Source organism: Lutra lutra, chromosome 17 (genome assembly GCF_902655055.1).
Source record: "Lutra lutra chromosome 17, mLutLut1.2, whole genome shotgun sequence".
Taxonomy (NCBI): Eukaryota; Metazoa; Chordata; class Mammalia; order Carnivora; family Mustelidae; genus Lutra; species Lutra lutra.
Genome location: NC_062294.1, coordinates 25,967,248 through 26,088,481, shown reverse-complemented (window position 1 = coordinate 26,088,481; position 121,234 = coordinate 25,967,248). Strand labels below are relative to the sequence as shown.

The window sequence follows — 121,234 nt, the reverse complement described above, 5'->3', positions numbered from 1 at the left end:
CCCACTTATTTCCAGGTCTCCTCACATTATCTTACTAATTATTACTTTTTTTTTTTTTTAATATTTGAGAGAGACCATGAGCGGGGAAGGGGGGAGGCGGAGGGAGAAGCAGGAGCGGGGCGGGGTGGCGGGGGGTGCGGGGCTAGGCGATCCCAGGACCTTGAGAACCCGACCTCCAGCTGAAGACAGATGCTTACCTGAACTACCCAGGTGTCCCTCCAATCCTTACATTAATTCCACTGGATATATATAATCATAGTTTCACAGGTGAAGAAACAGAGCCTCAGGATAAGGGATTTGCCCTAAGAAGCAGTCAAGCTAGGAGCCGGCTTTAGCATTGCAGGACTTCAAAACCCCGCTTCATTTTCTAAACTTAACAGCATGCTACTTTCCTATGTTTAACCACCACTTCTGACTCATTAACCCAATAAACATAGCGTTCCTGCTACGTGTCAATACAGCACGTAAATAAAAATAAAACCCACCATATGCGTATGATGAAAAACAGAGGGATACGCCAGCGAGTGCGTGCAGAGGTTGTTTAGTCCCGTTCTGAGAACCCTTCCCATGCCCCTCGGAAGCGCGCACGACCTGCCCCACGGCGCCCGGGCACGCAGGCGCGCGCACCCCAGCTCTGCGCAAAGAACATCTTCGATTATCCTGGCTAACGACCAGTCCCGATGAAGAAGGCAGGCCGGCCGCCCACTTGGGTGCGCTCACAGCCGGTCACCCGGGAGGCCCTCGCGCTGGTATCCAGAAACTGAATTTTGTTCTCCGAAATGTCTCAGCTCTTGGAGACAAAGGGGAGAGAGTTGGGCCTGGCTCGGAACCAGGCTCGAGGCGATACAGGTAGACGTCCGACCGCCCGTTTCCTAAACCCAGCTGCGAACTCCCGGGCTTCAGAAGGACGTTCCCCGGAGGAGTGATTTGACCAGGTGCAACTCCCTACTCCTCCGAGTCACGGGCGAACGTCACGTGGCGTCGGGGCATAGGCCCCGCCCCCAAAAAGGCCTTCTGTGGGACGCCGGAAACGCCGGCAACGCCGGCAACGCCGGCGTAGACCTCCTGACGCGCGCGGCCTCGGCAATGGCGACTGAGGCGAAGCGCCGGCGGGTAAGTCGCAGGAGACGGGAGCGGGACGCGCCCCTTTTCGCCGCTCCCCTGCTCCGCTCGCTTGCAGGGGTCCCTGGCTGCCCTCCGCGCCCCCTCCCCCTACCGAGAACCCTCCCTCCTCTCGCGCCTCCGTCTGCTCCCGCGTCCCGCGCGTTCTCCGGGGCGGGCCCTCTCCACGGCGCTAGTTCGTTCCAGGTGGCGGGGCCCGTGGGCAGCAGCGACGCGGATCCGGACCCGGTGGCCGGTTTCCTGAGCTGGTGCCGGCAGGTTGGGCTGGAGCTGAGTCCCAAGGTGAAAGGCAGGGGGTGCGGGCTGGCGTGCGCGGCGGTGGGGGCGGGGGCGCAGGCCTTCTCTGACCCGCGGCTGCCCGGTTCAGGTGGCGGTGAGCCGGCAGGGAACGGTGGCCGGTTACGGCATGGTGACCCGGGAGAGCGTGCAGCCCGGGGAGCTGCTGTTCGCCGTGCCGCGGGCCGCCCTCCTTTCGCAGCACACCTGCTCCATTGGCGGCCTGCTGGAGCGAGGTGGGTGCGCCGGCGGGGACGGGACGAGGAGGCGGGCCGCGCAGCGGCGCGGGTTTTCACCTCAGTGTCTCCCTCAGAGCGAGGCGCGCTGCAGAGCCAGTCGGGCTGGGTGCCGCTGTTGCTGGCGCTGCTGCACGAGCTGCAGGCCCCGGCCTCGCCCTGGAGCCCCTACTTTGCGCTCTGGCCGGAGCTGGGCAGATTGGAGCACCCCATGTTCTGGTGAGCGCCTTAGTAGGGGGTGGGGAGCACCAGCACCGGAGCCTGGCTTGAACCGCCCTGGCCGGGGACCGGGTCCCCAGGCACTAGTCCCGGTGGGGTGTGTGAAGGGAACTCGGGTGGGGTGTCACTGCAGGCCTGAGGAGGAGCGCAGGCGACTGCTGCAGGGCACAGGTGTACCGGAGGCCGTGGAGAAGGACTTGGCCAACATCTGCAGCGAGTACTATTCCATCGTGTTGCCCTTCATGGAAACCCACCCGGATCTTTTCAGCCCCAGGGTTCGCTCCCTGGAACTCTACCGCCAGCTCGTGGCTCTTGTGATGGCCTACAGGTCAGTGAGCAGAACCTTGAAGGACTTTCTTCCTTTAGAACTAACTCTTTGAGGGATAAGAGGGGAAAGAACAGTGAACCACACCCCAGTCTCTCACCCTACACTGGGCTTTAGCAGAGTTCTCTCTGTGGCAGCTTTCAGGAACCACTGGAGGAAGAGGAGGATGAAAAGGAGCCAAACTCCCCTTTGATGGTGCCTGCTGCAGACATACTAAACCACTTAGCCAATCATAATGCCAATCTAGAATACTCTCCAGTGAGTGCATCCCTCTGTTACTGTTCTTATGTGCACTGATGATCAGGCATTTGATTCAAACCAGCGCTTGTCATTTATGCTGGTCTGAGAGTTAGGCTAAGTGGGCTCCGTTCTCCTCGTGGTAAAAACAGAGGTGAAGTTAGTTTTCCTTGTGATGTAGGTTGTTTGCATATTCCGAACAGTTGGAACACAAAACCTCAATACCCGCAAAGAAAGTTGTGGTTATTTTTCTAAGCTACTGCCATCATTTCCTAGGAGTCAGAGGTTGGCTATACTGACTACTTCGTGGGGAGAAGCAAGGAGGGGGAGGGGAAGGGGATGGTCCTACATCAGGTCTAAGATAATACCAGGGTTATATCAATTCCATTTACTAAGTGGAAAGTTGTAAGAAAAGATCAAGTTTATGGAATTAGGGAATGGCTACTTTTTAATCCTGGTCTCCATCTGCCATTTTCACTTGGGGTTTAATTGTTCCTTTTTAAAAACAAGCAGCTTTTTGAGTACTATAGATGACTGAGCAGAGATTCACCTAATAAAGCAATGAGGCTGAACTTGACCTTTTATAAGTCTCACCTCTTTGGTTCTACTGTATAGGCATGTTTCACCTCAGATACTGTGCTTTTTACAAATTGAAGGTTTTGTGGCAACCCTGTGTTGAGCAAGTCTATCGGTGCCTTTTTTTTCCCCCCCCTTTGGGAGCAGCAGGCTTCCTGCTAAACAGGGAACCTGATGCAGGGTTCAATCCCAGGACCCTGGGATCATGACCTGAACCGAAAGCAGAATCTTAACGGCTGAACCACCCAGGTACCCTCTTGCTTCATGACTGTCCTATTTTGGGAAGAATTAAAATGGCAAGAATTGCAATATTTCAAACGTTTCCATTATTACTCTGTTTGTCTTGGTGATCTGATCAGTAATTACAACACCCAGAAAGCTCAGGTGGTGGTTAGCACTATTTAGCAAAAAAGCTGTTTTTTGAAATACATTTTATATGCACTGGGACATGAAAAAGTTCATTTGACTTTTTTTTTTTTTTTAAACAGTATTTGCTTTTTTGTGGTGGTGTGGAACCGATCCTATACAATCTGAGGTATACTTATACAGGACTTTAATAGGAACTAAAAGTAAAACGTGGGTAGGTGTATCGTCAATTCCAGTGCTGAACTGTACCCACTGGGAAGATCTTCCGAAGAGGGAATTAATCTTCATGGGGCTGGCCAGGATAGGGTCTATTCCCAGCTTCTCCCTTCCACCCCAGAATTTTCTTCGGATGGTGGCCACTCAGCCCATTCCTAAAGGCCATGAAATTTTCAACACTTACGGGCAAATGGCTAATTGGCAACTGATTCATATGTATGGTTTTGTTGAACCATATCCTGACAACACGGATGACACAGCTGACATTCAGATGGTGACAGTTCGTGAAGCAGCATTACAGGGTGAGTGTCTGGTTGCTCCAATCTTGGGACACCAGTGGATAGGTCTGTGTGCCCACCCCAGGTGCTCTTAAATAGCAGCTGCCCCATTCTTTGGAAACTGGGTAGTCGATTAAGAAGAAAACTGCTGGATATATGGAGACGCTGACACTGTTACTATCTACAGGAACAAAAGCTGAAGCTGAGAGACTCCTACTGTATGAACGCTGGGATTTCTTATGTAAACTGGAAATGGTTGGGGAAGAGGGAGCCTTTGTGATTGGGCGTGAGGAGATACTCACTGAAGAGGAACTGACCACCACACTCAAGGTAAAAGGGCTGAGAATAGCCAAAAAATATTTAGAGCTTAGACGAGAAAGGAAACATGGGACGAGGGAGCACACACTTAAATGCCGTCAAGACAGGCTTCTCTAAATTTAGAAATACACGATTTAAAGGGCCCAATGATTGCTTCTAGGTACTGTGCATGTCTGCTGAGGAGTTCAGAGAGTTTAAACACCAGGATGGATGGGGAGATAATAAAAGGGAAGAGGACAGCCTGACAATCACAAATATCCCGAAACTCAAAGCATCATGGAGACAGCTTCTTCGGGACAGTGTTTTGTTGACCCTGCAAAACTATGCCACAGACTTAAAATCTGAACAAGATTTATTAGGTAACAAGGAGGTGTACACCAAACTGAGCTGGAGGGAACAGCAGGCCTTGCAGGTTCGCTATGGTCAGAAGATGATCTTACACCGGTTGTTGGAACTGACAAGTTAGCAGGTTTTGTGTTGCCTGAAGAAACATCAAGAACTTTATTCTAAGATAATATTCACTGATGCTTGAAAAAAGTGAAAATTTGGATCTTTTGCTTCACTTTTCCTCTAAGTGCCAAAAGGAAAAGTAGCAAAGGTGATGTGTTAGGGTTAACTCTGAGGTAAGGCGAACTGTTTCCAAGATTGGGCACAGTCTTTAAAATTGGAAACTGCTGATGGTTACTAAGACCAATAAATCGTTTAACTGTTTTGTTCTCAGTCTGAACTAGAGTTAGCAGAAAATGTGATAGTAGTAAGGTCTTGATCTTTAGTAAGTCATGGACTTTAAAGTAGACCTCGGTCTATTTTGAGCAAGCTTCTTCCCTCCAAGACGGTTTCCTGTTTGAGGGTTTGATGAGCTATATGGCGCTGGCACTCAGCAACTGTTTTACTTCCTCAGCAATCTGAAGTTTGCTATAGATGGCACAGCTCACCCTTAAGGGAAGGAACCCTAAGATAAGACACCAATGACATTCAGACCTTACTTGCTAAAATTTCTATTTAATCTTGAACCTTTTTGTCCTCTGTGGCCATAGAACTTGACAATCAAAGGTAAGGTATTTTTTAAGTGGCATAAATTTTAAATATATCAAAATCCCACAAGGAGAAAGGGTATGAAAAATCTTTTGTAATTCTTTCATCACAGAAACCTACTCCAGTGATTTTCTACTGTTGAAACATGCCAGGTTAGTGGGAAAGATCTCATCGTTCAGCAAGAAGTGATGTTTCCTCATAGCCCCAGGCTCTGAGAGGCGGGGCTGTCCACTTTCCTCCTCACCACCAGCACTGGCTGCTGCTACTGAGAAAGGCACAGTGGACTCACACGTATGTCATGACTTTAATGTTTTGACTACAGTATGCATACACATACAAGTAAGGGAGCTAGAGCCCAGGAACTAGAAAGGCTACAAAATACAACACATGGACCAATACATTTACAAAACATTCAAAATCTTTACAAAAGGGGCTGTATTGGTCCTTTTGACTTTTTTGTTCTTCAACATAGCCTGTATGGCTATTCACTGGGAAGGAGGAAGGGCAATTCATACGCTATTAGTCCCCTTTCCACAATTTACAAGTATGAAGAGAGAGCTAGGGGCACTTGTAGGCGTGATGTGGCTTCCCTTTATAAAAAGAGCTGACTGTATCTTGGGGCCTAAAGAGATAAGTTCTCCACTTGAGAAAATGATGCTCTCCCAGCAGTCAGCTTCAGATTTGGGGAAGAAGCAAAACAAAAATCCATGGGATCTCAATTGTGAGCTCTTCCCATGTTCCCTAAACATACCAAATAGTAGCACATACACATTTTTAACAACTTTGTGATTTTCAGGGTCCCCTGTCCACATTAAAAAAATAAGTTACACAATATTTTAAACTGGCTTTTTTTTGCTATTCTTTGGGACACCAGGAATGTCAGAGACATGGAGTTATATCCCCAGACAAGTGCATGGCATCAACAGCCTTCAGTTACAAGCTAGGCAGGTACCAAGTTTACCTACTAGCCTTGGACACATTTTGTACAAACCCAAGAAGTTCCAGACAAAGGTTTTATCTTTCATATATTTACACAGTTCAAAATGATATTCACAGCATCTTCTAAATTTTGGCCAAGAGTCAATAAAAAGCATTTAAACTTTGGAACGTGCCCACATAGGAAGCTGACCCAAACAGTAATTGGGGCAGGTACCCGGAAACCAGAGGGCTGGGAAAGTCAGGAAGAGCTGAAAGGATTCTTCAGCCAGTTTATAAACCTGGTACAGTGGGACCTCCAGGCTGTGACACATTTACAGCAGAGATGCAGTTCCATCTAACTGGCACCTGTCCCTTCCATTACTTGCTGAGCCTGCTTCTGTCCCATGCAGCACTGTGCAACCGACTGGAATAACCTGAAAACAGAGACAGTTACAAGTTTGTGAGAAAAACTTCAGATCTGGCAGTATCTTGGGTCATATGAGCTTTGGCTATCATTAACCTTCTTAATCACCCACCCCAGCTAGAGCCATCATCTGTTTCTCATTCTTAAATAAAAAATGACTTTCAACTCACTTTTCAATTTCTGGGGCACAGTGTACAAACTCGTGGTTCCAGAACTTAAACGCTGGATTTTTAATCAGCTCAATGAAGGTAATAAGAAGACCCCAAGGATGTGGCCTATTTACAATCAACCGTTCCAAGAGAACCCTGAAGGGGAAAAAAGGTTAGTTACTGCACAGAGAAACCTACAAATTTATGACCACTTCTCCTTTACCTTTTTTCCTAACTTTTCTCCTTGATTATGAAACTACATGCAAAAGTTAGTAGCTTTACTAATGACAAGTGGATTAATGTCTATATATATAGTATGGTTAATGCAGGTGGGATTCTGGAATTAGAAAACCTGTGTTTGTATCCTGCTCCTCTTCCCATTAGTGAGCCTAGAAGACTGAGTTAAGGTAAAGATAACAGTATCAGATAATAGTCTGACCCACTTTTTACGATGTGTGTATCTCTTTCACCAGAATCTACCCATTGCCCAATCGCCAATGCTATGCAGACTAAGCAGTCTGCACAGATTCCTAAACTACCATTACATCAAAAAAGAGGGGGAAATAAAAACACCTATAATTTAGTTATTTCTCTTTCAAACTTCTCCTAGACTAGACGATAAAACAAAGCCCAAGTTCTTTAGATGGCTTTTAACAGGCCTGTGTGGATTCAGGACTCTGGACAAAAAAACATCACCACCACTACCACCACCTGAGAGAAACTGCTGACTTTCAATCAAAATGCCAGTACCTTTTGTTAAAAAACTTTTATTTTAGCAATGATTAGAATTTGTAATTCTCTACTTGTCATTTTGTGTCTATCAGACTAATCAACTGCTAGGTCAGGAACCATGTCCATTTTGCTCACAACTGTATCCTATTTAACAAGTGAAAGATACTCAATACTGACTACATGGGGGAAAAAAATCTTCATAACAAAGGGGAAGAGGCACTACTTAGAATTATCTGAAAAACATCTCCCTTACCTTGTAATCTGTTCTTGGATAGCTTCAGTGTTGGCTTCTGCAAAAAGGTACAGCATGGTACAGCTGAAGTAGTGAGTGTGGCTATTTGGGTACCGCAGCTGATTTGCAATGGCATTCAGGAAGAGATACCGACCTAGAAATTCAGAAAACTCATTTTATTGCAGATCTGTCTCACATGAAAAGCCAACATAAAAAGACATCATTCTGAGGGGCTAAGGTTTGGATTTCTGCAGTCAAATGCTCTGCCACTGAACTATAACTCCTAAGGTTTGGATTTCTGATACAGGTTTTCACAGTATCCTTTAGTTGCAACCAGTAGTTCTTGAGTCCCCAGTGTTTCCATTTCTGGGGTGGGAGGTTGTTACTTTGTATCTTCGTTTTTTAAAATATTTAAAAACAGACCCACTGCATATAAGCATTTAAAAAAATTAGGGAAGGGGCGCCTGGGTGGCTCAGTGGGTTGAGCCTCTGCCTTTGGCTCAGGTCATGATCTTGGGTCCTGGGATTGAGTCCCACATCGGGCTCTCTGCTCAGCAGAGAGCCTGCTTCCTCCTCTCTCTCTCTCCTCTCTGCCTACTTGTGATCTCTGTCAAATAAATATTTAAAAAAAAAAATTAGGGAAGAATATCAATTTCACAGATTTCTTTAATGTCACTTAACAGCTGGATTCTTCTGCCCCATGTTCAATGTGTTCCAATATTATGTTTTTTGTAGCCCCTGGAAAACTCCACTGTACACTCATGACAACTTGAATATACACACATATCATTACTGTGAAAGTAGTTTTGGCCTCATAGCTCTTATGTAAAAGGGTCTTAGGAACACCCCTTAGGGCTTCCACTCCACACTTTGAGAACTGCTAGTTTAAACTATATTGGAATAAATACCAATTAACTAGATCTGGTTGTCTGCCTCTGCTTGATTATTATTCATGTTTATAAGGCTATCCAAGTGAGCTTTAACACTAAAGACTATGCCCCCCTCCCCTGCCTTTTTTTGCTGGGGGTGGACATAATGGTGTTCAGTCTTGTTAAATCTTGATTTTACACTGTTTCAGATCCCTTCACAGACAAGCAAGTGTTTATCAAGATTAACTATCCTCTCCAGAACTGATAACAGCCAAGTTAAAAGTAGGCATCCTTTTTAAAGTATATGTATGTTAAGGGTGCCTGAGTGGCTCAGTTGGTTAAGCATCATCCAGCTATTGATCGCCGGGTCACCTGAATTCAAACCCCTGTGGGGCTCGAGCCTACTTTGAAAAAAAAAAAAAAAAAAAAAAAAAAAAAAAAATTTTTTTTTTTAAATAAAGTACTTTTGTGTTAAAATAAGCAAGTCTATGTAGTTGATTAGTACCTACTGGGGTCTCTATTAAGAATGAATATAGAAGACCAAAAGAAATGTGATTCGACCAGGCAAGATGCAACCTTTGGGAAGAATTATATATACGGTCAACTTTCCAAAAAGCAGGTTAGGGGAAATCTATGTTAATTTTTATATACCTAATATTTAACAAGTTGCCTGACAGACACTAATAAATGCTGGGGAGAAAGGGAGGCTAACAAAACAATCTAAGATGAGCTTATTTTTAAAGAGAGGCTAGTAAAAAGAAAATGTTCATTTTCACACTAGAAAAAAAAACAGTGTAATCATACACACTGAAATTCTAAGTAATGTGGTAGGGATTCTGGATATCTCTTTCCATTTCTCCAATTTTTTTGCATTAAGCAGATCGTATACAACTGAAGATAAAAGAGCCAGCAAAGAAAGACAAATACCATATGATTTTACTCTATGTGAAATTTAAGAAACAAGCAAAAGAAAAAAATGAGAGTCAAAGCAAGAATCAGACTTAATTTTAGGGAGCAATCTGGTGGTTACCAACGGGGAGTGGGTGTAGAGATGGATTAAACAGGCGATGAAAATTAAGGACTGCACTTACGATGACCACTGGGTGATGTATGGAACTACTGAATTACTATATTGTACACTTGAAACTGATGTAACACTGTGATTATTAATTAATTGTGGGATTTTAAAAAATACAGCCATAAACATACTGGTAAAATAACTATGTGTCTGTTATGGCTTAAAATATTTTTATGATCAGACTGTGGCAAAAGGTGCAGAGAATTTAACTCCCAGAATTGGCTGGCCTCACTCACCTTCAGTGTCCAAGTCCACAGCTAGGTTCTGAAAGATGTCCATGTGAGCTGAGTGGGTGATCGTGCTCATTGATGGCGTACTACCCTTGTTGTGGATATGTGCAATGGCCTGAGTCCCTACGTAGAGCACCAGTGCATTGATGAGCTGGAGGTTATAACGATTGCCAGGCTCATTGGATACCTAAACAAAACAAAGCTACTTATTTTCACAAAGGATACAGTATTTCTAGCCCTTTTTATGCCTTCATAGAAGAGCTGAACTACTCTCAACATCTGTGATTTAAATTTTAGAAATTTGCATGACTTTGTGAGGTTGCTGAACAAATACATAATTGCTTAAGGATGGCTGGGTCAGTAACAAAAACATGATTTCCCTTTGGAAGCCAAAACTTTAAAAGGTATCAGCAAACAAGTAAAAAGTTTGTAAATCAGACTATGCATTATCTCAACTACATAAAATATCTGGAGGGGCGTCTGGCTGGTTCAGCAGGTGGTGAGAGACTCTTGACAACTGGGCTGTGAGTCTGAGCCCCACATTCATTTTGGAAATTAATGAAATCTTAAGAGAAAAAAAATATTTGGAGGGGAAAAAGTAGTTTTCTGGTATGGAAAGACTGGAAAGATAACACAATTTCAAGTCCTCTTCTGTACACCCAACAACCAGAATCCATTTAGAACAATCTTGGGAGGACTGACAGGGACTGAGTATCAGTAATATTATTCTTAAAGAAAACAAGCCTATTCCCTGGTTGCCTCTTCCAAGGCAATCGCTTTGTGTCCGTGATTAAATGAAATAGTAAAATGCATAATCCAGGTAATCTCATATAATCTCATCCAACCATTAGAAATAACATTTATGTTTTAAAAATTTTAAATTCAGTTGAAAACACTAACTCCCAGGTGTACCTAAGTGGCTTAGTCAACCATCTGTCTTCAGCTTGGATCATGATCCCAAGGTCCTGGGATTGAGTCCTGCATCAGGCTCCCTGCTCAGCTAGGAGTCTGCTTCTCCCTCTTCCCTATGCCCTCCCCCTGCTCGTGCTCCTCCTCACTCTCTCTCAAATAAATAAAATCTTAAAAAAAAAAAAACAAAACAAAAACTCGTTTCCAAATAGGCCATCCACAGGACTATGCCTACAAAATGCTTTCTATGAAAGACAGATAAAATTTTAAGTCAAACCAGTTAACCTGTAGGTTGCTTCGCAAATCAGACAGAAAAGTGACCGGTGATCGAGTTTTAAGATAGGAATCCAAATCCTTTTTGAACTGAGGTGGCATCACTCCAGTAAAATTGGTAAGAATCCGGGGTGCAATGTTAATTTCACTCAACATATCCACCTGCAGCAGACAGATAAAATAATCAAAACCAGAAGTATATGTAGAGTTAACAGTAAATTCTTTGTCTCTGCCTTAAAAAGTGGTAGGATTGTTTTTCCAAAACTGTACATTATAAATGTCCTGATGAGAGCTGCCACTTCTTATTAATCTTTAATTAAAAGAATCTATCTCCAAAATGATACAAATCTCTCGTTCTGTAATAAGTTTTCTTATATATATCTTTCTAAATTAAGGCAGGGCAACTTCCTAAATTAAGGCTGGATAAGGTAACTTTTGCGACGAGGTCTAACATATACCACTAAAAGTTTGTTTCCTGGACTTGGATTTGAAAAAAAGAATACAGAGAAGATTCCTCACCTAACAGTTCTAGTCTTTAAAAAGATGCCCCAGGGGCACCTGGGTGACTCAGTGGGTTAAGCCTCTGCCTTCATCTCAGGTCATCATCTCAGGGTCCTGGGATGAGTCCCACATCAGGCTCTCTGCTCAGCAGGGATCCTGCTTTCCCCCACCCCCCGCCTGCCTCTCTGCCTACTTGTGACCAAATAAAGAAATAAAATCTTTTTTTAAGGCGGGGGTTGATGCCTGGGTGGCTCAGTGGGTTGAGCCTCTGCCTTCGGCTCGGGTTGTGATCCCAGGGTCCTGGAATCGAGCCCTGCATCGGACTCTCTGCTCGCCAGGGAGCCTGCTTCCCTCGCTCTCTCTCTGCCTGCCTCTCTGCCTACTTGTGCTCTCTGTCAAATAAAAAAAAAAAAAAGCCCCAACAGAACAGAACATCATACTTGCTACTTACAAGTAAGTAAATAAATAATGCATGTAAAAGAAAAGAGTACAAAATACATAAAAATTACAGTAGCCACATCAGGGTTACACATATAAAAAACACCTTTGAAATATGAGCATTACAAAGTTCTGGTCTACAATTCTGTGCCACCAGGGCCACCCAGCAAATAACTGGTTCAACACCTCTATTAAGGTTCTATAAAAATGAATTTACTATCAAAATTAATTTAAAATAGTAGCTAGGCAAATACTGTGAACTAACATTCAGCAAGCTTAATAACATGATCTCCCCCCACCGCCCAACAGCATCCTCACCTAACAACTTGTGTGTGTATATGCCTGAGAAGAGAGGGGTTAAACAGGTCTACCACTAGAGAAAGGGCTCAAATTCTAAGATATAACTTACTTCTCCTTGCACTGTTTGGAACTTTACCTTCAGATTAGGAGTGAATGGGTCTGGGAGCCTCATGTTTCTTGGGAAGGCACTCAGGATGAGATTTCTTAGCTGAATACAATTAGGTGGGATCACATCACAGAATCCATAATGGTAATCACAAAGGAACTCAGGGAAATCATGCAAAAGAACCAGAAGCACTCTCAAAGTACCCTATTAAAAAAAAAAAAAAATTGGCTGTTTTCCGCATTAACTTAGGAAATGAGAGTAACATTTATACTACTGTAAGTAAAAAAGACAAAAGTATATACTATGGTAACAAATTACAGGCTTTTTACCAAAATATTTACATCTGGAAATCACCAAAAACCAGCTTTGGGGAGTTTACACCTTAAATGTGCATGCTTTAAGAGGCTGGCAAAAATAAATTAACTAATTAATTAAAAGGCAAAAAATTCTGTCTTCAGAAGCTGGAAAAAACAACTAATGAAAACCAAGAAAGTAAAAGAGGAAAATCAATTACATGTTCTAAAAAGTACCGAAAGAGGGCGAAACAAAGCTGGTATCCTTGAAAAGATTAAAATCCAGGCTTAGATGGCTTTACCTGCAAAATCTTCATTATAAGTAATTAAGGAAAAATGAATACAATTTTCCCAATCTCAATTTTTTCCAATTCTTTTAATGAGATTTGCATCCTCTTGATACCAAAGCTTGATGTGAAAAATCACACAAAAATCTTAAATCTTAGAAACTGAAATCACAGTGATATATCATGATGAAATGGTCCCAAATGCAATGGCAACTTAAGTAATTGATGGAGTTATTAACAAAAAAATTTTTCATCTTAAAAAAGCATTCGATATAACTCAATACCCATTTTAATGAAATTTTAAAACTCAACAAATTATAAATAGAAGGGAATTTCCTTATTCAGATAATGGCATCTGCAAAACAAAACTGTAGATTTATAAAAACATAATGGTGAATTACTGAAAGCTTTCTTTACGATCATTAAGGAGACAAACATGACATTATCACCATCTTCTACTCAACACAGTTGTGGAGTTACTGGCCACTGGCAATAAGGCAGGTAAAAGTAAAGCAAAAATCCACTGCTGTATGTAGATGAAATGACTGTATATATAGAACACACTTCCTGGGACGCCTTGGAGGCTCAGTCAGTTAAGCCTCTGCCTTCGGCTCAGGTCATGACCCACATCCATGTCTGCACTGGGTTCCTTGCTCAGCAGAGAGCCAGCCTGCTGCTCCCCCTGCTTGTGCATGTGAGCAGGCTAATAAATAAATAATCTTTAAAAAAAAAAAAAAAAAAAAGAATACACTTATCCCCACAAAAGACACAGATAAGCTCTCAGAAAAAGTAAATTTAGTTAGGTAGATAGATACGCAGCTACAAGGTAGCTGGGCAATATAAAAAAAATCAGTTTTGTTTCTATATGCTGCCAGCAAACAAGAAAAAATTTAAAAGGTATTTTACAATTTTACAAAAAACATCAAATAACTAAGGATAATTCTAAAGAAAGAGGCTGAAAACCTCTATGCTGGAAAACTACAAAGCATGAGAGAGTAAAATTAAAGACCTAACTAAATTGAAACATACGTGTTCAAGACTGAAAGGCTCGGTATTATGAAGAGGTCTCTATTCTCTCCGAAGTGATCTACAGATCCACCGCAATCTCAATCTAAACCCCAGCCAGCTTTCCAAAGTCGAGCTGACTATGCAGTTCTTTATGTGATGGCAAATGACATTAACTAGCCAAAATAATCTTTAAAAAAGAGCAAAGTGAGGAGGATTTACTCTGCTTACTGCTTTACAGTAAGTCTTACAAATCAAGACAGTTTGGTACTGGCCTAGGAACAGATAAACAGATCAACCAGAGAGACACGCATACACAAATGGTCAATTATTTTGACAAAGTTGCCCAATCAATTCAATGGGGAATAAAAAATGGTACTCAAAAGCCTTACATTACTTACTGTGGGGTGGCAGTACTAGGAAGGATGAGGAAATGAACCTCACCCATACACAATAATGAATATGAGACAGATCATATTATGGTAACACAAAAGCCAGAATAACATAGGTTCTTGGGCAATGAACAGAATACAAGCAGAACAGATTGCAATTTGGGATTGGCAAAGCCAACATGAGATACAAAAGCCAACATTTAACGAAGGCAAAAACCTGGATCATTTTTACTACATTAAATTAAAAGTTTCCATTCCTCAAAAGACACCTATTTTTAAGGGAATAAAAAGGTAACCCACAAGAGTGATTGGAAATATTATGTATTTTTTTTGATTATGTATTAAACAAAGGGCTCATATCCAGAATATATGAAGAATTCCTATTTAAAAATAAGAAAAACATAACCTGGTGAAAAGATGAGCAAAAAACTGTAAAAGGAACATCACCAAATGATACCCAAATGGCCACTGTACTCATTAAAAAAATCAAGGATATGCAAAATTCATTCACAGTGAGATCCTAACTGCACAACTGCCAAAATGGCTAAAACAAAAAACAGACAATACCAGGGATATGCTGGTATAAGAGTTAATGGACACATACACTTTGTAAAACTAGCAGCATCTACTAAAGTCGAACCTATGAATACCCTTTTTGGGGACTGATTATGAAGTACACTTGATTTTTGTGTTTTCCTGAGGATCTGTTATTCTTTAAAAACTTAATAGGAAAATTGGGGTAGTTGGTGACTCAGTCGGTTAAGTGTCTGACTTCAGTTCAGGTCATGATTTCCAGGTCCTGGAATCAAACCCTGGATAGAGTTCCCTCTCCCTTTCCCTTTGCCCCCTCCCCCAACGCCCTCTCTCAAATAAATAAATACAAATCTTTTTTAAAAGCATTAATTAGGGGCGCCTGGGTGGCTCAGTGGGTTAAAGCCTCTGCCTTCGGCTCAGGTCATGATCCCAGGGTCCTGGGATCGAGCCCCACATCGGGCTCTCTGCTCGGCAGGGAGCCTGCTTCCCCCTCTCTCTCTCTGCCTGTCTCGCTGCCTACCTGTGATCTCTATCTGTCAAATAAATAAATAAATTTTTAAAAAAATCTTAAAAAAAAAAAGCATTAATTAATAAAAAAAAAAAATTAGGCCTCATATCCCCAGTTGACAGTGTTCAAAATTTTAGGTTTTAAGTATTTTAATGTGTAACTGCAAATTAATTACCTTATAGAGGATTTGCATAGGTTTGGTGAGTTCCACATTTCTAAGGAAAGGCGCTAAATATTTGAATAAATCAATCAGTAGCTGCGCATACATAGGCCATCCCTGAAAGAAAGAAATGTACATGAGCCGTAATTATACTCAGCTGCTGTTCCATCACCAAAAAGTTGCCCAGGCAGCTACACTGTGACTTATTATCATCTTCATACTAATGTAACTAGAGAATACAGACGTTAAGTACTGCAAAGACTGGCATGAAAAGGGACTAAGTGTAATTATGGCAACAGTGAGAAATAATATTTACAACAAATATTGTTGATTTTGGCTCAGGTTGTGATCTCAGGGTCAGGAGACGGAGCTCCCTGTCCAGCTCCCTCCTCGTGGGGAGTCTGCTTGAGCTTGAGCTTCTTTCCCTCTGCCCCTACCCCGCCATGTATGCATGTGCTCACACTCTCTCTTTAAAGAGAAATAAATCTTTAAAAGGGGGGGGCGTGCCTCCAGAAATTCCAGGATATATAGAGGTCCTTGTTCCTATAAGCAAAATTTAAAGAGGACAAGGAAACTCAGAAAATTTCAGACACCAAACAAAACAATTAAAAAACTGACAGACGTCTGTTTTCTTAACTCCTTCTTTTAATTAAGTCCTAGGTCTCAACCATTTCCTTTCCCACTTCCAACTCCTGTCCAGTAACAACACAAATCTTCTCAGCCAAACACGGCCTGTCATCAACTCCCAACTATGTTCTTTTGGACAAATACAAACTGTTCTTTTGGACAAGTTTATGTTATTGTGTTCCTCCTCCTGGAGTACCAAATAAAACCCACTCCATTTAAGGATTATCTCACTTTCTTTTTTGCCAACCACGTAAGTAGTCACATTTTCTTCTTAAGGGCTAATCAGGGATGCTTTCTATTCATATGCCATTAAATTCCAAGATGGGAGAGAAACCTCTCATGTTAACTGTGTTTATTTGTAATTACACTTTAAAAACTCTTTACTAGGGCGCCTGGGTGGCTCAGTGGGTTAAGCCGCTGCCTTCGGCTCAGGTCATGATCTCGGGGTCCTGGGATCGAGTCCCGCATCGGGCTCTCTGCTCAGCAGGAAGCCTGCTTCCCTCTCTCTCTCTGCCTGCCTCTCCGTCTACTTGTGATCTCTCTCTGTCAAATAAATAAATAAAATCTTTAAAAAAAAAAAAAAAAAAAAAAAAAACTCTTTACTAGAACTTGATACTAATTTCTTCGAATATAGACCAGTGGTCTTCATCACTCTTGATAGTGAAAGCTTTAGCATTTAGAGTGAGAACCTGTAAAACTGGCAGGTTCTAGAGCTCCATTACCCAAGTTTTATTTAAAGGTACTCCAAGGTTTTGACTTTTTTTTTAAAAAGTTCTTAAGCAAGATTAACACATTGCTCACAACAGACCTGGAGGAGCAATACCCTAATCCCTGAGGAATGGCTTCTAGGCACAGGCAGTCAAGTACTGGTTAAACCTTCTCCATAACTTTACTCCACGTTAAATAATTCTTGACTAAGCCTGGAAGGAGTACAATTATTACTAAGTGACTAAGAGTGCTAATAATAAGCTCCAAGTAGTTACAGTCTTCATCTGTAGAAGATAAACTGCAGCCACACCTTCTGCTGTGGCGTATGTGCCAGCATTCTTGCAATAAATATCCGATGAGAGATCAGTTCAAGCCAGGCATACACAAAGCCAGGAGCTTTGGTAGGCCTCAAGATATGGAATGTATTGCTGAAAGACAAAAACCTTCATCAGAAGCAAGGTCCAACTTAAATACAAACACATCAGTGTAAGTAGAAAACATACAAGCTAGTTTTCAAATCAACATGCCTCAAATCCACAAGAGTACTACTTCTCAAATTTTACCACTAAGAACAGCAATCCTTAACAAGAAATCTCTATTAAATTCAATAATACTCACCAGAAAGCTGTAAGTGTCTGGAAATTAATGGTTTCCAATACATGCTCAGGTGCATTGAGTTCCAAGAGCAACATGATAAAAATTCGATGGTAGGGAAGCTGCTGAAATTCACTTTGCCGAACATCATGGTCCTGCAGGAGAACTCCCACTACTATACCAAGGACCTACAGAGCATACAGATTATAGCCTGTAAATCATGAAGATAATTCACTTTTATCACTCCCTAGACATGCTTTCTTTTCAAACTCTTGTGCCCCACATTAAAGAAAGAGACATGCCATCTGAATAGACATTATATGCTGGCAGCCAAAGGGGCCATATACTGATTTGATGTGGCCTGCAGAATTTTGTATTTTCTTTGAATTTCAATAATCTTCAACCAGAACTGTATGCTCTCCACAAACCCACTGGTTTTTCTAGAGCTCTGAAAATAGGCATGGTACATCATATTCCATTATATTAATACAATCTAAAAACCTAATTTTTCTGGTCTGATGTGAAACTGATGAGGCAAAATGGTTTATACTTCTCTTGACATTTAGGAGATGGGAGGGGCCAGGGACGATTTGGGGTTGCAGAAATGTCTCATACAAAGAGCCATCCTGCATTCCACTTAATCTTCCCACCGAAGAGAGGGACAGGATAACCTGTGTGCTAATTACCCACAAACCCTAAGTTTGTTTTTGTAGTTTTAATAGTCAAATTTCCAGGAACTCCACTGTGTATGTCAAAAGAAAACTATTTTGTTTCTTTTCAGAAAAATCAAGACAATTGCAATGGTACTTCTGGTGTCTGAATTGCTGATCTATTATCAGTGTATCAGTATTCCTTTCACAGTGATTCTGTATACAGGTGAAAATTTTATACTAAGTATCTTCCGATGTGGTCATTACCAAATATTAACATACTGAAATACACTGTTCCCCCCACGACCTGTGGTCTTAAGTTAAAGTACCATACTCTTCCAAAATTTAGTGATTATGTTTATACTACTACCTACAAATTTAATTTCAGGACTGAAGGGATCTTACAAAATGTTCTGAGGAACAGGCTGGACCCTGAGAACCACTGACGCAGATTTCAAGCATACCAAGACTAAAGCAAAAAAGTAGTTCAGACCTTGTTCAGCAGATTAATCTTTGTGACAGTGTTGGTGGCCTCCCCTGAGTGCTTTACTAGCAGAGCAATGAGTCGGACAAAGGCATCCAGGTTGTGATAGCACTTGGCTCGGATCATGGTGGGATTAGCAGCAGGATTGTGCTGCTGCTCTGCCTGAGCACGGTAACTGATTTCAACACACATTTCAGTACACAGACGAAAGAACCTCGTTATGAGGTCATCAGTCTTCAGGATTCCTTGTTGGTGCATCTACCAAGGGAACAACAACAAAAATATATATATATAGATAAAAACAAAAAAACATGATAATAACACCTCAATTTTTAATCTTCATGCTTAAGAGGTATTCTCTTATTCACTCCTTGTCACATTTCTAATTCTTACTTTAAAAAAGGTGTCATGAAAATGACTTCTCCATTAAGGATCAATGACAGAATTCCTCAGTTTTAAGTTTAATGGAGAACAGTAAAGATGGAACAGAAGAGATAATAACATGGCAATTTTGAATAGTCCACAGCCAAATAATGTGGAAATTTAAGTAGACAAATAAGCCAACTTTCAGGAGCCCACTAAAATCATATAGACATTCTAGCCAATTCATACTTCCCCCATGTAGGAAATTAAATGCCATATATTTTTATTTTACTTTCCCACAGAATTTAACTTCTTCCAACTGAATCAACCAATAACAAAATTTTTGAAACTCCAGTCAGCTGCAACAGGAAAATCAAGTAATAATTTGTATGATAAATGGGTACCAAAAAAAATAGCCACAGATCTAATCTGGCTATTTTAATAAAAACTGAAGTTTATTTTAAAGTAAATTCAGTTCAAAATAAAATGTTCTTTTAAAGTATAAAAGTACAAATTTTATGACATATGATTTGGAAGTGAAGCAGAGCAGAGGAGTTATTTGGCTAGTATGAAAGAAGACAGTACAAAAAGAGTTAAGGGTGCAGAGAGAGGGAGGGAGGTCAGTGCTTACTTAAAGAAACCAAGCCCAGAATGAAAACTTGACTATTATCTTGGAAATTTTAAAACAAATCACTGTCCCTTGATAAGCAATAAAATAACTGAACTGACATTAATGTACTCTAGGCAAGGCAGAACGTCAGCAGAGGGACTTCTGGTACACTGAAATCTTAAAAACTAACAGGGGGTTAAGGTAATGAAGACAAATGGCTGTGATCAAGAGGAAACACAAGGAGGAAAGAATTCTCAAAAGGATACAAAAGAGAACAGAAAAGTATCAATTGTACTTTCTTAAGCAGAGAGAAGAAACAAGAGCAAAGAAACCAGCAGGAAGAGCTGAGACAGGTGCCACATCCATACCCATGAAATACTGATGATCGCAAAAGCCAAGCGCTTCAGAGTTCTATCCAAACCAGAAATCAAACTATAAACATTCAGTAACACCCATGCAATAAAGTGTATTTTAGAATTTTGTTGGGTACAGAGCTACTGTACTGTATGACTTATTTAACTAAGTTAAAATTCATCTTAAAAAGTAAATCCAATTTCTAACTTCTAAAATTTAAATCCGCTCTTAAACACTATCATTTATCTGATAATAGAACTAATTTGCAATCCTTCTTTGGTAGTACTCCTAAACTTTCATCTCGGTTTAAAGAAATACAATGGTCAATCTGCAGAAATTAGCAGATAAACAAATATCACTCCCTGAATAAACATTACAAAAGTTCTACTAAAGGAATTCTAAAGGCAGTCAGCACAAGTACCATTCTTGCCATTAAGTAGTATGATTAGGACACACTGACTATTGGGTATGAATCCCTCCAGTGGTTGAAAACAGACAGTAATGATCAAAAACAGAATGCTAAATGGTACTGCTGCTCTCTTTCTACATTTTTGTCTGTTCCTCCTGTTTACAAACATTCTTTCCAAACCTAATTATTCTAGGAACTTGCTTCCTACTTTAATTCAAAGTTCAATTTAGATCAAATCAAATGCAAACAAATACAGTAAGCCATTTTCCAAAAGAACATGTTAGTCAGTTTTGGGTAAATAAGCTACTTAATTTAGAAAATATAAGAAAAGGCTCCACCCATTTAAGTTTTTAGTGTTTTCTTTTTTTTTTTTTAAACATGAGCTAGGGGCTCCAGGGTCGCTCAGTGGGATAAAGCCTCTGCTTTCGGCTCAGGTCATGATCCCAGGGTCTTGGGATCGAGCCCCGCATCAAGCTCTCTGCTCGGCAGGGAGCCTGCTTCCCCTCCTCTCTCTCTGCCTACTTGTGATCTCTGTCAAATAAATAACATCTTTAAAAAAAAAAAAAAAAACCCATGAGCTATTGTGAGACTTTTGTTAGCCCATAAGCCCCTAGTTATCAAGCTAGTAAAATTATGACATACATCTGGCAATTTCATTATTCTTTATCTGATCCCATACTTTTTAACTATGACAAATGAAATGGGATAACTAGAACTAAAGGGAACATGAAATGTTGAATTTACTGGTTAGCACCCAAAGATGAGGAAAAGAAATAGGCTTTATCAATTTAACAGAGTAATGATGGTGACAATTTTTGGTTTACATGAGTATGGAGGTAACTGTCTGACCACAGGTACGTAATACTGAGCTTAAATATTGGAGGCATCACACCCTACTTATGTTGAATAAAAAGCACCTTTCTTTCCAAAAGCTCTACCTGTCCAACAAACGCAGAGAAAGCTTTGGTACTGTCACGGCCAGCTGCTGCTGAATGGTAGAGATTCACCCATTCCCTCAGAAGATACTCTGCCTTCTCCCTCAGGCCTGGAGGATCATCATATTCTGAGGCTTGAGAGATTCCAGAATGCATCATAAAGTTAGGGCCTCCATGAGCACGATCAATCATTGCTTCATAGTTGGATCGTACTACTTCCATCAGCTGGGGCAATCTAGTACAATAAATCCAGAGTGAAAATCAGTCTACTCCTGGTTGCAATTTCACAGAAACACACAGTTGGACAATTTGCTTATTTAATAGAAACCACAACAGTGACTTCCATATTTAAACAAAACTATCCTTGGTCTCTATTTACTCATAACCACATAATACACAAGTAACGGACCTTGGTTAAGCCACTTCTGTTAACCCCCCAAAAATAGTGCCTGTTGAAATGGAGCTGATCGATGTTCACAGTCAACAAATATTCACTGTGCACCTACCGTGTGCCATGGTTTGTTATTTATCTTAATTTCAACAATTCTTTGAGATATTTCTATTTTAAGAAAAGGTAAATCAACTTATGAAAACTCAAATTTTAAAGTGGCAGAGGCAGGGCTTAAACACAGGGCTCTTGACACTAAGTCTAGTACTATACATACTGCTTGCTCTAGAGCAAGAAGGCTGGGCAGTTAGTTAAGGCTTCATACTTAAAGGGACAATATTAGGTCTCACTAAAGCTTTCCACATACTATACGTACAGCAAGTTTCTACAGGTAATATTACTTATTAAGTCTGCACATTCATTTTTAAAGCTCCTTCATAAGACTGAATACACAAAGATCCCAAAACACTTCATCCTCACCCTTCTGGAGCATTGCCTCTGGAGTGAGCATTAATCCTCATGAGAGTTTCAATGGTGTGGAATAGATCTGCCTCAGTAACATGAGCAACACTCCTTTCATCCACCAATAGGATTTTTACCAATTGCATAGCAAATGCCACGGCCATGTAGTTTAAACCATTCTCCATTGACTGGCAACACAGAAAGCACAATGTAAGATAGACAACACTTACAGCAAACACACTTCCCAACTAACCAGAGTACCTATTCCTGTTTAAGAAAATTTCCTCCATACCTGAGCTAGGTGAAGATCATACTGCTGCATATTAACCAAATGATTACGAATGAGCAGCTCCACTGCTTCCACATTGTATTTATATTCATCCCGACATTCAATTAGGCACCTAGAAAAAGTATTTCTTTAAAGGCCTAACCGTACTGTATCAAATAAACAATTTTATTCAATGCTAATTTATTCCAAATTAAGGATGCTTTGAGAACCAACAGCAAATTAGTATCTAAGATTCAAAACAGCCAATAATGAAATAGAAAAAAGACAACCCAGTGTTGAAACTCAAGCTTTGCTCTCAAAGTCTAGAAAACAAAGGATTCCATTTAAGACAATGAAATATTTATATATGAACACCACTGCTATGAAATCACTAAAACCTTTAAAAACCAATGATACGCAATTTATCCCCCAAAGCAAGGTACTGGTTTTCCACATTCATCATGGGCACCAAACTGGAAAGGGCCAAGCAATCAACAATTCTCACTACTCAGGACTGGAAGAAATGTCTCGCTTAACTTCTAGAAAAAGGAAATGTCCGGACATAAACAGGGCATGTATGTTAGAAAACAGTCCAATTAATAGTACTCTTCTCTAAGATGGTTACCGACCTTGTGATCTGTTTGTTACACCACGGAGACCCGTATGCCCGACCATCTTGAAGAGCTTTTAAGACCAAAAGGTGGCACTCCCTGTAGCGCAGCAACAGGTCAGCATCAGCACCACTTGTGGCATCTAGTAAACCCTCTACAGCCTATGGAAGAAAAACAGTATTCACAAACATGGATAATATAGTACTTGACCCAACTATCAAAGCCAAAAAATAAACCTTAACAAAAACTACAACACACCCTCTAAAGCTTCCAGTGAACAATGTCTGTGCTCGCCAAAATGCTTTTCACTTACCCTAACACACACACACACACACACACTCTCTCTCTCTCTCTAAATTCTATCTAGTTTATGTTCACTGTGTTCTTCACATGACAGGCCCACTGTCCCTACACAGTCAAAGTCTAATGCTCCCTGCCAACCTTCCCACATCACCCAAGTACTTGGTATCAACCTACTCCTCCAAATCTAAACTGCGATCTTTTAAAGTTTCTTAACTGTATTTTCAAAAGATCTTAATGGGGGGGGAAAAAAACAACTTTCCCATTTCACCATCAGTAATGGTCACAACTATATTCTAGAGAAAATTACCTGCTTATTACCAAAAAGAACTTATTTTACTTTAATTTTAAAATCTTAAGATAACCTAAGGAGGTGATGGCGTGGGTCACTCTATTTACAAACCTAGTCTCTTCCTGCACTTGCTTCAAACCTAGTCTCTTCTTAGAAGTAACATTTAAGAACTAACCTTCTGGAGCAATCCAAGAGCAGCTATGGCATCCCGAGAGTTTCGAGATAATACTACAACCTCCAAAAGACTTCTAAGAGCCTGAGCTTGAGGATTCATGGCCAAAGTTGGCGGGATGGCATGTAGGTGCTGCTCCAATTCTGTAATGCACTTATCATAAATCTGAGCTACATCATCTGTTGCCCAAGCTTGCTGTTTTAGAAAAGGAAACAACCAAGAAAGAGATAAGCAATAATTTTTAAGATTTTTTTCACTGGCTTATACGTCAATTAAAAAGTCTTTTAGTATGTTTACATCCCTGAATTTTTTTGTTTTTAAAAAAACAACTCCCCACCCCCCCGAAAATTTTATTTATTTGAGAGACAGAGATAGCTAGTGAGTACAGCAGCTGAGAGGAGAGGGTTCAGAAGTAGGCTCCTCACCAAGGAGGAAGCCCAATGCAGGGCTCGATCCCAGGACCCTGGGACCGTAACCCGAGCTGAAGGGAGACACTCAACCAACTGAGCCACCCAGGAGCGCCCCCCCACTTGTTCCCCCCCCCCATCAAAACATAGAGGGGCTCTTCCAGTCCCCTTCCTGAACTATTCGATCTTAATAACACTAGGTGGGGCAGTGCAAGGCAAGGATGAGGGGAGGGGTATTTCATTTGATTGAGGAAAACCCACCAGACATCAACACAATCAAATAATCAAAGCAAGCAAAATAAATAATGGGGTAGAACACAGCCTAGGAAATTAGGTAATCTGAACAATGGAAAAATGTAGTACTCAGTTCAAGTGTCAAAGCATGACAGAATAATAACACAGCATCAATTCTGTGATAAATATATCAGAGATGCTGGATCTGAATCTACTCCTGACAACATACTGGACAAATGCAAATCAGGTCATTCTACAAAATAACTGGCCTATAATCTGTAGAAGTGTTGAGGTCATGAAAGAGGAGGAAAAAGTGAGGTGCTGTATCAGACTAACCTGGGGTAAATTTTAAAAATAAAACTAACTGAAATGTATGATTCTGAAATAGGTCCTTTTACTATAAAAAGGTGGTATTGGGACACTTCATAAAACCTGAATGAAGTCTAAGGATTAGGTATTACTGTATCTGTGGTAACTTCCTGATTTCAACAGCTATACTACAGAATGTCTTTTTAGGTAACACACACCAGAGTTTTCAAGAGTGACTGGGGTATGAGAGTATCTCATTGTATTCAAATGGTTTAGGGGGGAAATGTTTCCCCATCCCTACATCTTCAACTTTTCTATATATATTTCAAACCCTTAGAAAATGTTTTTACAAAATACAGCAAAGCCGTGGGGGTCACCATGTAAATTCCTCTAGTTAGGCCAAACATGAAAATGAACCTCATGCAATTTTTTTTTTTAAATCCCCCATATGAACACAGCACATATGCTATGCTCAGTAACTGTGGGTACATTTTCCCCCTATAACTTAAGCTCACAGGAAGCAAGTGACAGATTAACACCTAAAAATATTCAAATTAAAATGTTAAACATTCGATTTAATCCCAGGCAACAATTTACCTTCATGGGTTGAGCTAAAAATCCTGTGGGCTGACTTAAATCATTTGTGGGCAGGAAGCCAGGCACATTGCGTGCAAACTCTTCGTAAACAGCCAGCTGCTTTGGGTCCACACCACCAACCTGTGAAGAAGAAAACCTATTTTGACAGGATCCTCTTCACAAACTTGAAGGCAAGTTTTTTCAAAGTGGAAAGTTTGCATGGGAGTAAGCACAGGGGTTCTTCTGAGAAGGGACACAGGAGTCACTACAACATATTGATGTTGGGTGCATGACTCAGTATGCACGCATCTGCACACAATTCACAGTGTTTCCCATTTCCCTGAATCATGTAAAGAGTGCCTGTCGTTTATAAATTCATTTGAGTTTTTCCACTAGAAAATGCCTCAAATAAAACCATACAAAGTACAATTCTCCAAAGGAACTGGTAAAAATGATCAGATTTCTCACCTCATCTTCTCACCAACAGGTAGCAATAAAAACTTAAGTACCAGAAGGGAAGACCAAGTTGTGAAACACAAAAACTAACAGGCACATCAACTCTTTATGGGAGCACTTCAACAACTGGGAGGTGTATACATCTAAGGTTATCTGTATTTATAAACTTAAACACACACACACACACACACACACCCCTTTAAAGATTTTATCTTTAAGTAATCTCTTAAAGTAATTTTATCTTGGGGCACCTGGGTGGCTCAGTTAGTTAAGTGTCTGCCTTCGGCTAAGGGAATGATCCCAGGTCCTGGGATCAAGCTCCCTGCTCAGCCATGGAGGCTGCTTTTTCCTCTCCCTTTGCCTGCCACTCCCCCTGCTTGTGCTGTCAAATAAATAAATAAAATCTTTAAAAAAGAAGAAATCAAGTATCCAAAAAAAAAAGAGAGAGAGAAGGTAATTTTAATTTAATTTTAATCCCTCATGTGAGGCTTGAACTCCATCCCTAAAATCAAGAGTCACACACTCTACCAACTGAGCCAGCCAGACACCCCTATCTAAGGTACCTTCATGTGTTCTCCACAGATGGCCTTCAAATGATAGGCTGAGGTGGGATCTATCTCAGAAATATCTACATTTAACCCTACTGTCTTAGTCTTGGTGAAGAGTTTAAGCAACTAGAGCAGAAAGAAAACAAAGATGGGCAAGAGAGAGACAAAGCCCCCAATTCTCACTTTTAGCCTGATTTGCTCTGGCATCCGCTCAGCTTGGTATGTTAACACAACAGGATCACAGTACCTACGCCCTTCTTGCCTAGCATGTTTTCTCAGTTCAAATTCCTGCAAATAAAAAAAAGTCACTGAGGTTCTTGTTATGAGGCATTTTCTTAAACAGAAAAAAAAAAATACTTAAATGGCAAACGCTAAACACTTACAGTTGCTAATCTCTTGTCCATCTCAGGGCCTGCTTTTTCTACTGCAGTCTTCTGAATAAAACAGCAAGCTAATTCACAATTGTCCTGAGCTAACTGAGCAGCTGCCTGATCCATCATTTCCCTTTGTTGTGGGGATGCAGTCTATTGGAAGGGGAAAAGACAGAATGAAAACAATTTAAAGTTTTCTGTGGATGGACAAGACAGATAAGAAAACAGGAAATGCAGTGCCTAGACAAATTTTACATGTTCTGACTTATGACTCATTAGCTATGACCATGAAATAGCCTAATCATCATCTTCATCTGTATACAAGATGAAAATAGTACTCACCCAAAACATTTTACTTATCAGGCTATTATGAAAATGGTGAACAGATATGTGAACAGTAAAGCAGTTTAAAAAAAAGTCATTATTAACCATGACATGTAAGACCCAAAATTAATAACTGAGTTACCTGAAGAAAGAGTGCATGTTTGTGTTTATGTGTATAATACAAAGTCACTTTCCATTGTTTTGTACTGTCCTATTCCAAGTGTTTTAATCTAAATTCTTAATGATAAACAGAAACAAAGATTATTAACTTAAGCATTTTTTAAAATTCTTCATTTCTTTAAACAATATCTGATATCTACTACCTGTGGAACACTACATTGAGGGATATAATAGTAAGCAAAAACAAACATGATGCTTCACCTCACAGAATTTACAATCTAAGAGAAAGGAAGACATAAAATTTGGTGATACGCGAAGAAAAAGAATGTCTTTCAGGCAAGCAATAAGGTACTATACCAAAAACATAACCAACATACACGAAGGGCTGACGCAAAGCTGTTTTTCAGGTTGGTAGATATGCTCATTAGCAGAGGTTCCCTGCAGGTAATCATAGCCATTCCAGCTGTTAAATTACGCATCATGTGATGAGCTGCTATTCGCATTCGAGATTCCTCAGAATCCAGGGCAAAATCCTTCCTGACTATTTGCTCACAAGTAGTCATAGCAATCTTAATCGATCTATCCACCACAGGATGGACCAGCTCCTGAACAGCCCGTTCAATTGCCTGGCGCACACACTGCTTCAACTGTGGATGGGCCTGAAACAAGGGAATCTAGGTGGGGAAAAACAAGTTAAGTCAACAGCTTATTTAAGAAAGATAACCCAACTTTCATCAGTAATCACACCCATGATTTTGGAAGTTACTTCAGTATTAACCATTAACTCCCAATTTCTACTTTAACCAATGAAGAACACAAGAAATAGAAGCTAAGCTACAAAGACAGCAGTATTCGGACACTTTATGATATATGGTAAGAGACAGGTCTTCGGTTTTTTGTTTTTTTTTTAAAGATTTTATTTATTTATTTGACAGACAGAGATCACAAGTAGGCAGAGAGGCAGACAGAGAGGCAGGCAGAGAGAGAGGTGCAGAGAGCCTGATGCGGGGCTTGATCCCAGGACCCTGGGATCATGACCTGAGCCGAAGGCAGAGGCTTAACCCACTGAGCCACCCAGGCGCCCCAGGTCTTCGGTTTTTTAAAAGTCTTACGGGCAAATTTTTTATTCTGGATGATTACCTGCTTCCTTAGTTAAAATTAAAATTTGTGCCTTAAGTACTCTTTTGTTAAAAATTTTTATTTATTTGAGAGAGAGAAAGAGAGAGCACATGAGCACAAGAGCCAGGGCAGAAGGAGGAGGAGAAGCAGACTCCCCGCTAAGCAGGGAGCCCAACGCGGGGCTGGATCCCAGGACTCTGAAACCATGACCTGAGCCAAAGGCAAATACTTAACAGAGTCACCCAGGTGCCCCATGTGGCTTAAAAACTCTTAAAGAAAGTGACTTCTTTAGCTGCTTGGAGTAATGCAAATGAATCAAAGATTTCTAAGAGAACAAGAGAAAAAGATTTCTAAAAAAGCACTACTACAAATAATTCCTCAGAATAGCAAACATTTTACACTACCATACATTGAAGCCATTTTGTTTCACTTAGAAGACTATTTCCAATCTTTTATCTCTAAAACAAACTATGCCCTAATACTCAGTTGGTCTCTTTAACTCAATGACCTTGCAAGAAATTTTTAAAATACTCATGAGGGATACATTAAGTATTCAGATTACTGACAGTGTTACAAAGGGAACCACAATTTGTAGATCTAGCCCCCAACCCCAACAAAAAATAGGACGAGGGTTAAGATATCTCTTTCAAAATCCTTTTATGTTCTTTAAATAAAAAGGGGCTCACTGTATTCACGTTACTCCTGTATTTGTGAACGTTTTCAGTTTCTAAAAAATAAAGACCATGAATACTCCAAGTACCTGATTCTGAACAAGTGTTACGCAGAATAAAAGATAATCATCACTCTGAACATACAGAGTAACATACCACCTTTCAAATGTAGGAATTTTATAGACTTCAAATCAAACTTCCTCCTAGAACCAGGCTACAGAAATATAACTAAAAGTGTTAAGTCCCACTTCTAGACCCTGGCCTGGACATTTCACATACACACACGGGAATCAGCTCAGTTCAAACTATCTGCCAGGAAAGGCCATAATGCAAGGCTAAGGGTGGCATGATAATGAAAATAAAAAGCAAAAAGCTATAAACGCACTAAGGATCTTTTGACCTATGGAAGGAATTCCTGGTGATTGTGATTAGACTGCCAGCTACTTACTATCTCAGGGTTTGGATATGAGGAACAAATATAGATGATGTCTGATCACAATAACTATTTTTAGAGTAGGAAAAAAGCCAAGCTGTACTACAGAGCAGTTCCCAATTCCTGCTCTCTGCACAAAAGTCTACACACTAAGAATCCAGAAGAAACGGGGAAAAAGAAAAAGAAGGTGACCAGTTTATCTTGTCACAAAGGAGGAAATGGGGTATGGAGCAGTGTTTACATACCGTTGGATTTAGGGTAATGTGTGGTGCCAGGCCTGCAAGGGAATAGACATTGATGTCGTGGTAGCTGTACTGCGGTTGTGGTGGAACCGTGGCTGTACAAGTGGTACTGGTAGCTGGTGTTGTAGAAGTTGCTAAATGTTAAGAGATAAAATAAAAGCTAATAAAAAGCATACTTCTTAATTTTATTGTAACATTAGCAGGCTATCAAAGAGATTATTCTCTTGGAGGACTTGGGGGAATGGCACAGGTCACATTTTTTCCACCCTAAATTATAAGAAAACCTTCTATTGTTTTAACAGACATTTGAACAAAGTATGTAAAACTATGTTAATGACAGTGCCCCAGGGCAAATCATCAACTGAGGACATGCTTCATTAAGAAGCCCAAGCCTTGTTGGATTACTCTTTCTTATAGGTATCTATTTCCAGTCTAGGCTGGTCCCTGGTTTTACTTGGAGATTCTCAGCCATTGAGTATCGAGAGAGAATGAAAGCTGGTTTATCCTAACACACCTCCCAATCTTTTTTTCCAACACTTCTACAGCTCCCACACTTCCAATCTATATGATCCAAGTATAATAATTCACCCCCCCACCCCTGGCAGATCTAACTGGTTGTCTGGCCAGCCCAAGATTTGAGGAATAACAGAGACCATCATACCATTCAGTTTCTTCTGAGGCCTCAAACAATGTAAAAGATAACCTTAGTTGGGTTATGATTAATGATGCTTAATTAAGAATACCATATGACTTCTAATATTTAAGACAATGCCTACACATAACTAACTTTTACTTAATTTAGATGGCTCACCAAAAAGTATATAAAATTTTAGCACCACGTTACATGGAAAATTACAACTTGCTGTATGCATAAAGACGTACCATTTAAGAAAACCTTCTGGTAAGGAGAGGGCTAATTATGACACTTACTTGTGGTTGTGATGGGAGGGAGTTCTTCTGGCTGCTTGACATCTTTCTTTGGAGCAGAGAGTTGCTCATCTAAGTTCTTTAGGCGATCTTTATCCTTTAGGAGGTTTCCAGGTTTTAGCTCATTGATGTCTAACGCAAGGTTCTTACAGAGGACCTCAATTTCAAACTTCAAGTTTAACTGCATAATTCAAATATTCAAAAAGAATTTTTTTTAAATGTAGCTTTATTCACAATATTTATTCACAATATATACTACTCTTATCCAAACGTTAGGGTTTACCCCAAATATCCTCTACTTCTCCTGTAAATTTTAATAATGTGACGGCACAGAATGTCCTAAAGGATAAAGCAGCAATAAATTTACCTTTAAGTCATGTTCTTGATGTAGCTCTGCTAACACATTCATAATTGCCATCGTCCACGGGTTAGGTGGCCTAAAAACCTAAAGAAAAGCTATTATGTTAAGGGGGCCACCAAAATCATCTTTTAATTTGTATTACATAAAATAGCTATAAGGGGCACCTGGGTCCTAATTCCTTAAGCATCTGCCTTCAGCTAGGGTCATGATCCCAGGGTCTTGGCATTGAGCCCCACATTGGGCTCCCCGCTCAGCCGGAAGTCTGCTCCTCCCTCTCCCACTCTCCCCATTTGTGTTTCTTCTCTTACTGTGTGTCTCTCTCCATCACATCAATTAAAAAAAAAAAAATCTTATAAAAAATAAAATTTTGGGGCGCCTGGGTGGCTCAGTGGGTTAAGCCGCTGCCTTCGGCTCAGGTCGTGATCTCAGGGTCCTGGGATCGAGTCCCACATCGGGCTCTCTGCTCAGCGAGAAGCCTGCTTCCCTCTCTCTCTCTGCCTGCCTCTCCATCTACTTGTGATCTCTCTCTGTCAAATAAATAAATAAATAATAAAAAAAAATAAAAATAAAAAAAATAAAATTTTAAGAATTAAAAAAAAAAAAGTTAAGCACTTATACCCATATGGCCATAACAAAACCCTTGGGTTTCCCCATCTATATATTTTAGGAAAACACCAAAACCTAAAGCCATCCTTTAAAAATCATGCTACTTTAGGGGCGCCTGGGTGGCTCAGTGGGTTAAAGCCTCTGCCTTCGGCTCAGGTCATGATCCCAGGGTCCTGGGATCGAGCCCCACATCGGGCTCTCTGCTCAGCGGGGAGCCTGCTTCCTCCTCTCTCTCTCTCTCTGCCTGCTTGTGATCTCTGTCTGTTGAATAAATAAATAAAATCTTAAAAAAAAAAAAATCATGCTACTTTAGCCTCTCATACTCGAAATCTGAGTTTCCCTGAGGAAGCCTGACTAAACTGGCCCTGTGTTCACAGAAACTAAAGACATAATCTTTTGCACTTTTGCTGAAACAAACTAACTCTTAAAAATCAACCACCGATAAAATATTAAAATCTACTCACCACACTACGAATGCTAGATTCTAAGACTTTGGCAACAAAGGGAACTACGTAGAGCAACTCTTGCTGTCCTTTAACATAAGCCTCAAGCAGCAAAGACTTTACATCCAAGTCCTAGAATAAGAAAAATATTTTTTTTAAAGCTGGGAATGTATTTCAAAACCCCTCACAAAGTACCCAAAAAAAAAGTATCTTGCCAAACTCATTCCCAAATTAGGAATCAATATAATATGACTCTTGCCTTACAGAAAGGAATGACAGTCAGACCTTACTGGCTTTTGTTTATCCCGCTTAGCAATGCAGGATCATGAGCATGCAACTGGATTCAAAACATGGGCCAAACTCTTACAAAAACACCCAATCATCTTTAAAATAGCCCCAAATAAAGTCAAGATTTTTAAACATCATATGCTGTATGAACATTCTCAAGTTTTACTGAGAACTGACCCCGGAAACTCACAGTGTGTAAGATGGGTTTATTTTTAGCTAGTGTGATCATTCCTAGCCAATGTCCCAAATTCTTCAGCAAAGAACGATCTGAAAAATTCGCTGCAGCTTTATCAGAGGTCAGGAGCACCTGAAATGGTACAGGATTAAGAAAAATAGAAAATGAGCTTAAGAAAAAAATTCTCAACTGAATGTCTGGAATTCCTCCTTATCCTACGTTAAAAATGAGCCGTCAATTCTGAGAACATGCCCCCACATTAGATCTATTCCTTATTATCAGAGTAGAACTACACAAGGTTAAGGGGTCATGTATAGTCCTACAGAAAAGTATTTGAAAATTGAAGATTTTAGTGAGTTTTGAAGCAGACATCCAACTGCAAATCTAGTTTTGAAGAGCCAAATTCAACTCAAATGATAATAAATCAATGCTTCCAAGTCATTCAAGACAACAAGCATATGGAGAAATGTAACCAGTATCACAGTACTGAGTGCAATCTTTAGCATTATCTAGGTCACTATGTATCTCTACAGAGAACTAAAATAGCTTACTGAAATACAGTATAATAATGCTTAAATGCTTCTTTTAAATTTTCTAGAATACCTATTTATTTCATTAATACGCTTCTTTTAAAATTTTTAGAATACCTATTTCATGAATTCTCTAGTTGTTACTTTCCTAAGGGGGATATAACCACTGCATGAGTTTGTTTGGGGGCACGTACACACATCCATGTGCAACATGTTACACCTTAATATTTATGGCTATCGGGGCGCCTGGGTGGCTCAGTGGGTTAAAGCCTCTGCCTTCAGCTCAGGTCATGATCCCAGGGTTCTGGGATCGAGTCCCGCATCGGGCTCTCTGCTCCACAGGGAGCCTGCTTCCCTCTCTCTCTCTCTGCCTGCCTCTCTGCCTACTTGTGATTTCTGTCAAATAAATAAATAAAATCTTAAAAAAAAAAATTTATGGCTATCAAGTTGTAATTTCAATTTGTTTAAAAGAATCTTGAAATTTTGCTCCACAGTATGTGCGTACGTTCATATCCCAATCACAATTTTAGATTAAAAAGGGTGAATATAGTTATGTTCCTTAACCCTATCCAGCAACAGCAGAATGGCACAAAGTCAGCTGTGCAACAGAAAGAGCCAGGAATTCTTTTGCACTACAGCGTAACCAAGAATGGGGAAAATTCCCATCCACAGGTTTAAATATAGTGCTAGTTCCTAAACCAATACCCCAAGTTATTCATCAAAGAATGATGACAGCTGTATGCTGGTTTTCTTGAAACATTATTCTTCCTGAGAAATAAAATACCTACTTTTATGGAACAAGTGTTAGCACATTAGGAAAACTCGGACTCTGAACTGCTGAGAATCCTTCACAACAGCTATTCCATAATTGAGGCTACGGTACAGAGATACATGGCACTTAAGACATCAAAGACTCACCGCAGCACTGTCTTTATAATACATAAAGCTATTAACAATCTAAATATTCACTAGCAATAAATATACAGACAATGGATTTCTATAAGACAATTAAAAAGAACCTGAGGGACTAGAGCTCAGAGCATATTACAAATATGAAGAGGAGACATTAACAAGAAGGTTAAGATTTAAAACCATGCATGGAATGATGAAAACAAAATCAGAATAGTAGAATTACTTTCAAAGTAAACAGAACATGTCTATGTAACTAAATTCTTCATGAAATTAGTTCCGTATCTGAAACAAACCTTAGAGCAACTTCCACAGATAACCTAATATAGGCAACATAAAAACAAACAAACAAACAAAAAAACCAGCAACACCTCCCCAAAATTTCTACTTGTACAATCAAGTATTTCCAAATTCAAAACAGTAATGAAAACAAAACAAAACAAAACAAAAAAAACAGAAGAACTAAATCTTACTTTGATGTTTCTGTAGGTCTCATTCAGAACCATCTTATTAAATTCAGGGTTCTTCAGCGTGTCAAGGAAGTTTGAATAGAGGCTGTGAAAGTTTGGCTCAATACTGACTCTCTTCATAACCAGGTACTGTGAAACCCAAGGCATAAATTCTTCCTTCACAGTTTCCTTTAGTTCTTCAACCTAGCCAACCAACGCAACACAGGAAGAACACAATTAAAAGATAATACAGTGTTGTGGGGTTTTGTTGTGAATACTACAATATGTAGCATGTGGCTCCTTGCAAAATCAGATACTCAAGCACCACACTTCATCTCCCCCCCACATCAGACACATGCTATGAAGTACAGTATATTCAATTCTATGTTAGTATACAGTCATCTCCCAAACTGTGGGTTGATTAGGACTAAAATTCTATAGCTCCTTTCAGCTTTAAAATTATAAAACATGAAGTCCCTCACCCCCACCTTCCCCAACTCTCCATTTAACCAAAATTGCATAAATTATTAATGTACAACCTGCCATTAAGAGACCTAACACCGGAACTATGTTTTCCTAAATTTCCAACTCCAGGAAACTTCTCTTCCAAAAGGACACTAAAGGCTTATCCCCCAATCAATTCTGGAGGGATTTTCAAAGATGGTGTATGTGTAATATCTCAAAAATTACTTGTTCAGGCTAATATTACCAGCTAACATAGGCATTTCCAATGCCTTACATATAATCTTGAAAAGCAATGGTCATTTCTTGTGCTTTGTACAAAGTTACCTCAGTTATCAGACATCTAATAAAAGCTCTGAATGGTCTCTGGGAAAACATGACTTGCAACGTGGTACAAATGAAACCCTCCACCATGACGAGACCACTGAGTTTATTTCAAAAGCCTGTAAAACTTGCTGCAAAACTAATGCTACTTAATGTCTACAAAAACCACAACCACTAGTTGTATATCCTCCTTCCCTTTGTTCTGATTCAATTACTTCCGCCTTTAAAGTAAAGTATTACAAAGGGTGCGGAATATCAAGTATAAATCACCCAACCCATTAGGGTAAGAACAAACAGCATTCACAATGGTATATAAACTATTACATCATGCTCACCTTTTGGGTCATATTCGATTGTGAGAGATTATTGAAGATAAAAGCAATTTTCTCTTGGATATTTTCTGGGGGCTCTACAATTCTTTCAGTTTGATCTGTGGCCACAAGCAACGTGTCTATATTTGTAGTATTAATAGAAGGCTATAAAACAACAACAACATAAACTGAAATGCCTGCTTAACAAATCCCAGGAAAAAATGTATACCGATTCTTTCAGGAAAAAACATACACATGATATATACAGCTATATACTCTAAGCGTTGGCCAGAATGTGTACTGATATAGTGCCTGTCTTTGAGAAATCTGGGGAGGGGAGATACAGAGGGAGAAATGCTGGTCTTTATACTTTCAGTAGGCATGTGTTACTTATAATAAAATTAAAAATACATGCTCACTACTGGAGACAGTACAACACTAACAGACCCGAGGAAAGAAAAAAGATTTACTTACTGGCACATCTTTCTTAAAGCTGACTCCGGTTGGCCTGGTGACTGTAACCGTTTTAGCAACAGTGGTGGTTGTTGAGGTGGTTACCATCGTGCTAACCTGACCAGCAAGGGGAGCTTTTGCTGGAACCTGGGCCTGAGCCTGGGCCTGAGCCAGTGCAATACTTCCAGGGGTTGTGATAGAGCCCTGCATTTTCACAGGAGGATCTCTAGACTGTTGTCCATATTCAATATACTAGGGGAAGGGAGAGGATAAGACATAAAAAGACTTCTTAATGAAAACTGAAAGTGTTGAATTATACTCCTCTAACTTCTGAGAGGGGATATCCCTTACTCCCTGCCCCATTCTGGTCCATATTCCTATACATAATATATATAAGTAGATACCATAGGGCTCTTTGGAAGGTAAAATAGTATGCCTTACAATATTATAAGGGAACTAGACGAGCAAAACAACTTTCAAAACAGCCACCACCAATGCCTGCATATATACTTTCATAAATCCCTTAATATATGTAAACTTTAACATTTTTAAATTTCTATACTGAATTTTTAAAAAGATTTTATTTATTTATTTGACAGAGAGAGAGCAGGAGAGCACAGGCAAGGGGAGCGGGAGAGGGAGAAGCAGGATTCCCGCTGAGCAGAGCCCAATGCAGAACCTGATCCCAGGACTCAGACCAGGACCTGAGCTGAAAGCAGCTGCTTAACCAACTGAGTCGCCCAGGCACCGCTAAATTTCTATACTACATTGATCTCTTTTACTGGATGCTGATGAGAAACCTAAGGACCAAAAAGGAATTATTCCTCAATATTACTATGAAACAAAGAAACACACTGTTGAAAGCCAAGTCAGCTAGACCCAAAGAAGCAGGAAGGCAGACTTCTTTCCATTTCACAGACCACTCAACCTCCTTTCCACACACAAATTAGAAAACTGATAAAGGGCTCCTAATCCTATTTCCAGCAGTCCATGCCTGAACAAAACAAAAACTACTACCCAGCCGCACCAAGGTGGCTCAGTCAGTTAAGCATCTGGCTCTTCATTTCAGTTCAGGTATCATCTCAGGGTTGTGAAATCAAGCCCCAAGTCAGGCTCTCCCCTGGGTGAAGAGCCTGCTTAAGATCCTCTCTCCCCTCTGCCCCTCCCCAGCTCTAAACAAAAAACAAACGAACGAACAAATAACTACTATATAACTTTATTTAAGAAGGACATTCTCAAGGCTTCTAAGTGGCACAGTTAAGCACCCTACTTTTGGTTTTGGCTCAGGTCATGATCTCAGGGTCCTAAAATTGAGCCAGGTGTTGGGATCCATGTTCATCAGGGAGTCTGCTTAAGACTCTCTCTCCTCTAACCCTTTCCCTTGCTTTTGATAAAAAATAAATCTTCAAAAAAAAAAAATAAATAAAGGGCATTTTCAAGTAGGAAAGACAATCTCTGAATAAAGCATAGCACTTTAAATTCACTAAGGGGCACCTGAGTGGCTCAGTCGTTAAGCATCTGCCTTCAGCTCAGGTGATGATCCCAGGGTCCTGGGATAATCCCACATCAGGCTCTCTGCTCAGTGGGGAGCCTGTTTCTCCCTTTCCTACTCCCCCTCCTTATATTCCCTCTCCCTGCCTCTCTGTCAAATAAATAAAAATCTTTTAAAAAATAAATAAAATAAATAAATTGACTAAGTACAGAAATACAAATAACCTTTCTCTCACCCTCTATCCTGTTATAGGAGGTACTAGGGATCACTGCTTTGTGTGATCATTTCCAGGCCACCTCTCGTCTCCACACTTCCTAGGTCTATATTCCCAGCTCTGAATTCCAAACACATTTCTCATCTTAGCCTTACAAAACTCTGCTTTCCTGTACTGTACTACAGTAATGGCATATTCCCCCAAACCCCTCACATGAATGAGTAACACTTGTGGCTTCCCTCCATAGATCTTTTAGGTTAACCCATCACAACAACTCTGCCCTCCTACAAACAAACCCTGTTGGACTAGTTGAAAACACTGGACTAAATTCTAATTAAAATTAAAAGTAGGGGCGCCTGGGTGGCTCAGTGGGTTAAAGCCTCTGCCTTCGGCTCAGGTCATGATCTCGGGGTCCTGGGATCGAGCCCCGCATCGGGCTCTCTGCTCTGCGAGGAGCCTGCTTCCCTCTCTCTCTGCCTACTTGTGACCTCTGTCAAAAAAATAAATAAAATCTTTAAAAAAAAAAATTAAAAGTAGATTCATACTCTGATCTTTCTGATTTGTGTAAATATGACATTATAAAGCCATTTCTCTGATTTACGCAAAACAAAGTTAATAAAGATTAATTTTCTTATTCTCTGTAAGCAAGGTTTTGACCAAAGACAAGACAAAGGTATGAAGACTAACCAATTAATCTAAAATCAATCACTAGAACAAAAACTTACAAATTTCATGAATAATCAGTAAAGTGGCTTATAACATATAGTATCTAGGGGCACCTAGGTGGCTCAGTTGGTTGAGCACCTGACTCTTGATTTTTTTTTTTCCTTTTTTTTCTGACTCTTGATTTTGGTTCAGGTCATACCTCAGGGTTGTGGCACTGAGCCCCACATCAGGCTCCATGCTCAGCGCAGAATCCATCTGACCCTCTCCTTCTGCTTCTCACCCGACCCCACTCACATGAGCCCTCACACTTTCTCTTTCAGAAATTTAAAAAAAAAAAAAATCTTTAAGAAAATGTACACTATCCCGGGGCGCCTGGGTGGCTCAGTGGGTTAGGCCGCTGCCTTCGGCTCAGGTCGTGATCTCAGGGTCCTGGGATTGAGCCCCGCATCGGGCTCTCTGCTCAGCGGGGAGCCTGCTTCCCTCTCTCTCTCTCTCTGCCTGCCTCTCTGTCTACTTGTGATCTCTCTCTATCAAATAAATAAATAAAATCTTAAAAAAAAAAAAAAGGAAAGAAAATGTACACTATCCCAAGTTCATTTCCTTAGGCACTGCCTCCTTTTTAACAAGTACATCAAAGGAATCTAAGCAGGTGGTAAAAAGACTATTTTTTTAAGTTATCTCTACACCCAACATGAAGCTTGAACTGGCCAAACAGGCAGAATTTTTTTTTTATATGATTTTACTAATCTGAGAGAGAGCATGCGAGTGGGGAGGGAAAAAGAATCCAAAGCAGACTCTACAAATGAGCACAGAGCTCAGTCCTGAGATAATGACCTGAGCTGAAACCAAGACTCCAATGTTCAACTGACTGAGCCACCCAGGTATCCCATGCAAGAATTCTTATTAACAGCAGATGATATCTATACTTTAATAGCAGTATCAGGCTAAAATAACTGATAAAAGCCTTTACTAAATGAAGCAAAGCCACTGCTTAGAAAAGATCATCCAAAAACGATTTTTTCATGACCTATTATTAAGATGCAAAATGAGCAACAAATAGTATATACGCTTATATAATGCCAATCATTAAGAAATCTTAATGCCAGTCCCAGCAAATCCAAAATCAATCAAAGTAAGCTCTCCTACTAAAGAGATTTTAGGTATTAAAGACACTTACCTCCTGTAAATGATGTGGAAATTGCATAAAGTGACTGATAGAAGCCAAGTGCTGACAATACTGGGGATAGTCCTTCAATCTGCCAACAAAAACATTCATTCATTCATTCATCACCTCATGTACAAACAGAAGCAGCAAAATTAACAAATTTTCGTCCAAATGCTAGTCTAGGCCACTTGCCCCTAGGAAACACCTACTTGAAGAGCTTGCCAGATAAGAGCATGGAAGTAAGGGAGAGAAATATCTATGAACTTCTTTTTACATCAGAAAACAGTATCCTTTGTTTTTTAAAGGTCCTATTTCAGTTTAAACTTGATTACAACAAGCCATTAAAATCACTATCTGGGAACAATTTCAAATGTTCATTAACAGGTAAATGGAAAAACAATTCATAGTTAATCCATTCAGTAACACGATTAACCCATACATACATCGTTAATCAATACAATAAAAAGGAAATACTGAAACATACAGTAAAACATTAATTTCAAAAGCATCAGCCTAACTGCAAGAAGTCAGACTCATACATACGCTCTATGGTTCTGCTTATAGAATACTAGGAAAACTAGAAAGAAATCAGATCCAGGATTGCCAGGGGTCAAAGAACTACAAAGGGGAAATAAGAGAACTGCTTACGAGTAACAAATTTTCAAGATCCTGATTGTAATAGTGGTTCTAAATTCTACAAAACTCAAAGTACTGTAATCTAAAATGGTGCCTTTCAAGTATACTTAAATAAACAACAACAAAAACAGTATGTCAATTTACACTTTTCCTACCACTTATTTGATAATTGTAATAAACTATTTTCACTTCCTCCCCTTCTACTTCATACAGATGTTAAGATACATACAATGATGGGGCACGGCAAGAATTAGTTGATAAGTGAGTTATTATTTCTTCTTGCATTAACTAAAGATGCTTCCAGGGCGCCTGGGTAGCACAGTTAAGCACTGGAACCCTGGTTTCAGCTCAGGTCATGAACTCAAGGTGGTGAGATCAAGCCTCATGTGGGGCTCTGTTCTGCGCAGGCTTGGTGTGGAGTCGGCTTAAGATTCTCTCCCTCCCTCTCCCTACTCCCCTCCCGTTCTCACATGCCCTCTCTCTCAAATAAATCAATCTTTTAAAAAAGGAGATAAATGCTTCATAGGAAACCTATTCACTCACCTATTTTTAAACCTATCTAGTGCAGCAATCCCAAAATAATACATTTTGGAACCAAAAGGCTTGCGTAAGGCTTCAAGAACATATCGCAGGGCCAGACCTAGTGCCATATAAGTGACTAGTCCTTTTTCAATTATCCCACCAAACAGGCAGGCTGTTATATGTAACTCTTTATCAGGGTACTGGGGGAAAAACCGATATTCTTCAAACAAGTTCCTCAGCATACAGTTAAAGACTTCTCGTTCCCTCTTTATGGTAGAATCTTTAAACCTCTGTAACATTTCTAATACCTAGAAAAAGCAAGAAAAAAACAAAACACGCATAAAGGAAACTATGATGAAAAGCATTCCTTAAATATTCTTCAAAGAACTGTTAAAAAGAATATATTTTAAAAAATAAAATCTTTAAGGCGGGGGGAGACTGGCTGGCTCAGTTGGAAAAGCATGCATCTCTTGATCTTGGGGTCATGCATTCGAGCTCCACATAGGGTGTAGAGTTCCACACTGGGTGTAGAGATTACTAAGAAGAATAGATATACTTAAAAAAAAAGAATAGATTTACTTTTAAAAAAAAGAATATACTTTAAAAATAGATATACGATATATAGATAATCTTTAAAAAAGTTTTTTAAGATTTTATTTATTTATTAAAAAGGATTCTTAATCAAGATATTTAACAATATACTGAGCCTGAGATGAATATTAAATCTCAAAGGGTATACATATACATACCAGAACACTCTGAGCTGAATTTCTAAAAACTTTGAAAGGGGATTTAAGATTTATATAAACCATCAAGTATTAGAACATCCTAGACACTTACCTCATCAACAGACATAGTTGGATGTGGTGGATGATTATATATTCTCTGAAAATAGCTGTTTGCTTCATCATCTATTTCTTTACTAAAGTGCTGATTTGCCTCTGGCCACACCTGAGACAGGTCCGCTGTTAGAAACAGAAAGGCAACCAGTGGGCATTTAAGCTCTTTCCCCAATCGCCCACTTTTATACAGAGAGCCAAAGAGAAAAATACCCTTTTAATCTTAAGGGAAAAAAAATAAAAGAAAATGAAGAAATTATTAAGTGGTCAAAGATCAATATTCAAGTATTTTGCGTACATATAAAAGATTTTAACAAGTGCCTTAAAAATGTAGTTCTACCTTAGTATTTTACCAAACCATGAAAGTTCACTACATTCAAATCCACACTGCACTGGTCCTTAACACAACCTCACTTGACATTAACAAGTCTTTACTACTTTATAATAAAAATGACATCTAACATATAAGAATTATCAATGCATGTGCATAACACACTGATGTAAACACAAAGCATGCTACAAAACATAACATTCAGACAAGCCTTTCACACTAACGTTTTCAAGTCAACTGGTATACTTTCAAATCCTATATAATGAATATCTGGTCCCAACAACAAGGGTATTTATAGGTAAACAATACCTACATATTTACAAAGAGGACTTTTGACTTTGAGAATTAACTTACTAAGGAGGTGAAACTTTAAAAGCTGTCTTCCAAGTTACATCAGGTATGTCATGCGATGATTATTACATATAAGGCTATATATATCATAAAGCTTTAACCTTAAAATAAACTGCCTTATATAAAACTGTCAGGCTGAACAAAAATTTGAAATTCTCATAGCTGCTCCTGAACTGTTTAAAAACAACAAAAGAACACCACCAACACATTTTTAGAATGAGTATAAGACTTATATACATACATTTAAATGCTAAAAACCACTTTTTACTGTGTTTACTTTTAGAGTAATGCCCCTAAAAGATGCTACCTCTTATTAACCATCATACTGTTCTAACAATCCAGATCAATGGTGGAGAGATAACTCAAATTTTTATTTCAGTAACTCAAGTTAGTCAACTAATTCCCACTGACCTACAAGGCACATCAAACAATCACCCCCACTAATAATATGTGAAGTCAATTTTTTTGTCCACATAACTGTAGGGGCAACAAACTGGAAATCTAAAAAGCTTTATGTACATCAGTCACACTTCACAATCACAGACAACACTACCACTTACAAGGTTTCATCTTACTCTGCTGGAATGTAGGCTGGTTCAGTCCAGAGGTGCCCAGTTTCCTCTGTACAAAAGGATCGTTATTCACTGCAGGGAGTCCAAGAGCCCCAGTTCCTATACCAGTCAGGCTGCCTGTGCCAAGTCCACCTACTAGAAAGAAGGAAGGCAGCCAGAAGTCTTATCATTACTCATATTCTTTACTTACATCAAAAATCTAGGTTTTTATTTAGAATGACAGTGTCTTTGTAAATTTGCTTATAACAATATTTAATTTTATACAAATCTAAACTTATTAATAAAAGTAGATAAAAATGGGCAAGGTGGGGCATCGGGGTGGCTCAGGTGGTTAAACACCTGCCTTCAGCCTAGCACAATGATCTTAGGGTCCTGTGATCCAGCCCTGTGTCAGACTCCCTCACAGGGAGTCTGCTTCTCCCTCTCCCTTTGCCCCCACCCATTTGTGCACACATGCATGCTCTCGCTCTCAAATCTTTTTTTAAAAAAAAGGAAAACACAAAAATGTCTTCAGCATATAGAATTATTCATTTATTTATATTCTTAATAAGACTAATATAGAAATCTTTAACTGTACATTCTCTTAGGTGATATGCTATATAATATAGTCAAACTAAGAGGAACTGGTTTGCTTTTAACGCTGATTGAAAACTAAAGAATTTCATAGTATCTTCCGGTTAGCATGAGCCAGGACTTGCTTATTCCACTCAACTCTAGCCAACAGAATTTATAAGAAGGCCTTATTAAGGAAATTAATTTTGACTTAAATAAATCAACAATCAGGGTTAGAACCATACAAAAGAACTGCTAATCAGGTTACAGAGTCATCACATTTTCAGTCCTTAAATTTTGCTACACTGAAACTTATACCCTGAAGATAAAAGATGCAGATAGCTTAGGAGGAAACAAATGGGTACAGGAGAGGGGAAAAAACGTAACCTTTACTTCAATATAAAGTTCAAAGCCAAAACATTTGAAATAACTAAAAAAGTGTTAGGGATTTACTATCATTTTCAAGGTAGGTGAGGTATAACGAAGCAGAACATATACCTGAATCTCCTATGTGAAATATTTTCTACCTTTATTATTTACTGAATGATTCATAAAGCTGTGAATTCTTTATCTGAACCTCCATCTTTCAGAATGTCATTAACACACTTGTTAATGTCTATATTATCACTTGGTGAAACAGAATCCTTATAATCTGAATTAATTAATATTATAATAGTATAGTGTTCTCTTCCCAGCTTTGAAGAATGAAACCACCTCACAATTTAAACAGCTTTCATTACAACAGTGACTCCAAACACCTTACCCCACACTAAAGCACAATGAGATTTACAAATAATCTGCACTCTCATCCACCACTGCTCCCCCTTACCTGGAAGCTGTGATGAAAGTCCTCCAATACCACTGAAAGCAGTTGTCTGATTTGGGGTTGAAAGGGGTGGAAATGCTTTTGCTGGTGATTGAGGGGTACTGAAGGCAGAACCCAAATTTGGAGGAAAACCCTGCATACTCTGGGTGTGAGGGGCAGCTGAACCACCTATACTAAGAGATGCCATTCCACCAAGAGGGTCAATCTAAAGAAAAACATTATAAAAATGTATTAAACATACTTTAAGAACATACAGACATATGATACAGGTAAAGAAATCTTTAGCTCTTCATATGCTTAATCGGTAAACTGCAAAACCCCGAACAATCATAATACCTAAATCCTCAAATCAAGTCAACTGTGCTAGTCTTTTTTCTTACTATGTCACAGAATAGGTTTCAAGAGTTAGCCTCTGCCAAAGTATCAGAGCCGTAATGAGGGATACAAAACTTCAAGAATAACACTTATGATGAACTGCCCTGCAGCCAGCACTCAGCAGTGACAAAGGACAGTTGTTAGGTCTTCAAAATTTCCAATGAGCCCCTTTGTACCAGAAAGAATCTCTCAAACTACATTATTTAACTTTCAACACGAAAAACTTAGCAATCAGAAATAAATCTTCCAGTCAAAACAAATAAATCTACTCAAAATGTGAAGATCTTGAGGGCTGGAGGAGATCAGCTCTAATTTAAAACAAACAAACAAAAAACAAGGTAAGCTATTCACCAAAAGATCTTTTAAAATATCTATAACTGCATTTTCAAGCTTCTTAGTTTGTGTCATTATTTCAGACGTTCATGACATAGAAAATGGTACACAAAATGCCTTTTATAAAGTGGCCCCTGAAGAATCACTAAACATTCTTTTCTTAAACCCCAATCTGCCAATCAATGCAGATGAAAAGAGAAGTGGAATATGTTGCTCCCAGAGAGAAGGGGGGTGGTTGGTGTCAGGGAGTAACTTAAATGTACCTTGTTTTTAAAAGAGCAGTTCAGTTGAGAGCTGAAGAGCCCCAGTTATAACAAGTCCTTATGCTCTAGCACTGTTGCTTGGCCCGTGAAGCTACAAACAAGACACATCAGGTTCAAAGGCAGTGCTTATTTCTCAAGTCTAAGTTACTCTTATTTTAAAAAGAAGCCCTTATCATTTACCTAAATAAATTGTTTTGTACCTTTCCTCTCAGAGTCACGTTCTATTTAATGATTAAAGTCTATCCTCAACTATAATGCCTATTTATGGATCTCCTTTAAAATGTAGTAGTGGATGCTAGACATGCAGGTATCTATAAGGTAATAAATTTAGACAAATTTTCATTTGACAAATTACAAATGATGTAGAAGTTTATTCTATTCCAAGTCTATGAACACACACAGATGTACCAGTTGTAGCATTCATTTACCTGAACGGGAGAAATGGCATCTAAGCTGCTAGCACTAGGAGGGCGTCCTTTTGGCATAACTCCAGGTGGAGGCTGTCTGGCCTTGTTCATAACATTACTGCAATTGGCCACCATGGTAAGGATGGTTTCTGATAACTCCTGAGAAACACTCCTAACGACAGAAGAGAAAAAATATCACTTAGAATACCTAAAGAAACAAACCTGATTTTTTCTTTTAAGTAGGCTCCATGACCAACGTGGAGCCCAATGTGGGGCTTAAACTCACAACCCTGAAATCAAGACCTGAGCTGAGATCAAGAGTTGGATGCTTAACCAAGTGGGCTACCCTGGCACCCCCATACCTAATTTTCTAATAAAGAAAACCTGACAGAACACGTGCCTAAATTTCCACCATACCCCAAGTCTTTGCATCCATCATTAAACAAGGGTTTTCTGGGCAACGGCTCTCTCGTGGAGATACCTAATTTATACCCTTGAAACTAAGCCTTTTGTATGGTACAACAAATGTATTTTTAAAAACATTCCAAGTAACATTACATATACTCACCCATTTTGCCAAAAATTATGCCCAAACCTGAATATAGCAAAGCCAACAGATAAGAAAACTCAATACTGAGTTTCTCATAAATACAAAACATTTATTTAAGTATAAATAAAAATACCATATACATGTAGTCACTACACCTGTCAAGCACATAAAGAACTGATTCCTAAAATGTCAAGTAGGATAAATGGTTAATGAAAAACCCACCTTCTCATCTTAAGGTATCACTGCCTCATAAAACTGTAGAAAACCCTTATATTTCTAAACTCTACACAAACTTGATTCTGTCTTTAATCTTTCCTCCTAAATTCAGAATATTACTACTGCCATCAAGAAGTAAAAGTAGTCAGTCAGAGAAGACCATTATTTCATGTTTGGGAAATGAAATATAAAACTAGACATCAAATCACTACAGTACAATCTACAAAATTCTTACTTGAACCAGTATGAAAGACACAGTGGCTCCAACTCGGATTATGAATTTAAATGAACAATGAGTTGGGTTTTTTTTTTCATCTATTAAAGCAGGAAAGAAAAAATATTAACAGATCATGGAAAAGAAGAGGGAGATGTCAAGTACTACAAGTGTGAGTTTACTTATTTACTTTAGTACTGTTAATTTCCAAAAGATGCTGCAAACAAAGACATTTCAAACAGAAAAAAACATGACTAGCTCTCTCTAGCCTCTATATATCTAAGTTCAAATACCTACTCCCATGCAATTAAAACTTCATGGACATACCAGTGTGATCTCTTAGATTACCAAATACTCCACTAGCAAGGCTATGAGGAAAGAGACATTTTCACTGCTGGTGGTTATACAGAATGAAAAACTTCCTAGGAGGGAAATTTTCCAGTAACTAGTAAAACTATACATGCACTTCCATTTATTCCAATAGGCTCTGCTACTAATGGTCCCAAATACACACTAGCAAAGACGATGGCTACAAACACTATTTACTGCAACACTACTTATGATATATAGCAAAAATAATCAGAATGTCCACCAGTCAGAAACTGGTTTAATAAAGCACAAACATCTACTCAATGAAGTACTATGCAGCAATTACAAGGAATAAGAAAGCTCTTTGATTCTATGGAATAAACTGTAGGATACCTGATCAAATGAAAGCATGTTGTTACAGAGTATACAATATTCTCCCTTCACTGTAGTAAAGAGGAAAATACACAAATATTTTTTTTTAAGATTTTATTTATTTATTTGACAGAGAGATCACAAGTAGGCAGAGAGGCGGGCAGAGAGAGGAAGGGAAGCAGGCTCCCTGCTGTGCAGAGAGCCCGATGCGGGGCTCCATCCCAGGACCCTGGGATCGACCCCGGGATCATGACCTGAGCTGAAGGCAGCGGCTCAACCCACTGAGCCACCCAGGCGCCCCCACAAATACTTTTTAAAATGCAAAGATAACCCCCAAATATAAATGAAAATGGTTACCAAACAAGAACAAGGTGGGAGTAAGAGCCACAAAGATCCCTCTTAGTTTCTTAGTTAAAAAAAGAGACCATAACTAACTAACTAAATAAATAAATAAGAAATCATTCCAAAGACATCTATGCCATGGGTTAATGGCTTATTTGTGGAGAATAAGGAATAACACAGAGGACATGGGGAGATGGAGAGGAGAAGGGAGTTGGGGGAAATTACAGGGGGAGACAAACTATGAGAGACTGTGTACTGTGAAAAACAATCTGAGTGTTTTGGAGGGGCGGAGGGTGGGAGGTTGGGTGAGCCTGGTGGTGGGTATTATGGAGGGCACGTATTACATGGAGCACTGCATAAACAATGAATGTGCATAAACAATGAATTCTGGAACACTGAAAAGAAATTTTAAAAATAAATAAACATTCAAATAAATAAGAAACCATCCCAAAGACATGTATGCCATGGGTTAATGGTCTCCACTAGTAAATAATAATCACTATGTTGCAATGAATACAAAAGGCCTTCAATTTTAAGACACAATATTTTCTGTATTACACAAAAAGGAAATAAACTAATTTCAACTGTTAAGACATCACTAATGATATGAATCATTTCAGATGTTAAAATATTAAACAGTGGGTATCTCAGATTGACAAGCTATGGTTAATTAAAATATTCCTTATCATTTGGAAAAAACTTTCTTATATTTGACACAATTTCAAACTTAAAGAGACCAGAATATTATTAGGGACTCCCATAAATGCTTTACTCACCAATTAGTTACATTTTGCCCAATTTGTTTAGCCAGTCTTTCTATACTCTCCTCCAAAAAGTGTATGTAAAGACGTTATCTTTTGTCCCTAAATACTTCACTACATTTATCCTAAGAACAAGGACATTTTCTTATAGAACTACATAGAATAATATATATCAGGAAGTTTAACACAAATAAGCCATATTCAAATTACATCATTCCCACAAGATACTTCACTGCTATTATTCCCCTGCGTCATGATCCGATCCACTGCACTGCTGTCACCACTTCTTTGAACTAGAGAAATTCATCAGCTGTTATTTGTCTTCCTCCAACTTGATTTTTTTAAAGTTAATTTATTCAATATCCCTTGATTTGAGTTTGTCTGATATCTTATATTTTAGATGCGTTTGTTGCAGGACTACCACATAAGTTACATTATATTCTTCTCCGTGCATTTTATTTTTTGTTTATATTATTGTTTTAAGTAATCTCGATACCCAATGTGGGCTTAAACTCAAAACACCCCAAGGACAAGAGTCAGATGTCCCCTCAGTGCATTTAATTAGGAGGCATATGATATAGAGAGCTGGTGATCACTTTGATCTATAAATTAATGTGGCATATGCCAGGCTTCTCCATTGAAATGTTACTTCTTTCCCCCTTTGTTATTATAAGGTAATTTTTGGGGAGAGACGCTGAAATTAGGTGATCGCCCTGCTCCTCAAACATTCTCTCATGACTTTTAGCAGCCACTGAAGTTTATAACTCCATCATAATTATTTCTGTATTTATTACCTGGAAGAACTTCCCTTCTTTGGCATTTACATGCATCATTAAAATTCTTCAACAAGACAGGTTCTTCTAATACAGCAACAAAAGAAATTAAAACCTGGAGTTGGGTAAACCACCTCCTTACTAAAAAATACAAAACATTTTATCCAATTTCAATATGCCCTTAAATTTCCAGTATTTAATTCCAGTTTACTTACTTCCAGGTGGATTACAATGTACAAATGTGAAAGGCAATATTCTAAAACTAAATTTTAAAACATTAAGAACTTACAGAGCAGGGTTTCTCAACTGTTGCACTATCAGCACTATGGACTGGATAATTCTTTGTTGTTGGGAGGCTCTACTGTGGACTGTAAAATGTTTAACAGCAACCCCGGCCTTTACCTACTAGATGCCCTTAACACATTTCTCTCTGCTTGTAACAATCTATAACAATATCAAATGACTCTGAGGAAGGAATACTCCCTGAGAATACCCAGTTAGGGATATATGTGTGCAAATTTCTCAAAAAGCAGAGAAAAGCAAAATAAAATTCAAGATCTACATGGGATAGCTTACGAAAACAGGACTGGAGAGGAAGACAAAGTTAGCTCCAAAAATGTTACAGGTTAAGCTGCACAGTAGACTCATAGGTGTTTATTATGCTTCAGAAATTATAAAAAAATACACAGTACATAAGCAAACGGTGAAATAAAAAGATCTCCAAATATTCTCTACTCCATAAAAGCAACTAGAAAAGTGGCAAAAATTATCAGAATCAACTATATTAGAACTCTTACATATATGATACATAACATATATATGATACATGAACTCTTGATATATAACAATCCAGAAATTTTTATTCCAGAAAGACTGAATCTTGGTAATAAAAGCTTTCCAGTATCTCAATTTGCTTTACTCCCATGCCGCCCCCTCCAGCTGGACAGCAACCTTGAAAACCTATCATTACGGAGAAAAACCAGCAGCCTGACAGTCACAGGACAGGGCTCAGAACTGGCTTGAGGCATCTCCAAAGCCTCATCCTCAGAGAACCCTAAGAGACAACAATGGCAAGATTATCTCTATCTGACCTAAGAGCTGGCCAAGCACAGCCTTTTCCCTCATGAGATATTTGCTGATACATTTAAAGGGAACTGTTTTAATTTTCTGGCTGCCTAGGGTGGAAGATAACAGTTTGAGCAAATAAGAGGTTAACCAAAAAGCTTAAAAGGAAAATTTGGGGAATAAGATTCCCATGGGTGAAATGGAGAATTCTGATTTTCCCAGAGAATCAAGAAGTCCTTGGACATGTATTGAGCAATGCCAATATGTCAATCTGTGATATTACCACAAAAAGACCTAAAACGGACCAAGCTCTTACCTCAAGTTGACGTTCAGGCTCTAAGAAGGAAATAAAGGCTAACAAGTTATTGTCAAGTGATCAGTGTTAAGATGTGCCCCAATATGCACAAAAAAAAACACAGGAAAAAGAGTAATTTGCTCATTCTGGCATTTAAGAAAATCACCCAATCATGATCTCAGGGTCCTGGGATCAAGCACCCTATTGGGCTCTCTGCTCAGCAGGGAGCCTGCTTCCTCCTCTCTCTGCCTGCCTCTCTGCCTATTTGTGATCTCTCTGTCAAGTAAATAAATAAAATCTTTTTTTTTTTTTAAAGAAAAGGGAAAAAAAAAAAATCACCCAAGTCTTAGCTGATCACCAGGCTACCCAATGTCAATGGCCTAAGGTGACAAAAAAGAATATGGACACGACAGAAATAGTTCCAAAACCTCTCTAAATGAAAGAAAAAAGCAACAAAACAAAAAACAGAGGTGGGGGTGGGTGCCTGATTTCAAGAACTCACACATTATTTTGACTTACCAGTTTCCAACCACAAATTACAAGATATGCAAAACAAAAACAAAAACACAGTAAAGCATGGCCTGCACACAGCAATAAAATGCTATCATCAAAAACTGTCCTGGGAGGGGCACCTGGGTGGCTCAGTGTGTTAAAGCCTCTGCCATCAGCTCAGGTCATGATCCCAGGGTCCTGGGAACGTGCCCCACATCGGGCTCTCTGCTCAGCAGGGAGCCTGCTTCCTCCTCTCTCTCTGCCTACTTGTGATCTCTGTCAAGTAAATAAATAAAACCTTTTTTAAAAAAAATCAGAATTTAGTAAGAAATTCTGGCGGGGCGGGGGAGGGGGGGGAGACGACACTACCTGTCCTGAGAAAAGAAATGCTGGCCTTAGTAGACAAAGACTTTAAATCACTTATTTCAATATGTTTCAGGAACTGAAGTTAGGGGCACCTGGGTGGCTCAGTGGGTTAAAGCCTCTGCCTTCAGCTCAGGTCATGATCCCCAGGGTCCTGCAATCGAGCCCCACACAGGGCTCTCTGCTCAGCGGGGAGCCTGCCTCCCTTTCTCTGCCTACTTGCGATCTCTGTCAAATAAATAAAAGATTTTATTAATTTGACAGACAGAGATCGCAAGTAGGCAGAGAGACAGGCAGAGAGAGAGGAGGAAGCAGGCCCCCCCGCCGAGCAGAGAGCCCCAGGACCAGGGGATCACCACCCAAGCTGAAGGCATAGGCTTTAACCCACTGAGCCACCCAGGCGCCCCTAAATAAAATCTTAAAAAAGAAAAAAAAAAAAAAAAAAAAAAACCACTGAAGTAAAGCATGTTAGAAAGAACTACAAGAAAAACTTTAAAAAGGTGCCCCTCAAGGGCTGGCTGGCTGGCTGGCTGAGTTGGTAGAACATACAAAGTCCTGATCTCAGGGTTTTGAGTTTTAGCCCCATGATGGGTGTAGAGATTTCTTAAAAATTAAAATCCTATGGGGGGAGAGGTGGCTCTGTCAGTTGGGAATCCTACTCTTGGTTTTGGCTCAGGTCCTGATCTCAGGTTGTGGGAATGATCCCTACATGGGGCTCAACACGGAACCTGCCTGGGATTCTCTCTCCCTATCCCTCTGCCCCTCCCCTCAATTGATCATGCTCTCTCTTGCTCTCTGAATTTTAAAAAAAAAAAAAAAAAAAAAAAAAAAGATGTTCCTCAAGATAGAGCATCTAGAAATTATTATTTCTTGGGGCACCTGGCTGGCTTAGTTGATGTGCACACAACTCTTGATCTTGGGGTCATGGGTTTCAGCCTCACACTGGGTGTAGTAACTTCCTTAAATAAGTAAGTAAAATTTTAAAAAAAGAATTCTTTTAGAGTTGAAAAATCCAGTAACTGGGGGGCCTGGATAGCTCAGCCAGTTAAATGTCTCCCTTTGGCTCAGGTCATGATCCCAGAGTCCTGGAATCAAGACCCGAAATGGGCTGCCTGCTCAACAGCAGGATCTCCCTCTCTCTCTGCTGCTCTCTCTAATAAATAAAAAAAAATCTTCTAGAGGAAAAGAGGAAAGAAGAAGAAAGGAGAAAAGAAAAATGTAGTAACTGCCAACTTCACTACAGGTTCCCAAGAACAGATTCATGCAGGCAAGAGAATCCAAGAATCTGAAGATAACTAAGATTATCCAGCCTGAAAAAGTGAAAGAAAAAAGTGGAAAAAAATAAACTCAGAGACCGGTGGAACACTACCAAACGTATCAAGACATATATAATGGGAGTTCCAGAAGGAGAGAGGAGATGGAAAAGGGGCAAAAAGAGTATTTGTCGAAATAACAGCTAAAAACTTCCTGAATTTGATGAAAACCATTAATCTAGACTCCCAAGAAGCTCAAAAAACTCCAAGTAATATAAACATACAAGGTCCAAACCTAGAAACATAATCAAACTGGTGAAAGAAAAAAAGATAATGTAAGCCGCTTAATGGCAAGGAGAGGCAATGTAGTGCATACAAGGGAGCCTCAAAATAAATTAACGGCTGATGTCCCCTCAGAAACTATGGAAGCCAGGAAGCCCTGGGATGGCATATTCAAAGAACTGAAGGAAAAGGAGTAACAATCAAGAATCCTCTATTATAAAACTATCCTCGAAATACAAAGGAGACGGGGCGCCTGGGTGGCTCAGTGGGTTAAAGCCGCTGCCTTCGGCTCAGGTCATGATCCCAGGGTCCTGGGATCGAGCCCCACGTCGGGCTCTCTGCTCAGCGGGGAGCCTGCTTCCCTTCCTTTCTCTCTGCCTGCCTCTCTGTCTACTTGTGATCTGTCTGTCAAATAAATAAATAAAAAAAATCTTTAAAAAAATAAAAAATAAAAAATAAAAAAAGAAATACAAAGGAGAAATTAAAACTTTCCCACTTAAACCAAAACTGAGGGAATTTATTCTTAAATAATCTACCCTAACAAGAAATAAAGGGAATCCTTTATGCCGAAATGAAAGGACACTGCACAGTACCCTGAGTTCACATGAAACAAGTAAGAGCACCAGCCCAGTGACCTAGATAAATATAAAACACAGTGTGTGTTTTTTAATTTATATCTTTTTAATCTCTTACTTGATCTTTCTTTTTCTGGCTTGGTAAGTTTATTATTGTCTGTACCTAAAAAATATTTATAGAAATTATGGTTTGGTTTATTAGCTCTCAGTGGCCTGCTCCTAAGCTCTGCGAAAGTTTGAGTTCTTCTGAGCTACCTCATCTTTCTTCAGGGCCAAGAGAATTTGGGACAGTTCCACTTATTCTAACTTCTTTCTTAGGCTCCTTCTCATAGACTGGATTCTCTCATACAGCAGCATGAGCTTTCTTACACATCTTCACCATGTTTAGAGTTACTTTGTTCTTTATATATTTACAGAATTGTCTTTTCTTTTTTTTCCCCCCCCTTAAAGTCATCTCCATACCCAGTGTGGGGCTCAAACTTACAACCCCAAGATCAAGAGTCAAATAAATGCTCCACTGACTGAGCCAGGCAGGTCCCCTGAGAATTGTTTCATGTCAGCGTCTTCATCTTCTTCCATTCAGTAATGCATATAATCTGCAATGTTCTGACCCATATGCTTCCGATGTACTTCTGCACTGAATTCCTTGCTTTCCAAACCAGGGAATCATTTGGTACTATGAGGGACAGACAAACCTCCATCCGCAGGTCCCTCGAGGGCCACAAAATATTTCCAGTAGCAGTTGTGGCCAGCCCTGCATCCAAAAAGCAGGTAAAGACACCAGGTTGACCGTCAATGCTTTCCACATTGTATTCATCTCCAGTCACCTCCACCTGGCCTTCACAGCTCTTGTCTATGCCAAACCTACCAAAGGCCAGTAGCAGACCACTACAATATGCTGTAGTGTAATTTGTCAGGTCAGCCTTCACACTGTACTTTGGGAATTCATGAGCATAAGCTGCAAAAATAATCATATCTCCTTCTATACTGGCATAAGCAATCTGACAAATGATCCTTCTCTTAGCTACTTGAACTATCATTCTATATTTGGATGTGTTGTACTTATTTTTATCCTAAATTACCAAGTGTTTCTGAACATAGTAATCCATTATATCCTCTCATCTTCTAATGTCCATTTGGTATCTCTTAAAGCAAGACTTTCTCTTGACAGTTTTAACAAACTCCACCCTGCAGAACAGAGAACAGCATCCACAGCTTGCCAGAGACCTACCTCCTGCTTGATTTAAAAGATAATTACCACACAAGGTAATAATTATACCTTTTTTGATGATAACACTATGTAGAGAGGTGTACTCTAACAATAGCAGCTCAATGAAGGAGAAAGAGGACAGAGCTATATGAGTAAATTTTTGCATTCTATTGAAATTCAGTTGGTATTAATCAGAACTAGGGTGTTTTAAGTTAAGATGTTAATTTTAACAGGTTAACTTACAAAGGGAAAACATAAAAGCATATATTCAAGGAAACAACAAGGGAATTAAGATGATATACTACAAGATAATATGTTTAACAGTGAAGGAGGCAGTAATGGAGAAATAAAAGAAAAAAAAGACATAAAATATACAGGAAAATAGAAATGACATGAATAAATTACCTTATCAGTAATCACATTAAATATATATAGATCAAATACTCCAATTAAGAGATGATCAAATGGATTAAAAAAAATAATAATCCAACTATATGTTGTCCAGAACTGACTCACTTTAGATTAAGACTTCTATAACTTGAAGATAAAAGATGAAAAAAGATACCATGCAAACATTAACAAAAAGAGAACTACATCAGCTCCACTAATGAGAGACAAAATGTAGCCATAAAGTAAAAACTTAACAAGAAATAAGAAAAGGATTTTATAATAATAAAAAGGCCAATCCTTCTTACAGGAAGACATATAATAATCATAAGCATACATACCTTTAAAAACAGAGCCCCCAAACACATGAAGAGAAAACTGAAGGGAGAAATAAACAACTCAAAAATAGTTGGAGGCTTCTATACTCTATTATCAATAACTGATAGTCAGCAATAGTGTATTATATACTTCAAAGTTGCTGAGAGACAAGATCTTAATTGCACCCACCACAAAAAAAAAAAGAAGAAATGATAATTACGTGGTGTGACAGGTTAGCTAACACTATTTTAACTGTACACTGCAATATATAAATGTGTCAAATGAACACATACATGAACTGACACAATGTCAATTATACCTCACTTTAAAAAAAAAAAAAAAACAGAACTACAGAGCAGTTAAACAAGGAACACAGACTTCAGCAACACTATTAAACCAACTAATCCTAACAAACATACAGAACACCCTACCCAACAGCAGACTATACACATCCTTCTCAAGGGCACATGGAAAATTCTCCAGGATAGACCCTGTTAGGCCACATGATAAACTCAATAATTTCAAGAGACTATAAAATCATGTAAAGCATATTCTCCACTCACAACTGAATAAAACTAAAAATTAGTTAAGAGAAACTAGGTATTCCCAAATATGTGAAAATTAAATACAACAAACTTATATGGGTCAAAGAAAATTACAAAATACTTTCAGATGACTTAATACCAAACTTAAAGCATTTCATAGGGGGAAATTCAAAGCGATAAACACCCCAAATTAAACAAGAACAATCTCAAACAGAAAATCAAACTTTTCATCTTAGTAAATTTTAAAAAGTTCAAACTATCGAGTCCCACATCGGGCTCCTTGCTCGGCGGAGAGCCTGCTTCTCCCTCTGCCTCTGCCTGCCATTCTGTCTGCCTGTGCTCGCTCTCTCTCCCTCTCTCTCTGACAAATAAATAAAACCTTAAAAAAAAAAAAAGTTCAAACTAAACACAAAATAAGAAGCTGAAATAAATGGAAAAAAGAAAAACAACAGATAAAAACGAAATCAAAAGTTGCTTCTTTGAAAAAGGTTAACAAGACTGACATACATTTAGCCACAATGACAAGAAAAGGGTGGTGTGGGGCGCCTGGGTGGCTCAGTGGGTTAAGCCGCTGCCTTCGGCTCAGGTCATGATCCCAGGTCCTGGGTTCGAGCCCCGCATCGAGCTTTCTGCTCAGCAGGGAGCCTGCTTCCTCCTCTCTCTCTGCCTGCCTCTCTGCCTACTTGTGATTTCTCTCTGTCAAATAAATAAATAAAATCTTTAAAAAAAAAAAAGAAAAAAAAAAAAAGAAAAGAAAAGGGTGGTGAGGGAGGAAGGGAAGAAAGAAGAGATTCAAATTATTAAAACCAGGAACTGAAAGAAGTTCACCACCAACCTGAAAGAAGTGAGAAAGAGTATAAGGAGATAGTATAAAGGAACAAGATGGGCAAACTCCTAGAGAAGACAAAAATGACCAAAACTGATTCAAAGGGGGGGGGGGGGGGGATGAAAATTTCCCTAGGGGCACCTGGCTAGCTGGGTCAATAGATCCATGTGACTCATGGTCTCAGAGTTGTTAAGTTCAAGGCACCACTGAGTGTACAGATCACTTAAAAATAAAAATCTTTAAAAAAAAAAAATCTGTATACATCTGTTTACATCTATAACAAGAGACAGAAGCTCAGGACCAGATGGCTTCACTGCTTAATTCTACGGAACATTTAAAGAATTGACACCAATTTTTCTCACAACAATTTAAAGAGGAAAGGGAAAGAACACTTATCAATTCACTACATGAGGCTATTATTACCCTGATAATCAAAACCAGACAAAAAAAAAAAAAAAAAAAACAAAAAACAAGAAAACCACAGAACAATATCCCTTAGGGATGCAGACACAAAAGCCCTCACCGAATACTAGCAAACTGAATTCAGCAACATGTAAAAAGTAGTATACACAAAGACCAAGTGAATGCAAGATTTTTTAACATCCAAATTTCACTTAATATGCATAACAAAATAAAAAAAAACACAATAACCTCACGAGATACAGACAAAAGCATCTAATAAAATATCTTCATGATAAAACATGCAACTAACTAGAATTAAAGGTAAGGAAACGTCAACCTGAAGGGTATCTAAACCCACAGCCAACATTACACTTAATGGTTAAACACCTTCTAAATTCAAATACAAGACAAGAATGTCTACTCTGGCCATTTCTATTCAACATCAGACTGCAGGTTCACTGTAGAGAAAAAAAAAAGATGGGAAGGAGAAAAAACTATTCACGCCATTACCTGACTTGTACAAAAGAAACTATACATACAACAGAGGAAGATTAGGACTTATACATTGAAAAGGACAAAACATCACTGAAAAAAATTAAAGACCTAAATAAAATTCATGAGTCACAAAACTTAGTATTATAAAATGGCAATACTTCCCAAAATGATATAAAGATTCAATGTAATTCCAGTGATGATCTTCACAACTTTGCAAGAACTCATATGGAGGGGCACCTGGGTGGCTCAGTGGGTTAAAGCCTCTGCCTTCGGCTCAGGTAATGATCTCAGGGTTCTAGGATCCAGCCCCACACCTGGCTCTCTGCTCAGTAGGGAGCCTGCTTACCCCACCCTCCACCTACTTGTGATCTTAGTCTGTCAAATAAATAAGTAAAATCTTTAAAAAAAAAAAATTCATATGGGAATATAAGGGACCCAGAACAACCAAAACAATCTTGAAAAGGAACAAAGTTAAAAGGATTCACACTCCCCAATTTCAAAACTCACTGAAAAGCTACAGCATCAAGATGGCATGGTCCTGGCAAAAGGATCAACATGTATAGATCAACAGAACTGAGAATCCAGAAATAAAACCCCCACATTTCAGGCAACTTTTCAGAACACAATTCGAAAGACAGTAACAAATGTGTTGGGACAACTGAACATCCATATGCAAAGCAATGAATCTGAACCTCTCCTTACACTCATATACAAAAAAATCAACTCAAATGGATCGAATACGTATTTTTAGTATAGCACTTTGGATTTAAAAATGACTGGATTATCTAAGCTGCTGTCACTTTTAATCACTCAACCCCTCTTTCCCCAAACAATTTATTCATATAATCCAATTCCAATACTAAACAGTCCTATGTAAACATACTCTTCTTACCCTGCACAAGCTTGTAAACAGGCCAACATTGTCGCCAGAGTTTCTGGAGGAAGTTGAGCACTTTTGGGCTGATCTTTCTCTGGAGCAAGTCCACCCAAAATAGAAGGGCACCGTCTCTTTAAAAAAGTCATACATGCCTGGATAAAAGGCTCCTAGAAAAAAGAAAATCTTTGAGTTTATATGAAACTGATCTTAACTGCTTTGAGGCTTAAGATAAATTGCTTTCAGATTAAAGACTATTAAAAGACAGTATGACTAAAATCCGCAAAGTAATATCTTCATTGCCACTGTCTAACTAATTAAGCCATCAAAATTTTAAAGCAGTAATAAATGGACAAATCCTGCTTACTCCATGCTCTCGAATTTTATCTGTGAGCCACTTATCAAGTTTGAGGTATTCACGACGTGAAGCAAGTGCAGCAAGGTCAATAACAAAGGCAAATGGAGTACCATTTAGCAGCATTGACAAGGCCTAAAACAAAAGAATATCAGAAACTTTTAAGTCAGAATGCCTGGATGGCTCAGACAGTTAAGCGTTACAACTCTTGATTTTGGCTCAGGTCATGATGTCAAAGCAGTGAGATCAAGCCCCACAGCAAGCTCCCCATTCATTAGGGAGTCTACTTGAGATTTTTGTCTATTCCTCTCCCTCTACCCCCTCCTCCCCCTTCCCCAACATGCACACACCCTCTCCCTCCAATAATCTTTTTTTTTTTTAAATAAATCTTAAAAAAAAAAAAAAAAAAACAACCTGTTAAGCAATTAAGTATCTTTCTCTCATTCTGTTCTATTCTCTGTCCCCTGGTTTTACTTTTACAAACAAGTCTAAATAAAACATAGTGCTAATATCTTCTTGGTCATTATTTTTTAAGTAGCTTAGTATAATTCATTGGTGATATTAGTTTTTACTAAAAATAAGATCACATTTCAAAGGTGGACAAACACATGACTTTACCCTGTGCTTCTGAAAATAACTCAACCTAAGTCAGAGCAAGACACAATGCATGAAAATCAATACTCCATTTTTAAAAATTTAAACTCAGACTTACTCCAACCTAAGCACAACTTCAACACCAGTACTATGCACCTACTGATGAAAGACATCAAGTGTCAGACTACTTGTCAAAAGATACCATGAATGCTAATAAAACCTCCAAAAGGGTGAAACCCAACCAGTTTCCCCACAAATTATATCTAACATACTACATGAAAGTCAATTATCACTTGCTTTAAAATAGCCTTGCAACTATCACAGAAGACAAAACAAAACTCAATCAAATGTACTGAGAAGTGAAAACACTTTTTTCACTTTTTTACAAAGATTTTACTTATTTATTTAAGAGAGAGCAAGAAGCAGGGATGGGGGCAGGGAGACAGAGGGAGAAGCAGACTCCCCATTCAGCAAGGGGCCCAATCTCAAGACCATGACCTGAGCCAACAGCAGATTCTTAACTGACTGAGCCACCAAGGCACCCTCATTTCTTACCTTTCTAAAACCACCTTCCCTCTAAACCCTTTGTACTTAACAAGGCAAACTGTAAATATCAACCTAATCTAGCTAAGAACTAGTTAAATTTGAATTATTCCTAAGGCATCTATGTTACATGAAAAATGTTTTCTGGGGCGCCTGGGTGGTGCAGTCAGTTAAGCACCCAACTTGACTTTGGCTCAGGTCATGATCTCAAGGTCATAAAGCCAGCCCTGTGTCAGCCTCCACACTCAGCAAGAAGTCAACCTGAGTTTTCTCTCTCCCTCTGCCACTCCCCACTTGCCCTGCCCCACCCTTGCTCATACTCCTCCTCTCTCTCCAAAACAAATGAATCTTTATTTAAAAAGCTTCCTTTTCTCATTAATAAAAAAGTGTTAGCCTGTCCGTCCAAGCTCACCTTCAAGTCCTGGGCCACATCAAGTATTCGAGACAATTTGGCCTGATCATACTGCTCCCCTCGCATGTACCATTCTGCCATTGCATGCATAATAAGTTGGCGGATTGAGGGAGACTGTCCCTAAAAAAAGAAAAATGGGGGTTACATTATCAGTACTGCTAAACATTTTTACAGGCACTACTGCAAACACCCAGCTAATCTAATTTGATATGTATATGTAAAATTGAGGTCTATCAGTGCAGACTTTAAGTTCAATCCTCAAGCAGTGATTGCAGACATTCTCTGTAGGAAAGTCAAGTTATTTCCAGATCTTCCAAATGAAAGCCTGTCCCTAAACCTTGGGTCATACAGTCATTGAGTAAAAATTTATCCTATAAAACACCTGCCAATACATTTTCAAACAGAAGAGAATACAATGTGAACATGAAGATACATCAAATCTGTATAAATTCCTTATTATTAAATTATAGAATTACTGGTCTATAAGCTTTTAAAATTGGTTTAAGGTAATCATTTCTCATGTTGCACAGTGTAGTATTCCAGGAATGGTACTCGTACATTTTACAACATCTAGCTATTGTCACAAATGAGAATGTCCATTTTTCTGTAATTATCCAATTTTCTTTATTTCCAGAAAACAGCCTGGCTTTGAGAACTGATCTAAAGACTTGCAGCTGAATGAAAGAAATTAAGTTGGAATTTAGTGACTAGTTCTCAGAGAAGGAATGGCAAGGCAACTGCTATCACTATACCTAAATCACTTTACAGTTACTGTCCTAGAGCGACAGAAGATCCAAATGAAACAAGTATTGAACAAGGAGTGAGGAGATGCAGCTCCTTTTGGTCTGTCCTTTCTACCTTATAGCTGTGGTGATAAAGACCTAAAAATACCTGGCCTGCAAAGCTTTTGGATAAATGCTTGTTACACATTCTGTAAACTCTAAGTTTACCACATAATTTGAGTCTAAAAATGAAGAGCTGACTGAATAGCATAGAACTAAAGTGAACATTTTCAATATAAATGATTCGTAACAAATTTTTTAAAGTACTTGTATATAATGTGAACTAGTGAAAATTAAAATGACTAAAGAAAAAAATAGCCCAAAAAAAAAAAGGCACTTGAGCAGAGCCCTGGTGGCTCAGTTGGTTAAGCGTCTTGACTCTTGGTTTCGGCTCAGGTCATGATCTCGGGGTCAGGAGACTGAGCCCTGTGTCTGGCTCTACAGTCAGTGGGGAGTCTGCTTGGAGACTGTCTCCCTCTGCTATTTCCCCTACTCTCTCTCTCTCTCTCTCTCTCAAATAAATATTAAATAAATCTTTAAAAAGGGGGGCACTTGATATAAATAACTGCTTTTTCTACAGATTCTGAATTTGTCATTATTAAAAATATAATAGGGCATTAGGGGAAAAAATTCAATGAACAAAATATATTTACAGATTAAATCAATTCTACAGACTTAGGGAGGGAAAGCACAGGGCTTAAACGGCATTTCAGCAGAATCTAAAATAAAACGTAGATGCTGGATATGGATAAAAGACAAAATATGTCAAGTAAACTGATTTATAATCTTCTTCTGTTTACTGTTAAAATAAATAAAATCTTAAAAAAAAAAAAAAAAGGGCGCCTGGGTGGCTCAGTGGGTTAAGCCGCTGCCTTCGGCTCAGGTCATGATCTCAGGGTCCTGGGATCGAGGCCCGCATCGGGTTCTCTGCTCAGCAGGGAGCCTGCTTCCCTCTCTCTCGCTCTCTGCCTGCCTCTCCATCTACTTGTGATCTCTCTCTGTCAAATAAATAAATAAAATCTTAAAAAAAATAAAAAAAAAAAAATAAAAAGTGACATGAGCACCTTCTGGCTCCATGATAAATAATTAAGCTCCTCACTATTATCAAAAGCATACTGGTGCCCTTGTAGTACAGAGCTTTCGTGGTACTGATTTATTTGTTTATTGCTTCTTCCCTCTCGTTCTTTGAAGTTTTAGACTTTAACACTCATATGATGCTAAAAGATAAAGTAAGCTTTGCTGAAGTGCCACTTTTTGAAAGTGTCATAACTGAAGATTGACAATTTAGTTGAACATGCTCCAAAGAATGTCAGTTATTAAGAGAAAAAAATGTCTATTTCTTACCTGCCCATGCCATGCATAGTGCAAAATAATAGCAGAGTTAGGATGGTTTCCGAGGAAAATTGGCATCAGAGTAGAGATGAGCTCATGGCGCAAGGTGTGCCAAGAGGTGTTGATTTGTAGTAAGGCCAATACCAGCATGTCTGGACAGTGTTTAATAGGGAAGCTGAAGAGCTGTTTGACTTGCTCATATTGCCCCACCTCTGCAAGCCTCAGCAGAGATTCAATCAAATCCAAGCTCTTCCTAAGAAGAATGGAGGTAAGATACTGTCAATGAAAACCTAAGTACACAAAAATGTATTTTCCAAATAAGTGTTACCAGCTATCACAATAAAACTGAGTTGTTGTCAACTCGAAAAGTGTTTAAATTGGTGGTGTTCATATTAAAATCATATGCTGGTATACTTTCATACTAATTTCAAAGGCAGTCCAAGTTGACAATAAGTGGTTTAGTAGAGGGGACACCACAGACCACTTATACAATCATGGATCATTCTTACCAAGGAGATACCATCAAAGATTTTTGTGATTGGTATAAAAAATAGAAACAACATCACAGACTTTATTTAGGAATAGTCATAAACCCAAAATGTAAACACAGACCTAATTTATACACACAAAAAATTCTACACAAAAACAGAGCCTGAAAACTTACTTTGGTAATGCCAAGGTCTAACTTAAGTGCCTTCTGATGTCAAGCAAATTCAGAAGTCCACAGCAACCCCTATGCATTATTCTTGCCCCAAGAAGCTGAATGTGGTTGACTTTAATCAAATCTCAGTATCTTACTCTACCGTTAGTCCAGGAAAACTATGGCGACAGAGATCAAATTAAATGCCATGAGGAAACATATACCCCATACCATGGGATAGTTTAAAGGATAAAAGATCCTATTACTTCATCAAATCAATGGCAAAATTGTATTTCAAAAAAGAGAATGAGAAAAGGTAGACTTATAGAATGAAAGAAACCATATAAACCCTGTCTGGACTCTTCATCATACAAACTGTTAGACATTTTTGAGACAAACTTGATGTTAAGGAATTGTTAAATGCGCTATGACATTTCAGTTTTATAAAAGAAATACTGCTATATACTTGGACTTGACGGGGAAAAAAATACCAATCAAGCCTGCATATCCAATGTTGCCAGCACCTGAGAAAAGGACAAACTTTAGAATAAACTACTGTTTGGGAGTCAATCTTTCAGAACAGGGATCAGCAAACTACACCCACAAGACCAATCCTACCTACCGCCTGTTTCAGTAAATGTTTTGTTGAAAGAACTACACCCATATTTATACTGTGCTACAATAGTCAAGCAGTTGCTACAGAGACCATCTCGCCAGAAAAGCCAGGTATTAACTAACCTGTTACAGGAAGCTTATTACCATCTCTCACTTTAGAAGTTCTGGCTATACCTAAAGGGCTTTAAAGTGCCCTAAAAATCCCACCCAGAGCCCCCAAAATTCAATCATTTGTTCCGTGTTGGGAAAGGGTCTCAGAAAACTGGTTAGAAAAAAAGTAAGAAACAAAGCAGTTATCTTTGGGGAGCAATCCAGCCCATGTCCCCCCCCCAACCGTGTGTGTGTGTGTGTGTGGTGTGTGTGTTTTTTCAATAGTAATGCAAGTACTTTCAGCATCCTTACCTCACATTCCTAGAGAGGAGTGACTTGAGTTCCAGGAGAAACGTACTGGGCCAGAGTCAGATTCTCCCTCAGAAATTAGGAATTGGAACTCAAATAAACTAGGTAATTTAGCTGAAAGGATTAGAATTGATGGGTTGGCCATCTTGACTACTTACAAAGAAAAGAAAGCAAGCATATCTGTAGACAGAAGAAAGGGGTCTAAACTAAGGGAGAAGTACAAACTTCCTTCCAATATTTGACAGTTTCAGAGAATACCCACTGGCAGACCTTACAGAGGAAAAACATAAGTATCTAGTGATAAGGAAACTAAAAATACACTTTTATCCATCAACAACCCTCTATAAAATTTAAAGTTTAAGTAGGCTCACTAAAAATACGGTTTCAGTAAAATTTTTAACTACATAATTGCTCCCTATTAATTCTGTATTGCAAGAAAAGCTAGAGGTGAGTCTTTACCATGTGGCAATTTCTCGATTGTCATCCTCTGGTGGTGCTTTCAGAATATCAGTGGCAACCGTATGACAGGGATAGTCAGCAAAGCAGAAGATCTCTGGATTTATAAGGGAATGCTGAATGAAGGAGAGCTGGAACAAGAGAAAAAAGTTCTTACTACCATAAATGAATGCAAATGCTATGAAAATGTGAAGTATTTTCATAGGCTAATCTTAATCTTATTAAAATGACAATTTATTTTTTTTTAAGGTTTATTTATTTGAGAGAGACAGCCAGTGAGAGGGAACACAAGCAGGGAGAGTGGGAGAGAGAGAAGCAGGCCTCCCACTGAAAAGGGAGACCGACGTAGGGCCCAATATCAGGACCCCACCATCATGATCTGAGCCAAAGGCAAATGCCCAACAACTGAGCCACCCAGGCGCCCCGACAATTTCTGTTTTAAATCTTAATTACCTGCTCTTCAAAACCACAGACAATTCAAACACATGAAAGATATGAGATAAAATGGTCTTGGACAGAAATAGTTGGGAAAATGGTTTGCTACACTTTAAGTCTGACTAGTACTCAACTATGATGATCTCCTTCAAAATACTGATGTTCTCTACTATTCTGCACTGCACAAAACAAATTCTACGTTAAAAGATTATTTTAACCAATGTATAGAAGACACTACACTACTTCGTAAGGAGTAAGTCATTATTTGCCTCCCCTTCTACAATTGAACACCAATCACTTACCTGGCCTTCTGCATGTTTCCAAGGTCTATATATGAGGTCTACTGGGAACACTTCCATACCCAGACCCCGCTGAATGCCATAAACCACATTATGAAGTCCTTTACTGTCACGAATTTGAAATCCAGGATGGTCCAGTTCATAAGTTACTTCCTTGAAATTCAAACTCGGGTTCTAAAACAAAAACATTTTGAAACCTAATGAACAAAAAGTATACACATTTCTATGCTTTACCCAAAGAGCCAAACTGAATTGGAAATAAAAATGTTCTAATTATAAACTCAAAATAATCATAACCTGGAATTTATAAAGACGTAGAAAAACAATTCTTAATATTTAAAATAAATTGGTTCTACTAGCAAGGCACTCCAACCTTTTAGTTCATGACATACTTACAACCAATAGAAGTGGGTAACTTAGTCCAACAAACAATCCCATCCCAGTTTGGCAAAATTCCTCAATTAATGTCTCTCTGTTTTTACACTCAAGATTCTACTACCTTGGAACAAAGTTGCAAAAATAAGTCAATTATCCCAAATACCATTTTTTTATAAGATCTGACTTACTGAGAGAGATAGAGAACACATGCACTCAAGTGTGGGGTAAGGGCAGAGGGAAAGGGAGACAGAGAATCTCAAGCAGACTCCACGCTGAGCATAGAGCCTGACACAGGGCTCATTCTCCAAGCCCAAGATCACGACCTAAGTCAAAATCAAATCCATCCTTAACACACTGAACCACCCAGGCACCCAGACTGAACCTCCCAATACCATTCTTAATTAACTAAAGATCTCCCCTAGAAAGTATACCAAGTATGCATCAGGAAAAGTGGTCTAAATTCTTTATGTCAAAATGACTGAAAATGCCATTAAAAAAATGTTCTATGAAAAGGTATTCAAAAAAGCAGTATAAGACTCCTTAAGAAAACATAAAGCAGGGCGCCAGGGTGAATCAGTTGGTTGAACGACTGCCTTCAGCTCAGGTCACGATCCTAGAGTCCCAGGATCGAGTCCTGCATTGGGTTCCCTGCTCAGCAAGGGGTATGCTTCGCCCTCTGACCTTCCCCCTCTCATGCTCGCTCTCTCTCATTCTCTTTCCCTCTCAAATAAATAAAAATCTTAGGAAAAAAAAAAACCATAAAGCAAAGGAAGCAAGTTTATAGAAGATAATTTACCAAACACTCTGCAGAAAGTACTAAGTTTATTTTATGCTTGAAAAGAAAAAGGCTGTGCACACTCTGTGCACACTTAAAAATCCTCGAAGCACCATGGACAGTTTAGTTTTGCTCTAAGGCGACTCCTTGCAAGCCATGAAGACATCAATGCTTGCTTTACAAAGTAAGGGTACAAAGAACAAACTTCAAAAGAAGTATTCACTCTAAGGTAACAACAACATTCAGAAAATAAGATTTTCTTTTCTTTCTAACATTTGTTTCAAGTACTGACTATAACAGAACAGAACCAATAATGTATTATTACACAGCATTATCATAGAGACAATTTAGTAAATCCAGAGGTAAGTTTGGTAAGACGTAAGAATCCCCTTGGTTTCTTCCTCTCATCTTTGCTGGGCAATGGAGAAATCGAATTGTTGACCCAAAATGAAATTGTCTTCTGCTCCCTGCCCACAAAAAGTATGTAAAAAAACTCTAATATAAGAAGAAAAAGAAGGAAGAAAAGAGATTACTAACTCAACTGTTCAAACCCACAGTGCAGGCTCTCAATTTTATAGCCTTTTGCACTCTCTGAAAACAGCAAACAGGATTGGTAACATGAAATACTGTCCTTATCTGCAATTTTAAAAAGAGATTATTTTCAGTAAGGCAATAAAGTACAATGATGGAACTACTGAGTGAAAAGAGCGTATTTTTACTTATGCATGACCACCACAGGATAAAATCAAAACAGTAAGTTGGGGGGCGCCTGCGTGGCTCAGTACTTAAGCGTCTGCCTTCTGCCCAGGTCATGATCTCAGGGTCCTGAGACGGAGCCCCAAATCGGACTCCCTGCTAAGTGGGGAGTCTGCTTCTCCCTCCAGCCCTCGCCCTGCTTGTGCTCTCTCACTCTGGCTAGGTGCTCTCCCTTAAATAAAGAAAATCTTTAAAAGTAAAAAAGTGGTATCCATACGTAATAAAACTGGCATTTTTTTTTCATTTCCAAATTTTCTGCCATGATCAACCATTATTTTTTCCTACTACTAAAGGAGAATAAATCTGAATACTATAAATCTACCTATCAAGAACAATTTAAAAATCCATGAAAGTCATATAGACAGCTGTAACCCAATTATATCTATAAATCACTAACACAAAAAACTAAAAATGAGAATTAGGATCAATGTCCTGAGACCTTACAAGGAATATTATGTTGTAAATATATATATATATCTCTATCTACAAAGATATATCTGTATCTATATCTATAGTCTTCAAAGCTATTATATTGTTCCTAGACATTTTATGGATGAGAATGAAGATATATTACATACATCCTGACTCCATTATTCGTCCACTGATTACACTTTATCACTCCCAATTCTCAAGGTTTCATTTCTACATATTTTACTTAAGCATTTTTACATTTTAAGAGAGATACTTTGTTTATTTGGGGGCAAATTATTTAGTTTGTGGATATTCTGTAAGTTAAAGTAGTAAGAGAAATATGAATTTTATTATCCTTATCCACCATGAACAAGACAGCAGAATTTTTGTTGCACTTTCCACAAAACATTCAGAAGGCCTCCTTTCTCAGTAATTCCTTATATAATCACTACTTTGCACTAAATTTGTTTCTTCAAAATAACTACACACCAGGACTCCACCAAACTCCTCAGCAGTGTCACTCAGAATTGAACAGCAACAACTCCTAATGAACAAAACAGGTATGTGATTATGAACTATCTCCAAAAGATAATCACTTTGTAAAGTTCATTACTTTGGAGCCAATGAAGTTGGGAAACCCCAAAACACTGCTGCTCTCATTCAGCTAAGCATTTTATTTATTAAAATTTGCTTTCTTGGGGCGCCTGGGTGGCTCAGTGGGTTAAAGCCCCTGCCTTCAGCTCAGGTCATGATCCCAGGGTCCTGGTATCAAGTCCCGCATCGAGCTCTCTGCTCTGCAGGAGCCTGCTTCCCTTCCTCTCTCTCTGCCTACTTGTGATCTCTGTCAAATAAATAAATAAAATCTTTAAAAAATAAAATAAAATCTGCTTTCTTTGGGCTCTATCATATTAACATCATGAATATAAAATCATGATTACATGTACTCACCAGTTCTTTGAGAACATCAATCAAGACTTCTACATTCCATGTGTGTGCCTGTGCTCCATCACTTTTATCTTTTCCATCACTCCAGATCCCACTGCCAGGAGCAGAGATACTCTGTACAAGTAAAATTTGAATTAAACAAACCCAACTACTTAATGTGTTCAGCTCTGGTTGGCAGATCAATCATACTGTAATTTAATAAAGAAAATAAAGAGGACAGGATATTAATTCACACTGTAAAACAGCTGATTCCTATATTTACCTGTAATGGAATTCCATCTGTCAATCCTGAATGAGTTCGAGCCATCATCCCCAAAACCCTGGCAACCTGGGCAGCTGTGACCTCCCGAACACCAAACTGCATGATTATATTGCGACATTCTTCAATACTGAAACAGAAATTAAACCTCAGGAAAACGCTTCCACCTTCAATACAAAGGTTAAGAAATGTTAATATGCAAAAGCCCTGAGTGAAATCCTTGGACTTTTCCTAGTATGACTTTATTCCATGTTATTTTATACAGCTAGAAATATAAAAAGTACCTACTTAACTAAGAAAATAGGAAAACTTTTCCTTCTCACTGTATCTATATGGAGATAGGAACTAGCTGAATCTAACTGTGGTAATCATTTTCCAATATATGTAGATCAAGCCATATATGTAAATCACACCATCATGCTATATGCTTGAACTTGTACAGTGATGTATATCTGTATCAATTATTTCTCAATAAAACGGAAAGAAAATAGGAAAATGGAAAAGGTTTAAAAGATCAATGGAAGAAAATATAAGCCAGGAGTAAGGATTATCCTTCACAAAAGCAACATTAATTTCCTCCATCTTCAATAGAATCAAGTTTATAATACTGATACTTAGGGCATACCTAGGTGGCTCAGTTGGTTAACTACAGACTCCTGATTTCAGCTCACAATATGATCTCAGGGTCATGACATAGAGCCCAGTGTGGAAATCAAGATTCTCTCTCTCCTTCTCCCTCTGGCCCTCCCCCAGCCATAAATATATATATATATATATATATATATATATATATATATATTTATATATATATATATAAAATTTTTTTTAAATATAAGATAAAATGCTGAAACTTGAGGTGAGTTTGATTATTTTGATATGCACAAACCCTTGAAAATGTATCCTAACTCTTCTACTTTGCTCCTTGAAGTTTAATAAAAGTTTTATGCCAGGCACATAGTCACACCCAACAAATATATTTTCAAAAATAAATGGAAATTTGGTTTCTGTTGAAGTTTGAAAAACATTAAAAAGTCAAAGTCAAAACAGAACATAGTAATACCCTTAATTAACTCTCAAGAAAATACTGAGTCTGGCGCCTAGGTGGCTCAGTTGGTTAGGCAACTGCCTTCAGCTCAGGTCATGATCCCGGACTCCCGGGATCGAGTCCCACATCAAGCTCCCGGCTCCACTGGGAGTCTGTTTCTCCCTCTGACCTTCTTCCCTCTCATGCTCTCTCTTTCTCTTTCTCTCTCTCAAAAAAAAAAAAAAAAAAAAAAAAAAAATCTACAAAAAAATACTGACAATCCACTTTATCACAGTAATAATAGTAGTAAAAGGCTGAAAGTATTTCCTTTGGTGTCCCTAGCAAGAGACAAAAACACTGAAGCGGCAGCTTTGTTAAACAAGAAAAGGAAACTGGAGAAAATGAAGGTAACAGTGGGGATTTGAAGGTACAGCGAGGGAAGAGAAAAGAGAAACACATCAAGTAGGATAAAATTTCCATGAAGCCTTGCCTCAATGCTCTCTCTCCCATAAAAGCTAGAATTGTCTATCCGCAACTAGACTAGGAACCTCTGATTTCTAAATTTGAGAAACTAGGGGAGGAGAAAGTGATAAAAATTTAGCCACCAGAATACACACACACACACACACACATATACATATATATATAAAAATTAATACAGGCATACCTGGGAGATTTTGTGGGTTTAGCTCTAGACAACCATTAATAGATCAAGTCAAATGAACTTATTCACTTCCCGGTATAAGTTGTGTTTACACTATACTGCAGGTCTACTGCATGTGCAACAGCATTACGTCTAAATAAAATGTACATACCTGAATTAAAAAATACTCTTTTGATAAAAATTGCTAGCTATCATCTGAGCTTTCACTGAGTTGTAATCACTGATGACAAACCACCATTAACAAATATAGTAATGAAAAAGTTTGAAATACTGTGAGAAATGTCAGAATGTGACACAAAGACACAAACTAATAAGCAAATCCTATTGAGAAAATGGTGGCAACAGACCTGCTGTACACAGGTTGCCACAAACTTCAGTTTGGGGAAAAACTGCAGTATCTGTGAAGCACAACAAAGTGAAGCGTACAAAATGAGGTATGCCTGTGTGTGGAAGATTAAATTCGGAAGCAAAACTCAGAGGCAAAGATGAGGGCACATTAATCTTAGGAACTCGCCTTAAAGAATTATTACATCATATCTGGCACAAGAGTAATCAGAAGTTCAGTACGTTTTATACCAACCTTGCACAAAAGCCATAGCCTACTTCCTGCATAAAATCAGCCAAGGAGCTCTCCATCATGGTTTTGGCTACCCCTCCAGAATCAGGCAGGATCCTGTCCATTAGAATGTCCCGTTTTTCAGGGTATAAAAGTGGTGCAAGCACCACGGGACAGCGTTCCTGGGGAAAATCTGAAGGACAAAAGAAGATTACAACTGCTATACTGATTACAAACAAACTATCCTCATTTACTCTTTCTAAAAGCCCCCAAACCTGAATCTTCCACAAGTTCATTTTCAAAGTTTTTTTCCAATCCAGCTAGTTCAAGTTAGGACCTTAACACCAATTCCACAATATGGATGTTTTTGCTTGGGTATATATTTTTAAGTTTTGTATTAGGATCCTAATACAACACCTAGTGACCAAGTCACATCCTAAATATTACTTCAAATTTTCACAGTAGGACTATTAGTTTCCATACAAAAAAGATATCAGAGATAATTAGAATATCACTGTCAATTTCAGGAAGAAAATTTCTTATCAGTTAATGCAGTTTAAAATTAAACTGACGCCTGGGTGTCTGTCAGTTAAGTGGCTGCCTTCAGCTCAGGTCATGATCCCAGGATCCTGGGATCCAGTCCTGCATCCAGCTCCTTGCTCAGCGGGGGAGCCTGCTTCTCCCCTTGCCTCTGCTCTGACAAATAAATAAATAAAATCTTAAAAAAAAAAAAAAATAGTTGTTAAAAAAATTTTTTAATTAAATTCAACTATATAGGGAGCACCTGTCTAGATCAATTGATGCAGCATGGGATTCTTGATCTCAGGGTTGTGAGTTCAAGCCTCTCATGGGGTACAGAGACTACTTAAATAGATAAGCATACTTTAAAAATATTTTAAATTAAGGGGCACTTTGGTAGCTCAGTCAGTTAAGTATACAACTCTTACTTTCAGGTCAGGTCATGGCCTCAGAGTCCTGGGACTGAGCTGGGCACTCAGTGGGGAGTCTGCTTCTTTTCTCCCTCTCCCTCTACCCTTTCCCCCAGCTGGTGTGCATTTTCTCTTTTTCTCTCAAATAAATAAATCTATCTTTTAAAAGATTTTTTTAAGTAACAGTGAAAATGAATAGTGGTTAGTGTATAATCAAGATAATCAAAGATTTGTTTTAAAGACTACTCAGCCCCACAAAACAAAAATCAGAGAAAAGAACAACAACAACAGGACCAGGAGTTATCTTAGCAGAGCAATTCAAATAGTCCAAGAGCTAAAGTGGGCGTATCAATAATGACCAATTTTTTCTAAGTAAAAAGAGTATGTCACAACAATGTAGTCTCCATCACCTTAAAGGAGAAAAAAAAGACTACATGAAACATACCAAGTCTTAACCGAGATTGTTAACTATAGGACAAGATTATTGAAGTTATGTTCATTTTATACCTTTCCTATGGGGCTTTAATCACTTTCATATATGAAATTACAAAATTCTCTCTTAAAAAAAAAGTAAATCATGGTCTTCATGTGTATTCTAAAATCCTTCCGTCATGTGTTTGTGTTCATCCTAAGAAATCACCTTCTGTAAGCAATAGATACTCTTTTACCTCTGCGCAGCGTCTTAAGAAAAGCGTCTATTTGTTCCTGTCCAACTCCAAAGGCTCCCTTCTGCCCAAAGAGGAGATGGGAGAGGAGGAGATGTAGGACCTCTATTGCTATATCTTGGAAGCCACCTTCTTGATTTCCACTGACGTCTGCGTCAATGTAAGAACGCAGAAGATCAGGAAGCTTCTGTTTGATAAACTGGGCAGCTAGAAGTCAGGTAAATCAAAAACCACAAGTTACTTTTGCACCACAACAGGTGAAAACTCACATCAGAACACAGATGACCATCATCTTCATTCACCAACTCACCCCTCACCCGCTCATGTTTAAGACAAACTAAAAGAAAATAATCTTAGATTATTTTACTAAGTCTAAGCTATGAAGCTTCAGGATTCAAAAACTCATGGATTTTAAAGAAATAATTTCACTACAGGATCTTTAAGAAAAAAGTAACTTACCAAAACCTCTGAGATCTGAGCTGGAAGAATTCAAGAGGGCAAGGCCAAAAATTACCTGAAACAATAGGGATTAGGTTGTTCAAAGAGTCATGTAACTGTTCTAATTCCAATTTTGCCTATCTCTCTTCTTAAATCACTTACCTCTTGTACTTTGCTTAACTTGAGAACTTTACTCAGCTGGGCAAATAAGTGGGGTGCAGGCTTTAAACTCTGAAATAAACCAAACTTTATTTTAAAACAAGAAGAACTTAAAAAGAAGAAAGAACTTAATGATTTTCAAGAAGTTTTATAAAAAATATCTATTCACTCAATCATGGTACTACACAGGAGTGAAAGAATTCTGTAGTCTTGTCAGAAACAATACCCTATGTCCTAGAACTGCGAAATGAAAATCTTAAGACTTCACATGATCTGGTTTTAGTCTCTACTTATTATCAAACTGTCTTGATTTTGCTAGAAAATTAAAAAACCGCAAACCACTGAAATTTTTAAATTAAGACAGATCACTATGAGATCAAGGTTTAAAGCCTTTTTAGAAAGTCACATTCTTAAGACTACTAAGATAAAAGCAATACCAACCTTCTGATAGTGCAATGGATTATCAATGGCATAGGACAGCGTCGAGATAAAATTTGGCTTTGTAATCAGCGACGCACACTCCTGAATCAGAAACTGAGTCTTTAAAAATAAAAAGTGAATCTTCATTAGCACTAACATTCATCTTCTTCACAGACGCAGAGGTACTCAGAACATTAAAGTGTAATCCAATACTGTATATTGTTTCCATACCTTATCAAAATTAGCTCTTTAAAAATCCCATTTAAACTACTTACAGTCTACTAGCAACAAGTTAAACATCAACACCTTTACAAAATAGTTTCCCTTGACAGATAACTATAAGGAACAATATAATGACAAACCATTACCAGATTGAAAATCAAACCAAAGAAATTCTATCTAGAACAAGAGATCCCCTCTCTGCCTTACTTGTCAAGCAGGACTTCCCCCATTCCTGTTTCCCACAGGCAGCTCTGATCCCCAGCAATCTAAGCCAGACCTAGGTAGCTACTAATGGTCTGCAGCCAGGCAGGAGAGGGGAAGGACAAAAAAAGGACAAGTCCCAACACCTTTCATTCATTCAGTCAGCTAAGATGATCTCTGGATGACTTGTAGGTGTTGTTTGCTACACAATGCCCAAGAGGCAATTCACTGAACAATTAAATCTAAGTAAACATAAATTCTGTTAAGCCCCAATACCTGATGAAAATCTTTGCCACTGCTTTTACCATCGCCACTGAAATCCACATGTGAAAATAGGCAGCGTAATAAATGCCTGTCTGCCTCAGGACCGTGCCGATTCACAATCTATAAAGACCAAAAATATAAATTTATAGTCACCATTAAGGAGAATTTTTTTAAAAAGTCTCTATGCAAAATCCCAAATTACATTAATTGTTCATTCTGATTAAGAGTTATAGGAATTAATAAAATGGAGGTGCCAATATTTTATAATTGTTTTTTAAATGTTTCCTACAGTCACGGACAGGAAAAATAGAATAAATTAATTAGTCCATATAAATAATGGTGTGCACTTTGGTCAGTATCTAAACCAAAACACAAAGTAGCAAAAATGACATGTAATAAGAATAGAGAACTTTTTTTTTAAGTTGTAAGGCAACAATTCTGTAACAAACTGTATTTATTAGAGTTTCAGTTCTTCTATGCATTATAAATCACTCTAACACAACTTAACTCCTTAAAATAGACAACAAGGCAACGACTTAAATAAACCAGTGTGGGGACACCGGGTGGGCTCACTGGGTCAAGCATGCCGCCCCGATCTCAGCTCAGGTCTCGATCTCAGGGTTTTGGGTTCAAGCCTCGCACTGGGCTCCACATTGGGCATAGAGCTTACTTAAAAAAATAAAAAAAAATAAAGTCTGACTTCAGTACTTTAGATCTTTAGATGCTGCCCCTAAGCTCCATTAGTTTCTTGCTGTTTCTCAAATTTACCAATGTTGGTACTTGCTATTCTAATTTAAAGTTTTAGGCGTCTACATATGGGCTGTTCTCTCCATTCCTTTCATAGCTACATGACCAGCCCCACCATCACACCTTTATCCTGCTTTACTTTTCCCCATAGAGCTTATGGCCACCTGATAATTTCTGTTTATTTTCTATGTCCCTCACTAGACTAAGTTGCACAAGAGCACAGAATTTGTGCTGTGGTGCTCACTTCTTCACACCTAGAAAAGAGCTTATTAGCACACAATAAGTACAGAATAATCATTTATCAAATGCTTTTTAAAGATATTACAAGTAGGGGCGCCTGGGTGGCTCAGTGAGTTAGGGCCTCTGCCTTCAGCTCAGGTCATGATTCCAGGGTCCTGGGATCGAGCCCCGCATCGGGCTCTCTGCTCAGCAGAGAGTCTGCTTCCTCCTATCTCTCTCTGCCTGCTTCTCTGCCTACTTGTGATCTCTGTCAAATAAATAAATAAAATCTTAAAAAAAAAAAAAGATATTACAAGTAATATTTTCTTACACTTTAGGCTAAGTATGGTACTGAGATTCCTTGGTTTTATCTTCAACAACTCTGTCAAAATTTACTGCAATTTTATAGATGAAGAGATGAACACTTGCATCAGATTATATGAGCCTTAAATCCCATAGTGAATGAGCTGAGAAATCAGAATTCATAGTCCAACTTCAGAGCCTATATGCTTTCCACTGAATCGTAATTCTGTGGTACTTGGTTAAATTAACTTATTTCAGTTTCAGTTTTTCCCACCCCCAAAACACAGGGAGTTAAATAAGTTAAATTAATTTTTACACTGTCCCACAGACATTTAAAATTAAAAATCAATAAAATCAAATAAGAACCTCTGCATCTCAAAAAAATTACTGTGAACCTATTCACAATGTATTGGTTCTATGGGCTCTTACAGTTCCTTAAGTCCTATAAAAGCAGAGATTATTTTTTTTTCATATCCCCTAGAATGCTAAAAACATCTTAAAGAGGCAATTCAAATTAATCAGGAATAAAACTACTTATGATCCAACCACGAAATGGACCTCTCCCTAAAATGAACAAGAATACTTGGCTTTGGGGCGCCTGGGTGGCTCAGTCTATTAAGCCTCTGCCTTTGGCTCAGATCATAATCCCAGGGTCCTGGGATCGAGCCCACGTAGGGGGTCTCTGCTCAGCAGGGATCCTGCTTCTCCCTCTCCCTGGCGCTCTGTTTGCAGGCGTGTGCTTGCTATCTCTCTGTCAAACAAATAAATGAAACCTTTTGGAAGAAAAAAGAGATTATCTGGCTTAAAAATATTTGACCACATACTAGATACTATGCAAGGTACAGCAAATGTAGCAGTAGAAGAGACCAATGGGCTCTATAGCTCTCATGAAGTATGATCTCACAGGGGAAAAAAGTATGAAGAATTTCTGATAATACTGTCATAGGAAAAAACAAAACAGGGTTATGTGACATGGATAGGAGGGGGGAGTGGTGCCTCAGAAAGGCCTTCCCTAAAGATGTAACATATAAGCTGAGACTTAAAATACTGAGGTGACAACAACCACAGGTAGAGCTTGAGGAAAGATCATTTCAGGCAAAAAGTAAATAGTATGCAGGGGCGCCTGGGTGGCTCAGTAGGTTAAAGCCTCTGCCTTCAGCTCAGGTCATGATCCCAGGGTCCTGAGATCAAGCCCCGCATTGGGCTCTCTGCTCAGCGGCAAGCCTGCTTCCCCCTCTCTATCTGCCTGCCTCTCTGTCAACTTGTGATTTCTGTCAAATAAATAAAATCTTAAAAGAAAAAAAAGTAAATAGTATGCAAATGCATTTAGTAACAAAAAAAGTCAGAGGGAGTCAAGTTCAAGAGTCTAGATCATGGTTAAGGAACCTACCAACTTATGCGCTATTATACCAATCTAAAAATGGAAGAGATATTCCGCTAGACTGTTAAAAGCCAAAAAACAAAACAAAACACACAAAACAGGGGCGCCTGGCTAGCTCAGTCAGTTAAGCCTCAGGCTCTTGGTTTCAGCTTGGGTCATGATCACAGGGTTGTGGAAGTCTGTTCAGATTCTTTCTCCCTTCCTCCTCTGCCCCTCCCGGCTCATACTCTCATTTTCTCAAATAAATAAATAAATAAAATCTTTAAAAAACAAAAAAAATGTTTAAATTTTTAACTACAATAAACAGAATCTTTTGACTGTCCCTTCTCATCCTTCCATTGACTTCTACAATATTATATAATTTTACAATTTCTTTTACAGCCACTCAATCTTACCAACAACCCTAGGAAGGACAGACAAAACAATACCACATTATTACAGATAAAGATTCCATTTAGAAAATCAAGGTTGCAATGACTAACAAATGTCACATATAAGTTGCAGGATAGTGGCATGATCCGAAGATATGTTTTGTAACTGGTAGGTAAACAGAATGTTCATTCAGTGATACCACGCTGCCCCTTCATTAGAAGAAAACTTTTTGTTTTGTTTTCCCTGAAACTTAAAAGCATGATCTTAGATTACAAAGATGTTGAAATAAGATTTCATTGCTCCCACAAGATCAAGTCCTATGCATTTTCACTTAAAATTTAAACCATTCCACCCACTGGACAGGGGAGACCAGTAAAATAATTCAAAGTTTTAGATAAGTACATTACAATCTGATAATGAAAACCTTTAGGCTACACTGAAAATAAACTAACTGTATCAAAAGCAAACTACAATACTTCTATAATGATCTGATCTGTAGCCAGAGTAACAAATTCTCATCTAGAATCACATATTAAGAGGAACATTAACAAACAGTGCAATTACAATGGTAGAGATTCAGAAAACCATGTGAAATGGTTAGAAAAATGGGGCACTATTTGCCCTAGAGAACACATGAGAAAAAAGACTTAACTGTGTGAAAGGTAATTACATGAAATAGTCTTATACAGAGAAAGAGCCTCAAACATTGATTTTTAGCTCATTATAAGAAAATCCTAATAATGTTGTCCACAAATGGTAATGATTAATCTTACGAGGTAATCAACTAACTTCCATAGTAAAAAACAACAAAAATCCCTATTAATACTTGTTAAACCCTTCTTTGGGTGGAATGTTGATAAACCAGCAGTTACCTGATGATTTATGCCTGCAACATAGCTCCAAAAAGCAGATTATATATATATATATACATACATATATATGTGTGTGTGTGTGTGTGTGTGTATGGATATAGATTTTCACACAAAAGCTCTAAAAGACTTTATAAAGAAAAATATAAAACCTAACAGATTATCTCAAAGGTTAAAAAAAAAAACCAAGATACTACACAACTACGAAGTACCAATTAATTTTAGGGCACCTGTAGCTCAGTCAGTTAAGTTCAAGTCATCATCTCAGGGTCATGAGAGTCCCTCCCCCACTTCAAAAATAAGTATCAGATTTTTGAAATTTAAATTGAAGGCAGTAACTCTACCTTACAATAATTCACAGTTTTAGACTGTAATACACTCTACAGAGGTAATGAAGCATCTTCATATGCACCATTTACCATACTTGTTAAACAATTTTAACTTTTAAAAAATACTGATTTTGGTTTTTATTACCCTATCTGTATGAATAACTTTGGGTTTCTATGAAATATTTTGAGTTTACTTGAATCCATTTCAATATATAATATATTTCCAGTAATGGGTGCCTGATTGGCTCAGTTGGTGGAGCACACTACTCTTGATCTCAGGGAGTTGAGTTCAAGCCCCACAGTGGGTGGGCATGGAGCCCACCTTAAAAAAAAAAAAAAAAAAAAAAAAAGAACAAAATAACAACCAAAAACCACATTTCTAGGAAGACTAAAACACTTCTTGAATAAAAGTTTTACAGATAACTTTGGGAACAAAAATTTTACATAATTATCAAGCAAATCTAAATTATTAAAAACGTATTCTCTAAATATTTAAAGTAATATATAAACAATGAAGCCAACACTATATCCACCTGGTGGTATAACTATGCCAAGAACTACTCTAAATAACTTTACTATAGTAATCTGATGGTACCTCTCTAGTGAGATACTAGCCATATCCCATTTCATTGTACTTTGCAGGTAATGTTTTTTGTTTACTGAATTGAAGGTTTATGGCAACTGTTTACAGTGCCATTTCTACAGAAGCATTTGCTAACTTCTTGTCTGTCACGTTTTGGTAATTCTCACAGTATTTCAAATTTTCCCATTATACTTCTTATGGTCATCTGTGATCAGTGACCTTGGATGTTACTATTAGAATTGTTTCAGGGCACCATGAACTACGCCCATATACAAGGGCAAACGTAATAAATATCTTGTGTGTTCTGTCTACTCCACCAACTGGCTGTTCCCCAAACTGCCATCTTTTACCTGAGACACAGCAATACTGAAATGAGACCAACTAATTACCCTACAATGGCCTCCTAAGTGTTGAAGAGTCAAACACCTCTCACTAGAAATCAAAAGAAAGAAATGATTAAGGTCAGTTGAGGAAGGCATGTTTAAAGTTGAAACAGGTCAAAAGCTAGTCCTCTTGTGCCTATGTTAGCCAAGGTGTAAATGCAAAGAAAAAAATTCTTAAAGGAAATTAAGTGGTACTCCAAAGAACATACAAATGATAAGAAAGGAGAAGAGTCTCCTTGCTGGTACGGAGAAAGTTTTGGGGCTCTACATAGATCAAACCAGCCACAGCATTCCCTTAAGCCAAAGCCCTAACCTCTCTCCAACTGTATAAAGCCTGACATAGATGAGGAAGCTGCAGAAGAAAAATATGAAGCTAGCAGAGGTTGGCTCATGGGATTTAAGGAAAGCAGCCATCTCCGTAAAAGCACAAGGTGAAGCAAAGGCTGATTTAGAAGGTACAGCAAGTTGTCCAGAAGATCTGGCCAGATAATGAAGGCTACTACAATAAACAACAAATTTTCAATGAAGATGGAAACAGACTTCTAAAGCCTCTGCCTTAGGCTCAGGTCATGATCTCGGGGTCCTGGGATCGAGCCCCGCATCGGGCCCTCTGCTCAGCAGGGAGCCTGCTTCCTCCTCTCTCTCTCTGCCTGCCTCTCTGCCTACTTGTGATTTCTCTCTGTCAAATAAATAAATAAAATCTTAAAAAAAAAAAAAAAAACAAAAAGAATGAGATGCCATTTAGGACTTTCACAGCTAGAGAGAAGTCAATGCCTACTTCAAAGGACAGGCTGACTCTCTTGTTAGGGACTAGTGCACCAGGAGTCTGTATGTTGAAGCCAATGTTCACTTGCCATTCTGAAAATCCTTGGGCCCCTACAAATTATGCTAAAGTGACCCTGCCTGTGCACTATATAAATCGAACAAAACCTGGAGGACAGCACATCTGTTTACAACATGGTTTACTGAATATTTACTGTTGAGACCTACTGTTCAGAAAGAGATTTCTTTCAAAATATTACTGATCCATGACAACGCACCAAGTCACCCAAAAGCTCTGATGAAGATGTGTAACAAGATTAATATTGTTTTCTAGTCTGCTAACACAACATCCATTCTGCAGCCTGTATGGATCAAGTAGTCATTTCAACTTTCCAGTCTTACTATTTAAGAAATATCTTGGGGTACCTGGGTGGCTCAGTGGGTTAAAGCCTCTGCCTTCAGCTCAGGTCATGGTCCCGGGGTCCTGGGATCGAGTCCCGCATGGGGCTCTCTGCTCAGCGGGGAGCCTGCTTCCCTTCCTCTCTCTCTGCCTGCCTCTCTGCCTACCTCTCTGCCTACTTGTGATCTCTGTCTGTCAAATAAATAATAAAAAAGAAAATCTTTAAAAAAAAAAAAAGAAATATCTTAATATTTAAGAAATATATTTCTTAAAGCTAGAGCCACTACAGATAGCAATATTTTTTTTTAATATTTTATTTATTTATTTGACAGAGAGAGATCACAAGTAGGCAAAGAGGCAGACAGAGAGAGAGAGAGAGGAGAAAGCAGGCTCCCTGCCGAGCAGAGAGCCCGATGCGGGACTCGATCCCAGGACCCTGAGATCATGACCTGAGCCGAAGGCAGAGGCTTATTAACCCACTGAGCCACCCAGGCGCCCCTGGATAGCAATATTTTTAATGGATCTGAGCAAAGTAAACTGAAAACCTTCTGGGAAGGATTTACCATTCTAGATGCCATCCAAGAAGAATATTCAGAATTCATGGGAAGAGGTCAAAATATCAACATTAACAGGAGTTAATGGAAGAAGTTGATTCCAACCCTCAGGGATGACTTCAGGGGATGAAGACTTCAGTGGAAGAAGTAACTACAGATGTGGCAGAAATAGCAAGAGAACCAGAACTGATGATGTAACGTAACTGCTGCAATCTCATGATAAAACTTCAACAGATGAAGAGTTGATTCTTTTGAATGAGCACACAAAGTTTCTTGAGATGGAATTTACTCCTGGTGAAGATGTTGGAATGACAAAAAAGGTTAGAATATTGCATAAATTTAGCTCATAAAGCAGAAGGGTTTGAGAGGACTCAAATATTTTTTTTTAAGATTTTATTTATTTGAGAGAGAATGAGAGAGAGAGAGACAGAGAGCAAGCATGAGAAGAGGGAGGGTCAGAGGGAGAAGCAGACTCCCCTCAGAGCTGGGAGCCTGATGTGGGACTTGATCCCAGGACTCTGGGATCATGACCTGAGCTGAAGGCAGTCACTTAACCAACTGAGCCGCCGAGGCGCCCAGACTCAAATATTTTTTTAGGATTTTACTTATGTACGTATTTGAGAGAGAAAGCATGCACAAGCAGGAGGAGGATCAGAGGGAAAGAACAGCAGACTCCACCCTGAGCAGAGAGTGCAATGTGGGGCTCCATCTTAGGACCCTGAGAGTTTATGACTGAGCCAAAATCAGGAGTCAGACGCTCAACCAACTAAGCCACCCAGGAGCCCAGGACTGACTCCAATTCGGAAATAAGTTCTACTGTGGGTAAAACACCATCAAAGAACATCATACACTACAGAGAAATCATTCATAAAAGGAGAATCAATCGATGTGGCAAACTTCACTGTTGTCTTATGTTAAGAAACTGCCACAGCCACTCCAATCTTCAGCAACCACCACCCTGACCAGTCAGCAGCCATCAACAAAAGGTAAAACCCTCCACCAGCAAAAAGATTAACTCTGCTCAAAAGGTTATATGATAACATGTTTTAGCAATAAAGTATTTTGTAACGGAAGTATGTACACTTTTTAGACATAATGATATTATATACTTAATAGGCTACTACAGTATAAACGGGATTCTTAAAATTCACTTGACTCACTTTATTGCAATGATCTGGAACCAACTCACATTACCTCTGAGATATGCCTAGGAATACCTCTGGGATAGCCTAAGAGTCCCCCTCCCTTCCCCCCTACCTCCTAAAAAAATAAACTATTTTCCATAACCATAGTGCTATTAACAACATCAGGACTGTTAGTCTGAACTTTTTTTTTTTTAAGATTTTTATTTATTTATTTGACAGAGAGAGATCACAAGTAGACAGAGAGGCAGGCAGGGGTGGGGGGAAGCAGGCTCCCTGCTGAGCAGAGAACCCGACACGGAACTCGATCCCAGGACCCTGAGATCATGACCTGAGCCGAAGGCAGCGGCTCAACCCACTGAGCCACCCAGGCGCCCGTTAGTCTGAACTCTTAATTGTACAGTGTGGAACAGGGTAAATGGCTTTTTATATCACTGAAAATGGAATTTTGTGCATGGGGAAAAAAGAGAGAGAGAGATTTCAGATCATGAATTGAAAGTAAAGATAAGAGGTGCCTGGGTGGCTCAGTCGTTAAGCAACTGCCTTCAGCTCAGGTCATGGTCCCAGGGTCTTGGGATCGAGCCCAGCATCAGGCTGCCTGCTCAGTGGGAACCTGCTTCTCCCTCTCCCACTCTCCCCTGCTTGTGTTCCCTCTCTCACTGTCTCTCTGTCAAATAAATAAATGGAACCTTTTAAAAAGAATTTTTTTTTAAAGCAAAGAAAAATTAGGAATATCAGTAGTATCAGTATGAACTCTTGGTATATTTGCTCTTTAGCTTTGCCCATCAAAAGGCCTCATACTGAACAACTGATCATCAGTGAGCAAACACAAGTGCTGAAATAATTTCCTAAGCCCAAAATGGTGCCATTACTACCCAGGGTGCCGTGTCAGCAAATCAAAACTTAGGTAACTTTCAAATCTCTATAAATGCTCCACTCAACCAGAAATGCAGTATATTTGTATCAGTGTATCAGTTAGCCAATACCCAAAGGTCAAGACAACTCTGGGCCTTCTCATCTTAAATAAGGTTGACTATGTGGCCCCAACCAACCAGATGTTTTCCATACGTCTCTTCCTTGTTTTTTATTTATTATCCTATAAAAATAGCTCCTTTCCTTCTGCCCCATTTTGCAGTTCTCCTAAAGAGGATTGTCCACTTAATGAAGTACTAAATAAAGTTTTTTCACATCACCTAAGTTGTCTCTCTTAATCACTTTTTTTAACTCAAGAGACAATCTCCATATCCCATTTCCCACTAAATAAAACCAAGGCCTCTTAGAGAAACTGCTAATTCCAGGTCCAAAGCAAAAAATACACAAGATGACTCTAGAATATTTTAGTTTCCAGTGTTTCTGAAATGGTATCAAGGACTATACATATTACAAAATAGGAGGACAGGGGACTCCAAAGCCAGCAAGAATAAGCATTCACTGGCCAAAGACTTTCATCAGTAATACTTTTCAATAAACTCAAATATATCAAATATGTTAAAAATACATGAGCTCCTGGGGCATCTGGGTGGCTCAGTAAGTTGAGTGAATGTCTCTTGATTCCAGCTCAGATCATCTTGGGGTTGTGGGATTGAGCCCCACATCGGACTCTGCACTGAGGGGAGTCTGCTTGGGATTCTCTCCTCCTACCCCTACTCCCATCCACACACGTGCATGCATGCATGTTTGCTCTCTAAAAAGATAAACCTTAAAAAAAAAAATACACAAGTTCCTAAGAATACTAAAAAACTTATTTATTGGTCATGTTTGGAGATGCTCGGAAAGAAGTTACTTTGATAACTGGCAAATAAATAGAGAATCAAGCACTGATCTACATATACAGTGTACCTCAGGTAACCATCACTGATCTTGCCGTTTCTATATACAATGTACCTCAGGTAGCCATATAGTTGGTAAGGGCAAGTTTCCCTTTACAGAACTATTTCAAGAATGCTTAACAGTAAGAGTACCAACATTTTGCAATCCCTAACAAATTAATGAATCCAGTCAATGAACAAAGCCTGCTAAAAATCACAGAAGTAGAGGCAACCAGACATTGCAAAGCTCCTGATTAAAGTACACACCATCATCAACTACAAACTGTCCTAAGAGGCGAAAACTCTTAATCCACTGCACTTCTAAATTTACTAACTTACAGAAAATAGAAACTGCACCCGATAAAAGAACATGTTAAACACGACTACAGCAAAATTCACACTATGGATAATTGCAAGACAAACAATCTGATTTAACAAAATAAGTTCTACTTAAGTACTTATAAGTGTACTTATACTAAGAGTGAGGGAAAACCAAAGATTTTAAAAGAGATCTGATAAGAGCCAATGCAACATACATATTATTTGGATCCTAATTCAAACCCAAGTGTAATAAAAATTTTTTAGATGAGGCAAAACAAGAAATTTGAGTGTTAACTAGATAGTACATGTTTAAAAAATACTGTTTTGTTTTGTTTTTGTTTTTAAGAGAGAGCATAAGTATGAGCCCATGAAAGCTGGGAAGGGGCAAAGTGCGAGAGAAAGAGAATGCCAAGCAGGATCCACACACCCAGTGCAGAGCCCCAAGTAGTAATCCACCCTAAGATCATGACCTGAGCAGAATGTTGAACCAACCGAGCCACTCAGGCACCCCATAACACGTTTTAAATTAAAATGTGAGAGAGGAAAAAAAAATAAAATGTGAGAGAGGGGCGCCTAGGTGGCTCAGTCAGTTAAGCATCCAACTCTTGATTTCTGCTCAGGTCATGATCTCAAGGTTGTGAGATCAAGCCCTGCATTAGGGTTCATGCTCAGCATGGAGTCTGCATGTCTCTCTCTCTCCCTCTTTGCTTTTCCTCCAGCTCATGCACGTGCTGGCTCTCTGTCTCAAATAAATAAAACCTTTAAAAAAAAAAAAAGGTGACTAAAAAACTAACATGTGGTACATAGCAGATGATTAAATAGTAGCTGCATAAAATTGTCAGGACACATTCTGACCAACACAGCTTTCAGAATTTATCCTAAGGAATTAATCTGAATAAAGGAAAAAAGATTGGTAAGTCTTCAATGATGAGGTGTTACTGGATTTGTTTCTTCAAAGATGAAAATTCCAGGATTTAGAATGACTTAAAGGGCCCTGAAATTCAGATTGAGGAGGTTAGGTTTTGTTCTCTACTAAAAGGACCCCTGAAGGTATTAGAACAATGAACTTAAGCACTGTAATTCATCAAAGCATTAATTGCAATAAACCCTATAAGCATAAAAAGATGATTATTACAATATACTATATACACTGAAATACTACATGAAAAGAAAAAAAATCAAATAGGAAATGAGTAATTCCAAGAATTCAGCTCTTCCATTAGAAAGAAAAGGAGAAGAGTAGCCCAAGAATGAATTTCTAAGAATTTATCCTACATAACACATACATGCAAAAAAAAAGTTTTAATGCACTGTCAATAGCAAAAGCAAAAAACAAAGTATATAATCTAAATGTCCATAAATAGTGAAATAAATTATGTTTCATCCATATGATGGTTTCCTATATAGCCTTAAAAGAACAAACTTTTTATGTACAGGATAATGAATAATTTTTTTTTTAAGGCAGGCTCCACGCCCAACTGTGCTCAAACTCAAAACCCCAAGAGATCAAGAGTCAGATGCTCTACTGACTGAGCCAGCCAGGCACCCCAAGAATAATTTCTACGACAGACTGGTAAGTTAAAAAGGAAACAGGGACACTTAAGTGGCTCAGTTGGTTAGTGCTCTGCCTTTGACTCAGGTCATGATTCTAGAGTCTTGGGATCAAGTCCCACATCAGGCTCCTTTGCTCAGTGGGAAGCCTGCTTCTCCCTCTGCCCCTCCCCCGCTTATACTCCAACAAATAAATAAAATCTTTAAAATAAATAAATAAAATTAAAAGGAAACAATCAAGATACAGAAAACTATCATATGCCAACATGTGAAAAAAGAATGGTAAGTATTTTACTAAGTTTTTTCTTTTAACTTTTTAAAAATAGTTTCATTGGGGCGCCTGGGTGGCTCAGTGGGTTAAGCCTCTGCCTTCAGCTCAGGTCATGATCTCAGGGTCCTGGGATCGAGTCCCACATCGGGCTCACTGCTCAGCAGGGAGCCTGCCTCCCCCCATCTCTCTGCCTACTTGTGATCTCTGTCAAATAAATAAATAAAATCTTTAAAAAAAAAAAAAATGAAAAAACAGGGGCGCCTGCGTGGCTCAGTGGGTTAAGTCTCTGCCTTCAGCTCAGGTCATAATCTCAGGGTCCTGGGATCAAGCTCTGCATCAGGCTCTCTGCTCAGCAGGTAGCCTACTTCCTCCTCTCTGCCTACTTGTGATCTGTCTCTCTCTCTGTCAAATAAATAAATAAAATCTTTAAAAAAAATAGAATAAAAATAAAAATTAAATTACCTCCGAACACACACCCCAAAAACAAGGAAAGGAGAAAAAACTCCCAAACAATTAATTCTTAGATTTAGCTCAAATAATCAGGCACCTATTTCATTTACAAGTTTGTATGTATGTACTACCTACCTTATGTAACAACTGTTAACTTATAATGTAGAAAAAGGAGAATTTCCTTTTTTAAAATAATGCTTAGGACAGGAACTGTACTAGGTGCCTCTTCTTAACTTCATTTAATCCTAAGAAGGATGTCAGACAAATTTTATATTTATCCTTATTTTGCAAATGAAGAAAATAAGGTTCAGAGAAGTTGCCTACTGTCACACAACTAGTGAATTTTAATAATATATACAATTTTAAGTATAATACTCCATTTATTAATGAGAAGGGGTACCATCACTACAACTAAAGTACAGTATACTATTTAACTTTCATAAAGATTGAATGAAATGCTCTATAAAACAAACTTGTACTTAAGAACAGTTTAATTTTTAAAAATTGGGGGGATCAGGACACCTGGGTGGCTCAGTCCATTACGCATCTGTCTTCAGCTCAAATCATGATCTCAGGGTCCTGGAATCAAGCCCCACAGAGCCCCACATCAGGCTCCCCACTCAGCAGGGAGTCTGCTTTCCCCTCTCCCACTGCCCCTCCCCCACTCATGAGCACGTTCACACTCTCTAATGAATAAATTAAATCTTCTTTTAAAAATAGTAAATATTGGGGGGGGTCAATGGCAAAAAAAAACTGGGGGGCAAAGGATGAGAACTGACATTTTCTCCAAAGATACACAAAATGCCCATGAAAAGATGTTCAACATCATTAGCTACATAAGCAAAATAATGAGGTACCTGTTCACATCCACTAGAATGGGTATAAAAAAAAAGAGAAAAAATAACAAGTGTTAGTGAGGATGAGGAAAAACTGGAACCCTCATTCACTACTCGTGGAAATGAAGTGATGAGGTGCCCTGGATAAAGTCTGACAGTTCTTCAGAAAGTTAGAGTTATCCTATAACCCAGCAATTCCATTCTTTCATATATACCCAAAAAATTAAAACCAAATATCCATCCAAAAAGTCATAAACAAATGCTGAAAGCCACACTACTCCCAACAGCCACAAAAATGGAAACAAATTAAATATCCATTTTACAGATAAACTGGAGAATATTCAAAGAACTATTATTATTATAAATAATATTCACTATCGTATTATTACCCATAAAAAGGAATGAAGTATGGACATAGACGCCAACATCAATGAATCTTTTTCTTAAAGGGGGGGGAAGTGAGGGAGAGAATCTTAAGCAGGCTCCACACCCAGCACAGAGCCCGAGGAGTAGCTCAATCTCGCCACCCTGAGATCCTGACCTGAGCCAAAATCAAGAGTCGGACATTTAACTGACTGAGCCACCCAGGTGCCCCAACAAGACGTATGAATCTTGAAAGCGCTGCGTTAAGTGAAAGAAGACAGGCACAAAGAGCCACATCTGTTATGACTCCATCTATGTGAAATATCCAGAAAGGCAAATCCGTAAAAGCGGAAAGATTAGTGGTTGCCAGGAGCTGGAGAGAGGAGGGAGAGCAACTGCTAATGGATTCAAGTATTTCTTTTTGAGGCGATGAAAACATTCTGGAGTTAAATGGTGATGATTAAGTAACTTTGTGAATCCACTAGAAACGACTGAATTGCACATTTTATAAGGGGGAGTTTTACAGTCTGTGAAATACATATATATCTCAATTTTAAAATGTAGATAAGAAAAAAATGAGACTAAACCAAGTCAGGTATTTCGTAATTTTTTCAGAAAAATTTATATCTGTGATTCCTTAAAAAAAAAAAAAAAAAGATTGGGATAAAATCTCTTTTATATATTAAAGCTGAGGAGAACGTTCTTTCTATTCACTCCTTTTATGGTACTTGTTTTCTATGTTTACTTACATGTTGTATTTCCTGCTGGCTGGCTCGGTAGTTTTTCTTGGTTAAATTGTCCACCAGGTAGCTGATTTGAGACAAGGCCAGCGAGAGCGAGTCAAGATTCATTGCTGGTTGGGGCGGAAGCAGGCGGCCGAGCCCGGCGCAAAATCACCATTATTCCCCTTTAGTCACCTCAGAGGCAGGTTAATGCTTTCCTTGTAATTAGCCTATATCTGATGTCTGTACAGTGTCTTTAGTAGTTCTTTACCAGGGGTATTACTCTGTTCTGAAACATGGCACCTGTTTTAAAAAAAGAAAAGGATAAAAGTCAGATTTTTTATTTAGTTTTTTATTAGGGGAAAAAGAGTTAAAACATTATCATCTCTCCATCTTAGTACCTGAAATCCCACTCAAGACTCAGGGAAAAAAAATTAGTATGTCTCAACCACCAATTACAGAAGATGCCAAGTCTGAAAAGTATAGGCCAGTATAAAAAGAAAGTATCCCCCCATAAAAAGCAGGAGTTTAGCAAGACAACCTGTATTATCTGGATGTCGATTTATAAATCTACTTCAAAATGATTATTTATACTATACCCTTTAGAAACAGGAAAGTATTTAGAATTAGGGTTCATGGAAAGAAACATTCATCTGACATTTTCCATTTTCTGTTCCTCTTCCCAGAGCATCTACAGCCTATTTACAAGATCCCATTTATTAACTTTTACTCCTCATGCACTGTTTTGGAATCAGTTTGGTCCTACAGTTGTACCTTGGGGTATATGTTTCAGGTATTTGAATCACTGTCTCAAAGGCAAGTAAGGGCTTCAGAATCCAAATTCCTTCCCACACTGATGAAAATTTTACTAGGAAGATTTAGAAAGGGAAGCCCAAAGCAGAAAATGACAGGATGCTTATCAGTTTAATTCCAACCATGGGCTGAGTCAAAGTAACTATTCCGTATTACAAAAAAAGTGGGGGGGAGGGAAACCACAAATTTTTCTTATGAATTCATCAAGTATTGCTGCTGAAACACAAAAATCTGAAACAGATGAACTTATATACAACTTTAGGCTGTGAAATCAGCTCATAAATTCATTACAATCAGAAAACTCACAAAGATTAAAAGACCCTCTTAAGGGCATTTAAAACCTTTACCTTTAACAATTTCTAAACAAATTAGAAACACTACATTGTTTTGTTCTGTTTCATGTTATACAAAGCAAAAGCTGAACCAATGGTATCCCTATACGTGCTCCTCAAAAAAGAATAGGAGGCTTGAAAATGTGCCAAGATGTTTTTTGTTCATTCTAAATAACATGTGAGAAGTTAAAGACAAATTGCATTACTATCTATCCATTACATGCAACTAAACTTGCCTGCTATAAATCTTAGAGCTTTCTTCATGTTCTGGTCCTAGCATATTTTCTGTATCAGACCAATAAAATTATCCAAGTTTGAGAACATACTAACAAGAAGACAGGCAAAAAGAGGACTCATCAGACTATTAACATCAGTACTGTGTACAACATTTCTTGAAATTTAAATTGGCAATACTACAAAAAGTGTTTATTACACTATCCTTAAACCTTTAATTCCACAATTAGGAATGTATCCCCGCCCAAAAAAAATGTATCTCTCCGTAACTATGAGTTCTTTTTGCCTCAAGAACTCAAAGGACACATATTTTCAGCTAAGTCTATCTCAGCAAAAAGAAAAAGTGAAGTAAAACAGTAAAAAGTAACTCTTCAGGAGCACCCAGGTGGCTCAGTCAGTTAGGTGTCAGACTCGATTTCAGCTTAGGTCATGATCTCCAGGTTGTCTGGCCAGCAACAGGCTCCAACACTCAGGGGAGAGTCAGCTTGGCTTCAGATTCTCTCCCTCTTGCCCCTCCTTTGGCTCAATGCACTCCCAAATAAATAAATCTTAAAAAAAAAAAAAGTCTTAGTTGAATCAAGAAAGCCCTTGACTATACAATGAAACTACAAAACTCTGTTGAAATCAAAGATGACACAAACAAATGGATACAAATGTTAATAGATTAGAAGAGTTAATATTCTTAAATGTCCACACCACCCACTCAGCTGGTTAAGCATCTGAAACTTGATTTCAGTCTCAGAGTTGTGAGACGGAGCACCATACCAGACTCAGCAGTAAGCATGGTGCCTGCTTAAGATCCTCTCTCCCTCCCTCCCACACTAAAACAACTAATAAAAATAAAATAATTTTTTTAATTTAAAATAATTTTTTTTTTAATTTAAAAATTGAATGGTGCCTTCGTTGCTCAGTGGTTTAAGCCTCTGCCTTTTGCCCAGGTCATGATCTCAGGTCTTGGAATCGAGCCCCAAATCGGGCTCTCTGCTCAGCAGGGAGCCTGCTTCCCCCTCTTTCTCTGCCTGCCGCTCTGCCTACTTTTAAAATTTGGGGGGGGGGGGGGAACACAAAACAAATGTCCATGCCAAGAGTGCCTAGGTGGCTCAGTGGGTTAAGCATCTACCTTTCGCTCAGGTCATGATTCTGAGGTCCTGGGGCCAAGCCATGCATAAGGCTCCTTCTCCCTCTAATCTTCCTCCCCCACCCTCCTTGGTGCTCATGTGCTCTCTATGAAATAAATAAAATCTTTTAAAATTTTTAATTAAAAAATAAATAAATGTCCATGCCACTCAAAGCCATGTAGATTCAACACAAACCCTATGAAAATTCCAATGGCATTTTTCACATAAATAGGAAAAAAATCCTAAATTGGTATGGAACCACAAAAGATCCTCAAAAGCCCAAGCCATCATGAGAAAGAGAACAAAACCAGGGGCGCCTGGGTGGCTTAGATTGTATAAGCATCTGCCTTCAGCTCAGGTCATGATCCCAAAGTTCTGGGACTGAGCCCTGCATCAGGGTCCCTGGCTCAGCAGAGAGCCTGCTTCTCCTTCTTTTGCTGTTCCCCCTGCCTGTACTCTCTGACTCTCACTTGCTCTCTGTCAAATAAATAAATGAAGTCTTAACAATAAAAGAACAAAACTGGAGGCATCACACTTCTTGAACTCCAACTGTAATACAAAGCTACAGCAATTAAAACTGTATGGTACCAGCATAAGAAGAGACCCACAGACCAAAACAAAACAGAAAGCATATACAGTCAAACAGTACTTGTTAAGGGAGACAAGAACAACCAATGGAGAAAGGATAGTCTCTTCAATAAATAGTTCTAGGAAAACTGGATAACTACATGCAGAAAAATCAAAGTGGACCTCTATCTTACACCACTCACAAAAATTAACTCAAAATGGATCAAAGACTTGAACAGAAGACATGATACCAAACAAATTCCTAGACAAAAACATACAAAGGAGGGCACCTGGGTGGCTCAGTGGGTTAAAGCCTCTGCCTTCGGCTCTGGTCATGGTCCCAGGGTCCTGGGATGGAGCCCCACATCCAGCTCTCTGCTCAGCAGGGAGCCTGCTTCCCCCTCTCTCTCTGCCTGCCTCTCTGGCTACTTGTGATCTCTGTCAAATAAATAAATAAATAAAATCTTTAAACAAAAAACAAACATACAAAGGAAACTTTCAGGGCAAGTCTTGGCAATGATTTCTTTTTTTAACATGATATCAAAAGCACAGCAAAAGAAAAAAATAACAAATGCGACATCAAAATTAAAAGTTTCTTCACAACCAAAGACAACAAAATGGAAAGGCAACCTACAGAATGAGAGAATATTTGCAAAACACGTACCAGATAAGAGGTTAATGTACTAAATTTATTTTTTTAATATCTTATTTATTCATTTGAGAGACAAAGAGTACAAGAGGAAAGCCAGAGGGGGAGAGAGAAGCAGACTCCCTGCTGAGCTCAAAGTCAGACATGGGCCTTGATCCCAGGACCTGGAGATCATGACCTGAGCCAAAGGTAGACACCCAACCATCTAAGCCACCCAGGAACCCCTATATTAAACTTATTTAAAAAAAAAAAAAAAAAAAAAAACCTCCTACAACTCAGTAACAAAAAAAAATCAAAATCCAATTAAAAAATGGGCAGAGGGGCACCTGGGTGGCTCAGTGGTTAAGCCTCTGACTTCGGCTCAGGTCATGATCTCAGGGTCCTGGGATCGAGCCCCGCATCAGGCTCTCTGTTCAGTAGGGAGCCTGCTTCCCCCTCTCTCTCTCTGCCTGCCTTTCTGACTACTTGTGATCTCTGTAAAATAAATAAAAATCTTTAAAAAAAAAAAAAAATGGGCAGAGAACCTAAATAGACATTTTCCCAAAGACAACATCAAAGTAGCAAACAGGTATCTGCAAAGGTGTTCAACATCACTAATCATCAAGGGAAATGCGTATCAAAATCAGAATAAAGTATCATCTTACACCTGTAAGACGGGTTAGCAACAAAAAGACAAGAGATAACTGTTGGAGAGGATATAGAGAAAAAGGAAACTTTGTGCACTGCTGGCTGGACTGTAAAGTGGTTCTACAACTATGAAGAACAGTAGAACAGTGCTGAAGAGCCTCAAAAAATTAAAAATAGGGGTGCCTTGCTGGCTCAATCAGTATAGCATGTGACTCTGGATCTCAGGATTTTGAGTTCAAGACCCACTCTGGGCACGGAGCCCACTTAAAAAACTAATAATAATTAAAAATAAAACTACAGGGGCGACTGGGTGGCTCAGTGGGTTAAGCCTCTGCCTTTGGCTCAGGTCATGATCTCAGGGTTCTGGGATCGAGCCCTGCATCGGGCCCTCTGCTCAGCGGGGAGCCTGCTTCTCCCCCCATCCCTACCTACCTACTTGTAATTTGTAATCACTCTCTCTGTGTCAAATAAATAAATAAAATCTTAAAAAATAAAAATAAAAATAAAACTACCATACATTCCAGCAATCCCACTTCTGGGTATATATCCAAAGGTAATGAAAAGAGGTTACTGAAGAGATATATGCACTCTGATGTTTACTGCACCAATATTCTAATAACCAAGATATGAAAACAACCAGGATGCGTGGATGGCTCAGTTGGAACGTGTGACTCCTGATCTCAAGGTTGTGAGTTCAAGCCCCACACTGGGTATAGAAATTACTTAAAAATAAAATGTTTAGGGGTATCTGCCTTCGGCTCTGATCATGATCCCAGGGTTCAAGGATTGAGCCCTGCATCAGGCTTCCTGCTTGGCGGGAAGCCTGCTTCTCCCTCTCTCACCATGTGAGAGATAGATACAGAGGTACTGGTATATCTGGTTGTGTTCCCTCTCTCACCGTGTCTCTCCTTGTCAAATCAATAAATAAAATCTTTTAAAAAAATAAAGAAAAAAAAATTAAATAACATTTAAAAATAAACTCTTTAAAAAAATTTATGGAAACAACCTAAGTGTCTGTCAATAGATGAATGGAAAAAGATACACACACACACACACACACACACACACAGGAATACTTTTTAGTCATGGAGGGGAAAAAAAAAATACTGCTATTTGTGACAATATGGATGGCCTTGAGAACATTATGCTGAGATAAAGAAGACTGAATAAGACAAATACTATATAATATCCAGTATTATGGGATCTTAAAAACAATTCAGAAACGGAGAATACTGTGGTTGGTGGGAAGTCAAAGGGGGTGATGGTGGTAGTGGTAATTATGATGAAGGTGGTCAACAGGTAACTTTCAGTTATAATCATTAAGTCCTAAGGATATAACATAGGCCATGGTAATTATAGAGTAAATCTTAAAAGTTCTCATCACAAGGGAAAAAGAATTTTTTTCTAACTATGGGAGGTGGCCGATTTGTTGTTCTTTTTAAGCAGACTCCAAGCCCAGGGTGGAGCCCAGCATAGAGCCCAACACAGGGCATGAACTCCAGAACCATGGATCTAAGACCTGAGGTGAGATCAAGAACTAGACACTTAACAAACTGCACCACCCAGGTGTCCCTGGATAGTGGTAGATGTTAACTATACTCATCAGAGTGATCATTTCACAATATACAGAAATACTGAATCATTCTTTATGTTGTACACCTGAAATTATTATAATACTCTATGTAGACTGTATCTCAATCTAAATAAATAAATAATTTAAAAACCAAACTCAAGGGGTACCTGGGTGACTCGGCTGTTAAGCATCTGCCTTCAGCCCAGGTCATGATCTCAGCGTCCTAGGATCAAGCTCTGTATCAGACTCCCTCCTCGGTGGGAGCCTGCTTCTCCCTCTCCAGCAACCCTGTACTTGTGTTCCCTCTCTCTGTCATAAATAAATAAAATCTTTAAAAAAAAAAAAAAAAAAAAAAAAAAAAACAGAGCGAAGTAGTCATCAGGGGGTGGAGAAATGAGTGTTTAAGGGTAAAAACTTGCAACCTACCCATAAATAAGTCCTAGAGATCTAATACACAATACAGTGATTATACATAACAAAACTGTATCATAGGGGTGACTGGGTAGCTCGGTCAGTTAAGTGTCTGATTCTTAGTTTTGGTTCAGGTCATGATCTCATGGGTGTGGGATCAGGCCCCAAGTCAAGTTCTACACTCAGCAGGGAGTTTGCTTGAGGTTCTCCATCCTCTCCCTCTGCCCCTCCCCCCACTCACACAACCGCATGCTCTCTCTCTCTCACTCCCTCTCTCAAATAAACAAATCTTTAAATTAAAAAGGTTGATTCAGGGGCACCTGGGTGGCTCAGTGAGTTGAAGCCTCTGTCTTCGGCTCAGGACATGATCCCAGGGTCCTGGGATCGAGCCCATCGGGCTCTCTGCTCAGCAGGGAGCCTGCTTCCTCCTCTCTCTCTCTCTCTGCCTACTTGTTATCTCTGTCTGTCAAATAAATAAAATCTTAAAAAAAAAAAAAAAGTTGATTCATGGGGCACCTGGGTGGCTCAGTTGGTTAAGCAACTGCCTTCAGCTCAGGTCATGATCCCAGAGTCCTGGGATCGAGTCCCACATCAGGCTCCCAGCTTTGTGGGGAGTCTGCTTCTCCCTCTGACTTTCTCCCCTCTCATGCTCTGTCTCTCTGTCAAATAAATAAATAAATAGATCTTTAAAAATTTTTTTTAAAAAGTTGATTCAGGCAAGAATCACTAATACCTTAAAAAACTTAAAAAAGGTTGCTGGCACAGCTGCACACTACTACCCAACAAATTACCTACTAATTGCAAAAGGAAAAAAATGTCCTTTATAATACAGCTATGGCAGTCACTACCTTAACTAAAATAGTACTTTATTACTAATGGTAAATCTGCCCAACATATGTATCTGCTGATGTGCTGCAATATGAAGTTATCACCTTGACGTATTCTTGCCAAAAATGATTAACATAAACCACATTAATATATGGCTAACACCTCTGTATCTATCAATTCCCAGGAAATAAAACGTTAAAGGGACAGGTTTAAACTACACAGGAGATCTTATCAGATAAATGGAAGTACTGGTTCATTCTACCAGGCCACTGGCCTGCACTTTTCTTTTTCTTTTCTTTCTTTTTTTTTTTTTTTTTTTGGCCTGCACTTTTCAAAAGGTCAGTAGAGAGAGAAAAAATGGGGTCTGTTCTGATTATGAAATTACAATACAAAAGCACAATGTGAACCTTAATGAAATTGTGACTTTAAAAAGTTATTAAAAACAGGGTGGCACAGTCGGCTGAGTGTCAAACTCTTGGATTTGCCTTGGGTTGTGATCTCTGCACTCAGTGCAGAGTCTGTTTGGGACTCTCCTGCCCTCAAATAAATAAATAGATCTTAAAAGTTATAAAAGATATTCTTTAGGCGACTGGAGTTTTTATAAGAGTATTTAATATTCTTAGCTGTAGTGTGTCTATGCAAGAAGGTCTTTTTTTTTTTATTTTTTTTTTTTATTTTAAATTTATTTGACTGACAGAGATCACAAACAGGCAGAGAGGCAGGCAGAGAGAGAGAGAGAAGAAGGGAAGCAGGCTCCCTGGCAAGCAGAGAGCCCGATGCGGGGCTCGATCCCAGGACCCTGGGATCATGACCTGAGCCGAAGGCAGAGGCTTTAACCCACTGAGCCACCCAGGCGCCCCAAGAAGGTCTTTTTTTAAAAAAGGATGCCTCGGGCACCTGGTAGGCTCAGTTGGCTAAGCGGCTGCCTTCAGCTTAGGTCATGATTTCGGGGTCCTGGGATAGAGCCCACATCCAGCATCCTGCTCAGCAGTGAGTCTGCTTCTCTCACTCTCCCTCTGTGCTCTCCCTCTCTCAAATAAATAAATAAAATCTTAAAAAAAAAAAAAAGAAAGAAAGAAAGAAAAAGGATGTCTTAATTTGCAGGAGATATATGCAAGTGTATGTATCTTCAAACCAGTAAAAATATATAAATAGGGATGGGCAAAATGGTGAAGGGGAGCAGGAGGTAGAGTTCCAGATACAGAATGAGTAACGAAGGAATGAAAGGTAAAGTATATAGAATATAATCAATAGTACAGTAATAATGTTGTATGTTGACAGACGGTAGCAACACTTGTGGTAGCGTAACATGGAATTGTCACATCACTATGTTGTACACCTGAAATTAACACTGTCCAATATACTTCAATAAAAAATATACGAATAACAGGGATGCCTGGGTGGCTCAGTCAGTTAAGCCACTGCACTGGGCTCAGGTCATGACCCCAGGGTCCTGGGATCGAGTCCTGCATCAGACTCCTTGCTCAGCAGTGAGCCTGTTTCTCTCTCTGCCTGCTTGTGTGCGTGCTCTCCCTCTGACAAAATCTTTAAAAAAGAGAGAGAGAGAAAAATATACGAACAACAAAAAAAGTTATTATGGTAAGATGTTAATTGTTGAATCTAGGAAGCAATTATGTTGCTCTACACTGTACTATTTTCATCTTTCTGCACATGTGAAATTTTTCTTAATAAAACTGGGGATAGGACACCTGGCCTGGGTGGCTCAGTTGGTTGAGTGGCTGCCTTTAGCTCAGGTCATGATCAGGCTCCCTGCTCAGCGGGGAGCCTACCTCTCCCACCTCTTCTGCCTGCCACTCTGCCTACTTGTACTCTCTCTCAAATAAATAAATAAAATCTTAAAAAAAAAAAAAAAAAACTGGGGATGAAGGACACGTATTACCTTTATAACTTAAAACAAAGATTACAAGCATGTAATGTGACTTCCAAAAACTGACTTTCTTTAAAGATTTTATTTTAGAACAAGAGAGAGGGAGAGCACAGAGGGAGGGACAAAGAAAGACTCTCAAGCAGAATTCCTGCACCACACTCAGGGCTCAATCCCACAACCATGAATCATGACCTGAGCTGAAAACGGGTACCAGACGCTCAACCAGACTGAGTCACTCAAGTGTCCCCCAAAAGCTGACTTTATACTCAACAGTATTTTAGCTTTTAGGACTATCAAGTAGTTTTTATAAAATGAAAGTTTAAGTAGTAGCAATTTTTTTTTTAAATCCAAAATTTAAACTCACAGGACAAGCAACTACACATAACAAAAGGCTAGATCAAAAGTGACTGAACCTCTATACAGTCCCCTCCCATTTGTAAAAATAAGGCCTCATCTCAAGCAGAGCTTTCCCAAAATGGTAGATCTTTAAGGGGTAAGAGGTAGAGCAGAGAGATAAGAATCTTCCAAGGCCTCAAGACAGTCTCCTAGATTGCTCTGAAGAGCAGTTCAAACCAGTCTACCCTCTGATAACATCAGCTGGTTAACAGAAGAAGTATTCAGGACAAGCAAAGTGGATGAGATAGATGCTCTATCATCTAACATCTGCTGTAAGAGTTTACTGAAAAGCAAGTAGCTGTCAATCTCCCACGGAAGTGCTGGAGAAGTTTACATATGCCACAGAATACAGCCAGGCCGGCCAAGATGTGACTAACCGCCAAGATGTGACTAACTGGTCCAGCATGATGATATGGAAAGACTGAGTAGCAGGTTCTTGAGAGAAGGAACTAAAACTCCTAAATCTCTTGTCTTCTCTGTTTTGGTGACATGTGAGATAGCTGTAATGTCTTACAATGTGCAATGTATACAAATTCTCATATTATATGTTTATCATTACTTTTACCTAATTATTTTTACTGCTGGGCTCAAATACATTCAAAAATGTTTAAAAGTCGATTATCATATTTTGTCCAAAAAGAAGATAAAGGGCCATCACCTTTAAATATTTCAATTTAGGGCCGCCTGCATAGCACAGAGTACTGAGCGTCCAGCTCTTGGTTTTGGCTCAGGTCATGACCTCATGGGTCCTGGGACTGAGCCCTGTGTTGCCTCCACACTCAGGAGGGAGTCTACTTGAAGATTTTCTCCCTCTACCTGCTAACACATGTGGGGGTGCTCTCTCAAATAAGTAAAATCCTTTAAAAAAAAAACCTCTCCCTCTGCCCCTTCCCCAGCTTGTACTCTAGCTCTCAAATAAACCTTAAATATTTCAATTTTAAGTCTTTGAATGGATCTAAAGATATCTTAAATATACCACCTTTATGCAAATGAAATTTCTCTCTGGTGATGACTGTCAATAATCTGGAGATCATTAAAATGTACGTAGACTTTTCAAACCATAAAACCGACATAAACCTGATTGCAGAAACAAGCTCAAATTCATTAAACTATGAAAATATTTTTAATTAGAAAAATTTACTACTACACCATTCCTTATTTCATTAGGATTGTATAAAATATACCAAATGATCTCCTTCCATTTCATTCCAGGATACTCTATAAAAAACCTTCATCTGCTAACAATGGCACTCCTATTAATTCAAATACTTTAGCCTATCTCCATGCCATATGAATACCTTAGATGCTACAGAAAAAAGTAAACACTATCTCAAGGGGCTTAACAGAATAAATACAGATTTTATTGTTCTGCTATGCAACGAAGGCAACTGTGTTTAAGAACTGGGAGATGGGTGGGTGCCTGGGTGGCTCAGTCAGAAGAGAACGATTTTTATCTCAGGGTTTTGAGTTCGAGGCCCAAGCTGGGTGTAGGAATTACTTAAATAAATTTAAAAGAAAAAAAAAGGACTGGGAGATGGGAGAGAGACCTATTTAAAATGCTGACTCCTGGGGCGCCTGGGTGGCTCAGTGGGTTAAAGCTAACCTTTGGCTGCCTTTGGCTCAGCTCATGATCCCAGGGTCCTGGGATTGAGCCCTGCATTGGGCTCTCTGCTCAGCCGGGAGCCTGCTTCCTCCTCTCTCTCTCTGCCTGCCTCTCTGCCTACTTGTAATCTCTGTCAAATAAGTAAGTAAGTAAGTAAATAAATAAATAAATAAATAAATAAAATGCTGACTCCTAAGCACCACCCTACACCCACAGAATCAAAATCCTTGAGGAAAGAATACAGAACACTGTATTCTAAGCATACTTTGCAGGTTATTCTTACGCATTTTAAAGGTTGAGAACCATTAACCTTACTAATAGCTCTGGAAAATGTTTTTTAAAAGTATACCAAATCAGGGCACCTAGATGGCTCAGTTAGTTGGTCTAACTTCAGCTCAGGTCATGATCTCAGGGTCCCGGGAGTGGGCCCCACATCAGGCTCTACAAATGGCAAGGGGAGTCTGCTTCTCCCTCTGCTCCTTTCCCCCTTTGACTCCTGCTCTCTTATTCATACAAATTTTTTTTTTTTTTTAAAGTATATCAGTGGCACCTGGGTGGCTCAGTGGTTAAGCCTCTGCCTTCAGCTCAGGTCATGATCTCGGGATCCTGGGATCAAGCCCCACATCGGGCTCTCTGCTCAGTGGGGAGCCTACTTCCCCCTCTCTCTCTGCCTGCCTCTCTGCCTACTTGTGATCTCTTGCTCTGTCAAATAAATAATTAAAATCTTTAAAAAAAAAAAAAAAGAAGAAGTGTATCAAACCTTAATGCAATCTCTACTAAGACGACAAGGAAAGCCCTTCACATCTGTTCCTTTTTCTCTCCTTAACTTCCAGTTGGGCCAAACATAGCTCTGTAAAGGCAATTTGGTCTCCCATTGCATTGAACCCAGCAATCTTGGTATTATCACATAACTTGCTCTAGATTTAAATATCAACAGGTACTTCAAGAAGCCAAATAGGCAGGGGCGCCTGGGTGGCTCAGTGGGTTAAGCCGCTGCCTTCGGCTCAGGTCATGATCCCAGGTCCTGGGTTCGAGCCCCACATCGGGCTTTCTGCTCAGCAGGGAGCCTGCTTCCTCCTCTCTCTCTGCCTGCCTCTCTGCCTACTTGTGATTTCTCTCTGTCAAATAAATAAATAAAATCTTTAAAAAAAAATTAATTAAAAAAAAAGAAGCCAAATAGGCAAGACCCAGGCTACCAGTTTATTAAACTCCAACTTCCAACATTAAAAATATATGGGGGACACCTGGGTGGCTCAGTCAGTTAAGCATACGACTCTTGATTTCAGATGTAGATACATTTTCATAATTGGAGAAAATGAGATCACTCAGCTAGACTACTTCTAAATTGGAATGGTACTTTTCAGAGTTGAAAATTTTCAAGGTCAAATTGTAGCATTATGAGGCTTAAGTATTTGTTCACCCTTTTTCTTTAGATTTTATTTCTTTATTTGATAGAGAGCGCACAAGCAGGCAAGAGTGGCAGGCAGAGGGAGAAGCAGGCTCTCCACTGAGCAGGGAGCCTGATTCAGGGCTTGAGCCCAGAACTCTGGGATAATAACCTGAGCCAAAGGCAGTTAACCAACTGAGCCACCCAGGTGCCCCTGTTCACCATTTTTTTTTTTATTTATTTTTAAGGGATCTCTACACCCACCATGGGGCATGAACTTAAAACCCCAAGATCAAGAGTTGCATACTCTACCAACTGAGCCAGCCATATGCCCCTCCATATCTGTACCTATATATATCTATATCTCTATGCTTGCTTATTTTTAGAAAGAGATCTTCCAAGCAAACGCGGGGGTGGGGGGGGGAGTGCCCGCAAAGGGAGAGGGAGAGAGACTTTTAAGCAGGCTCCACACCCAGAATGAGCCCAACTATCTCACAACCCTGAGATCATGACCTGAGTCAAAATCAAGAGTCAGCCACTAAACTGACTGAGCCGCCAGACGTCCCTAAAGACAATATTTAAGAGAACATTAAAGAACTGGACAGCAGAAGTAAGATGATTTCAAAAAACAAAAACAAAAACCCCTGTGTTGCACCTCCAAAATCACTGCCTAAATAATCGTTTTAATACCAATTCCTACCAATTTTAGGAATTTAATACCAATTCCTAAAACAAACAAACCCTGGTATCTCCAACCTGACATAAAAGATGAGTAATAAGAGTTTTAGCACCCTAAAGCCCCAATTCTACACTGAATACTCAGCAGTCATCTTTAATTCATTCCCTTTTCCTCCATCAAACAAACAACTATTTAACATCATACCATGTGAAAATGGCCTAAGTATCTATCAAAAGGGCAATGGTTAAGTAAATCATAAAAACGAATATTATGTAATAACTTAAAAAAGAAGTTAGAAAGAATGGAAATAATCTATTGGGAGGAAAGCAAGTTACAGAACAGCATTCTGCATATGTATATGTCCTTATATGCAGAGCATCTAGAATGATACAAAAATAACTATCTGAAAGGATAGATGAAAGGAGCTAGGAAGGGAACTGTAAATTTTTTTCCCATACTGAAATAGAAAAGTAATTTAAGTAAAATATCAGGTCAACAAAGTTTTGCATATTCCAAGATTATCTATACAAAATCCCTTTCCATGGAGACCATTCACCTCATTCACCGAGCAGAAAATAGTTAACACAGAATGCCTGAGACTGCTATCCTTAGACATACCAGGTTGGCCTTTGGCTGCTGTCATAACTTGATTTGGGGAAAACTAATCCCCACTCCCAGAACTAATTAAGAGTGGCTCCCTGTGCCTAAACTGTACCCAAAAATGTGATTTATGCTGAACACCTGCCTTCCTTCTGAGAACCTCAAATTTTAGTATGTCGTAGCCAAAAAAAAAAGGTGCTCACATGACAAGACCCCAGTAACAATCCTAGGCACTGATTCTCTAACACGCTTCCCCTGCTGGGCAACATTTCACACACATGTGTTGTCACAATTCCTTGCTGGAGGAATTAAGTGTGCCCGATATGACTCCACTGGGAAAGGCACTGGGAGAGGTTCAGCTTGAGAGCATGAGTCTAGTCTCCTCAGACTTCACCTTATAGGACTTTTCCCTTTTATTCTGCTCTGTATCACAGCCTTAAGTAAAACCCCCACACACTAACCCTGCCACCGGCCAAAGTGAAATGTCTTCTGGAGTTAACGGACACCCAATTTGTGGCTTTCCTTTCTCATACGTATAGAACCCATTTCAGACTTCTGGATTCTGTCATAAAGATGATCCTGGGGGGCACCTGAGTGACTCAGTCAGTTGAGTGTTTGCCTTTGGCTCAGGTCATGATCCCAGGGTTCTGGGATGAAGTCCCACATCAGGCTGCCTGTTCAGCGGGGAATCTACTTCTCCCTCTAACCCTTCCCCCTAGCTTGTGAACTCTCTCAAATAAATAAATAAAATCTTTAAAAAAAAAAAAAAAAAAAAAGACAATCCTAGAAGCCACAGGGATTGGTTTGAATATATTTTAGGGGATAAGGGAGTAGGGGAAACTAGCTACATGTTCACCCAATCTCTTCCCTCTACCTGGCTAAATTGCTAGATTACATTTCTCAGCCTCTCTTGCATAGGTGTGGCCAAGAAACCAAGTTCTAGCCAATGAAATGCAAGCCAAAAAATGATACCAGCCACTTCCAGACCTTGTCCATAAAACTACTTTGGACCCTCCCTCTAGAGAAAAGCAGTGCCGTAAGATGGAAGGAGCCTGGGTTCTTGAATTACCACAGGAAAGGTAACCTAATGAACATTCTCAATGAAAGTTATCTGAATATGGGGCGCCTGGGTGGCTCAGTGGGTTAAGCCGCTGCCTTCGGCTCAGGTCATGATCTCAGGGTCCTGGGATCGAGCCCCGCATCGGGCTCTCTGCTCAGCAGGGAGCCTGCTTCCTCCTCTCTCTATGCCTGCTTGTAATCTCTCTCTCTGTCAAATAAATAAATAAAATCTTAAAAAAAAAAAAAAAGAAAGTTATCTGAATAGAAATATCGACTCTGTTAAGCCACGGATATCTTGGAGTTGTTTGATACAACAGTAACGTGCTTTGCCTACTAACAAAGGAGAGGAACAGGTAAAAAAATTTTTAGAAGCTAGACACCTGGATGGCTTAGCCAGTTAAGCCTCCGACTCTTGATTTCAGTTCATGTCATGATCTCAGAGTCCTGAGATCAAGCTCCATGCTGGGCTTCCCCGATGAGCATGGAACCTGCTTAAGATTCTCTCTCTTCCTCTCCCTTTGCCCCAACCCCTGCTCGGGCTCTCTTTCAAATAAATAAAATATTTAAAAATACACATATTAGAAGGGAAGAGAAGTGAACGCATTCAGGAGGGAATTGCAAAGACTCTGAAACTGAATAAGCAAGTAAGGTGAACCAAAAGAAGAGTCAAAAACATTTGCACTAAGCATCTGGGTTCCACCTACTTCTGACATGAAACTGAGAAGAGAAAGTTTACATGGCAAGAAAGAAAATGAGGAATTCTATTTCGGACATATCTGGAGTGACACATACAAATGAAACCCACCGGTTGGTTGAGAATTTCAGCCTGCAGCACAGCAAGGGTGAGCTGCAAATAAAAGATTTGGGAGTTATCAACATTTAAAAGAAACATCTGAGCCTGCATAGCTCAGAAGGTTGGGTGTCTGCCTTCGGCTCAGGTCATGATCTCTAGTCCTGGGATCAAGCCCCATGTCAGGCTTTCAGCTCAGTCAGGAGTCTGCTTCTCCCTCTCTCTCTGCCTCTCCCCCTGCTTGTGCTCTCCTCTCTGTCTCTGTCTCTCTCCCAAGTAAGTAAAAAAATAAAATAAAATAATATAAAATAAAAAAGAAACAGCAAAGGAGAAGTACAGAAAGAAAATAAGGGTTTTAGAATCCTGAAAAAGCTTAGCATTTTAAAGGTGGCTGGATGGGGCGCCTGAGTGGCTCAGTGGGTTAAGCCGCTGCCTTCGGCTCAGGTCATGATCCCAGGTCCTGGGTTCGAGCCCCGCATCGGGCTTTCTGCTCGGCGGGGAGCCTGCTTCCTCCTCTCTCTCTGCCTGCCTCTCTGCCTACTTGTGATTTCTCTCTGTCAAATAAATAAATAAAATCTTAATTAAAAAAAAAAAAAAAAGGTGGCTGGAAAAAAAGGAACTCGGGATGCCTGAGTGGCTCAGTTAAGTGTCTGCCTTTGGCTCAAGTGATGATTTCAGGGTCCTGGGATTGAGTCTTGCAACAGGCTCCCTGGAACCTGCTTCTCCCCTCTGTCTCTGCCTCTCTGTCTCTCATGAATAAAAAAGTAAACAAAATTTAAAAAAAAAAAAAAAGAAAAAAAAGATAAACTCAAGAAGGGAAATGAAGAGTAGCTAGACAGGTAGAAGAAGCTTGGACTGCATATTATCAGAAGCCAAGCAGAGTCCTCCTCTACTTAGTATTAATAAGTAAAACCTACGAACAGATAACATTCCCTAAAAAGAGCTCCAAGGACGAATCTTTGGCAAATGTCCACTGTGGCAGGCAGCCTCTAAAATAACCCCAACAATCCCTGCCTAATAGGTCTATCCTTATGTAATCCCCTCCCCATACAAGTGGGATGGACCTTAATTAAGAGTGGCTTCAAAAGAAAACAGTCCTTTCAAAGATTAAACTACAAAAAGACTGACTTCTACCTTGTTTACCTCTCTCTGAGCCTGTGCTCCAAGAAAAGCAAGTTGCCATGTTGTGAGTAACCCTATGGAGAACGCACATGTGACAAGCAACAGATGTCTGCCAACCAACAGCCAGCAAGGATTTGAAGCCTGCCAACTGCCAGGTGAGTGAGTTTATAAGAACTCTCCACCCTTCAGCCTTGGGCTGACTACTGCCTGTGGATACCTGCACTGCAACTTTGTGAAAGACACTGAGTCAAAAGCAATCAGCCAAGTGTGTCTGTGAAATAAAGAACAAGTCTTAAGTGGCTGAATTTGGGGGTACTTTGCTATGCCACAACCAATAATTTATACATCCATATGCTATGAAAACCATGGGGGAGAGATTTTACAAAGGTATAGTTGTCAGAGGCGCCTGAGTAGCTCAGTTAGTTACACATCTGACTCTTGATTTTACCTCCGGTCATGATCTCAAATCCTGTGATGAGCTTTCCACTAAGCAGGGAGTTGTTTTTTTTTTTAACTTTAAAATTTTGGTTACAGTTTCACTTTTGTTTTCTTAACAAGTCTACTGTTTAATCTCTCAGGATAAAAAAAAATTATTAAGATTCTAAAGAATTAAACAACAAAGGGATGTCAAGGGAATAAGCAGGGAGTCTTTTTGAGATTCTCTCACCCTCTCCTGCAGCCTCTCCCCCCTCACCCCGCATGCACATGTGTGTTTGCTCTCTCTCAAAAATAAAAATATTTTTTAAAATAAAGGTATAGGGGCACCTGGGTGGCTCAATCGTTAAGCATCTGCCTTCATCCTAGGACCCTGGGATCATGACCTGAGCTGGAGCCCCGCGTCAGGCTCCCTGCTCAGCAAGAAGCCTGCTTCTCCCTCTCCCACTCCCCTTTCTTGTGTTCCCTCTCTTGCTGTGTCTCTGTCAAATAAATAAATAAAATCTTAATAAATAAATAAATAAATAAATAAATAAAGGTATAGTTGGCAGTGTACAAAAAGTATATGGGAATTATAAATTCCCGGAATCAGCAACTAAGTGATCATTAATAACTTTCAAGAGAGGGAAGTTAGTGGTTACCAGGAGGCAGGCTAAGAATCCTCCATAAGTGGACAATGCATGAGGTAATAAGACCAGGGTCTAGCTCAAGCCCCAGCCCCTCCAAAATCTCCCAAACCACTTCAGATCATCTACAGGATAATCTACTAATCTATCTCTCTTCCTCTTTAGTATGTATGATGCACTAAAAAATTTAATCACACTGCTCACTATTGTTTCATGTATATTATCCCTTACATTGGCTCCCAGAAACATACATGCCTTGGGTTTATTCCACAGCTCTTCCTCACCATCACTGCCAACCGGCTTTGAGGGCACTGAAAACATTCCAGAACCCTGATAAATCCATTATCGTATCAATTTCTAGTTCCCTAAAATACAATTTGACTAGATATAACAGCAAGCAAAATGTAGCCAAAGTTTGGGAAACTTCTTCCATCTTCATCACCCATGAAATAGAGATAATTTTCCATAATCTCATTTCAGGTTAGTCTTTGTTTTGTTTTTGTTTTAAGTAGGCTCCATGCCCATGCCCATGCCCATACCCAGCATGAAGCCCAACACAGAGCTTGAACTCACAACCTAAAGAGATCAAGACCTGAGCTGAGATCAAGAACCGGATGCTTAACCAACTGAGCCACCCAGGCGCCCCAAGACTGATTAGTCTTTAACTACAGAAGCATCTCGACTTATGTGTCACTAAGAAAGTTTACTTGGTAATACTTTTCTAACATGAAACACTGGGGTGCCCAAATATGGGTGGGCATATTATGTGACTGCCTTCAGCTCAGGTCCTGATGGTCCTGGGATTGAGCCCCATGCCAGGCTCCTTGTTCAGCAGGGAGCCTAATTCTCCCTCTCCCTGCTACTCCACCTGCTTGTGCTCTCTCTGTGTCAAATAATAAAAATTAAAAAAAAAATAAGATTATGATACATCCAATTTCAGAGTTGTTAAAATGTTGACAATGTTTTAGAATCAGTGAAATACACTATTCCTTCTCTTCATGTAGTCTTCTCATTTGGGACACTGTAAAATTAAATTTTAAGAAATTTGTAATTTACACCAAAAATAATTGACTCTAAAGTAAATAAAAGAATGATGAAAAGAAATCTTCCTCAAGAGGTTATTTACTGGGACACCTAGGTGGCTCAGTTGGTTGGGCGGCTGCTTTTGGCTCGGGTCATGATTTCAGAGTCCTGGGATCGAGTCCCACATCGGGCTCCTTGCTCGGCAGGGAGCCTGCTTCTCCCTCTGCCTCTGCCTGCCACTCTATCTGCCTGTGCTCACTCTCGCTCTCTCTCTCTCTGACAAATAAATAAATAAAATCTTAAAAAAAAAAAAAAAAAAGAGGTTATTTACTGGAATAAACTAGAGGGCAATGTAATCTCCAAAAGCATTCCAAAATTTGTAGGAGTGGGAGAGACACTGGCACTTAATGAGAATTAGAGATGAAATAACCAAAGATGGACACCACCACAAACAAAGAACTATCCTGCCCAAACACCAATAGTGCCCTTGCTAAGAAAATGGCTTTGCATCTATTTTCTGTAGGGTGAGCCCTAGATGTGAACACCTCAAGTCTGGCTCTCCACAAAGTTAACACAAAGCCAAGCACAACTTAAATTCATCAGACAGTAAGAAATAGTATATGACTAATATTAAGTGGCTACCACAACGTATCACAGAAAACAGTTTAGGTACCTTTACTATACGTTATTAACCCAGTCAAATATTTTCTGAGTACTTACATGTGTCAGGTATTTGAAATATATGGGTGAAAAGACATTCATAAATTCCTGCATTTCCACTGGAGGTGAGAAATAATAATCTTTGCTCTTTTTTTTAGATTTTTTATTTATTCATTTGACAGACAGAGATCACAAGCAGGCAGAGAGAGAGGAGGAAGCAGGCTCCCCGCAGAGCAGAGAGCCCGATGCGGGGCTTGATCCCAGGACCCCGGGACCACAACCCGAGCCAAAGGCAGAGGCTTTAACCCACTGAGCCACCCAGGCACCCCGAGAAATAATAATCTTAAGAAATAATGAAAGGGGGGAACCTGGCTGGCTCAGTCAGTAAAGCATGTCTCTTGATCTCAGGGTTGTGAGTTTGACCCCCAAATGGGAGGAGAAATTACTTTAAAAAATGAAAAGAGCCACCTAGGTGGCTTAATTGGTTGAGAATCTGCCTTAGGCTTGGGGTCGTGGTCCCAGGGTCCTGGGATCAGCCCCGAATCAGGCTCCCTGTTCAGAAGGGAGTCCACTTCTCCCTCTCCCTCTGCTGATCCCCCTACTTCTGCTCTCTCTCTCTCTGTAATAAATAAGTAAAATCTTTTTTAAAAATGAAATATTAAAAAGTACATATGAGGGGCACCTCGGTGGCTCAGTCGTTAAGCATCTGCCTTTGGCTCGGGTCATGATCCCAGGATTCTGGGATCGAGCCCCACATCAGGCTCCCTGCTCAGTGGGAGGCGTACTTCTCCCTCTCCCACTCCCCCTGCTTGTGTTCCCTCTCTTGCTCTGTCAAATAAATAAATAAAATCTTTAAAAAATATATATGAGAAACATGTTAGGAGATGCTAAGTACTACAGACAAGAAAACAGCAAGATAAAGGGAACCAAATAGGGAGACTGAAGGGCTGCAATTAGTGTGGTGGCCAGAGAGAGCCTTACTGAGAAAGAAGTCTTTTAAGATTTTATTTATTTAGGGGCGCCTGGGTAGCTCAGTCATTACACGTGTGCCTTCAGCTCAGGTCATGATCCCAGGGTACTGGATAGAGCCATGCATCGGGCTCCCCACTGTGTGGGGAGCCTGCTTCTTCCTCTGCCACTGCTTGTGTTCCCTCTCTATGTCTTTCTCTGCCAAATAAATAAATAAATAAATAAAATCTTTAAAAAAAAAAAAAAGAAGAAGAAGAAGAAGAAAAGATTTTCTTTATTCATCTGACAAAGAGCAAGCCGGAGAGCACAAGCACAGAACACAGCAGAGGGAGAGAAGCAGGCTGCCCGATGATCGGGGAGCCCGAGGAGTTCCGGGGCTTAGCCATGCACACATATCAGAGAAAAATGTTCTAGGCAGAAGGACTGGTCAGTTGGTGCAAAGGCTTCCTAAGAGAGTGCGTGGCATGTGTAAGGCAAAAAGCAAGGAGGCCAAGGGTACTTGAAAAAAACCAATAGGAGTGGGGGGACAGGAGGTAGAGAGAGTAGTTGGGGAGAAGGCAGAATATGTGAGGAGGTATAGGGCAGAGTTAAATCCTGTAAGTAATGAAGGACTCTGGCTTTTACTAAAGACAAATGGAGAATCAACAGGTGTTTCTCAACAGGATGACAAGATAGGATTTTCAAAACATTAAGAATCACTTTAGATGATGAACTGAAAACAAACTATAGGGGACCAAGGGTAGAACCAAGGTAGATAATAATAGCACATTATGAGAGAATTAGTCACTGAAACCCAAACACAGAAGACCTCTACAAAGTTTTATACAAATATTCCACAACTAAGTTAGCATATTAAGGTATCGTACCAATGTTTTGTGGTTGCCATAAGGCTTAGTGATTGGGCGTGACTAAGTATTTTCATATAACTTCTACATTTTACATTTGGACAGATAACCTCAATGCCTACAATCTCTGGCATGTTTGCCTGTTTGAAAAGGGAAGAGGAGTATTTAAGATTTTATTTTCATTATTATTTATTTAGAGAGAGAGGCAGAGATGTGGGGGAAGGGAGAGAGGGAATCTTAAGCAGACTCCATCAAAGCTCAGAGCCTGGGGGCGCCTGGGTGGCTCAGTGGGTTAAGCCGCTGCCTTCGGCTCAGGTCATGATCTCAGGGTCTTGGGATCGAGCCCCGCATCGGGCTCTCTGCTCAGCAGGGAGCCTGCTTCCTCCTCTCTCTCTGCCTGCCTCTCTGCCTGCTTGTGATCTCTGTCTGTCAAATAAATAAATAAAATCTTTAAAAAAAAAAAAAAAAAAAAAAAAGCTCAGAGCCTGGATGCAGGGCTTGATCTCACAAACCTGACATGAAATCAAGAGTCCGTCACTTAACTGACTTAACCACCCAAGCTCCCCAGTTGTTTTTTTTTTTTAAGATTTATTTATTCGACAGAGAGAGAGAGAGAGACTGAAAGAGGGAACACAAGCAGGGGGAGTGCAAGAGGGAAAAGCAGGCCTCCCACTATGCAGGGAGCCCAGTGTGGGGATTGGTCACGACCAAGACAGACGCCCAACCAACCAAGCCACTTGAGTGTCCCCACAAGACTTTATTTTTTAACCAATCTCTATACCCAACATGGGGCTCAAACCTACAACCCCAAGATCAAGATTTGCAAGGTCGGGGTGCCTGGGTGGCTCAATCGGCTAATCATCTGCCTTATGCTTGGGTCAGGGTCCCAGGATAGAGCCCTGCACCTGGCTCCCTCCTCAGCAGGGAGTCTGCTTCTCCCTCTCCTCCTAGCTCCTGCTCCATCTCTCTCAAATAAATAAAAATTTTTTTAAGAAAATTTGAAACCTCTACCAACTGAGCCAGCAAGGTGTCTCCCCTTTTTTTAAAACACTATTTGTTTCCTTTTTTAATATATATATTTTTAAGTAATCTCTACACCCAGTGTGGGGCTCGAACTCATGACCCCAAGATCAAGAACCACAGACTCTACCAACTGAACCAGCCAGTCACCAAGGGAAGGGGAATAGTCTTAAGATATTCATGCCATGGGGGCGCATGGGTGGCTCAGTGGGTTAAAGCGTCTGCCTTCAGCTCAGGTCATGATCCCAGGGTCCTGGGATCGAGCCCCACATCGGGCTCTCTGCTCTGCAGGGAGCCTGCTTTCTCCTCTCTCTCTCTGCCTGCCTCTCTGCCTACTTGTGATCTCTGTCTGTCAAATAAATAAATAAAATCTTTTAAAAAAGAAAAAGACATTCATGCCATAACTGCGGGTATACACATGGCAGACTTAACTATTACCCAAACTAAAGAGCACAAACAAGTGGAAATAATCCAATCATGAACATCCAAGTATTATGTATTACTGAGCTAAGAAAAGCCTAGTATAAAACTTTTTTTGGAACCCACCTGACAAGAGTTAAGGAAATATTCAAAGGTATAATGGTCAACAAGTAGTAAACAGGTTTGAAATGAGGTAATAACAAACGGAGCAAGAGCTGAACTGCTTCCTAACCATGCCACTTTAAACAAGCAGTTTTACCAGACTCAATAGAATCTTAATAGAAACCGTTAAAGAACATTTAATAGTCTTTTGTAGATACTTTCCAGAATTTTACAACACTTGATCCAATCCATACACCAGCACAGTATGACATAGTTAGCAAATAAATCCCTATCTTTTTCATTTATTTTTTTAAGTAAGCCCTACAGCCAGCGTGGGGCTTGAACTCATGACCGGGAGACCTAGAGACCCATGCTCTACAGACTGAGCCTATGGAAAACCCCAATAAACCCCTATTTTTTAAAAACTGAGAAAGTGAACCAGAAAGTATGTCTACTCCAAAATCAGGAAACAATCAAGTTCCTGCTGTGGAATCAAATGAATATTCAGAAGCATCTTCCCACTAGTAATTACAAAACTATAAAGCTACATAAATCAATATACTTGACTACTAAAAGTATCCTTCTTTGAGCTACCTTTTTTTATTTTTTTAAGATTTTATTCATTTATTTGGCAGAGATCACAAGTAGGCAGGCAGAGAGAGGAGGAAGCAGGCTCCCTGCTGAGCAGAGCCCAATGCAGGGCTCGATCCCAGAACCCTGAGATCATGACCTGAGCCAAAGGCAGAGGCTCAACCCACTGAGCCACCCAGGTGCCCTGACTTTGAGCTACTTTAAAAATATCGCTACACCGAGGTGCCGGGGTAGCTCAGTTGGTTGGGTATCCAACTGCTTCTTTTGGCTCAGGTTGTGGTCTCATGGGTGGTGGGATTGGGCTGGAGCTGGGCTCTCTGCTCAGGGAGTCCATGGGGGATTGTTTCTCTCCCTCTGTTCCCCCCTTACACACTTACACATACTCTCACTCTCTCAAATAAATAAATCTTAAGAATATAGATAGGTTAAATATATACATATTAAGTATATAATTATATATATTATATACATATACAACTATACCAAGAAAAAACTTATTCATTAAAACCTAAATCCCTCCCTATACTTTGGAGATCTTAAAAGTACAAGTTAATTTACACTGAGTTAAATAATGACCACTCACAGTAACTGTAACAGAAAAGACCACATTTGTGTCAGTTATGAGTTTTACATTTTCACACTGAAGAGAAGAAACATTCAAATCTTTTGTCCTACAAAAAAAACTGCTGAGGAAAAAAAAATCTGTATTTGCTTTGGTCACAACTAAGAAAATCTCTTCCAAAAAAAAAAGATCATCCAAATAAATATTGGCAGTATCTCACAATATATCTAGGTCAAGCTGTTACAGTATGCATATGAAACTTATACAGTTCTGTGTCAATTATGTCAATAAAATGGGGGGAAAACACAGATTAGAAGTAAAGAAAAAAAAAATCTCCCTAGGTAATTACCTAAGAAACAGTTTAATTCTGCAGAATTATTATTAATAGAGATAGTCATGATGTGCTAAAGACTCCAGAGATTTTAATTATACAATAACACTCTCAAAAAACAAATGGTCAACCACGAAGACTATGTTTTTTTTTTTTTTTTTTTTTAAAGAGAGCTTGAATTCACAACCCTGAGAGATCAAGACCTGAGCTGAGGTCAAGAGTCAGCCGCCTGGAGCACCTGGGTGGCTCAGTTGGTTTAACATCCAACTCTTGATTTCGGCTCAGGTCATGATCTCAGGGTCATGAGATCAAGCCCCTCACTGAGCTCTGCACTTAGCAAAGTCGGCTTCCCCTTCCCTTGCTCTCACGTGTTCTCTCAAATAAATAAATCTTTAAAAAAAAAAAAGAAAGAAAGAAAGAAAGAATTGGACACTTAACCGACCTTGCCACCCAGGTGACTCTGTGCTCTTTTTTGATGAATTCATACATCTTTCTTTCCCTTGTACTGAACTCAAGCGGAATGTGGAAAGACAGAATGAACATTAGGGTACAGCAGGAAAACCTGGTCTGCCTGACCTTAAACTAAGAAAGTCACCTTACCCTCCTCGGCTTCACTTTCCTAAAGGATGATACCATAATTCTATATGGCTAGCTTTTAAAGTTTAACCATCTAAAAGACACCAACAGAATTAGAAGTATACAGTCCCAAGAAAAACACTATAAATCTACCCAAGGGTAATAAATGAAGCATCACTCAATTACAATTCAGGGCAGTAACATGTTTCGGGGTGGGGGTGATTACCCACTATGAGGCAGAAAATTTATAAGGCAAAACAGTATATGCTATAGGTAAGTGAAACTGTCTAAGAGGTATAGGAAAATCAGGGCAGAGATGTATATAGACACATACGAGTTTGAATGACAGATGTTTTGGGAGACACAGTGACATCACATATAAGAGAGGCAAAGATGTATTAGGAACCACTGTTCAACAGTCTTGTGACTATAGCATAAGACAGTAATATGATGCCACAGGTAGGGAGGGATCAACACTTACACAGCGCCCAGCATGAGATGTGAAGGACTTCTGAGCAGAGGATCACTGTTTTCAAACCAGCGATTTAGGAGGCAATTCAGCAGTAAAGAGTTAACTATATTCCTGGAATTATTTACATTTGGAATGCATTTACATATTATGTATGTAATTTTAAAAAACAATAAACAAATCCTGAGGGAAAGATACTGAAGATTAGTTAGAAAGCTACTGCAGGGATGTCTGGGTGGCTCGGTTGGTTGGGCAGCTGCCTTCGGCTCGGGTCATGGTCCCGGCGTCCTGGGATCGAGTCCCGCGTCGGGCTCCTTGCTCGGCGGGGAGCCTGCTTCTCCCTCTGCCTCTGCCTGCCATTCTGTCTGCCTGTGCTCGCTCTCTCTCCCTCTCTCTCTCTGACAAATAAATAAAATCTTTAAAAAGAAAAAAAAAAAAAAAGCTACTGCAAAGGGGTGACTGGGTGGCTCAGTCAGTTGAGTGCCAACTCTTGATTTCAGTTCAGGTCAGGTCACGACCTCTGGGTCTGGGATTAAGCCCCAAGTCTGCTTGGGATTCCCTCCCTCTCTGTGCCCCTCCCCCTGCTCACTCATGCACTCTCTCTAAAATAAATAAGCTCTTTCAAAAGAAAAAAAGCAAGAAAAGAAAGATAGCTATGGCAAAAAAGGCAAGTTGGGGGGGGGGGCAGGTTGGCTCAGTAAATAGAGCATTAGGGCTCTTGATCTTGGCATCATGAGTTCAAGCCCAAGTTGAGGATAAAGGAAAGAAAGGGTCTGAAACAAAGGGTTAACTGTTCTTACGATTAGTCTAAAAATTTAAAACTAACATTGCATTTCAAAACTGAGTTATAAATCCAAGGTGACAAACTTTAAAACTGTCTGAAATGGAAAATGCTGAGCTCTTAATGAGGATTAAGAACAGTAAGATGAGGTTTTCGAAATACGCCTTCACTCCCTTTTATATTTTATATAATTAGCGCAACACACACACACACACAAACACACACACACACTTCTCCTGCAGACAATTTAACATCTCAGTCAACATTTTACGAATTTCCTCCTAACAACTGTTAACAAAATTAACCTAAACATTTTATCCTGGAGGTTTATGCTGAGCTTTCCAACATTAAACACAGAAATGCATTTCTTAAATCTACACTTCCAAAGACGCTGCATTTCCTTCAAATCTCAACACAGGGTTTCAGATTAAGTCTACACCTCTAATTACTGAGTTCTTAAAGGTGCTTTTTTCCCCCCAGATTTTATTTATTCGTCAGAGGGGGAGAGGGAGAAAAAGTGAGAGCGCACAGCAGAAGAACAGCAGGCAGAGGGAAAAGCAGGCTCCCCACTGAGCAAGGAGCCTGATAAGGGACTTGATGACCTGAATGGAAGGCAGACACTGACCAACTGAGCCACCCAGGGGTCCCTTAAACATGCTTTTCAATAAACAATTTGTTTTATTTGCTTTGCTACATTCTTACAAATGTAAGAGTGAAAAGTACATTAAACTATTGCATAAAGATTTTGAGCCCATTTGAGCTTTGAAACACGCCTCTTAAAATTGTGAGCAAACAGAAAAGGAACTATAGGATTTTTCTATATATAAGGCCTTAAAATAAGACTCAGTGGGATGCCATTTTCAAAGGTCCCAGCAGGAAGTTCAGTTTGGTCAGAGAGCCATTTAAGAAGTGCCTCAGCTAATATTTTTAAATGACTTGAAAGTTAGTTTTGTACTTTAATAAAGGATACTAAGTTCATAAAATACAGCATTTCAAAATGGCAGGCTATTATTTTTGGTCATTCCAGGAGTATAAACATCTTACCAAAAATTAGTATCTTAAAGAACATGTGAGCATTCAATTAGAATTACTATGGATAAATTCCCTACCATGGCACTGAATGCCAAAGATTTACTACCTCATAGAACCAAATAAAAATTCAAGTTCAGGGGCGCCTGGGTGGCTCAGTGGGTTAAAGCCTCTGCCTTCAGCTCAGGTCATGATCCCAGGGTCCTGGGATCCTGGGATCCAACCTGAGCCCCGCATCCAGCTCTCTGCTCAGCGGGGAGCCTGCTTCCTCCTCTCTGCCTACTTGAGATCTCTGTCTGTCAAATAAATAAATAAAATCTTTAAAAAAAAAAAATTCACGTTCATCACCCTAGGTTGGTTAAAAAGAAAGCTTTTCATGACTGCAAATCAGAATCTAAACAAAAACATGCTTAGAAAAAGCAACATGCAAGAGTAATATGCAATTAGTTTTCAAGCAATGTCTTGAAGAGATAGCGAGCACTTCCTCTCCTGCCTTCACACAGTAGTTTGTTTCTAAATGACAAACCCAAAGTTAGAAGAATGTCACAGTACTTAGCCTGACAAGATTCCATGTTGAAGAGACCAGGATTTAAACAAGCCCAGCAGAAACTCAGAAACTAGAGAGAGATTTAAAAAAAGAAAGAAAAAAAGAACAAAACCTAAGCCAAAAACTAATCCATCTGAGTGTTTAGAAACCAAGTGCATTTCAGTTCAGTTCCACCACATGCCACAAAACCCTGCCTTAGAACTTCTATGGTTACATACACTCTTAGGCAAGAAAGGGAAATGTTTTCAGTTATTAATGGTCAAGTCTTTGTGCCTTGATTCTAGAGTTAAGTTTCCAATGAAGGACTTGGGACCCACACTTGTTGAAAAGGGACCAACCCTCTCAACTCAACAGGTTTTATCAACATGCTACCATTTCAAAGTACAACTAGATGCCTAAAACTTTATGTATCATCAGCTCATTTTCTCCTTAGACAAGGTAACAATCTGCAGTGTCCTAAAACAAGACAATTTAAACTGTTACCATATATCTTATTTATAGCTAAAATACTATCCTGCCCAGCTTTAGAAGAGTGAGAATGTCAACCTGAGCCACAGATTACTAACATATTATACCCAAATACCTCAACATAAACAGGTTTGTTCATGTGTTTGCCCTGCTTTCTAATTTTCTACCTGTCCTCCCTTTTTTTTTGGGGGGGGGGGGGGTTCCCTACGTATTCCTATCAAACAGATTGTCATGAAAGCAATGGCCAGAATTCCCTGCCGCCGCCCCCCCCCCCCGGGGCAAAATACGAAAGTATATTTATTCGCTGTTAAAATAAATCTCCCAAGGCAATAGAATTATACAGAAATAAGGAGAAAAATTAAGTATCATTACTCAGCTTACAGGAAGAAAGCAGACTTTTTATTAGAGTCCTAAGAAATGTGGCGTTTGACTGGGTGGCTTCAGGGTAGAAGTTTTCTTCTCAAAGTTTATTTTAAACACAGCCTTTCCAAAGCCACAGGTATCAGGCATCTTTTTTCATTTTTAACTACAAACTGTACTCCTAGCGGGGGGTAGTCATCTGTGTGAGGCTAGTTGGGTGAATTCTGCAGAGGGACTGGTACGGAATAGGAGTGTTTCTCGTTTGGCCTTAAGCAACCTCCCTACACGACCTGTAGGAAGGAAATCTCTCCCCAGCGTCGAGGCCTACAAACGTCCGGCTCTCTAAGGGGACACTTCCCGTGGGAGAGCAAAACCGCCACTCCATCTCAGACACCGGCCCAAGTGGGTGAGGGCCGACTTCGGAGAAAAGTCTGAGCGCCCCGGCGCGCGAGTGGAACAAAACCTGTGGCAAGAAGTAATGAGGAAGTACTGGCTCCCGCCCGCCCCTCCCACCGGCGGATACCGAAACACCCGGGGTTTGACAACGTGCTGGGGACAGAGGGAGGGGGACTGCCAGCTCCAGGTCGACCAAAAAGAACCAGGAGCCTGCAACTACTCCAAACATGGACCCTCGCCTCTGGAACTAGGCCTCGGGGGCCGAAGCCAACTGCACCCATCCGGAAGCCCAGAGAGAAAGGGTCAGTTGAGGAGCTCGTGGGCTCTGAGGAGAGTGCAGCCCGCGCGAAGCGAGGCCCAGCCGCCCGAACTGCCGCCACCGCCGCCCTCAGAGCCTCCAGGCCCCGGCCGGGGACCACCCCGCGCTCTGCCCTCAGCTCCGTGAAGCCTTCGTCCCGGCCTCTGCTCTTCAGAGCCCAAAGACTCCGCGAGCCGTGGGAAGAGTCCGCCCTCTCCCGCCTCGCCACTTCCCCGTCCCGACTGCCCCTCACTCCGCGGAGCTCCGGGAAACGCTCCCAATGGCCCCTGGACCACCCCCGTTCCTTCGCCCACCGGCGCTCGCGTTCCGCAGCTGACACCGCCAGCCGGCCCCAGCCACCGACCCCGGCCCACCTCACCTCAGGCGGTTCCGGCAGCGCTGGACACAGGAAACTCCTGAGTCCCCGACTCCGGCTCTCCTCGACCCCCTCTTCGGTTAACTCCGCTTGTTTCTCTACAAAATGGCGCCGGAGGTCGCGCGCTCACGTCGCGGCCTTTCCCCTCCCCGTTCCCATTTCATCATTCGCTGCCCGCCCGAGGAGGGATGGCCCAAGCATCAGCCAATAATCGTACCCAGCCCGTGACTGCCGCCCAATCACCGCCAGGTGCCCGCGGATTTAAACCAATCACACACTTTCACTCGCAGAAGTCAAGGAAGAAACCAGGCTAGCAACTACCAATCCGGACTCCTACTTCGCGGGCTTTGGCCAATTGCCGCTCACCCGTCCCTGGGGATTGAAGACGGAGCACTCGCGCCTGCGCTCGACAGGAAGACCAATGGGGAGACGCAGATAACTTCGATTTGGGGCTTCACAGACTTCCCACCTGCCCTCGAGGTCTTCGACCAATAGGGGCCTGGCATTGCCTCTGAGAAACAATAAATAAGGGAGGGGGCCCATAAACCCTCGCCAACGTGCGCGGGAACTACTTTGAGTGGGCTTGAAGCACTTTCCCCGCCTCTCCTTGCTCTTTGGAAGTGTCAAGTCCGGTACACAGCGGGGCTGCATTCCCGCCCCCGCGCCCCTTTAGCAGAGAACGCCAGTTACCCAAAATCAAGCTGGACTGTAACTAGAGTGGGGGCGCTTTGCGTTCTGGGATGTGTAGTCATCCCTCATCCCCGCGCCCTATTCCTGGCGCTAAAGTATCGCGTCTTCTTCCGTCATTGACTGCGTCCTAAGAGAGCAGCGCATGCTGGGGAATGTAGTCTCCTACTTCGTCCCAGTTTGCCTCACTTTATCAGAACTTTCTCCTTATCAAGTTCTGCCGGTTGAAGAAGCGACCGCTTACAGAAAGATGGGAAGCTAAGATTCTCTTTTTGGCTTACGCCCTGTAAGCGGTATCAGAACGGATGCCTATCAGGTTATCAGAGAGGCTCTCAGAAGAAAAAGCATAGAAACATAACTTTGCTACGATTTATCTATAGCAGAATGTAAGATTTTAGGGTCACCTGTTCCCAGACAAAGGTGGGAGGACCGAGAACGAAATGTGGACTGGTTGGGTTTTTTCTACGTTTTGGAAAAAACCTACCCTCCTCATCACCCCATCCTAGTCTAGACTCAGCTTGTCTCCCAGCCATCTGTCTCACTACCTCTTGTGTCTAAAAATACTTCTTTTTTTAAATTGTGGCCACACACTTAACATAAAATTTACATTAACTATATTAAATGTACTGTACAGTAAGGTTAACTATATGCATATTGCACAACTGATCTATAGAACTTTTTCATTTTGTAAAACAGAAACTCTTATACCCACTGAACAACTAGCAGATCCCTCCATCCAGTCCCTGACAAGTGCCATTCTACTTTGTATTTCTAAGAGTTTGACTACTTCAGATACCTTATATAGGTGGAATCGTGCCGTATTTGTCTTTTTGTAACCGGCTTATTTCACTTAGCATAATGTCCTAAAAATACTTTTTGACATCTGCCTTTCCTTGGTTGGAGGCCAACTCTTTCAGCAAACATTTACTCAGTGTCTTCTGTTTTCAAGCAACTGTATGAGACCCAGAGACCCCACATACAGCAAGGGCAAGGATTGCTTTGGTCTAATTTATAGCTATATTCTCAGCACCTAACATAGCACCTACCATGTGGTAGACACACAAATGAATGTTGAAATATGAGGAAACAGAGAAGACTTACATTATAATGTTAATATAATGTTAAACAGACCAAGGCTAAAGAATACACCTTGGCATTCCGTGTTGCCATATAAAATTGCCAAAACCTCTGTGGATAGCAGCATTTGGGCCAAGTTTCTCAAAATTGAATGACCAGTAATTCCATGTCTAGGACTTACTCCACAGGTGAATATTGCAAATTTGTACAGATAGGAATGTATAGAAATTCACTGACACATCGTGTAGGGGGCCTCCCAAAATTGGAAACAATAGGGAACCGGTTAAATCAATGCATGCTACATTCATATAATGGAATACTATGAAGTTTTTAAAAAGAATGAGGCAAATGGGGCACCTGGGTGGCTCAGTGGGTTAAGCCTCTGCCTTCTGCTCAGGTCATGATCCCAGGGTCCTGGGATCGAGCCCCACATCGGGCTCTCCGCTCAGCGGAGAGCCTGCTTCCCCTTCTCTCTCTGCCTCCCTCCCTGCCTACTTGTAATCTCTCTCTCTCTGTCAAATAAATAAATAAAAATCTTAAAAAAATAAAAAGAATGAGGCAAATCTATATGTACTGATATGGCATGATTCCAAGATTTATTGTTAAGTAAAAAAAGGTACACAATAGAAAAAAATAGCATAATCAGTACGTTACCATTTGTGTAGGAAAAAATAACTTTGTCCCTATTTACATATTACTGAATGCTTAAAAAAATTTTAGAAAGGAGTACCTGGCTGGTTCCGTCAGTAAAGCATAGGACTGTTGATCTTGGGATTGTGAGTTTGAGCCCCACATTAGATATAGAGATGACTTAAAAATAAAATCTTAAAAAAAAAAAAAGAAGAAAGGCTTGGGAAGATACACATCCCTATTAAACTAGGACACCAGTGGTTATCTGGTTATCCCTGGGGAGGGCAGTGGAATGCGGAAGGGCAAAGGGAACTTTTGTTTTTCATTCTATATATTACCACACTGTTTGAACTGTTTACAAAGAGGATGTATTCGTGTTTTGTTTAATTTATGGCTTTTCTTTAAAAAAAAAAAAAAGACAAAGTGAGACCCACAAAGGTCAACTATCTAAGGTCAACTCGATAATTGTACAACTAGTTCAGCCCTCAAATAGAGATCTCCTAAAATAAGTTGAAATAAAACTGAGTTGCCTTTCCCCACTTTGACCTGTCTTTGCTAGCAAAATGGTTTGCTGCTTTATACTGGGGCTGTTCCAGGACATTCTTAAACCCACTGCCAGTCCCTCCCTTGAAATTACATGAATAACACTCCTAGAATTTGACCTGTCATGAGGACTTAGCCACGTACCTGCAGGATTCACACAACA

At 39.6% G+C, this 121,234-nt stretch overlaps 2 protein-coding genes, 2 non-coding genes and 1 pseudogene across 9 annotated transcripts; 1 reads left to right on the top strand and 4 right to left on the bottom strand.

The window, feature by feature from the left end:
• The first annotated feature begins 1,000 nt into the window (after positions 1 to 1,000).
• On the top strand, positions 1,001 to 4,896 carry SETD6 (SET domain containing 6, protein lysine methyltransferase). Its single transcript, XM_047711355.1, has 9 exons — positions 1,001 to 1,113; positions 1,309 to 1,404; positions 1,490 to 1,634; positions 1,712 to 1,853; positions 1,987 to 2,181; positions 2,316 to 2,436; positions 3,695 to 3,875; positions 4,039 to 4,181; positions 4,330 to 4,896. The coding sequence occupies exons 1-9, from the start codon at positions 1,087 to 1,089 to the stop codon at positions 4,633 to 4,635; spliced, it is 1,356 nt and encodes a 451-aa protein (XP_047567311.1). The 5' UTR covers positions 1,001 to 1,086; the 3' UTR covers positions 4,636 to 4,896.
• Positions 4,897 to 6,203: 1,307 nt separating this feature from the next.
• Positions 6,204 to 118,288, bottom strand: CNOT1 (CCR4-NOT transcription complex subunit 1). 6 transcript variants are annotated; one of them, XM_047711349.1, is made up of 49 exons: positions 118,138 to 118,288; positions 88,602 to 88,877; positions 74,221 to 74,328; positions 73,543 to 73,641; positions 73,105 to 73,173; positions 72,964 to 73,018; positions 72,508 to 72,711; positions 70,935 to 71,103; positions 68,670 to 68,796; positions 68,411 to 68,521; positions 65,146 to 65,316; positions 64,412 to 64,539; positions 62,311 to 62,551; positions 60,185 to 60,304; positions 58,648 to 58,770; positions 58,299 to 58,450; positions 45,383 to 45,533; positions 43,987 to 44,188; positions 42,594 to 42,740; positions 41,353 to 41,477; positions 40,534 to 40,820; positions 39,367 to 39,445; positions 35,839 to 36,069; positions 35,389 to 35,529; positions 34,292 to 34,471; positions 32,395 to 32,511; positions 31,938 to 32,048; positions 30,874 to 30,951; positions 30,510 to 30,687; positions 29,583 to 29,713; positions 27,492 to 27,788; positions 26,683 to 26,823; positions 26,483 to 26,587; positions 25,317 to 25,436; positions 23,773 to 23,964; positions 23,024 to 23,166; positions 22,419 to 22,527; positions 22,145 to 22,314; positions 21,259 to 21,511; positions 18,615 to 18,863; positions 17,496 to 17,659; positions 17,188 to 17,305; positions 15,558 to 15,659; positions 12,394 to 12,567; positions 11,031 to 11,180; positions 9,843 to 10,023; positions 7,681 to 7,813; positions 6,717 to 6,851; positions 6,204 to 6,556 (listed from the first exon to the last, which is right to left on the bottom strand). In XM_047711349.1, the coding sequence occupies exons 2-49, from the start codon at positions 88,701 to 88,703 to the stop codon at positions 6,478 to 6,480; spliced, it is 7,152 nt and encodes a 2,383-aa protein (XP_047567305.1). In that variant the 5' UTR covers positions 88,704 to 88,877; positions 118,138 to 118,288; the 3' UTR covers positions 6,204 to 6,477. The 6 variants fall into 6 exon arrangements, with proteins under 6 accessions (XP_047567305.1, XP_047567308.1, XP_047567307.1 ...); XM_047711352.1 differs by having other exon boundaries at positions 21,280 to 21,511; XM_047711351.1 differs by having other exon boundaries at positions 42,609 to 42,740.
• LOC125090067 (small nucleolar RNA SNORA46) lies at positions 33,460 to 33,597 on the bottom strand. Its single transcript, XR_007124173.1, has one exon. It is a non-coding gene; the product is annotated as a small nucleolar RNA SNORA46 (small nucleolar RNA).
• LOC125090068 (small nucleolar RNA SNORA50) lies at positions 44,947 to 45,082 on the bottom strand. Its single transcript, XR_007124175.1, has one exon. It is a non-coding gene; the product is annotated as a small nucleolar RNA SNORA50 (small nucleolar RNA).
• On the bottom strand, positions 53,422 to 54,314 carry LOC125089255 (60S ribosomal protein L5-like; annotated as a pseudogene).
• Positions 118,289 to 121,234: the final 2,946 nt, after the last annotated feature.

Coding starts and splice junctions, on each gene's coding strand:
- SETD6 (XM_047711355.1), top strand. CDS start 1,087: ATGGCGACTGAGGCGAAGCGCCGGCGG. Junction 1,405..1,489: donor GGCTGGAGCTGAGTCCCAAG/GTGAAAGGCAGG, acceptor TGCCCGGTTCAG/GTGGCGGTGAGCCGGCAGGG. Junction 3,876..4,038: donor TCGTGAAGCAGCATTACAGG/GTGAGTGTCTGG, acceptor TACTATCTACAG/GAACAAAAGCTGAAGCTGAG.
- CNOT1 (XM_047711349.1), bottom strand. CDS start 88,703: ATGAATCTTGACTCGCTCTCGCTGGCCTTGTCTCAAATCAGCTACCTG. Junction 39,446..40,533: donor CTAGATAGGTTTAAAAATAG/GTGAGTGAATAG, acceptor TTTTGTTGGCAG/ATTGAAGGACTATCCCCAGT. Junction 27,789..29,582: donor ACATTACCCTAAATCCAACG/GTATGTAAACAC, acceptor TTCCCCACCTAG/ATTCCCTTGTTTCAGGCCCA.